Source organism: Nelumbo lutea, chromosome 7 (assembly GCF_056320005.1).
Source record: "Nelumbo lutea isolate HS-2025 chromosome 7, American lotus-T2T, whole genome shotgun sequence".
NCBI classification, from domain to species: domain Eukaryota; kingdom Viridiplantae; phylum Streptophyta; class Magnoliopsida; order Proteales; family Nelumbonaceae; genus Nelumbo; species Nelumbo lutea.
Genome location: NC_142690.1, coordinates 1,695,968 through 1,840,146, shown reverse-complemented (window position 1 = coordinate 1,840,146; position 144,179 = coordinate 1,695,968). Strand labels below are relative to the sequence as shown.

The following is a 144,179-nucleotide window of genomic DNA, read 5'->3' as shown; positions in this document are numbered from 1 at the left end:
CTTAAGCACGGAATGCTTTTCTTGGTGTGAATATGATGGACTCTATTGCTTTGTGGGCGGGGAAAGAGTATGTGGATGAGAGGAAAATTGTCCCCAGATCAGTTGCCAAGATCTCTGAAATTGAAGCAGGTCGAAAGAATGCATGCAAAATGTTCTAGCTGCTGATCCAAGAGAAGGAAACAAAGGCCTCGTAATGTAGAGACTATGGAGTCTATAGAGATGTAAATTTTGGGTGCTTTTTTCTTTATTATTATAAAAAGATTTTTTTTTTTGAGGATGGCCTTATTTTTGAAGTCCTGGTTTGTTTTTGTACAGCTTCTCATTGTACAAAGGACTTTTTGATTAGTAAAATTAAACTTTGCCTTTGCTCAAAAAAAGAAATTGTTTTTTTTATATTTGAAATGTTTGCTGAGAGGACGGAGTTTTGTCTTTTCTTTATTTTTTTTGAAGCGGGTAAGGTATTGTAATTCATTGAAGTGTTGCATGCCAATAGGAGTATTTACCCTTTCATACCCTTGTCTGTTGTCTATTTCTCAATATGTATTTTTACATGGCTTGAGGATGGGGGTGGTCATGGGTTGGTTCTGGGCCTGGCCTAGACCCTGGGCAGGGCTGGCCAATGGGCCCGAGGCATTAAATAACAGAATTTTAAATTATATGATATATAATACATGAAAAAATATTGCATAGACCAAAGCTGAGCTGGGCTTGGCTAGCTTTGGGCCTATAACACAAAATATAGTGTATGTGTTTTCAATACATGCTTGTCTCTCCAATGTACAAGGAGAAACCCTAGAGAATCAAGTAATTTTCTCCCATGTGAGTTGATTCATGTGTCAACTCATGAATATTTATATATATATATATTATTATGTTAAAATTTTTTATATAAAATGTTTGTATATATAATATAATATTATATAAACCCTAGAGAATAAGTAATTTTCTCCCATGTGAGTTGATTCATGTGTCAACTCATGAATATATATATATTATGTTAAAAATTTTTATATAAAATGTTTGTATATATAATATAATATAATATTATATAAACCCTAGAGAATAAGTAATTTTCTCCCATGTGAGTTGATTCATGTGTCAACTCATGAATATTTATATATATATATATTATGTTAAAATTTTTTATATAAATGTTTGTATATATAATATAATATTATATATATGTAAAATTTATTATATATTACATAATATAATATTTTATTACATATATTGTGTATATACTAAATATAGTATAATAAATTTTTTATATAGTATTATTGTGGGACAGGCCAAGCCTAAAGTGTTGGGTCCAGGTCCAACGGCCCCGTCCCTGAAACTTGTGGAAAAATAAAACTTAGGCAGAAGCTCAGAACTTCCAGGCACTGAAAATGATCACCTCTACTTGAAGGGAGTGGGGAATAAGACATGCTTTGCATCATTATGGATAGGTTTTTTTTTCTTAATAAAATGCATTGGGAACAGGATCCACATGTTAATTTCTCTTCTATGCATCTCATTGTTACTGTTCTATTATATGTTCTGTTAAAGTTATCTTTTTCTTTCATTCATAAAAAAAGTTATCATTTTCTTTTTTGTTCATGCTGCTCTTTTTTTTGACTAATCACTAATCCTGTTTTGTAGAATGTTAAAGCTGGAGATATATATGATAGTTCACGAGTAGTTAGAGTTGATAGGGGTCTTGGCCTCTTGCTTGAAATTCCTTCTATTCCAGTATCAACTCCTGCATATGTCAGTGTATGTTTATTCTATGAACTCTTCTTGTCCTTGAAATTCCTTTTATTTTACCTTTTAGATCAATAGCTATAATGGTTTTGATTATTGAAATTTCCGTTTTAGATATCTGATGTGGCTGATGGAGAGGTTCGAAAGTTGGAGAAAAAGTTCAGGGAAGGGAGTCAAGTTCGTGTTCGGGTTCTTGGCTTCAGACATTTAGAGGGATTGGCAATGGGGATCCTAAAGGTTGTATTAAATAACACTTTGATGTCTTTCTTCGTAGGATTCAGCTCTCATATATTTAAGCTGCAGTTATATATTTTGTGTATTGTGTATATGAATATTGTTGTTTCTTTGTGCTGATGTTGGTTAGGCTTAGAAAGTGCTTATTTTGATTGTACCCATTGGGTAAATATTTAGAAAACTTCAATCCAAGGTGCACAACTTCTGGGTGAGTGTTATTTTTATTATTATTGGGTGGGGGGTGTTCAAATATGTCTTTGACCTGGGGAAAGTAAGGTGCTATATGCTAGACCTAGTTAGTGTCTGAGTTAGTGACAGGGTGCTCAGTGATTTAAAAGGCGTGCCTAGGCGCACAAGCGAGGCGCATTTCAGGGTATGCGCCGTGAGGGGCGTGGCACAAAGGTGGCTCATAGAATCAGGAATGTAATATGTTTTACATTACATTAGCTACTTGAAGTAATGTAATTGAGTGAAAAAAGAGATTAGAGGTTTTACATGCTTGAAAATGTTTCATATGTTTGATTTTATTTTTAGATTCTCATTTGAGTATGCTTTACGTCTTATGTTTATATATTTTAATTTTAGATAATAGGTTTTTTAAAACATTATTATTAAATTTAAGTTTATATTTTTTTAATATTATGTTTAATATTTTTTTTGATTTTTTGGCATTTTTTGAAAATTCTGACACTTTTTTGATTTTTTAGCATATTTTTTGTATTTTTGCGCCTTGTGCCTCAGGCGCAAATTGACCCCTGTGCCTTTTTTGCGCCTTGAGCTTTTCAAACACTGAGGGTGCTTATGGTGCTTGCCACCCACTGGGACACACAGAATCTGCCTTATATCTGTAGGTTCGAATCCACACTTGTAATGAGGTATGGCGTGTGGCAAACCCTACTACAGTGTCAGTGGAGCTGTGGAAGTTCTGAGTGGAGGGGTTGGGTTTTCAATGGGTTTGATTTGGATGGGATGCACCCATATCTGATTCTTATCAGGTTAAATATATTGGATACCCACATATATTCAAATCCTAAAAATTGGGTTTTGTATTGAGCTTGGGTCAGAGTCTCATATCACATGTTCTTAATAAAATGTCATACTGAAATGCAATCTGTCCAACCGGATTGGGTACCTAATTGGTTCTGGACAATGATCTGATATATTCACAGCTTATTTGAATTGGCTGGGTTCTGTTGTGGAAAATTTGAATGCCAATTTTGTTTGGACTGCACTGTAGGCAGTTTTGCATGTTGGGTCAATAAATAACTAACTCCTTGCTTGCTTTGTTACTCTTTAATACATGGACAGTGAACTTTGCACACTTAAACTTCAGGTGAGAGTTAAGACACACGTGTTAGTTATTGTTAGAGTATTCGGCAGAGGGTGTTAACCATCTCCCGTTGATGTTATTTAGATGGTACTCACCTAATATTATAGGAATATTAGAGGTTTCCAACTGTGGAATTCACTGTTCAATGGGTTTGGCAGTGGAGTGTGAAATTTGTTTTAACAATCAAATTTCAAGCACCTTATGAGTTTCTTATCTTCCCTTTTTCTCTACCTGGTATATTATTTTTTAACTGTCACTTGATAGCTGCTTAGAAGTTAGATCCCCCAGTTACTTTGGCATCTAGTATTTGGTCTTTTTTTTATTTTTAACTTTTAATGCTTGCTGCTCCCTCCTCCTGGGGTTTCTTTCTTCTCTCAGGCTAGTGCTTTTGAAGGATCGGTATTCACCCACTCCGATGTCAAACCTGGTATGGTGGTGAAGGCAAAGGTCATCGCTGTTGAGAGCTTTGGTGCTATTGTGCAGTTCTCTAGTGGTGTGAAGGCTCTTTGTCCTCTTCCACATATGTCAGAATTTGATATTGCAAAGCCTGGGAAGAAATTCAAGGTCATTTCTTAGCCCCCTATTCTTGTGGTTTATTTCTTTTAATATGTATTCATTTGATCTTTTCTGTTGTATAATATAGAATCTACTGTCCTTATTTATTATTTATTGGGTAATATTGCTAGCACTCATGGATGCAGAAGCTAAACACTTTTTATGCTGACATCCATGTACAGGTTGGAGCTGAGCTAGTGTTTCGTGTGCTAGGCTGCAAGTCCAAGAGAATCACCGTTACACACAAGAAAACACTTGTATGTTGTCTGATTCTTCTGTATTATCATATAATTTTCTGTCAGTTTAAGAGCTCAGTGGTTGTTTACTTACCAAAGTTGTTAAGGTCATGTGGTGTCTAGAAACAGTTTTGGAATAAAAACATGATTCTGATTTTTGACATACTTTGAAATTTGTCATTAAAACTTGAAATTTACAGAAAGCACATTTGGAAATTATGAAAATTTACACCCTTAAATATGTTTTGCCATGAATGCTCATATCATGCAATCAGTTGTAGCATACTCTAAAAATGCCTCTGCACAAATTTTCATATTTGGAAGAATCCAGTGCATCTATTGAATGGCTTGAAAGCTCCTTTAAGGCACCTTAGACCCTTTAGAGGGCAATTATGAACCAGTGTTTTAAAACATGGAGGCGTGACGCGAGGCGTTCCACTACCTAGAGGCATGAGGCGTAATTCAGAACGCAAGAGGCGTAGGTTATGAGGAGGATGAAAAGGAAGGGGGGATCTCATTTTCTTCTCTTTCCCTTCCTTTCCTTTTCTTTCCCTTTCTTTTCTTTTCCTTTCTTTTCCTTTCCTTTTTTTTTTTCTTTCTTTTTCTGTATTTTCATATCAGATGTGCATGAGGTGCGCCTCTTGCACTTTTCTCATGAGGTGTGCTAGAGGCGTAGCCCTCTTGCGCTTTTCTCATGAGGCGTGCTAGAGGCATACACCTCTTGCGCCTCATGCACATTTGATATGAAGATACAAAAAAAAAAAAAAGAAAAAAGAAAAAAAGGAAAGGAAAGGAAAAGAAAAGAAAGGGAAAGAAAAGGATTGGGAGTGCCTTGCCTCCAGGCGTACGCCTCCTACGCCTTTTAAAACACTACTGGTATGGACATTGATCATTGTCCAGGGTTGCTTTTATTAGTGAGGTCCCTTTGTGCCCCCAAAAGAAAACAAACGAAAATAAAAAGTAAAAAGCAATAAGTAGGCTCTTACCTCATTAATGTGAGGTGAGAAATTGTGGGTACAATAAAGATGAAACAGAAACACATGAAAATCTTGGAGCATAACAACAATCACATTCAAGTTAAACTATCAACACTAAAAAGTACAGATACAGTGCACAATGATCAAAGCATATTATTATTTGAATTACAATATTGAAGGTAGGCTACCCTTGTAGTAGTTTAGTTTTATTTGGGATTGATGAATGGTAGACCATGAAGAAAATTCATTGTTGACTAAACCCCAGCAGCAAAATATGCCTTTGGGATTCATTGTAGACTATACAATTGCATTTTCTTTCTTTCATTTGTACTCATGGGTTAGCTTCTATTTGGAATTGATGTTTTTAATGGTTGCACTATGGCACCATGGAATTGATGTTTCTAAGTCAATTTAGTATAGATTGTATTGGATGGGAGGTTGGGTTCAAATATCAAGTATCCTGGTGTAAAGATATAAATAATCTACCTATTGAAGTCTGTAAATTGTTCATGAAGTTGTATTTTCGTGGTTGCACTATGGCACTTATGTATGTGCACATTATAGATGTACAACGTTTTTCAACACCTTAAAGACTCTTCCTCTATATTTGAACAATTGTTGCTCTCCTGGTTATCTCCAGCTCCGAATTTTCTGATATTTTTCTGTCCTTCCTACAATTGAACCTTTCTTCTTTTTACTTAGTGTGTTCTAGGATGGAGTGATGATCTTTACTGTCTGACATACCTGAAAGTGTCAGTTTATTTGTAATAAACTGTTTTTCTTCTTGATTTTTCCTTCATGGATTCTGATCAACAAAAGGTGTATTTTGCTGCTGATTGTTTCAACTTGTGGGTACTTGAAATGCTGATTGTTTAGTCTACAGTGAATTTCAACTCGTGGGTACATGAAATTGTTTTTTTGTCTACTTCTGAATTTTTTTGTGGTGTTTTTTGTTTTCCTTTATTTTTAGGCATGCTTGTTATGAAACATGTTCTTTATGTTAGTGTAGTCAATTTTAACGGAGATCTTTTGCAGGTGAAATCAAAGTTGGGAATTCTTAGTTCATATGCTGATGCTACTGATGGATTAATTACACATGGGTGGATCACCAAAATTGAGAAATATGGATGCTTTGTCAGATTTTACAATGGAGTGCAGGGATTTGCCCCCAGGCTTGTTCTCTATCTATATTCTTATAGATTCCTTTTTTCTTTTTCTAAATCCCCTTTCTATTGGGTCCTGTGATGCATTTGTATTTTTATTTTCTAATTATTGATTCAAATAATTTTGGTAATCTGCAATCTGCCAAGACTCTTCCCTCAATTACCTTTCTTCTGTGTATTTTATACACATTCGCCTTATCACTGGTGCAAGGTTCACTGTTACCAATTATGCATAGTTGAGCCTTCGCTTCTCTTCTTCTTTTAGGCTTGTACAATACCATAGCATATCTTCCTCTTTCTTCTATCAAGCAGTACATCCAGTTAAATAAAACTACACCTTATTTTAAAGCTGCACCCTGCAAACCTTATCTTGTAGGTGACTTGTCAAAAAACTTTATCTTGTGGGTGGCTCCACACACCCCTTGTGTCATCAATGGAAATTTAAATATTGTGGGTCCATATAACTTTTGTATGTCCACCTGCTTCTATCAAAACAAAAACCGATATCCATAAAAGGCAAATAAATTCCTATGGGCATGGACTTTTAATTTTGTTTTTTTCCCTACTAACAAGTCCTGTGGGCTGAAAGCATGGGTTTTACACTGCCAACACATGTGGGAAAGGTGGGCCCAAACAAAGAAAAACTAATCCACCCATCTACTAATCAAAATATATAAGAAAAAAGCTTATTAATATGCATTATGTGTTATACTAAAATGTAACTTTTAATAAGTATGTCCATGAGTGTAACTTCTAATAAGACTAATTCTTCCAACAAAAGATATTTTGCTTTCCACCTATCCAGCCTCTTCTCTATTCTTTCAATGATTGGTTTCCAAATGATGGTTGAAGAGGATTTAGCCCCAACCAGCATACCCAAATAGGAAAGAAGGCAACTCCCTTAATCTGGACTCATATGCTGCAGCACAATCTGAATGGATTTCACTTCTCACCTCACCAACTCCACTGAGAATACTTTTCAATAAGTTCACTTTCAGACTTGTCAATGGATCAAAATTTGCTAATAAAGCTCTTAAATTTAGGACCTGCTGCACTGAAGCATCAAAGGAAGATTAGGGTATCATCAGCATATTGCAGATGGGAGATATAAGGGCAACCTGTCCCCACTTTAAAACCCTCAATGAAACTCCCCTGAACTCCTTTAGAGTTTAGAAAAGAATAAATTTAACATCTGCATAACTAACACGAATAGAAGGGGAGAGATTGGATCTCCTTGCCTCAAACCCCTATGAGCTTTAAAAAATTGTGAGGAAACCCCATTTAAGAGCACTGAAAAAGAAATAGTTGAGACACATGCAAACATCCAACTTTTCCATTTCTCTCCAAAACCCATTAACCTCCTATTCCCCCAAACAACCCCATTCCACATGATCATATGCCTTCTTGATGCCAATCTTAGACACCAAACCTGCTCTCCCACTTTTAATTCTTGAGCCAATGCATTCACTTGCATTGGCAACACCTTTGCCAAGAGTTTGTATGGGCTGCAAATCGGACTTATAGGTCTGAAGTCTTTAATGTCCACATCACCTTCCTTTTTTTGGGATAAGAGTGATAAAAGTATCATTAGCCATTCTCTCCAATGATTTATTCTCAAAAGATTCTTTAAACATCAACAAGAACTCCTCCTCTAACAGATTCCAACAAGCTATGATGAGGTTAAAATTAAATCCATCCAGGCCTGGTGCCTTATCCCCATTTAGGTCCTTCAAAGCTGCCTTGATTTCATCTACTCCAAATTCCCTCTCCAGCCAATTTGAAAACGAAAAAAACAACTCGCTCAACTTTTTAGGTTTAACTCCTCAACCCCCAAGAGAAGGGAATGTGGGTGGGTTAATTGAGACTCACAAATCAATCTGAAGAATGTATTTGCTCTAGTGATCAAAGTTCTAGCCTCTCTGAAATACTTTTGGAAAACTCAGGACTCCTTATGGCCATTTCTAAACTAACAGATAACATGTCAACATAGTTGTCAAGGAGACTAGGCGACCATAGGGCGCCCAGGCTCCTAGGTGCCTAGGCGGTGGAATCCATAAATATAAAATTTATAGGTTTCTACACTTCCTAAAGGACTTAAACTATTTTATAAGTTATATTTGCTTACTAGCTACACATTACACTAAGCATAATTAATAAAATCTTTCATATAAGTGTAATTTTCATGTGAAAACATAAAAAATGAACATTTGAATTAAAAGAAATAAGCAATCAAACAAGTGGATGATAAAAATAAATAAACAATCAAGCAAGTGAAGTGAGAGTAACAAGTCTAACATGGCAACACTAAAAAAGTAAAAAAAAACTTGTAATTTAAAAATTTAGTTTCATAAAACCATACCTTTTGGATGATTGAGTGTTGACCTTGAGTATCCCTTTTTCTGCAACTTTGCCTTCAATAAGAAAACAAATTAAAAGAATTAGTCAATCAATGAGAAATCAACTTTGCCATCAACAAAAATGAAGAAGTACTACAACAAAAATAAAAAAAAATTCATAAGAATGCAATATCAATCCTTTAAGGATTAAAATACATACCATGGTTGATGCTTGCTAGTTTATGTAAGATCTAGGAAGTAGCCAATTAAGAAATAATAAGATGAAAGCCATGAAACCATTAAAAAATGAAAAAAAACATAATAACTTATAATGAAGAAGTATAAATCATCATTTGTCTCCACAAGTCCAAAAAAAATAAATATGAAGTTTAAAACTTGAAAGGTATCGTCTCCACAGAAAATTCTCTATTCTCCAATTAATTGGAGTATCTAAGAAGTAATAACCACCAACACCTCCACTGAATGCACTAATATCATTAGCACCATAATCAACATCTTCATCCTCGTTATCATCATTGTCATTGTCATTGTCATTGTCATTGTCATTGTCATCATCATGATCATCTTCAACATCAATATCTTCTTCTTCATCTTCATTATCTTCCATATCTTTGTCCCACATCGAGTCTTCTTCTTTTTAAATAACATTTTTACCATTATCTTGTCTTCCAGACTCGCCTCTCTCACAACCACCTCCACCTTTACCTCTACTTCTACTTGCACCTGCACTTGCATTTCCATGTCCATGTCCACTTCTCCTTGGTCTATTTGACCCTTCAAGGATTTCAGATGCCCCTAATGCTTCATTAACTCGAGTCCATGTAAGATCACACCCTTCATAGACCAAGTCATTTGAGGGGTCTTTCCTAGTCAACCATTCACCAGTTTCATCTACATCATCAAACCAAATAGGGTCAAACTGCTTTTGATTTGCATGCCTTGTTGTAAATCTTTCTCGGAGGCTTCGATTGTATTGAACAAATACAAGATCATTGAGCCTCTTTTGATTAAGCCTATTCCTCTTTTTTGTATGAATCTATATTCACAACAAAATAAGAAAAATTATAAAAATGAGCATTTTAACTTTCATAAATAATTTTATCAGAAAACCAACCATTAGGTCCATTACTTAGAACTTACATGCTCAAAAGTGCTCTAGTCGTGCTCACAAGCAGAAGAAGTGCATGTAAGACCTAATATGCGTAATGCAATATGCCTAAGGTCTGGGGTGCAATGTCCATGGCTATGCCACTAATCAGCTACAAATCAGAAAAAAATGAATTAAGACAATATAGATTTAAAATAATCGGAATAAAATATAAATATAAGTTTCAAGAAAAGAGAACTTATATTACTTGGTTGCTTCGTTTCATGTTGCCCAATTGCCAATTTTTTAGAGAAAGCACCGCTGGCATGCTTATACTCTTCCAATTGATGAGAGATCTTGTCTTGAATTTCAATATCACTGACCATTCTCTCAATGCAATCTAGAAAGCCCATTTTAAACTTTCCAACCAATGCTTCATCTTGTGCTTTAGCCTTATAATAAAGGGTTGAATTGAGGAAAACACCAGCAAGGTGCAATGGATGTTGCATCATATTAGTTCAACACCTATAAAAAATGTCTAAAATGGGTTATACTCCCTCTCTTTTCCACTAAAGTTTTCTTTTATTTTCTCTTGCTTGCTCCATTGCATAGTAAAAATAACCCATTGTGGGTTTCTCATCACCGTCAGCCAATTGTAAAACCTCCACAATTTGTTGGGCAACAAAAAGACCAACTCTTACATTTTTCCAAAACCTAACAGAAAGCATAGTGCTTGATGCTCTTAGTCCATCTTATTTGTTTACCCATTTACTCTTGTTCCACACATCACCAACAAATAAAACACGCAAGGGCTCCTTGAAAGTATACAAACTCTGTAAAGTTAGAAAAGTGGTGGCAAGCCTTGTAACTGCACATCATACAAGATCTCTTCCATTTATTTTTTTCCCTCATGCGTGCAAGAAGAGTGTTTGCCTATAAATAAAAACAGTTACTTGTCTTGCCCTGGCAATACAACTTTTTGTAGTCCTCAATTCTTCAATGTCTTCCAACATAAGGTCTAGATAGGGGTGAGCATTATTCAGTTGAAATTGAATAACCAAACCGAAAATTTTGGTTTCGGTTTTTGGTTAAATCGATTTGGTTATTTTGGTTTTTGGTTATTTCGGTTTTCGGTTTCGGTTTTTGGAATTAGAATTTCGGTTAACCGAATTAATCGAACTTTTTATTATTATATGTAATATATAATATATAATATGTAATATGTAACATATAAAATATTATATATTATATATTTATATATTAATATATAATATACTGAAATTCGATTTCATAATATATATTTTATGGTATATGATATATAATATATATTCTTATATATGATAAAGTATATATTATTAAAAATCGGTTTTAACGGAAATAACTGAAAACCGAACTGAAAATTTTGGTTTCGGTTATTTCGGTTTTTCTAAATTTTGGTTTCGGTTCACTTTTTATTTTTTTTAGTTTGGTTTTTAAAATTGTGGTTTGTTCAGTTCGGTTTTTAACCGAATAAACCGAATGCTCACCCCTAGGTCTAGACAATGAGAAGCACAAGGAGTCCAAAATAAATTCTTCCTCTTCAATCTTAAAAGATCACCAACAAAAACATAAGAGGAGTGATTATTAGTAACCACTTGCACCACATGTTGTTTCCCTATTTCCTCGACAACTTTATCAATCAACTTAAACAGGAAAGTTGCATTATGGACTTCATTTGATGCATCAACTGAATTTAGAAAAAAGCCCCTTTAGGAGAATTCACCAAAAAATTGATCAAAGATCTTTGCCTTTTATTAGTCCTTCCATCAGATATGATGGTACAACCATATGTCTTCCAAGAAGCCTCATACTCCTTGTACATTTGCTTTGTTTTCTCAACCTCCCCTTTCAAGAATGGCTCTCGTAACTCATGGTAACTTGGAGTTGGGGTGCTCTTACATATGTCACCGTATTGAAAGGAATCCCGGCTTGATAAAACCACTTTGCTACATATTCATTTACTTTTTTCCTTTCTTCATTTTTTAAACGACTTTCAATGCTTGTTTGAATCAATTGTCCTTTATTCCTCACTTTAACAACTTTTCTTGATTTGGTCTCACAAAACTATCCATTTGGTCCTCTAACATTTTCCTTCTTTTTGGTGGAAAGGGGGTATTTGAAGTTGGGGTGCTCTTACCACTTGAAATGGAGACACCTACTTCCATGGTTTAATTACTTTGATTGTTGGAACCCCTTTCGGATACAATTTGCTCCCATGCCCCACGGTTATCTTCAATTGTAAAATCATCCAATGGTTTCTTCCTCTTATTCTTCTACATATATTCTTGCATCTCCTTGGCAATACTTGCAGTAGTTTTGGGACATTTGGTGACATCCCCATATCCCCCAACCAAATAATGTTTTATCCTTTTTATTCCTCCTTTAACAACTTTACGACATAATGAGCATGAAATTGCATTTTTGTTGTCCAAATCATGCCAAAATGCATATTGCCATGCAGGATCCTTTGGTTGAGCCTTACACGTAACACTGACACTTCCCTCAACAGTTGGCATTCTCTATTTCTATTGAAAAAAACCCAATCAGCAAATAAAACACATTAGAATACAAACAAAAATGTTAAACTAGAAAATAGTTAATCTATTTTGTTCCTAAATTAAATAATGAGAAATATGAGTAAGAGTCTAAGAGAAAAAGACCAAGAACAAGGGCAAATCAACATTGACAATAATTAATAAATTAATAATAACAAATAATAATTTCTTGATAAGTACACAAAAGCGAATAAATAAACGTTAAATGGAAGCAAGTAGTAATGCAAATCAGCAAATGCAATATTACAATATACCAATTGAAATTAAATAAAAAAATTCAGCCATATAATCAAATCTCAGATTTTCATTTGCCATACAATCAAGTTTCAGACTTTTAGTTCATCCATATAAAAAAATTTCAGGCATATATATATTAATGATATATAGAAAATATTTGAAAAAAACTGATAAAAAATAAAAGATTTCAAAACACACTAATTTTATTCAATGAGAAGAAGAAAAGAAGAAGAGTTGAAGAAGAATAGAAGAGTGGGGTTCAGCTGTTAAAAACTTAGAACAATGAGTGGAGGAAGGGAGGAGAGGAGTATAGGGTCGGAGCCCCTGTTTTTTTTTTTCGAAAAAAACACAAAAAATAGGACTGAGTTGACTGACTATTGACTGAGAACAGTCATGGGGCGGAAGAAAATGAGTGGAGAAAGGGAGGAGTATAGGGGCAGAGCCCCTGTTTTTTCGAAAAAAAATGCAAACTCTAGAGAGGTGAGGAGGAGAACTTACATCTTGATGCTGAAATCGTGCGATGGAGTTGGGTTGGAGCTTGAAGGCTACAGTTCTCTTCCCTCTCTAATCGAACAAAAACCCTCAAGACAAAAGAAAACTTGTTAGTATGTATTGTCTTAATAATAAAATGATAGCATGTAACCGGTTCTATTTTGAAAGAATAAAACTGCCAATAAAAATATAAAAACAATAAATTAAAAAAAATGTTTATTAGATGTATAAGGCACCTGCCTAAGTCTCTGGGCGGGTGCCTAGTATACAAAACCAATGTCGTTTGGGCAAGGTGACCATGGAAAACCGCTCGGTCGCTTGGGCGCCTAGGTGTTGCCTTGACAACTATGCATGTCATCTTCCTCAATTTTCATGTACTCTAAACTTATGATAGTCATTTATTCTAAGCCCTTGGAGAAGAAGTTTTGTCTTGGGTTGAGGTTTATCCTGTTAGCCTATGGGGCAAGTGTACGCTCATAACATCCCTCTCGCAGCATCTTTATAAGCAACTTCTATCCCTTAAATGTCCTGGTTTCCTTGAGTAACAGCCATCAAACTAGGAATGTTAGTCCATCCTTGGATCATGTCATCCATAAGGTCTTTGTTATCATATCTGGTTTGCTACCAGTGGGCCACTCTTATAGTGATTTGTACTGTTTAGAACATCACAAATTCATTTTCTGTTGGATAAAAATCTAGCTTTTCGTTCCTTCCGTATAGACCAAAATACTGTTTTCACACATCTCCACACAATCTTTTACGTTTTCCTTATCAGGGGTAAAAGATTATTCTGTAAAGAGTGTATGAATATCAACTGGTGGTTGCCACTGTGCATTGAAGGCAAATAATAGCTCCAAATATGTACAATGTAAGCACAAGTGACAAGGAAATAATAAGTTCTCCCATTACTGGCTTAAATACAAGTTGCAGTTCTCAAATGTTAATTTTGGGCTGTGAGAGTGATTTTTTGTCAGCTTAGAGAGCATGGATATTCTGTAATATTCTTTTTTCTGGTCTGGGGTTTGGCCATGATAAAGTGTCTTTTAGGTCCTTATTAATTTTTTTTGAGCAGCAAAGAAATGTTTTCATTAAATTAAAATTCTGAATTCTGATTTAGTACATGCATTCCATCATGGAGATAATCAAAATGCATCAGGTTACAAAACTGCCCAGAAGAGACTGGGTCTCTCAGCTCTCTGTTTGGCTAGAATATCTGTCAACTCATTTGCTTCCCTCTTTACCCTAGCAAAACTTGAAGTGAACCTCTTTGCAAGTAGGTCAATTTCTCTGAAATACATCTGAATTTCCAAAGTGCCGAATTGATTTGCTTTGCGCAAGAAATAATCAAGAGACAATTTTTTACCTCACAACCTAGTATTTCAGCCAATGTCTGAATGTCAACCTCTTCCAGGTTAATTCCCACCACACAACTCTTTCCACAATTGGTTTTTAGCTTTGAGATGCATTGGAAACTATCAACTAGAGATTTCAAATTCCTCAAACTGGAATCACCACAATCTTAACAATAGATGATAATGTCCTTAACAAATTACAGGTGGGTCACTACAACCTCAGATCTACCAATCCTCCAGCCTGTGACCAGGCTTTCTTGGTTAGGCCTAATGGTTTGTCTACTGAACCCCATAGCCACTAATGTGAACAAGAAAGTGGGGGGAGGATCTCCTTGTCTTAACCTCTTTCAGCCGGAAAGAAATCCTTAGCCACTCCATTTATTAATATTGCGAAGTGTGCTGAGCTAACACAACCTTTGATCCATTTGTCCATCTTAATCCAAGTCCAACATTGTGTAGGAGACACAACATGAAAGACCAGTCCACTATATCCTTATTAATGCCTGTTTTAAGTCTCTTGTTCTAGATTTTAGTTTAAGGATGAAAGTATTTAGGCAGTAGAGCAGTAGTTATATCTTTCCGTTCAGTCAGGGCAGTTGATCTCATATTATTTATTTTCATATATTTTCACATAGCTTCATAATTTTAGATGAATGGATGTTCATTTTGGTTATTGCTGTTGCAAGCGTACAATTGTGTTTTGCAATTTTCTTGTTGTGTTTATTGACTCTTAAGTGTGGTGCCTAGAGCCTTGGGATAATCCTATGTTTATTCTTTATTGTATCTAATTCAGAAATTTTTGCAAGTTATCTGTTTATTGCTTGCTATTTGCTCCTGTTGGTAATAAAATTAGATTTGCATACTTCAGGCTGGAAAATCACTACAAATATTTATTCCTTATTCCTTGGAGTCTTGTATTTTGATGTCAAATTTCCATATAGTGACCTTTAGTGTTCATTGCATCACCTAATTTTCATAATACACTGCCCTAGAAAGCCTTCTATTGGGGAAAAGCTTCCTCTAACTAGTTCACAATATTTTTGTCTAACTTGGTTAGTTCACCTTATTTTCTTGGTTCTTCCAATATATTCTCTCTCCCTCTACAGTTTTGATATTAGCAGTATTTTTTGATATGCTTACGTTATTATTTTTAGTATTCTAATATTTATAGATTCTATTCAAGCTAGTTTAAATCTTCAAAATCCATCTTTAAAACCACCTTATGTTTGTTCTATGAATTTCTTACCTTTTGCTACACTACAGTACCTATTTGATAAAATTTCCCAGACGTCCTGCATCAGGATCTTGTTTTGAGTGGTGCTCCCTTGAATCTTAGAACCAGATCCACGATCAGTCAATAATTCATTGTTTTAAGACAATATATGTTCTCATAGTTTTTAATAGTTTTAAAGAATGCTAAGTTGTTGATTAACCTACTTTTTCATCTGTGGAGCAACCAAACCTCTAATACATACAGCCATCATGTCCTAGTACTGCTATTTTTTTTAATGAGTAATGCTCCTAGTACATCTGTTACATTGATTATACTTTTGTTTTTGCTGTCTGTCCAATCAAATGACAAGATGGAAACTGTCAACTTTCTACAAGTTGAGGCCTGATGGATTTATTTGTATTCTTGAAAGAAGTGATGTTTTTATCTTCTTTTCATATGGTATCTGGATTTCAAACATGGAACTATAGTGTGAAGTACAATTGTATTTCTTGGATTCATGATAATTATAATTTTTGTTTGATTCTCTCGTCTTGTCCTACGCCTTTTAACCCTTTCTAATTCAATTAATGGTCAATTGATTGATCAATTTCCTTTGCTAACCAGGTCTGAACTTGGATTAGAGTTGGGTTGTGAAGCGGCTGCGATATATCATGTTGGACAAGTTGTGAAATGTAGGGTCATAAGTGCTATTCCTGCTTCACGAAGAATCAACCTTAGTTTCATATTATCTCCAAGGTTTGCTTTCTTTAATATCCTTAACAAGGTTGTTATGTGGGTGCATCATGTATGATTTTGTGTGCTGTTTTTGCATTTACTTGGGGTTGCCATCTGTATAAGCACCTATTCTCTATCCTGACATGCACAGGCAGTTTAAATTTGTTAGTAATATGCAAGAAACACTGGTTTGGAATGTAGACTTTTTTCTGGCTCAAGCAATATACTTTTATCCATGATTTCTGCATTTTTTAGAAATTCCAGTTTCAAGCTTTAGTTATACCTATATAGATTTCTTGTGTTTTTAACGCATGGTAATAGAGATTGTGCGGTCTGTTAGCTTTGTGAGTGATCTTTTTGTTGATGATATGAATGAATCCAGTACTTTCATCTTTCTCTAAATAAAAAACTTATCATTGTATTTGTTCAAGGATCTGATCACCCAAAAGAAACAGAGCACTCCAAGCTCTGAAAATTAAGTGCCTATATTTTGGATGCTGTGATGATAGTGTCTGAGTGTGTTGATGCAAGATTAGGGAGCAGTAGAGATGGTCTCATTTGCAAGATTAACATTGAGATTTGATCATGAGTGGGGATTCTTGGAGGGAGTCCTGGAAAGAATGGGTTTTGGGAAAAGATAGAGGAGTTGGGTGTTTGCATGTGTTTCTATAGTCTCCTTCTCAGTGCTGGTTAATGGTGTTTTGACAGAGTTCTTTCAGGCATTGAGGGCCTTAAGGCAAGGTGATCCCCTCTCTCCACTACTCTTTTTGCTTGTTGTAGATGTTCTAAGTAGGTTTGCAAATAAGGGAGCAGATATGGGTTTGATGGGAGGCTTTAAAGTTGGCACTGACAGGGAAGGAATCAAGGAATCTCCCTCAGTCACCCCCATTTTGCAAGTGACATTCTAATTTTTTTGGAAGCATCGGTTGATAAGGTATTGAGATTGAGGGCCATACTCAAATGTTTCAAAGTGTTGGCTGGTTTGAAAATCAACCTAAATAAAAGTGTGATTATTGGAGTAGGAAATGTATCCCAATTACTATTGGAGGAGTGTGCAGCATCCTTGAGTTGTCTTGTTGGTGAGTTTCCTCTGACATATTTGAGGCTTCTGATAGGTGCAAAACTTCAGCATCATCTATGTGGCAGCCGATTCTTGGAAAGGCATACATCCTTCTCTTGGGGACAGAATCACATTAACAAAAAAGTGTCTTGTCTAATTTGTTAGTTTATTAGCTATCCATAATGAATGTTCCATCATCCATTGCAAACTCAGTTGAGAAGATGCAAGCAGATTTTCCATGGTGTGTGTAAAGGTTTTCAAATGGGATTGAGTATGTTGGGATAAAAAAGATGGTGGTTTGGGGATGAGAGTGAAAATTGTTCTACAAGGCACCAGTGATTTAAAAGGCGTGCCTAGGTGCATAGGTGAGGTGCATTTCATTCTCTCATCCTAATAAAATGTCTTCTTAAAAAGCAATTAAAACCATAAAATCATTATTTTTTGTGTGAAAACTAAGAAATGAAGACCTAATGTGGACTTGTTTGGGCTTGCCTCGAGGGGCGTGGCATAAAGGCGGCTCGTAGAATCAGGAATGTAATATGTTTTACATTACATTAGCTATGTAAAGTACTGCAATTGAGTGAAAAAAAGAGATTAGAGGTTTTACATGCTTGAAAATGTTTTACATGTTTGATTTTATTTTTAAATTCTCATTTGAATATGCTTTACATCTTATGTTTATGTATTTTAATTTTAGATAATAGGTTTTTTAAAACATTATTTTAAAATTTAACTTTATATTTTTTAGTAATATCATGTTCTATAATTTTTTATTTGGCATTTTTTTGCATTTCTTTTGTATTTTTTTCGCCTTGCTTCAAAAAGGTGCACACCTCACCTTGCGCCTCGGGCACAAATTGACCCCTGCGCCTTTTTTGCGCCTTGTGCTTTTAAAACACTGCAATGCACTATAGGGAAAGTGGTTGTGGAGGTATGGGGTGGAAAGGAGTGCTTTATGGAGAAAGGTGGTATGATGTGGATAGAAAAATACCCCCGGTCCCAAACTGTCAACAAAGCTACTCAAAAACAACAATTTGGGATCCTACTACAAAACAAAAAAACATGCAAAGCGGAATACATTCACATTTTTTTTTTCTTATTTATTTTGCCTCATCATGGTAGCTTGCAAGTATGTGGTGGGATTTAAGGAGGTGAAAACTTCATATGAGGTGTGCGTGTGGAAAGGAATAATGAGCTTCCACTCAGCCTTTTTAGACTATGTTTTCTTCAAAGTTGGGTATGATACAACCATTAAGTTTTGGGAGAATGATTGGGTAGGCATTGGCAGACTATGTGAGTTGTTCCCAAGGTTATACTTAAGCAGGAAAAGCATCTATCATAAAGAATTTTGAAATTAACCAAGAAGGGTGGTGTGGTTCCTGAAGTTCAGAAGGCCTCCCATTGATTGGGAAGTGGAGGAATGTATTTGTTATCAAAATTGTAGTCGGTGGAGATGCAAGTAGAAATAAAAGAGGCAAGGTGGTGGAAGGAAAGTAGGAGTGGTGTCTTCTCTATAAACTCATTTTATAGAGCTTTGGCAAGAAATCAAGTGGAGAGGTTGGAAATGAAAGGAGTGTGGGGGATCCCATTCCAGCTAGAGTGGAGGCTTTTGTGTGGCTTCTAGCTCTGGATAGTATATTGACTCAAGACTACATCAAAAGCAAAGGAATTCAGATGGTAGGGAGGTGCTACTTATGTTACGTGACTGAAGGGGCTGTGACACATTTGTGTTTGGTTGTTCCTATTTGAAGACATTTTTTAAGTCTTTTCCATATGGACCTTTGAAGCCAAGATGTTTGAGAGATTAATTTTTTAGTTGGCCTACCTTGGAGTTGTATTCCTTGTGCTCTTTGCTGGGAGATTTTGAAGGAGTGAAATAGAAAGATTTTTGATGAATACCCAAATTGGAAGGATTGAAGAAAGAAAACAGGAAATCCTAGGTAGAATAGAGGATTTGGATGGGGTGGAAGTTGAGAGAAGTTTGAATTCGGAAGATAGGAAAGAGAGATGGGGATTGAAAAAGGATCTGGAAGACATTCTAAGAAAAGAGGAGGTTTCTTGGAGACAAAAATCTAGATGTTAATGGCTAAAGGAAGGGGATGGTACTACCAGTTTTTTCCACATGTTGGTAAATGAGGAGTAAAAACTCATTGCTGAAATTGGAATGGAATGGGCAAGTATTGACAAGAGTTGATGAGGACATGGCTAATGCCTTTGTGAACCATTTCTAAACACTCTATGAGGGTCCAAGGAGTTCAAGAGAAGGTTTAGAGGGATTGGAATGGAAGGATGGAAATAGAGAGCTATCGGAGTCCTTGAAAAAGAAATTTGGGATTCAGGAAGTGAAAAATGTAGTTTTCTCAATGGAGAGATCTAAAGCTCCGAGACCTGATGGTTTTATGCTGGCATTCTATCAAGATCGTTGGGAGATAATTGGGGATGACCCGATGGAGGTTTTTGATGAATTCTATGAGAGGGGCAAATTTAACTTAGGTGTAAATGCAACTTTCATTGCATTGATACCGAAGAAAGTGGATGCAATCTAGCCGAAGGACTTCAGACCCATAAGTCTAATAGGAAGCTTGTACAAATTCATTTCCAAGGTTTTGGCACTAAGAATAAAAATTGTACTTCCCTCGATGATTTCTCCAAATCAAGGGGCTTTTGTTTTTGGGAGACAAATAATGGATCAAATTCTCATTTCCAATGAATGCGTAGAGTTTAGAAAAAGGAAGAAGCAAAAAGGACTGGTTTGTAAGTTGGATTTAGAAAAGGCTTATGACATGGTGGATTGTGAGTTTTTGATGGACATTCTTAACTGTAGGGGATTCAAAGCAAGGTGGTGTAGATGGGTGAAGTGTTGCATTTCTTCATGTCATTTCTCAATTTTCGTAAATGGAGTAGCAAGAGATTTTTTCTTGCCAAAAGGGGCCTTAGACTAGGAGATCCTCTATCCCCCTTCCTATTTACTCTAGTAGTCGATGTGTTGAGTGAATTGATCACAAGGGCAGATGCAAACAATATGACTAGAGGTTGGAGAGTTGGAAGGGAGAAGTGGTGGTTACACATCTGCAGTTTGCAGATGATATTATTTTGTTTTGTGAAGGAAGAATAGAAGAACTTATGAACCTAAAAAGGATAGTATCAGTGATTTAAAAGGCGCGCTTGAGGCGCTCAGACGAGGTGCATTTTAGGGTAGGCGCCTCGCCGAAGTCCTAGGTGCAGCCCATTCAAAAGGCGCCTGCCTGGTGCACCTAGGGGCCTTGTGTCTTTTGAAAATTTGCTGCTTTTTCGCTTTTTTTTTTGAGTCTGGCCGCTGAGCCAAGGGCTTTGCCCCCGGACCCCGTGCCATGCCCCTCGAGGGCAGCCCAAACAAGTCCGTGTTAGGGTCTTAAGATGAATGAATGGGCAACATTACCAAATAGGGGGTTCTTTCTGCCTCGAGGGGCGTGGCACAAAGGCGGCTCGTCGAGTTAGGAATGTAATATATCACATTAGCTACTTGCCTCGAGGGGGTTCTTGCATTTTTTTTTTCGATTTTTTTTGCATTTTTTTTAAATTGTTCGCCTTGCCTCAAAAAGGCGCGCGACTCGCCTTGCGCCTCAGGCGGAAAATGGCCTTTGCACCTTTTTTGTGCCTTGTGCTTTTAAAACACTTGATAGTACATAATTTTGAGAGGATCTCCAACCTTAAAATTAATTGGGGCAAGAGTTGCGTGGCAAGAGTAAATTTGAGGAGTGAAGAGGTGAATCTGCTAGCTGGACTATTGGGGTGTGAAGTGGGGGATTGGCCATTACAATACTTGGGAGTACCTTTGGGGGGAAATCCAAATACAAATAGCTTTTAGTATCCAATGGTTGAGAGGTTTACAAAAAGACTTGCGAATTGGAAGCTAAACTACATTTCCTTGGGAGGTAGGATAACCCTAATAAAGTCAACATTGGTTAAGTTACCCTTGTATTGCCTATCTACCTTTAGGTTACCGGTGAAAGCAACAAACCAGCTAGAGAAGATTATGAGGGACTTCCTTTGGGAACCAGGAGACACCAAAAAAGACCATTTGGTGAAGTGGGAGGTGGTTTCTAGTAGTAGGGATGAAGGTGATCAAGGAATAGGAAATATAAGAGTAAGAAACACAACTTTATTGGGAAAATGGCTATGGAGATTGCCGTTGGAACAAGATAAGCTTTAGTATAGGGTGATTGTTAGCATTCATGGGTTGGCAGACAATGGTTGGGATGCAGGAGTTGATCCTAGGGCTTCTTGATGCTCTCCTTGGAAATCTATTCATGGTATATTGCCTTCCTTATGTTAAATTTGATGCTTGTGTTGGAAACAAAATGTTGTTTTGGGAAGATGTTTGGGTTGATCCTAGGGCTTCTTTATTGATAATTCTTGGGACTTGGCTCTGAGGAGAGGTCTAAGGGAGTTGGAAATGATAATTGTGGATGAATTAGTTAACCTTTTAGGGTCAACCCATTTGGATCATAGTTGTCAAGGCAACGCCTAGGCGACAAAGCGCCCTTTAAGGCTCGCCTTGCCTAATCGCCAAGCAGTTTTGTACTATGTTTTGTAAATTCCTTTTTTATTCTTTATTTTTTAACATTATAATTATAAAATAGGGACTATTAAACTAAAATATTCATTTTTTTGTGTTTATATACTAATTTCTTTTTATTATTTTCTTATTTGTTAGGATTTAATCAATACAAACATTGCTAAATGCTGTATTGAACCCGCAAAGACTTTAAAACCTGAACCCTCAAAGACTCTAATCAACACGTTGCAAACTTCTACTACTACTACTACTACTACTACTACTACTATGTTGCAAAGAAAAAGGCCAATTTGTGCCTGCTACCTCATGTTCTCTACTATGACGGGGTAAGCCTTTTTGACCCAAGCCTTTTTAGGCAACCGAAGAGTTGTGGAAGAATAATGTGGAGGGCGGCGGGCCACAAGAGCAACTATCCTATGGTCAGTCTGGGAAGAAAGAAACAATAGGAGGAATTTAAATTCAATGGTTGAAAACTTGGATTTATTTAAAGACTTGTCAGCTGAAGGCATTTACAAGAATTGGAGAGCGGTGGCAACTGCAACCTCCATAAAACCTATTGTGCAGGAGTTATGGTCCCCACCAACACAACAAAGAATGAAATTGAACTTTGATGAGAGCTTTAGATGTAACCCGGGCCCTTCAGGTATAGGGGGAGTATCCAGAGATGAAAATGGCAGAATTGTGGCTATGTTTTCAGGGCCAATAGGAATGGAGGGCTCATTGAGAGCAGAGGTGCTGACCGTGCTTCAAGGTCTAAGATATGCTGAACAATTGGGGTTACTCCAAGTTGATATGGAGGGAGACTCTAAACTGTTAATTGATTGGTTGCAATTAGGTAGGTTGGGAGCTTGGATTTATAGACAACCCATAAGGGAAATTCTCAATATAACAAGGGAGATTGGTGCTTGCTTCAAATGGACAAGAAGATCAGCAAATGGCTTAGCTGATACGTTGGCTAAAGAAGGGACTTGAGGGAGGGTATGTTTTGGGCATTTTTGTAATAAAGATTACTGGGGACTCAATACCTGTTAAGGGGTTGACAGTTGTACTTAATAAAAAGGAATCAAATTATAATCCTTTGTGGAAGAAGAATTATGGAGTGGATTCTAATCTTACCGGAGCTTGAAGGGGTCTCAAAGGAATCTCTAGGTAATGTTTGGTCATTATTAGAATTAGAATCCTGATCTCCATATATAAATGATTTTACTGAGCAACAGTACTACCTTTTAATAGGTGGTCTTTGGGATGCAAAACCTTGTTTGATACTTCCATTGTCATTTGATGATAATGATAATGATCATTCATCATCATATTCCATTAAACCAAAGTGGAATTAGCCATGCGAATCTTGTTTATCCATCTGCTATATTGAGGGGTTATGTTATTTTAATGCAGAAGATAAGAGGAATGTTACCTATAGAATTAGAGCTAGGTTGATTCGGTGGATGAAGTGGCGATCTACCTTATGACTGCTGCATAGTTGTTCCTCATCATTAAAGTTGAAGTTTTAGAGGGTAGCTTAAGGAGCTGAATATTGGGCATTCCAAACTTTTGAAGTGTTTAGTATGGTTTAATATGTTCAGATCAATGTTTTAAAACGCGGGAGGCGTTCCACTACCTAGAGGTGTGAGGCGTAGTTCAGAACATAAGAGGTGTAAGCCTCCCGAACGCAAGGAGGCTTACGCCTCCTTAAGAGGAGGGGGGATGAATCATAAGAAGAGGAAGAAAAATCCCATTTTTCTTTATTTTTAATAAAAATCTTTTATATTAATAAAAATGAAGATGCATAGCACTAGTTGAAAGGGGGGTCTTGTTGAACCGGAGGCATATGTCTCAGAGGTGTCAAGGGGTCTCAGGGCTTTAGCCCCCGGGGTCTTGGCTTGGGGCTAAGACCCCGGACCCCTTTCTTTTTTCCTTTTTTCTTTCTTTTTTCTTTTTTTTTTCTTTTTTCTTTCTGCCTTTTTAGATGAGGTGTGCATGAGGTGTACACCTCTAGCACATCTCATGAAAAAAATGTACGAGGCCTATGCCACTTGCACCTGAGGCGTACGCCTCAGAGGTGTCAGTGCCTCTGGCATACATCTCACTGCCTCAGGGCGTTTTGGGGGTGCCTTGCCTGGAGGTGCACCTCCAGGAGTATGCCTCCCACGCCTTTTAAAACATTGGTTCAGATGGATAGGTGGTAAAGCCAACGCAGATGCTATTCAGAATAACTGGTTTACTGGGAAACAGCCCATGCAACTTATGCATGAAAGAAAGAACAGATTTACTGGTATCAGACATGGGTAGAAAATGTCATTGCAAACAAGCTCAAAGAAAAAAATCAGATTATATATGGAGTTTTGGGTTTACTTGCTTGAACCTTTTAGTAGGTTTGAAATCAAATACATATCTTAATGTTTATTTTATTACCAAGGTGGGGGAGGGGTTCTTTTTTTGAAAACTGTTTTTTGTGAATGATGACTACCTGACTATGTATATTCATATTAGATGTTTTATAACAAGTATAATTTGTCCTTCTCTCCCTCCCTCTTACTTTTCCCACTCAACTGCAGGCCTTCTATGGGTGACTCAGTGGAGTTGGGTAGCTTGGTTTCTGGTGTTGTGGAGAGGTTGACTCCTACTGCAGTTATTGTGCATGTAAGTGGAAAAGGTTACTTGAAGGGAACTGTACTCACTGAACATTTGGCAGATCATCAAGGTACGTTTTATTTTCCTTTTTATGAAAGATGGATCTTTCTTGTGATTTGGCTTGGCTTTTCTATACTAGAAATTGGGATACAATGCAGGGCAAGCTACTTTAATGAAGTCAATTCTCAAGCCTGGCTACGAATTTGATGAATTGTTGGTTCTAGGTATAGTAAGATTCCTGTTTTGTTAACATGGTCAAAACTTATTGCTTTTGTACTTATTTTATTTATTTTACTAATCTTGTTAAGTCACTAATGTCTGCTGATCACATATTTTTGGATGCTTATCAGATTCTATTATGGATTCCTATGGGTTTATCATTCCTCTAGGTTCTTTTTTTTTTTGACATTATTTTGGCATCCATAATGATAGATCCAATCCCATATTGAGTCTGTGAAAAGAGTCGGTGTGATTGGAATTTGAAGGTTAAAGAATGTTTTAATCATTATGGCTGTAGGAACTTACTCTTGTTACTCGTTCACTCACTCACTCACTCACTCACTTGCTCACTCTCTCTCTCTCCACCTTCCCTTTTACTACCAAATGGTCTAGCCCTCTACATTTCATCCTTCATTTTTAATTTTCCATCTCTATTTCTTACTAAATCTTCAATTACCAGATTCCTCTGCATAGAAATTAGTTTTGCCATTAATTATACTTCTAAGATATCTTGCACAAATTACCAGATTCCACCGCATAGAAATTACCAAATCTTCATTTTTTTTCTTTTGTAGAATTTTTTATATCATCCATAAAAATGGTTATCTAGTAACAGTAGGCAATGTATTGGGAGATCTCACATGGTTGAGTAGAAATATTGCTAACTTGGTGTTAGAGTTAGCCGAATAAGGGTAGATTAATCATCTCACCTTGGTTAAGTTATGAGCTTATGCGGCATTCTTATTAGAGGTTCTCTGTCCCATACTTAAGTAGGGGCAGTTTAGTCCTTGTACATTTAATTAGAAGCCTAATCACTATTAAGAGGTCGACTGATAGGGTTTAGCTACCAAGTTCGACAGTTCTTTCATCTTCTTCTTCTTCTCCTCTTTCTTCTTCTCCTTACTGGTTCGGGGCTACAGTAGCTACAGTAGCTACAGTAAAAACAATCCATAAAAATGGTTATCTAGTAACAGTAGGCAATGTATTGGGAGATCTCACATGGTTGAGTAGAAATATTGCTAACTATGGTGCTAACTAATAGTGATGCTTATTAATTTTAACATTGTTCTTGCATTGTTTGCAGATATTGATGGTAGCAATCTGGTATTATCGGCAAAATATTCTCTTATAAACTCTGCTAAGCAGCTCCCAGTGGATCTCATGCAGGTTCATCCTCATTTAATAGTCCATGTAAGAGCATTTTATTACCACTTCTACATCAATATCCCAAACATTTCTTGTCCTGAGTTATGTTTTCGTTTCATAGGTATAATCTGCCATTGTTGGTTATTATTTTTCTTTAATTATACTTCACCATATGTAAGAGCATATATGGATTTATGTACCAGGGTTATATCTGTAATATAATTGAAGCTGGTTGCTTTGTTCGCTTTCTTGGGCGCCTCACTGGTTTCTGTCCTAAAAATAAAGTATGCCTCTAACATCCAATATTTCCGAAATTGCTATCTCTTGTGTTTTGTTTGAATAAGTTACTGCTTTTTTGTTGACAAATTAAATTAAATGAATTTGTTTTGATTTGAAGGCAACTGATGATGGAAGAGCTAACCTTTTGGAAACCTTTTATGTTGGGCAATCTGTTCGCAGTAATATACTCAATGTCAGTGCACAAGCTAGGATGGACATTTCTTTAGATGTTTTGGAGCATTAGCTACTTAGTTTTCAATTCTTGTTTATTATTATTTCCAGGTTGACATTGAATTAGGCAGAATTACACTGTCACTGAAGCAGTCATCTTGCTTTTCAATGGATGCATCGTTTATGCAAGAATATTTTACTCTTGAAGAGAAGGTACGCAAAACATGCTTATGGCAGTTCTTTTTCTTCTCTCTACCCATTTTATAATTCTTATTTTGACTTAATGTTGTTTGTTTTCCTAACCTCTAGCTTGCATAATTTGTTTTTCTTTGTTCTGCTGTTACAGAAGCAGTTCTATTTCAGTTCATTTCTTTTTGATTCTCCTGATTGTTTGTTCTTCTCTTGGACATTTTCTCAGCTACTCTTTTCTGCTTACTAAAATATTATTGTTTTTGCTCATTTCTGATTTGCCTTACAAGTACTTGGGATTGGTGTTTGCTTTCTTATGGAGTTATGCTTCTTTGGTTGCAGATTGCCAAGCTGCAAATGCCAGAATCAGAAAATTTTGATTCCAATTGGGTGAAAAGTTTCAATATCGGGACTATTGTGGAAGGAGAGATTCATGAAACAAACGAATTTGGTGTTGTTCTTAGTTTTAAGGAGCATAATGATGTTTTTGGTTTCATTGCACATTATCAATGTAAGTCGTTTTCATGGAGTTTGATCACTTGGGTTATCAATTATAAGTCTTGAAAGACTATTGTGCCATCTTCGCAGTATGTGGGACACATCTGGAAATAGGCTCTACTGTTCGAGCTGTGGTCCTCGACATTTCTGTGGCTGAACACCTGGTTGACTTATCACTTAAGCCAGAATTTATTTGTGGGATTGAAGAAGGCTCTAAGAGCAGGACTTCTAAGAAGGTTATCTTAACTCATTTGTTGGAAAAATGATATCACTTTTCTATTCCGACTTAAGCAAGGATGAATACCCAGAGAAGGGAAACGGGAGGGGAATAGTAGAACAGAGAACACTGCTCACCTCCAAAGTGAATCTTTATTTTTCTAAGACTTCATTTTTGTTATATATAATTACTGTGGGTGTTTCATGGTTGAGTAAAAACCAATTTCATCCCTGCCTGTCTCAAATCATCTTGAGTCCTAGGTTTGGTTTGGCATGAGCCAGAAGAACACTAGCCCAATCTGTGATTATTCTCTGCATGGTTGGAGGTCTTAGTTAGCCCTTCTCAACCTGAGCTTTATGGTGCTCATCACAACCATAATGACTTTATGGTACTTTGTTTCAGTAGTTACAATGTCAAATTGCCTTTACATGTTTTTGCCTTTCTTAAGACATAGTAGAACCTGCCTGTCCAAGAAAGGGAAAGTCTTGTGGGAAGTAATTCTGTAGGTATAATATTAAGAGGCTCATGGGGCAGAATCTACTCATGGGCTGCAGTTCACAGACAGCTAAAAACCTTTCGATTCCTTTTTTTTTTTTTAATTTTAGGAATCTTTTTGTATCTTGATCTGCAGTGTAATTAGCTTCTCAGTGTTTTCCGCTGTACAAATTCTTTTTGAACAGTGTATTTTATTTTTTTGATCTGTTTCTTTTAATACATTACTTTTTTTTCTGAGAAAAGAAACCTAAGCTCACTCAAACCAAACTGCGCATGAGTTGACGTATTAGAACTGTGGTCTTAAACAGGGTTAGTTTGTATGAACTTATGTTATCTATCCTCCTTTCTGATTTGTTCTTGTCCAGAAGCGCAAAAGAGTTGCATCTGCTGATCTGGAGGTCCATCAGACTGTGAATGCAAATATAGAGATTGTTAAAGAGAATTATTTGGCAAGTATTTGACCATTTTCGCTGCAAATTGTAATTTTCCTTTCATCTATTGTTTCTAGAGGTAAATCAGTGTAGCCATTCAGCAATCTTACTTTTAAGTGGAATTGTATTCATGCAGGTCCTCTCAATCCCGGAGTATAGTTATGCTATTGGCTATGCATCAACTATTGATTATAATACACAAAAGTTTCCCCAGAGAAGCTTTGTGAATGGACAAAGGTCTGGAAATTGCTTGTTTAATACATTTACCATCCATTCTGGGTTTCCTTGTATCCTCTTAAGGCAACTTATGATGGATACATATCAGATTCTTTCATATGTTTATTTTCTTATGATACTATGACTGCAATCTATTGCCTCAATGCCTTGGAGTATATCAGTGGTGCTTCTTTTTGGAGCCTGGGATTTTTTGGGTTTGCTATATCGTGATAAATTGGTAGGGGCCATTACTGGTTTAGTGGTAAAATCTTGGGATGGTAAGTGTGAGATTGTGGGTTCAAGTCTGAGTGTGACTACTTTGTGCAAAAAATGCCAAACGTTAGGACCATATCCAGTCTATCCATCCCAAGAAGATAAAAAATTGGTGGAACCTACATTGTGCAAAGGCCTTTTTATCTAATAAGAAATTGTTATGGGAGGTATTAGAGGGACTTTATCTTAACTATTTTGTTGCCATCTCATTATTTATTAAATCAGTGATGGTTTCTCAGTGGGCTATTATATTGGAGGTGGAAGTGTGGCAATGGCTTGAGAATGGTTTTGGTGCATGCCTTAAAACTGGTTGTGGTGTTGAACCATTTTGTAGGATGTTTTGGTTCAAACTGGTTTGACTTTAGTCTGTTTTGGTCTAGTTGTTGACATCATCACCATGTGTTTATGTATGCTTTTATCACACTGTATTATGTCCATAATTTCTCTTCCTATAAACCTTTTACTCTATACTTTTAGTCTCCTTTTCCCTCACATTTCTGCATCTATCAAACCCACCATGGTCAGTTAAGCTAGTTGTATACCTTTATGTTAAATTGTAATCTTTTCAACATTAAGGATCCTGTCCATAGACCATCAATTATCAATCACCACCATGTTAAATGGAAGAAATCTGTATGGACTCTAATGCCGACTTAATGGGGCCTTGTCCCAATTATGTGGGGCCTGCCATATGAATCCCGTTCCACCTTTCTTATGATTAGTATGCACCCTATTACATGTGTCTGTTTTTGATTTGGAGATGTTAATGAAATAATGGATCATGTGGGGTCCAGCTATTATGAGGGATGCTACATGAATCCTTTTCCACCATTCTGTTCTTTTCAGATTTTTTATATGCTCTATTGTTCGAGTATTTGTAGAAAAATATTGTTGAAGAAATAAGGGGTCATGTGAAATAGGGCTGCAAACAATATCTGTTTGTTTGAATTTTGAGTTTAAATTTGATCTGATTAAGTTGATCTGTTTATAATAGTTCAGTGAAATACGGATCCACCCCAATCTGATCTGATAAGATTCATCTGATATTGTCATGTTTGCTTATGAAGTGTATACGTTTTAGTGAAGTTAGTTTGAATATTCTATATTTACTAGAGTTATAGATTTCAAGTTTCTATTACTCTATTTGAATGTTGAAGGGGACTCAAAACTGGTTGTTGTTGGTTGCAAAGGGAGTTTAGTGGTCTTTGGAAGTTTGCTAATGAGAAAAGGGAGTTTGAATGGGTAACTCGGGGAATAGAGATTCAGCTTCAATGGGTGAAGAGAACTGCTAACTCCTTTGCAGAAGCTCTGGCTAAACAAGGGATGGAACGTGAACAATGGCTTTGGGCTGTGTTGTAATTGTTTTTCTGTTTTTCGGGAGGTTTAAGAGATTTTATCTCTCCCCATTGCTTCACTTGTATTCTCTATTTTGTCTATCTAGTAAAAGGTTTCTGTTAATGATAAAAAAATAGAGTTCAAGTCTTGTACAAGTTTTGTTTATTTGATTTTGTTCATGATTCACAATTTCAAAGTCATTTCTAATTCATTTTATTAATACATTATCTTTTGAAATTCCTCTTTCCTTTTTTCTTAAATTGTTGTAGACTAATCCTGACTTTTTGATACCAGCAGAAACCCCCTTTCAGAATGTTTTGTATATTCAAAACCTTCTGTCAAGTCACTGTTAGTGACCATTTCAGAAGTGATCCATGTGGGCCATTATTTTTTTCATGACAAAAGTAACTATTACTTACCTATAAACCCTTTTAACTGGTTTTCAAAAGATAAAAATGCTCCTGAATTGTGTAGTTGGTGTCACTAAAAAGTCACTCAAAACATCAGTGTTTCCCCTGAATACACGTTGACCTCATGGGATGCAAGTACAAGGGATTGGTTATATAACCTAAACCAAGGATCAAAATACCAATATGATATGCCTATATTGTATCTTATGTGTATCAGTGACCATGATGACACATGCATAGACCGATACTCACAGGGTTTTGAAGTTTAAAAGTTTGGGATGGTAGGTTACATCTCTCTAATGCCTGATTAAATCATACAAATGAAAAAACGTATTGTTTGTATCGATACACAAGTACCCGCTTGTTGGTATTGGGCATATCAATATTTTGTTTCTTGACCCAAACTCTTTCAGTTTTGCATATGGTGATTGAATTTCAAAGGTAGCTGATATAGGTCTTGCTTATGTATTTTATTTTATTTTTATTTTTTAGTGTAGACAGAAGGGAAGGCATTAAACAAGTCCATAGTCAATGCAGTATGAGAAATTTTCAGATGAAATGTGCTAATTTGATTTGAATTACCCTTATTTCTCATCTAATAAGCTGATTGAACATCCAAAATTTTTTTTGGGAGAATTTTCCACATATCATGATCTGAAAGATTGCTATCTAGGGAATATTGCTTAAGATATCACGTCAATATCCATTCTTTATTTGGTCCAATTGTCTAAATGATCATGACCATTAGATAAGCGGGGTTGATGGCTAATTATGTCTAATCAAGGGACCATTAATTCTTGTCTGAATGTTTGACTTTTATCTTCTTTCCTTATTAGACGTAATTAGACACCAGCTGCACTCATTTAACAGTAATGATTGTAGTGTTCTTGCTGATCAGACAAAAAAGATTGTAATGTTCTCTGCGTCATCCACATTATTTAGAAACTCCATCTGTCCCAAATCAATCTCCGGCATATCATGAAACAAGCCTTGTGGTGTTATCAAAACCACCGAAGTTGTCTTCCTAGGCATCTTTCCAGTGGTCTTCTGCCACCAATTTGTAGTCTCATCCATGAATATCACCAGAGTCCTCTCTGAGAGTTTCTCTTGAACCTGAGTCCATGGGGAAGGGAAAGGTTGCTGTTGATTATTTAGAGATTGTCCTGAAACCTCTATGGTTGCTTTCATTTATTTGTCATGTGTTTGGTTTGGTAGGCTCTCACTAAAACCTTCTAATTCAAGATGAGATTTGGGTTTGCCATTCTCATACAACATAAGTTTTGGGTTGAGCAAATACACCCATTTTTGGTGTCTTGGTCTAAAGGTAGAGATGCACAGGACCCTCATGGTAGTCTTTCAAAAACCATTCTTCTAATGACAAATGTTTGATTGGGTGGGGGGTTTTGGAGGTATTGAAAAGTAATGGTAATTTTAAGAAAATTTAAGAAAAGTGAAAGGATAATTTCAGGTAACAACCTTATCTTTTTTTTTTTTTTTTGTTTCATTTGTTCTCGATATCATCATCATTATATAAGCCTTGTGCCAACTATATGGGGTCTGCTATATGAATCATATTTTGCGATTCCATTTTGTTCAGTGCATTGTATTAAAACTGTATTGGATCCACAATTATATGGTATCATCATCGTCATCATCATCTTCTTGTTACTTCCTCCTAGGTCCTTTTTAGTATTACCCTAGCTCTTCTAGCCCCTTCAACTTGTAACTGTTCACTTTGTCATTTGTTCTTGGTGTACTTAATTCAAATCCAATTTGAGTTTTGATCTGAATCTGTACATGATTTGATTTGAATATGAATGTTAACAGATCAAATTTGAATCTCGGTATGTTGGATTTGAATACAATGCATTTGCTGCCCTAGTTAAATGTATTTATTTGGGTGATAATGGCATATGAGTCAAACTCTGTGGGGTAATAACCATGTCTAATGGCTCCTAACACTTCATTTGTTTTGATGTTGTGGATCCAATACAATTTTAATGTACTATCTTACCTTTTCTTAGAAAAAGTATATTGAGAATACTATCTTTGACTAACTAGTTTCCATGTTCCTGAATCTATAACTGAAATGTCCCTTTAAGTGGTGCATGGATTGTGTATGAGCTTGACATTTTCATTTATTTGTAAAAGTTGGTGTGCATAACTGCATATGTATGGTACTGTGGTATTCTATTCCTTGCATTTTTTTCCCAAACCAATGATTGTTATTTTCTGCAGTGTTGTTGCAACTGTTGCGGCTCTGGCGAGTCCCTTGACATCTGGAAGACTGCTTCTACTTCTCAAGTCTCTAAGTGAAGCTTCAGAGACCTCTAGTTCGAAAAGATCCAAAAAGAAATCTAGCTATAAAGTGGGATCTCTTGTTGAGGCTGAGGTAGATATCTTTTCTTTGCATCAGTCTTGGAAAATTAAAAGACATTATATTGGACCTGAATAACTGTTTACACTTGTGTTCCATGATCTCTCTAGATTACTGACATAAAACCTCTTGAACTGCGTTTGAAATTTGGCATTGGTTTTCGTGGGAGGGTGCATATAACTGAGGTGAGTATTTTTGTGGGTTGTTTGTTTCACCATAATATCTAAATACTGCATGTGCTTTTTTTGTTGAGTTTCTTTTATTGTTTATTATTTACATGTTTTAGCTTCTTATGTTGCAGGTAAATGATCACCATTTTGTTGAGGATCCCTTCAGTAAATTTAAAGTTGGGCAACAGCTGACAGCAAGGATTGTTGCAAAATTTAATCAATCAGAAAAGAACAGAAAAGCTTGCCAGTGGGAACTCTCTCTCCGCCCTACATTACTTTCAGGTCAGAAATAATACTTACGTTTTGAGATTCTACTTTTCTGATATTTCTTTGTTCATTGACAGGCCGGTAAACTCTGTTGTATGTTCTATACGTATATTTTACCAAGGGATTCTAATATTCACAATATCATGAGCTCCATTAGAAATTTGTTATGCTTTCATTAGATTTTGGACAGTATGTTTGAGTGTAAATGACACCCTAATGAACAAATGACATAAATCAAGAATATGTTCTAAACTTAAGATATTGACATAATGTTAAATAAGTCCATGGAGGCTACAACTATTTAATAAAAGAATGATATCGAACATTTAGTTTACAATACTTGTTTAGTCGATACAAGTCCCATTGAGGTCTTACTTATATGCTGAACCTGTCAAAGGCGATAGAGACAGAAGGTGAAGAAAGAAGCTTTGTTCGTGCAAACAGGTGGAGAGAGAAGATCAGAATACAGGCAAAGACATTCGTGCTGGAGGAAACTCTAACCAGAAGAGAAGTTGTGTTGTAGCTTATTGAGCTCTCTAAAGGCAACAATCCTGTTGCGGGGCAAAGTATCTTGTGGTTCAAAGGTTTTTTGGAGGGAGCTATCACTCACAGAGGAGGGTGAGCTGTCGAGTCTCTTACAAAGAAGGTGATACACTTACTGGGTGGAAGTATTAGAAAACAAAAATGGAGCCTATGCATCACTGGCTGAATTCTTCAGCTATGGGAAGAAAAGGCTGGTTTGCATCCCAGAAAGCAAGCTAAGTAGGGTATGGAAACTAGTGACAGAAGCTCTACAACATCTTTTAGTTTTAACAGAGGACCCTATCAAAATGAATGCAAGTTTAGGGGGAAGAGAGTAAGTCTCAGGGAAGCGTTCAGAAGAAAAGTCATAAGAGGAACAAGTCTCAGGCTCCAAGACAGGGGCACAAGCTACTGGTAATGACCTTATAGAGTCGTTTTGGCTCTTATCTGCAGAACCTAAGGTGTCCCTTGAAGGTGTTAAAGGTGATTGGGAATAGAGGTATGCAATCACAGTAAACAAAAAGATACCAAACTGGAATAAAATTTTGGAGGACGTTTCTGTGATGCTAAAATTATCGGTACCAGCTATGTTGGATGTGAAGTAAGGTTATGGAGACCTTAATAGTCGATACTAGTGAGGGTGTAGCCGTGATAAATTGGTGGTGCCCCCTTGTCACGGGTGACTCCTTCATCGCGCCATCAAGCACCTACAGTGAGCCATCCGAGTGCCAGCCACGTGCTTTCATGGTGCCAACATGTGTGTCATGGGCGGGCTTTGCTTGTATTTTGTAAGGGGGACCGCCAATGGCGTAATTGTAATTACTTAGTATGCTTTTCCATTATTTTGATGTTTCATATTGTCACTCCCCCAAAAGCTTAACGTACTCTTTGAGGGGAGGTAGGTAGTCGAGTGAGCTCATAAGCGTGTAAAGGTTAAGCACGAGATCCCCTCGACACTGTACTGTGTGCTTGTGCTTACCACTGATTAATGCAATACAAGTAGCCTTTTGCTAATTCGTGTGCCTTCTTGTTGCCTTTCTGTGTGTGTTTGCTTTGTTTCGTAGGCTTACTCGCCCATTTTGAGTGCCGCACGGGGCCCCAAAGATTACCCCCGTGACACCCTGTCAAATGAGTTGGTTTTTCTGATGGAGCCCTTGCTATTAAACAGTGTGGCTTGCTGTTCCATCTCTGGACGGAAGCTACCTTTCAAAGGGTTGTAGCGATGATGGGAGGCTTATTAGAGACTTCCAAGTTCCAACCCTAAAGATTTGTCGGCAGTAGAAACTAGGACAAGGTTTGGGTTGATGCATCTACTCTCAGAGGGGTGTTGGTACAAGGTTTGGGTTGTTTTGGGAGACGAAGCGGTGCTCTGGGAAGGAAGAAGCAAGGAGGAAGACAAAGCTGGCGTGGAAGGGCGGGTGACGTGTGGCGTTAAAAAGATTTTTGTTAGGTGCCAACTGGAGAAAGCTGTCCAAAATCGGAAGACTTTAAGATTTCAAAAAAGGAAACCCAAGTCAAAGGGAAAGGCAACCAGCAAGTTTCTTTCTCTCGGCCGCAGGGGATTAACTCTGCTTTAGATCCAACAGCTAGGAAGTTTTCGTATGCAGAGGCCCTGTTAAAGAAAGTTGCCTTGTCTTGTAAGAGAACTGGATAGGCGGCTTGTTTAAATCCTTTGATGGTTGAAAGAAAGGAAAATGAGTGGGTTAGGCTGACCCGACCAGGTATTTCAAGAGGTGTGGACCCAAATTCTTTTAGTAAGGCCCGTGACTCTTTTAAGTAGTCACTTTTGGGTTGTTAGGTGATGACAAGAAGGGTGTATCATTGTCCCCCTCAATGGGAAACTAGGACTCCCATCGATCTTCAACAGCGGCAATGAAGGCTTTTGACAAACATGCTTCCTCTTCCATCAACCTACTGCAAAGTAAATTATGCCAACAAGAAGCTGTCCAAAGTCTGCCTCCTAAGGCCCGTTCAACCCCTGCTTGAAACGGGGTTGGCTTGCGAAATGAAGGCTTTTGACAAACATGCTTCCTCTTCCATCAACCTACTTCAAAGTAAATTATTTCAACAAGATGCTGTCCAAAGTCTGCCTCCTAAGGCTTCCGTTCAACCCCTGCTTGAAATGGGTGTGGCTTGCGAAATTAGTGTACAAGGAGTTCCCTACCCCCCGAGTTTTCTCTTTTTGTTACTCATCCTATGACTTCGCCTAAAACCATCACTAATCTTTTCGATTGTGTGCCTTCTTTGGTATGTGTGCCGAACGAACCCTATGTCATAAGCCTACAGATGTAGAAAATGCTTTTTGCCACAAAGCCTGGATTTTCCTTGGGAGTAGGGAAGATGGGGGATAAAGGTACGGAAGAGAGGATCCATGGTCTGGAGCCATCTAAGTCGACAATTCTGGTGTTTGATTTTGAAAGGGAGTTGGATGATTCAAGCAGTCAAATCAGAACTGGTCTCTCATTAGCAATTGGGGGGGTGGAAGAGATTTAGAAGAAACCTTTACTGGAAAAGCCTTTATGGCTGAAGACATGTACAAGAATGGATAAGGGCAAAGGGAAAAGGATAATTGTGCTTCAGGCTTGTGTATGTTTAGTGTTTATGGCTCAGTCCTAGGGGGAGGTAACACCTCGTGCCTCCTCCTAGGCTGAATGTACTGCTTTTTTTTAATTAATAAAACCACTCTCATTTATCAAAATAAAAGTACGAGGAGTGAGGTGGAAAAGCTGATTAGTAAATTAGATTATGTTAAGGCAAGCAGGAGGAGGGGTAGAACAATGGACAATGTTTAGATAAAGGTAGGAGATGGTAGGGCCTGAAGTGTCAGTGTTGGAATGAAGATTTTAAGTTGGAACATAAGAGGTCTAGGGAGTGTGGAGAAAAGAAGATTGATAAGAGAAACTCTCAGAAAAGAGAAGCCAGATGTGGTGTTGCTACAAGAAACAAAACTTTAAGAGGTGGACAAGAGATGGATCATAATTTAGAAGTATTTGGGGCACAAGGGACCTGAGCTAGGCTTGCACACTGTCTTTGGGAGCCTCAGGAGGGATTCTTACTATGTGGAAGAATGAAGTGCTACAGGGTCTAGAAGAGTTAATAACACAGTTTTCAGTGTCGGTCAAAGTGAGAAGTTTGATAGATGGAAAGGAGTGGGTGTTGACAAATGTATATGGCCCAAATTCATATAAAGAAACACCTCTTTTTTGGAAGAATGAAGTGCTATAGGGTCTAGAGGAGTTAACAACGTAGTTTTCAGTGTCGGTCAAAGTGAGAAGTCTGATAGATGGAAAGGAGTGGGTGTTGACAAATGTATATGGCTCAAATTCATATAAAGAAACACCCCTTTTTTGGAAGGAGGTGAGTGTAGTAAGGGGTTTGTGGGAGGGACCTTACTGCTTGGTTGGTGAGTTTAATGTAATACGGTTTTCGGCAGAGACAAGCAATCCAAATCACAAAGAATTATCGTAAGTATGAGGGAGTTTAATGAGATTGTGGACGCTTTTGAAGGAAATTCCTTTGCTACAAGCGGACTATACTTGGTCAAACTTCCAAGCTATCCCAATATGCTCCAAGCTGGATAGGTTTCTATTCTCAGTAGATTGGGAAGTTATGTGGGAAAGCTTGACCACACGAGCCATGCCTAGAGTAACTTCGTATCGCTGCCCTGTTAGCTTATCTCAAGAAACTTTGTTCGGTGGGCCCTCTCCGTTCAGGTTCAAAAACATGTGGCTAGAAGATCCTGCGTTTGTGATGAAAATCAAGTCTTGGGGGCCGGAGTTGGGTTCTAGAGGCTTAAAGAAAGGGGTTGGATTGTTGTGAATGCTAAAGAGTCTAAAAGAGGAAATAAAAGTTTGGAATAAGGAGCTTTTTGGTAAAGTGGAGGAAGTTAAAGAAAGAATTATCTTAAGGATTGAGGAGCTGGACAAGAAAGAAGGTTAGAGAAGCCTCAATGAGGGAGATAGAGAGGAGAGGTGGAGGTTAAAGTGTGAGTTGGAAGAGGTTTTAGTAAAGGAGGAGATATCCCAAAGACAAAAATCAAGGTGTAAATGGCTTTTGGAAGGGAACGGTAATACAACTTTCTTTCACTCTTTAGCTAGTGGTAGAAGGAAAAACCTGATTTCTAGACTAGAGGTGGATGGTCACAAGATAACTAGGGAGCAAGAAATTGTGAAGATCTTTGTGGATCATTTCAAAGGCATTTTTTCGAGCTTAGGAGAGAGGAGCTCTGTCTTCCTAGACCTTTTGTGGGATAGAGTGCCGGATCCTTTGTCTACAACCTTGGAGAATATCTTCACTCTAGAAGAAATTAGAGAGGCTGTTTTTTCGATGGATAGTGCGAAAGCCCCATGTCCATATGGGTTTTCTATGGCTTTCCATTAGGATTGTTGTTACCTTATCAAAGAAGATCTATTGGAAGTTGTGCCACCCCCATCTAGCTATGCATTCAACAGTAATCCACCTTGTTTTGGAAGAGCATTGTTTGTCTTCTACCTTTCGACACGGCAAACAGCATTGTTTCTCTCACTCTCTTCTTTCCCATTAGTTTTCTCATTCCCTTCCTCCCCTATCTCTTCCATTTTTTCCTTTCCTAGTCATCATCGGCCCATTGTCCATCGTCGCCTTGGGTGAAAAACAAAGGAGTTGCAACGGTGAACTCTTCTGTTATTCTCACTCGAGTTGCAGCGGTGAAAAACAAAGGAGTTGTGCCACCCCCATCTAGCTATGCATTCAACAGTAATCCACCTTGTTTTGGAAGAGCATTGTTTGTCTTCTACCTTTCGACACGGCAAACAACATTGTTTCTCTCACTCTCTCTTCTTTGCCATTAGTTTTCTCATTCCCTTCCTCCCCTATCTCTTCCATTTTTTCCTTTCCTAGTCATCATCGGCCCATTGTCCATCGTCACCTTGGGTGAAAAAACAAAGGAGTTGCTACATTTTCAGCATAAAACATACCAAACGTTGACCCTTTTTTAGTCTCCTATCGTTTTGACCTCCCCCAACCATTCACTAAACCCTCTACCCTTGTTACTGTCGTAAGTTGATTGAAATCAGTAAGAGATCAAGGAAATCAAACAAAAGAAATCATTAAAATAAATTAAATAGACATCATATATATTTCCACACAAGGACAGAAGAATTGATATCTATTATGAAAATAAATAAATGACAACTGTAGCTCTCTTCTTGTTATTTGCATTTACATTATGAGAAATGATGAGAGAGGTCCTATTGCAACGTTTTGGTAAAGGCCTAAGCCAACCTCGGCCACTGACCCAACCATCCAACTCTTCCTGATATAGGCCCTTGCTCTGTAGCACTTGTATTGCCCATAATACGGTATTGTCCACACACCAAACAATAACATTTGTTAGAACTGTAATATTTAAATCTTCTTGATCAATCCAATCAAAATCTGGGTTGATACGACCAGATTGTGGGATCAGAGGATATATATACCTTTGCTTGGTTGGGTCGCCCCAGTCATCCCATCCGTAAGGCAGTATCACACTTGACATGTACGTTAGAGCAAACACCACCCTAGAGTAAGCACCCCATGGCCTACCTAAGACGAAAGTTTCAATCCCAGTGATCTTGCCACCCAGGAAATTGAAACCAATGTTTTCGGCTGGTGTTCTCTGTGTTGTTCTATGATAATTAAGCAATATATATATATATATATGTATATATATAAATATATATAATGGAATTGATAAGTTTTACAGAAGTACAATCAAATCAAAGGGTCACAAGTGCAATATATTGCAGCAGATTGAGAAGATACTTCAAAGTGTGAGGCAGCGTTTCCACATATGAAGCAGTTTGGCTGTTGATATAACAGTTGCTGTGATAATGTCTCCCTGTGTCATCGAGAAGGTCACCACTGAGGATTCATTGTTATTGTTGGAAGACGATGACCAATGGCCATAAAATGGAAGAAAATTAAGATGGAAAGGAACAGGGTATTCTGGGTATAATTTAATATTAAATCAAACGCGTCAAGTCACGTGTAAAAGGTTTGTGATGGAGGCTTAATGGGAAGGGAGCTGTGTGACAATTGTCAGAAACAGTAGTGGTACTTTAAGACAATATTGAAACGGTAGGGTTATAGTTAGTGAATTTCCTAAACATTAGGGGTAGTTTAAGAAAATTTCCCTTCTGATTAATGGAGTGGCTAGACTTTTTTCCTGCTAAAAAAGGCTTGAGACAAGGGGGGACCCTTTATCTCCATTCCTGTTCACTATTGTTTCTGAATTCCTGAGTAGGATTGATTGTAGAGGCTGATCAGGTAAATCTATTTAGAGGTAGGAGGGTAAGAAGGCTTGAGGTGACAGTCATTCACTTGCAATTTGCTGAGGACATCATTACATGATAGAAAAAGCGTGGAGAGATTAACAGTAGTTCTCCCAGTTGACTGCTCACTTGTTTGCATGTCGTAGGATACAAATGATAGGGTTCTTCTACCCTTAACGAAATTTGGACATAATTTAAACTACTTTTATTACATAACAATGAGTGAGGAGACCAAGCCACCCCTGGTCTCATTCTTGGACATGGATATGGATGTGTGGCTTGGGTATGTGCTTGCTTTTGGTTATGGGCTATGACATTGTAATGGGACTAAATATGGAATTGAGCTTGGATCAGATCTTTGGCTTTGTCTGTATTGTGTACCATTCTAGAAACTCAAATAAGTTAGTGGCTCTTCTATGGACTATTTTGTGAGTTTAGTTAAGCTGTCAAGAAGTTTTGTTTTTCCCTCCAAATACATCAATGTGAACTATGGTTTTCTGCATATTCAAGTGTTTATGTTCTTTTTTCGTTTTTCGTTTTCCTTGGTGTTAGAAAGATCTCTCTGTTGTTTCTGAGTTCATGCTTTATGAGGCATGCTTTTATTTCTTTTGGTCATGTGAACTGTATTCATTTTCCAGGTGCCAGCGAGCTTGAGGATGGGGTAATCACTGATGATTTTAACTTTTCAATTGGAAAGCTTGCTACTGGTTATGTGGTTAAAGTGGATAAGGAGTGGGTGTGGTTGACAGTATCTAGACATGTGAAGGCTCATCTATTTCTTCTTGATAGTTCGTGTGAACCAAGTGAACTTAAAGACTTTCAGAAACGATTTCATGTTGGGAAAGCTGTTTCTGGTCATGTGTTAAACATTAATAAAGAGAAAAAACTCTTGCGTTTGATACCACACCCACTATCAATTGTTTCTAATGCAACACTTGACAACAAAATTACCAAGAAGGATGATCCAGAAAGTATTATTTCAAATGAGTTTGTTACCGAACATATTCATGAAGGTGATGTACTTGGCGGCAGAATTAACAGAATTCTTCCTGGTGTTGGTGGATTACTTGTGCAAATTGGACCTCATCTTCATGGGAAGGTTCATTTTACTGAGCTTGCGGATGAATGGTTATCTAATCCTCTGCTTGAATATCAAGAAGGACAGTTTGTGAAATGCAAAGTTTTGGAAATCATTCGTTCAACCAAGGGTTTGTTGCATGTAGATTTGTCATTACGTGCTACTTCCTTGGAAGGTATCCAATCTCCAAAGTCTGTGGGACTCAATAATGATTTGTAAGTCATTCATTCATTCCCAATTTGGTTTTTGTTAACCTTTCATGAGAGTTCTATAGAATGAATTTTAAGATATGAAGTAACTCTGCAGGTAATTATTATCTTTGAAATCTTAGTAAGTCTTTATTTGTTATTCTCATGCTGTTGATCTAAAGTGTTATTTTTTCATGTATTTCTTTTTCTTTTTTCAGTTACATCATGCAAATGCTTTTTTTTAATAAGTAACAGCATTTTATACTTGAAATTTATTATTTTTAGCTGCATTGAAACCGATAAAAAATTTAGCTCCATTAAATCTCTCTGACCTTGTCTTTGGAAAGGCATTTTTAACCGGCTGGGGGGGGGGAGTTTACCAAAAAAAGAAATCAGCTAGGGGAGGTGGCCATTTACTTTTGTTTCTTCCCTAGTTCTTTAATTGTTTATTGTGTTCACCACAGAACTGTAGTCTATTAATACTAAAAAAATTGTAGTCTATTCTTTATTGAAAACTAAGAAAGCAATAAATGATGCACTCACATCCAGTAATATAACACAGAGAAGCTGTTAAAATCTGAACTTTGGAGGATGGCTTCTCCATTTTGTATCTATGCAAACTTGATTCTATGCTGTGTGAAATTCTTGGTGCTTACATGATATCTGGCTTTGTCCATTATTTTTTGACCTTATATGGTGTTAACTTTTCTTACTTCTTCCTTGTGAGTTACAACATTGTTCAACACTAGTTTTAAATTTTTGAGTGTTGGTATGCATTTAATTTGCATATGTTTAATGGAAGGAGGCTTAGAGATTGCGTAATTTCACTCAAGTGGTTGGTTATCCATGAGGTTGATGAACCCAGGAATTTTGAAATTCCAAAAATAAACAAATCTTTTGACAATCATTCTACCACTGTTTTTCTGGTCAGCCTATCTCAGATTATTGCATTCAAAAGTTGTTACATGACTAATATAAGTTGTGGAATTGTTTCTTTATTGGAACTTGGATGTGAGATCTGATACTACATGGTGGAATTTTATGACCATTATTTAGAAGAAATAACTTCTTTTGTCTAAACCAGGAACATCGTTTCTAATGAAGCATTAAGCATTTGGAAAGTAGGTGTCAACTGTTTTTTTTCTTTTATTTTTTTAAATGATTGGTAACTTTACGAATTTCATTACTTGTGGAGAAAGGGTTGAAATGTACAAGTGAGAGATGTGCCAAACACCCCATTAATTTTAGGCTACAACTCCTAGCTAACCCACAAACTTCTCTATCATACATTCATGTCCCTTGAGTAGTATCCCCCAATACTGTTGATTTCTGGTCAACCCTTTTTCTCATTAGTACATCCATCTTGTTGTTAGCCTATCTATGAATCCATGTAAATTAAACCTTTTGTTCCCTTGCCAGATTCTTCACCTCTCAAAATGTTTTTTGCTGCCATAGTTGGGCTGTTGTTTGGAAGCCATCATATTATTTCCTGTGTCCCCCTCTACCACTATATTCTGGTAAATTAGGTTCTTCCCCAACCTTAGCCTTTGAAATACTGTGGTCAGTTCAGCCCTGGTTGAGTCACCATGACCTCTAGGACCAGAAAAATAGCATGATAATGCCTTGGTGGTTCCTGAAAACAACACCAATACTTGAACTACGTGGAGTGGCCATGCTACAGCTATCAAAATTTACTTTTATGTTGCGGGGAAAGACCAGCTAGATGGTTGTACTGAACTTATGTATATGCGTCAATGGTTGCATCCGTGTTCCATTGGTATGGATAATATGCTGGATTTTCCTGACTTTGAATGATGCTTAACTTTAAATATAGTACTGGTACTTTTATTTTACTTAAAATAATTTGATTGAAGATGCATTTTTAACTCCTTTTCTTGATTGTTTTTAGGAATTCTCTTAGAAGCCGAGTGAAAAGGATTGAGGATATTCATCCTAACATGGCCGTGAAGGTATGAATCAACTTGCTATTTATCCTGATTTCCCTTCATGTTCTTCTTCTATTTCTCTTCATCACCTGAATATATGTGATAACTGAGGGACTTCATCATTATTTGCATTTAATTGTTATTAGTTTTTTTTTCTTTTTTTTTTCTTTTTGGCTCTAAGGTATCATATATGCAATTATAAAATGACAAATCAAGTGACTGTCTGCATCTTTTTTTCTGTCTTTTTTGCGTTTATTTTATTTACAGCATACTTTAATACAAATCTTTACTTTACCTTTTCTCAAAAAAAAAAAAATAGCATGCAAATAATCTTGAGTTAGTTAATGTAGTGCATTCACTAAGTTTTTTAGTTTTTTCCATCTTATGACCCTATGTTTTTTTCCATCTCTTATCCAAACTATTTCTCTTTCATGGTTTCTATAACATTGGTGGGACAAAGGGGAGGAGAGGAAGAAGGCATGGTCTCTCTCTCTCTCTCTTTCTCTCTCTCACTCCCACCTTTTTGGTTTGAGTTTCAATGTATTTCTTTTGACCTTTGAATCTTGTGGGTGCGCTTTGGCATATCACTAATGTTTTCCCCCTTGTCTAGGGGTTTCATCCTTTATTTCTGTTTTGGTAAATTTCCCCATATCAATACAAAAAATGTTTTTGTGATTATCCTTTTATATTTTTGTTTGTGTGCCACTATGTGCCTTGTAAGTTCATTGCCAATGTTCCTATGTTTGTGCTGGTAGCTATTTGGATTAACTTCTGAGTGTTGCTGAACCATCGTCTGCTCTTTGCACTGATTCGGATTCCCAATTCATTTAGGGTTATGTTAAGAATGTTACTTCAAAAGGTTGTTTCATCATGCTTTCGCGCAAGATTGATGCAAAAATTCTCCTATCAAATTTATCTGATGGATTTATTGAAAATCCCGAGGAGGAGTTCCCTGTTGGAAAACTTGTATCTGGAAAGTAAGACTAATTTCTTTTTCTATTTAAATAGCTTTCTGTTATCTACCTTGAGTTAATTAAGATTGCCTACAGGGTGTTGTCTGTTGAACCTTTGTCTAAGAGAGTTGAAGTCACTCTAAGAACGGAGAATACAAGCAGTGCATCGAAGATTGACATGTGTGATCTAAGCAGTCTACATGTTGGAGATGTTATTTCTGGCAGGATCAAGCGGGTTGAGACATATGGTTTATTTATTATAATTGATCCCACAAACTTGGTGAGTATGCATGACGAATTGTTCCTAGAATCTTTGGATAATGGTTACCTTATTACAAATAAAAGGAAAATGACATTTATTCTGATGGTTAGATCAGCAATTGGTGTCCTATGCCAAATAACCTTCTAGATGACTGTGGAATCCGATATTTTCTGATGGTTAGACCAGCCACTGATGGTCATTTTGATTTTTTATCTGGTTGATCTGTATAGTTACCATTTTTTGCTGTAATGGTAAAATCTTGGGATGGCAAGTGTGAGAATGCAGGTTAAAGTCTGAGCGTGGTCACTTCGTTCAAAAAATGCCAAGGGTTAGGACCGAATCCAGTCTACCCCACCCAAGACCCCAGATAACTGGGACAGACATTGGGTAATGGCCTTATGTAGTTGGTCTCTATGTTGATTATCTGGTCCCAATCATTCTTCTGTGCACAAGATTTTCCTGATATTTGGCCTTTGTATTTTATCAAGGATCTAAGTATCAGTATGGAGTATCTTATTGGTAAGCTTACATGGATTTGGATATGGATACACTTCAGAAGTGCATAGATATGGTGGAAAGATATAGATATGCTTGGATACATTAGGGAAATTGTTTTAGATCCCACAAATACATTGAAGACATTAAATTTAAGGTTGAAACAACCATAAATAAAGTATAAGTAGATAAGAAATGCATATTTTAATGGTACATATGAAGGAATACACAGCAATTAATGTAGAAGAATTAATAAATACCATATAATGTTATTGTTAATGCATCGATTAGAAGTCCAAGACACAAATTATATGAACTATTATATTTTAGTATATCAATTATTTATCATTTTATTATTTTACTTTTAGTATTAGCAAAAAAATCAACTTAGTATTAAACTCTAAAATCTTTTGTAAACAACAATTTTGGGTTAGTAAATTATAAATGTTATTATTTAATATAAATTTAAGTATTAATTAAGAATTTATAAAAATATAATATCTTAACATAAAATATATCATACCTACTAAAGTTATTAAGATACATATCATATGGATATTTATAAATTTTATTTACTAAAATAATTATTCTAATGTTAATATTATTGTTATAAATTCTTTTAAGTTAAAACTCATTTTTTGATATATATGTGGATTAGTAGAATTGATAGACTCAACTTAATATTAAATTCTCAAATATTTTGTAAACAATATTTGTGTTTTTTTGTATATAAATTATAAATGTGTTTTTATTTAGTATAAATTAAAATATTAATTTTTTTTATAAAAATATATAATCATAGCTTAAAAGTATATCAGAGCTATTAGAATTTCTAAGATACATATCTTATGCAGATTCATAAATTTTAATTATTAAAATAATAATTTTATTGTTAGCATTTTTATTTTCGTTAAGTTTCTTTAGATCAAAAATCCTTTTTTGACATAAATGTTACTTTGATAGATTATTGATTTTATTAAATTTTATAAAACACTAATTTTAAAGAATATTCTTTTTAATTTTTAGTGTAACATAAATGTTTATTATTATTTATTTGGTTTTGCATGTTGATGGTAAACTGTATAAAATTTATTTTTGTTTCATCTCTTATCGTGTGCCTAGCACATGGCTTACTGCACCATTTTGTATTGGTATTGGCTGATATGTTACGATTCACTGTGATACACCCCAATATCGTATTGGCATGCTGCGAAAGAATGTGCCCATTCCTAGCTTGTTGCGTACCCATCTCACCTGATACTGATATGATATGCCCCATATTGGAGGTATTCTATCGATATTTGGATTCTTGATTCTAATCATGTAACAATCTCCTAGGTTGGGTTGTGCCATGTTTCAGAACTTTCTGATGATCACATTGACAACATTGGGAGTAAATATAGAGCAGGGGAGAGAGTTACGGCAAAGATTCTGAAGGTAATAATCTTTCTTGTTAAAAATTGGCCTCTGCTATCTAAACATTCTCTTTCTCTCTCTTCCTCTTTCACACACACACAGACACATATTTTCCCTGGTAAAGTTTGTGGGGTTATTTATTCATGCTTATTTATCCTATCATCAGGTAGACAAGGAAAGACAGAGAATTTCTCTTGGAATGAAGAATTCTTACTTGAGAGATGATACCAGTGTTGACCTTTTGAATAGAAATATTGATGAAAACAAACATGAAAATGGCTTGGTTGACGATCCTTTGGTTAGCATGCCCCAAGAGAGAAGTGCGTGTGGGATCCAAGATTCTGATCCTGATTATGGGAGTAGAGAATGCGAAGTCCTTGCACAAGCAGAATCAAGGGCTTCTATTCTTCCTCTTGATGTTAATCTTGATCATGTAGATGGCTCTGATTTGGATAATGCAGTAAATAGAGCTGAAGAACATGACAATGAGACTTCTACCATTTCTGAGAAGAACAAGAGGCGGGCAAAGAGGAAAGCAAAGGAAGAAAGGTCATTTCATTACTGGACACTATTGCAAAACTAGTTCTTCCTCTGCAATTCTTTTTTTGTTTTTCTTTTATCTGAAAATTTTCTGTACAGGGAGCTTGAAATTAGAGCTGCCGAGGAAAGACTTCTTGAAAAGGACATTCCAAGGACATCTGATGAATTTGAGAAATTGGTTAGAAGCTCCCCTAATAGCAGCTTTGTTTGGATTAAGTACATGGCCTTTGCTCTGTCTGTGTCTGATGTCGAGAAAGCTCGTTCAATTGCTGAAAGGTATATTGCTTGGACTGAAAGAAATTAAATTTGTTAAATGTGTTGGAAACAAATTCTGATGTTTTTATTTCTATATGTTTTTTTAATTTTTGGTAAGATTGTTTTTTTTTTCAATTTCGAGTTTTCTTTTTCTTTTCCTGCCAAGTGGATGCCCTCCTTAGGCTCCCAACATTTTTTCTTCTTAGGCTTCCTTTTTGTGACCCATTCTTGACACTACTGAAAAATCCTTATCCAACTCTATGAGGTTTGGCTACATAAATCCTGTTTTGCCATTTCACTCTATTAAGGGTTTCTGGTATATGGGATCCTTTACAAAAATATGAACATAGAAGTAAACTAAAATGGGTTACAAGGAAGAAAATTAAAGCCCAAGATTTCTTTTTGATATTTAATTGGGAAAGAGAAGGGGAAGGAAGTTTTATGCTGCGCTATGTTTTACCAAATGAATTCTATATTCAGTCATTCCTGATATTGCTTTTTTCATTTATTAGTGAGCAGTTGCTTTTTGCTCAACGTTCCTTTGTTATGATCTAGTAGAATGAAGGGCCAACCTTAAGAATTGGGCATAAGGCCTGGATCTGATCTTTGACATGCATGCGTGCATGTGCCCAGCTGGTGTAAATTTGTGGGCTGGTTCAGTCTGGGCTTGGATTGGGCCTGCCTAAGTTGCATCCCTCACCTCCCCCTTTCTTTGGGGAGTGGTCTCCATGATAGAAACATGTAACATGTCAAGTACATCAACCGGGTATTAACATATCTTGAAGGAAAAATATATACAAGAGGTTGTTTATCTTTGAGTTTCAGTTATGCTTTGATTATTTCTTTCTTTATCACCTACTGCTGCTCTTTTATGTTTTGAAGGGCTTTAAGTACCATAAACATCCGCGAGGAGAACGAAAAATTGAATATTTGGGTGGCTTACTTTAATTTGGAAAATGAATATGGAGAACCTCCACAGGTAGGGATATCTTGTTTGACATCAGGTGTTATGTTTTCCTCTTTTTTTTTTTCCCTTTCTATCTTCATTATTTTTTTTTAAAGTTGCCAAATTCTTTCAGGAGGCTGTCATGAAAACATTCCACAGGGCATTACAGTATTGTGATCCAAAAAAGGTGCACCTAGCATTGTTAAACATGTATGAAAGGACTGAACAATATAATCTAGCTGATGAGCTTCTGAACAAAATGGTCAAGAAATTCAAGCATTCTTGCAAGGTATTTCCCTCTACTTTATACTGAAGGGTGTAATTATCCCAGTATGAAATGCTTAACGTTGATGAAATTGCAGGTCTGGTTAAGGCGAGTACAGAGTCTCTTGAAGCAAGGGAAAGATGGAGTTCAATCAGTTGTCAGTCGTGCTCTTCTATGCCTTCCTAAGAATAAGCATATAAAATTCGTCTCTCATACAGCCATTCTTGAGTTCAAGTTTGGTGTACCTGATAGAGGGCGATCCCTTTTTGAGGAAATATTGCGGGAATACCCGAAGAGGACAGACTTGTGGAGTATCTATCTTGATCAAGTAAATCTCACTTCCCGTAATAACACCCTTTAAGCTTGCTCATGCTTTACCTTGAGGGATTTCCATGCCCTAATCCTTTTTCTTTTGATACTCCTCATTGATGAAACTAATAGGAGGTTAGACTTGGAGATGCGGACATTATTCGTGCATTATTTGAGAGAGCAGTAAGTTTGCGTCTTCCACCGAAAAAAATGAAGGTATGCCTATGCCACATGCACCAATTAATATTGGTTTGGCCTCTTTGGCATTTACTGATGTCAATTCCATTCATATGTAGTTTATATTCAAGAAGTATCTCGAGTATGAGAAATCTTGTGGCCATGAAGAACGAGTTGAATATGTTAAGAGGATAGCAATTGAGTACGTGGAGAATTCACTTGCTTGATGACTGGTCAAACCATCTCGAGATGAGAATGATTTGCTGACTCAATTCTATTGAAGAAAAGTCAGATGTGCCTTTGTGTACCATCTTTAGACAAGAGAACCCTGCCCTTCTCAAATTAGGGATGTCAATGCCCACCAGGTCAAGAGCAACAACTCCGGGCAATCTTGTACAGACTACAGAGAGGTTCAATGTAATTATTACGGCGATGACTGTAAAATGTGATTTTTCATTCCTATGCAGTGAGAGGGTAATTCGAGGTGGAAAGAGATGTCTGAAATCTAAGGTCAGATTTCATGATTTCATCTCTGCGGCATGCTGTCATTCAGCAATTTTTCTTGTGTAAAAACACATTATGGACTACGGAGCTTCATAAGAAATTTTTGTAATTTACGGGATAAACGAAAGGGGTTGGCAGACCATAGTGTATTTAAGCTCGAGTATCCGTTAAATTAAGGCCCAAGAGGCCAAGATTGTTAATTGTGTTCTTGCTCAGTGAATGTCTAATGGCTCTTGTATGGTTGTACTTTGGATTCTATGTTGGATCTCTGTACATTCTCTCTCTCCTCGTAAACCAAAGCAAAAAAAGGTTAAATACTATATCAGATGGTAATGCAATTAATCCGCTACGTTCGGTTTCACGAATCCTGCTCCGCGATTCTGCCATGTTCAGTGGTTTATCATTGTTAAATAATTTCCTACTGCAAATTAATCTGTTCCTTGTAACAAATCACGTTGTTATTGGTGCTTTCCTCTAGTCTGTAGATGGTATTTATCTTAACTAATCTTCAAGAGTGCTTGCATTGTGGAAACGTGATGTGTCTTGTACTTGGCCAGAGGAGAGAGGATCTTCTACTTAGCCCAATATCATGCTAAACGCAGTGTGGTTTGGCATTTGGTGGTGATCTCGGAAAGATCGGAGACGGCTGGCGAGCTTCTAGAAGAGGTCTATGTGGTACCTTGACAGGCTGGGACACTGCAAGCTGTTTGGACCTCGGTCTTAGCTGAGGTCCCTGAGCTGACCTGGCCTACGGAAATGTTGAACTGTCATTTAAGCATCAGGTTGCTCCATGTGTCTGTGTACCAACGGGCCAAATTACCCCTCATCTCAGAAAGTTGAAGAAAATTTCTAAAGGAATTTTCACAAAATTCCTTCAATTTTTGGTTTCAAACCAAACATAGCCTAAGTCAAGGCATAAATGAAGGGACAGGAAAATCTAAAATAAATTCACTTTAAAACCAATGTCCCATTCATTTTTTGGGGAGTTGTTTACCCAGTTAAATATTTCTGAGGAAACACTTGTTGGGTAAATGCATTTACTCATGTTCTTTTATTTCCTAGGTAAAAAAGGCAATGATCATTTTAGTTGTAAAAAGTCATTATTGAAATGGGCAATTTTGTCTTATCCAAGTGTTAGCAACTTTCCTCAAGTGTGAAAGTGGGAGATGGGTATCACTTCTGAAAAAAGAACATGAGTTTCTTGGTCAATGAGAACTAAAATCCCATTAACAAACTTTCCCCCTCTCAAAATCCAAGAAAGTGTATCAGTCATAAAAGTGAGGAAATCAAGACAAAATAGGGAGGTAAATTCTTCTAAAGAAAATCTTTCTTTTATATATTTCTTATTTTTCTTCTATAATTTCAGTTCTTTTTATTCCTTGTTTTCTTAGCAACCAAACAAGATGGGGTTATTCACTTGAAAGGGATTCTTTTATTGTAATTTACATATTACCTTTAAACCCACCTTGTATTGTCATGTCTCCATCTCAGACGAAGTCACCAACTAAAAGTTCCCCACCCCCTCTACCCGAGAATGTGAAGGGTCCTAATTTGAGTAACAGCCCAAAAGTGAGAAAGAGAGAAAGAGAGACCCTCATTGCCTTTAGTCAGCGCTTTAATGCTTGGGCCAGCTTGGTGAGATCCGATTGGTATGATTGGGTTTAAATGCTTTGGTCGGTGTAGTGCGGTTCATCCGGTCTGACCCAGGTGTACACCAACCAATTTGCATCCAAGGAGGGAACCTTGAACTTCTGGTAAGGATGAAAGCCGGTAGTAATTAGTAAAGAGTTCGGATTTATTATGATGGTGAGATATGTGGTGTCAGATCACATTGGTAGGGTGTTGGAACCTGATTTAGTGAACTGTTTAAACCAAAGTGTCTATATATCTGATTCATGTTTGAAAGTTTGTTGGAGCAAGGGAAGTGTGGTGGTGAAAAAAACAAAGGAAGAACCAAAAGAATTTGAAGAAGAGAAGATGAAAAGAAAGATCACGTAGAATTCTGGGTTTACTTGTTCTTACCTTCTTGAGCTGTCTAACAAAATGTTTTAGATGACAAGAAATATAAAGTAGTTTCAGTTTTACACTCAAGACTTTTCAGCTACCAACTCCCAAGACAACCCACTTAATACAAAAGACAAAACATAAAGGAAAATTATAGAATTACCACTCTTACTTTTCAACACCCCCTCTTAATTTGTAATTTTCATTAGAGATCTAAAATTTAGAAACTTTTCAGAAGCTAGGGGCGTGAAGATATCAACAACTTGATCTTTAGTCTTGATGAACTTCAATTCGATCTCTCCTTTCTCAGTTAACTCTCTGGTGAAGTGGTGTCTCAGCTCAATGTGTTTTTTTCTTTCATGAAAAATTGGATTTTGTCATTGCAATAGCTGGAGTGTTGTCACAGTAGATTGTATTTGGGTCATCTTGCACAAATTGAAAGTATTTCAAAAGTCTTCCAAGCCAAATTGCATCACAAGATGCACTAGTGGCTGAAATGTGTTCTGCTTCAATTGAAGATAGTGCCACAGTATTTTGCTTCTTTGATGACCATGAGATCATTTTATTTCCCAAGGAGAAAACATATCCAAATATGTTTTTTTCGGTCATTTATGAAACCAGCCCAATCACTATCTGAAAATCTAACCAGCTTGCAGTCATTTTCACTTTTATATTTCAACCCAAAGTTCTTGGTTCCTTTCACATATCTGAGTATTCTCTTTGTTGCTCCAAAATGAACCTTATTTGGCTTGTTCATGTATCTTGAAACAATGCTCACAACAAGAACAATATTTGGCCTTGTATTGGTGAGATAAATCAAGGAACCAATAAGGCTTATGTAGATTGATGCATCTACTAATTCTGCTCCATCCTCCTTTGACAACTTTTCATTGACAACCATAGGAGTAGCTAGGGGTTTACAGGTTGACATATGAAATCTTTTTAACAAATCATCAACATAGTTCTCTTGGGACATAAAAATTTCACCATTTCTTTGCTTCACTTGAATCTCCAAAAGTATCTCATTAACTCCAAATCAATCATTTCATATTCCTTAGTTATTGTTGATTTGAACTCATTCAACAATTTTGGGTTATTACTTGTATAAATCAAATCATCAACATAAAGGCAAACAATGATGAAATCATGCATACATTCTTTCTTGACATAGAGTGATGGCTCATTTGGACTTTTTTCAAATCCATTTTTACGGAAATATTTATCAATCTTGCTATTCCATGCCCGAGGTTCTTATTTTAGGCCATATAAAGCTTTTTGAATCTTGCAAACCTTCTCCTCCAAATCAGTCATTTCATATTCCTTAGTTATTGCTGATTTGAACTCATTCAACAATTTTGGGCTATTACTTGTATAAATCAAATCATCAACATAAAGGCAAACAATGATGAAATCATGCATACATTCTTTCTTGACATAGAGTGATGGTTCATTTGGACTTTTTTCAAATCCATTCTTATGGAAATATTTATCAATCTTGCTATTCCATGCCCGAGGTTCTTGTTTTAGGCCATATAAAGCTTTTTGAATCTTGCAAACCTTCTCCTCCTTTCCTTTTATCACATATCCTTGTAGTTGTTCAAGATAAACTTCCTCTTCTAAATCTCCATTTAGGAAGGCTGATTTTACATCAAATTGAAACACTTGCAGTTTTAGTTGAGCAGCAAGTGCAAGCACAATTTTGATTATTTCCATTCTTGCAATTGATGCAAAAGTCTCATGGAAAACTACCCCCGGCTGTTGGGCATAGCCTTTCACCACTAATCTTGCTTTGTACTTTTGGATTGATCCATCTTGTTCTTCTCTATCATTTCAATTTTTTCATCCATAGCTTTCACCCAAACTTCTTCTTTTGAGGCTTCTTCAAATTTCTGTATTTTTAATGCAAGAAATGCAACATCATATGGATCAAAGATTTTTGGAAGTGGACGTACTTTTCTTGGTGGAGTATCCGAATCTACATCACTTAGGCTTACTTGCCGTGGATCTTGGCTTCTTGAACTTGATGGATCCATTCTTGGATTGAAACTTGTTGAGCTTGATCTTCTTAAGTTTGATGGCCTTGAATTTGATGTAGTTGTTTCATACTCATGGTCATTGGGCATCATTTATTCTTCCTCTTCTACAACATATTTTTTTTGTTTGTGGAGAATTTTCTTCAAAGTTCCATGCCCCTCCATGCCCCCTCTTCATCAAATATTACATCTCTTGAAATTACCAACTCATTTGTAGTTGGATTCAACAATCTATAACCTTTGGATTCACCACTGTAAGAAATGAAGATACATTTCTCACCTTTGTCATCAAACTTTTCTTTCTTCTTTGAGGAAATGTGAGCATAAGCAATGCATCCAAACACTTTAAATGAGCTAACAACAAGTTTTTTCTTTTGTGCCATGCTTCAAATTGCACGTCTTTAGTGGGAGAGAAATTTAAGATATGGACAGCAGTATGAACCACTTCAGCTCAAAAAATTTTGGGAAGATTTTTACCTTGCATCATGCTTCTTGCCATTTCTACAATAGTTCTATTTCTTCTTTCAACTACCCCATTTTGTTGTGGGGTATGTCTTACTGTCAATTCTCTTTTGATGTCTTGTTCTTTACAAAACTTCCCAAATTCTCTCCATGTAAACTCTTTTTCTCTATTCGTCCTCAAAGCTTTTAATTTGTGATCACTTTGCTTTTCAACTAAAGCTTTGAATTGAATAAAAGTAGGCAATGCTTGTGATTTTGCATCTAAGAAATATACACACATCAATCTAGTAAAATCATCAACAAAGAGAAGAAAGTACCTCTTGTTGTTAAAGGAAGGTGTCATCATGGGAACACAAATGTCAGCATGGACCAATTCCAATGGTGCCTTTGAATGCCATGATCTCTTTGAAAATGGTAGTCTATGATGCTTCCCATAGACGCAACCTTCACATACTTTGTGTTCTCTATCAATTTGAAGAAGTCCAATCATCATATTCTTATGATTTAACAAAGAAAGACTTCTGAAATTTAAGTGTCCATATCTCAAGTGCCATAACATGGACTCGTCCAACTTCTCACTCTTCATCCCATAGTTCACATCATAGGACATGGTTAATGGAAACACTTTATTAGCAACCATTTTTACTCTAACAATGATTTGCCTTTTCTTCTTATCGGTTACTACACATTCATCATTGTCAAAATGCACCCCATAACCTTTTTGTATAAGTTGTCCAGCACTAAGAATGAGTCAAACGGGAAACATAAAGAACATCTGAGATGAGTTTAAAATCACCTTTCTTAGTTTGGACTGCAACAACTCCATTTCCTTCAACACTTTGGAGTTTGCCATCTCCAAGTTTCACTTGAGAGTTTACATGTTCATTCAGCTCCAGAAAATATTCTTTGTTTCCCGTTTTGTGATTACTACAGCCACTATCCAAATACCAAACTTCTTTTGTCTCTTGTTGGGTGTTCATACAAGAGTAAAATAGATGATTTTCTGAATCATCATTTTCAATATAGTGGGGTTGTTCTTTCTCCTTAAATCTGCAATCCTTTGGAGCATGAACATGATTTTTGCATCTTTTACATCTAAAGAAACGGTTTTGGGGCAAATGGTTGTCTTTCTTGCAAATAAAACAACCATTGTTTTGCTTTTCACCTCTTCCACTTCCATACGTTCTACCTCTTCCTTGTCCTCTTCCTTTGCCTTGATGTGACCATTCTCTTGGAGTTTCTTTTTCACCATTTTTCTTTTTCTTCTTTGCAATGGTGAATTTGGACTGAAAAGCTTACTCCGGTAAAGAAGATGAAAACTTTTTCATTCTATCCTCATGAGTTTCAAGTGAACTCATTACCTCATGAATGGATAGTTTAGTCAAATCTTTGGCTTCTTTAATGACAGCCACCACATGGTCAAATTTAACTGATAAACTCCTCAAAACTTTTTTCACAATTTTTTCATCTGAGATAACATCTCCATAAGTCCTTATTTGATTTACAATACCAGCAATTCTAGAAAAGAACTCTTGAACAGATTCACTTTCTTTCATCATAATATTATCAAAATCTTTCCAAAGAGTTTAAAGTTTTATAAACTTTACATTTTCGGTGCCCTGAAACTCTTTCTTGAGAATATCCCATGCTTCTTTTGAGCTTTTGGCAGCCATGATTTTTGGAAAGATTGTTTTATTTACTGCTTGTTGAATATGGTACAGGGCTCTAGCATCACCTTTCCTATTTTCTTTGTACTTCTTCTTGTCTTTAGTGCATGTTGCAAGTTGCTAACGATTTTCTGGTTTTCGTATCCTTTTTCTACCAGCTCTCAAATCTCCTTGGAGATGAAAAATGTCTTCATTTGTATGCTCCAATAATCATAGTTTTATCCATAAAAAATAGGAAGTGAAAATTTTTGAAAAGGATGTACTGGAGAGCTGTTGGAACTTGATGCCATGAAAGGTTTTAGTTTTAGTTTTGAACGGCTGAATGGATCAAAGGGAGAACCAAAAGAATCTAAAGAAGAGAAGATGAAAAGAAAGCTCACGTAGAATTCTGGGTTTACTTGTTCTTAGCTTCTTGAGCTCTCTTACAAAATGTTTCGGATGACAAGAAATATAAAGTATTTCACTTTTACCAACTCCCAACTCTCAAGACAACCCACATAAAACAACATAAAGGAAAATTACAGGATTACACTCGTACTTTTCAACAGAAAGATTCCTAAATAGTTTACCAAAACCCACGTGAGGATAATATGAATGATTGATCCAGTATTTCCAGTAAAAAGTACTGTGGACGATTTATTAGACTGGTTGCACTTGCACAGGCCTTGTTCACTTGCAGATATTTGGCCGAAGCAACTGAACTCAGACTTCCTTCACATCACAGTTCTCAGACCACCGTTACGTATAACAGGTATCTTCAATGCTGTATATCCACCACTGCCAATTCGGTATATTGATAGCCCGTTTGGGGTGTGTTATGTAGTGGTTGAATATCGAGGTTTCAGAGAAGTTACTCAAAATAACTAACTTCATATTTGAATAGTGATCTGGGCGTTTGGATTTTGGAAAGCCCATATTAATTTTTCCGAATTTTTATTAAACACAGCTTCAAAACAATTAAATTCCAATCCCAATACAAACACAGACAAGCTAGTGCTTTCTTGATATACACACTGCATACAAACAAGAAGTAGAGTTGTCTTAAAACAGTAGAAAGTCCACATAGATGGGCTAGAAACTAGCTAATTAATTAGTAGAGCTATATATATATATATATATATATATATATTCTGTCTAATTACTAATTATATATAGTAGAGGAGCACAACATATATATAAGTCCACCATGCATATAGCTAGCTAGCGGCCTTTCTCATGGATTTGGCCATGAGAACTCGGTGGTTCCCTTCTCTGGATGTGTATACTTATAATTAATTGGTCACATCGATCGATCCTTGCATGGTCTGACGAGCAGAGGAAGGATTAGTTTTTCCGCTTTGTTTTATCCTTGAGTTCCTTGTTGTTCACTTTGTCATTTTCTTTGGTTGATAACTCCTTGGGTCTAACAGTGGGATTGTTTCTGTTGGTTTGACTACCACTGCCAATATCCACTGGCGGTGGGCTTGCTTCTACTTTGAGAAGAACGTCAGCAGCCTGAAGATAGGAAATGATGGATTCGGGCTGCTCTGGAACAGTCATGTTGCTCCGACAATTGGTGGAGCTTGCAGGACTTATCATCGACCATTTCTTAAATGCAGCTGCCTTGAGAACAACATTGATCTGAGAAGGAGGGCTTCTGTTTCTGGGTTTCCAGGTGCCAATTCCTCTTCCTCTGTAATTATTGAAAGCAATTTTGTGAGATTAAAACTATGCGACACACACTACTTAGAAAAGATAACTTCTACTTGATGAATTGAAATGAATAAAAAGAAGAGAGAACAGCATTAAAAAAGCAAAATGAACTAGTTACGCGGCTGTTTTGATCTGTTGATTGTTGGGCTTCATCAGGTGGAGCATTTGAGAGGAGTTGTTGGTGATCACCAATTGAGCCATTATTGATGAAAAGGAAATAATAGATCAGGAGTACTGAGATGTATGCACAATATTTCTGTGCTAAGTCTTGCTGTGTTTCTCAGTTGGGACTTGGGGAGCGCATAGACACATGCATGCTTATAAATAATAAGATGGATTCCTTCACAATTGAGTGGTGAATGAAAGCCTGAAAGGCACTCCCTGATCAATCATGGAGTTCATTTTACACTAACCAATGAAAAGAAGGCATGTAATGATCAATTACATTCAACTTTAAAGCGTGAAAGTGGATTGGGTACTATCACACTAATCCCTTTAAACTTTTTTTTATCAATTTTCATTGTTTAGTACGTCTATGTGATATATATGGTATGGGTAACCACAGAAACGCTCCCAACAAGTTATTGCAGCCGTACATTGGGAGCATATCCCTTTGTCATTCATGAGGAGAGGAGATGTTCCCAATGTGAGTTGCAGTGGCGGGTTGGGACAAGTTGGGAGTGTCTGATGATAGGTGCCAGCTGATCAGAATTCGATCTGATCATGGTCAGAGCTGGCGGCTGGGCAGGACTCCAAAATCATTTTGTTAACCGGCCGGACTTTAATTTGCTTGGCCCAAAAATAATGTTTCATGGCAATGCTAATGTTTTTCACGGAAATGTTGGGATGTGTTTGGCACCTTTGATATTTATACCTCCAACGTTTTGGGTTGATTAATATAAATTGACTTATATATAATATTATTTGAGGCTGTTTATAATTGGGGTAAATTGCAAATTAAGTGGCATGTAAAATGCCCTTACGTGTCATTTAATTTTCATTATCAACCAACCATATTGAATTCATTTTATCCTAATTCTTTTTTTTTTCTCTCCCATACAAAGCCTCTCTTGCTGTTGTTTTCTCTCATCTCTTTACAATCTCATATTCAAAGAAGACCGTCTCTCGAGGTAGTTATCAGAGAACAACATGTTATTCTTTTTCTTTCTTTCTTTTTTTCTATTGTTAATGGCCCTCTTGATTAATGAATAAATTCTGTTTTTTTTTTTTTTGTTTTTTAATAAGTTTATTTATTGAAAATGACAAGAGATGAAAACATAATAAAATCCCTGAAGAAATATTTTTCTAATAATGGATGTAAGCAACGATGAATTAGGACTCTGTTCATCGCTACTTGATCTGGTTTAGTCTCAAGGAAGAAGAGCCAATGAATAGCATCTTCTTCTTCTAAAGGGTAAATTTGGAATTTTAAAATGTTACAAATTACGTGTAATATCATGTGTGTCAAATAACTACCAGAACGCTAAAGACGAGTACTAAATTAATAGTTTTTTTTTTTTTTCAAATTCAGGTAATAAAATGGAACCACCCCCGAAGTACAAAGTATTAGTCTGCAATTTACCCTTGTCTTTAAAATGCATGCATGGGAGACTGTTTGTTGAAATGTTAAATCAATTCTATCAATAAAAAATGCCAGCTTCTCAGTTCATGAGGACTGACATCACAAGCGGACAAATTATAAAATACATGTCCCGAGGTGTGGCTCATAGAGGTTGGATTTTAAGATAATTTTAAAACTCATATCAGCTTTACTCTAGGGAGAGTGAAGTGTAATCATTCTAGCTAAAGTAACTCTTTATATCAGTTTATATGAATTGGTCCAGAACACTTGAAGAAAAAATTAGAAAGATAATCCCAACAGACCAGCCTTCAGAGTCAGATTAATCGGATAGAATGTAGAATGTCTAGATCATTTTGTGCAAATTAAAATGCCGCTTGCCTACTTCGTACCTGGATTGGCTGCAAGCAGTTTTTATTTAGCCAATTTTGAATTGGATTTCAATATGATTAATGGTCATCCAATTCCATCTATTGATAATTGGATATCAAATATGAATCCATCCTGTGTGATATATATGATAACAATTCAATTCGATTCACTATATTTATGTATTATGTATGTATCATATATCTATATTGTATTTATTTGTAAAATTGTTTTGAATGTAACATTTTTACTAGTGTCATAGGTTCAATTTTCATACAAGTTTTTTTTTTTTTTGGGTTAGATAAAAGTAAGATTTCATTAAAATTACAAATGCTCAGTTTGGAAGGAGTACAGAGATAACTGAGCCCAGAACAGGTTTTCCCTTCATATATACAAGTTATTTTCGATTCATTTTGTTCATAGAATATAATACCAAGGTCATTATTAATTCATTTTTTATCACAATTTCATATTTTTTTTATTATATATTAATTCCCCTCAAAATCCCATTACAATTCAAAATTCATGTATGATGTAAACCTGATATAGATAAGATCCAATCTGAAATAGAATAAAAAGGAGTCCAAATTCGCTTTTTTGATTATTGATTTATTATTTGATCCATTTGCAGCCCCACCTCTTTATTGGCCATGAGTTTTTAAACATGGGAAAATCAATGATGCAGGAAAGAGTTTTGACCAATCAAAACTTATCCATAAATTTTGATAAATGACACCTGATTCATTACCACTTTTATGATTTCAGTTTATTTGTAATTTGTTTTTGGGATATCATATCTTTTCTATACCATAATTGAACCCTTCAAACATTATTGAACCTTTAATGGTTATTATGAAAAACATCTTATCTCAAAAGAAACAATCTCCTTATCTGCAAGTTCACACAATGGCTAGTGGATTGGGGTCCGGATCACCTGTCAATAAAATACGTTCCAACAACCTATCAACATTTTCATAGTAAAATGTATGAAATCACGGCTTTTGAGGAATTATTGTGGCCCCACTTTAACATCACTACGTCCAGTTCAGGGCTAAAAACATTGAATGATGACTGAATTTTGTTGAGTGAAATAGAAAGGCACTACTTCATCCAAGTCAATACAACAAAAAACATTTTATTATTGACCCACATATCTTTAGGGCCTGTTTTATGTTTGTTATAAACAAATGCAACAAGAACAGTTCTACCAGATAGACACAATCCTAGCTCTATTGTTTCACCAGACCCGTTTATAAATACGGTGCCTTCCAACATTTTTAATATCTTTTGTATCTAGACCTGTTTATGGATTGGGTTTTAGGCTCAACTCTATACTGTTTTGGGTTTAGGTTTTAAACCAGTTTCATTAGAATTTTGACAAAAGTCAAACCCAAACCTAACTCATAAACAAGTCTATAGGTACATGCATCATAACCATATCTGCAAGTTTATACCTATTTAAAAACGTGTGTCTAGCATCTTAGGATAAAAATAATTGAATATTGTAAACTCCATGTGCCTAGCCTAATGTTTGATTATATATGTGCCTTTTGTTTTCAAAACTGAAATTAACATTGATCTTGAGTTATGTTTCTGATTAGAACAGTTTTCATAATATTGTGTTTCATATATCATATGATATTTATAAATCATATTCGTAATTCTTCCTAAAATAAATATGATATCAATATTACAAACCTTTTTTTTTTCGTTTTTGAAAACCATCATTTTGATGGTTTCAAAAACATAAACATAAATTGTTTATTTTACATAAAACCACATTGATTTTGCTTTGGGAAACAAAAATACGGTTCAAGAATGTGTTTTTGTTTTCTCTCCCGGTGTGGCAATTAAAAAAAAAAAAAAACAGATGAAAACAAAAGCATTAAATCGTATCATGGTACACTCCCTTAAATGCCGAGTTAAAATTCATATTATTAAGCCTTATTGGGTAGTTAATAGCTGCTACCCAAGCAAAAACTACTGGGCAAGCTACCTCTCTCAATTGTATTCGGACGGATCTCACCCTCAATTGAATTCTTGAATACTCTTTCTTTCTTTCTTTCTTTCTTTTTTTTTTTTTTTTTTTGGATAAAAAACAGCATAGTTGCTCAACACAACGATGACATTCTTTAATTATATGACTATAACTCCACAATAGAGGAGAAAAACCAAGCATCACATATTCATAAGCGATGACTTCCCAACTCGTCAAGACTAGGACTTTTGCATGATTTTGAAGATAGCATGGTTAAGAATTAGAAAGCAGGGGTGTCTACGATTCAGTTAACCGAATCATAGTTATTTTTCTTTTTTTTTTTCAAACAGAATCAGTTTTATCAGTTTTTTAATTTTTCCAAATCGAAAATTGAACCGGTACCACCGGTTAACTGATTGATTGGTTTCAGTTATAAATAGATAATTATAAATATAATATATGTATATTATTTAAATAAGTAATGCATATATATTTATATATAATATACAAATAATATGCGATATATATTAAAAATATATAATATACATATAAATATATACTGGTCGGTTCTGTTAACCACATTTTTCAGTTCAGTTTATTTGTTTTTTCTTTTTTTTTTGGTTTTTTATGGACACCCCTAGAAAGCACCCAACGGGTTGATTTCTCAAAACCTTGATTCCTAGCTAATACTTAAAAATCTTATATGGGGTTGAGTTATAACTCAAATAATAAAAGAAATAAACAAATGATCCCTAGAAAAACATCCCAAACTCTTCTATAAATGACTTGTTGGAGAAGTCATTTAAAATATTTACTCATAAACTTCTATAATGTTTACCTTCACAAATAGCTCTTTAGGCTCAGTTCGGAAGGAGTACAAACACAAATATATCTAGAGTGTAAAACCTTGTCTTTGCATTATTTTGTATGCATTTGTATTGTATTTGTATTTATATTTGTATTCTTTCCAAATTAATCTTAGGCTCGTTTTGGAAGGAATATAAATACAAATATGTACAATGCAAATACAAAAGTTTAGAAATATCATGTACAAGGCTTTTCACTATACATGCATATTTGTATTTTTTGTTCTTCCCAAACTAAGCCTTATTAAGAACAAAAATAATTTCGATCCCCTCCCCAAGATATCCATCAAGGGTGCACAGAATTGCTGAAAGTAACTGAATTCAGAGTTTCTTAATTTCTTCTTCACTCACCAGTCACCACCACAAGGAATATCGTTATATATATATATATATATAATGTAAGCTCTTGAAACCATGGTAGAATGTATCTCCTACTGTGACAACCACAACTGCGCCAACTCGGTGTATTAATTGAGTTTATTTAAATTGCCAAACGAGCGGTACGTAGCTCCAAGCAAGGCTTGATTCATAATCGGGAAGTTGAAGTGAAAACACAGCAGCTCGCAAATGAATCTTCTTGGGGATGACGAGCTACCTTCATCATCAATGGTAGGAGGTCCCCCGCCGCTGGTTCAATAAATTTCAGAACGTAGTAACCTACGTCTACCATTGTAATGAACTTGGTTGTATACCATAAATGCCTCGTCAAACGACCACAAGGATCCAAAAGAAAGAATCAAATAATTAAACCGTTGTTTGTGATTCTAGATTCCAGTAAATTTCCTATATTATATATAGTTAGTTAAATACAAATTGAAGTCTGTTCTGTTTAAGTCAACTTTTCTTCATGATCATGATGATGTTCGATCGCAGTTGATTCTTAATTGTGACAAATCTATAGGAACGTAATGGAGTAGTAGACATCGATGTCAAATTAAAGCTTCACAATACAACTTCATTCCAACCCAGAGTTTTTTACATAGAAAAGAGAACATTTATTATCTGATAGAAGATCCTAGAGCTTTTGCAGAGGCAAACTAGAAGTAGATAGAGTTCTCTTAAAATAGTGGAAAGTTTGGAAAGGGATAGAGCACCAAGTCCACACAGATGGCTAGAAACTAGCTAATTAGTAGAGCTATATATATCTAACTGTCTAATTATATATAGAGGAGCACACAACATATATATAAGTCCACCATGCATTATGTATGCATATAGCAGGTAGCTTTATAGGGGCCTTTCTCTTGGGTTCGGCCATGAGAAGTCTCTGGTCTGAGAAAGAGAAAGGGTCCCTTCTCTCTGCAGGATGTATATTAATATTGATGGGTTCGGCCCAGTTGATCGCCACGCTTTTGGATGTGTGGTTGGGACTTGTGAGCATCCTTGCTGCTGGTCTGAGGATCAGAGACAGGATTAGTGTTCTTGTTTATCTCCTTGTCAATTTGTTCATGGTTGATTTGAGGAACTTTGCCTGGATTTCGTTTCGGTTTCTGTGTCTTCTGGAGAAGAATGTCAGCGTGAAGATAGGAAATGGATTTGGGCTGTGGAACAATCATTTTGCTCCCAGAAGTAGAGCTTGCAGGTCTTGTCGGCGATTTCTTAAGTGCAGCTGCCTTGAGAACAACATTATTGATCTGAGAAGGAGGGATTCTGCGGCTTCTGCTTCTGGGTTTCCAGATGCTATTTCCGCTGTGAAATAAAATTAATGAAACCAATTTTGTGAGATTAAGATAGATATGTGACGACACACATTAATTAGAAGGATATATTACTTGATGAATGGAATGAATATATAAAAAGAAGATCTAGAGAACAGCATTAATAGAAAAGCAAAATGAACTACTCACGTAGCAGTTTTGATCTGTTGATTGTTGGGATTCATCGGGTGGAGCATTTGAGAGGAGTTGGTGGTGATAACCAATGGAGCCATTATTATATTGATGAAACTAAATAAAACGAGAGAGATCACAGGAGTGATGTGTGCACAATTGCTGTGCTAAGTAGTAGTAGTCTTGCTGTATATTTCTCAGCTGGGACTTGGGAATTGAAGAGCATATACGTTTGCATGGTTATAAATAAAATGGATTATTCCTACTGGTGAATGAAAGGCACTCCATCATCAATCATCATGGAGTTCATTTTACAATAACCAATGGTAAGAAGCCATGTATGTATATATATATATATATATATATATATTTGATGGAAAAGGTGTGGATATGGACTTGTCCTGACGGAAGCTGATCTCATCACGAGTTCAGCTATGCTGTAAACTTTGATGAGCTTTGATTGTTTAGAGAGTGAGTATGGAATTCACATATGCGCCCCACATGTACATCTTAGGACATTTCCAATACACAGTTGGAATGTTTTATCGTGTGTGTGGGAAATCCGGTCACGGTCAAAACTGGCGTGCGGGACTCCAATTTCATAATGTTAACTGGTCGGATCGATAATGTTTCATGAATGCTATCTAGCTATAAGTGGCTTATCTTTTTTTCAGGAAACCATCTCAATGCAGAAACTGGATGCATGTATTTGGTATCAATACAGGTATTTGAGGGTGTTTATTATAATTGAAACATGTATACATGCTTAAGCTTGGCTGTTTTCAAGCTTATTCACATAACCCTAGTTAGTTCTCTATTTTTGATATATTGTAATGACCCCCACCTTGAATTATATGAAGTGACATATTGGTTGGGTGCAGCAAAACTTACCCCAAAAATGTTGTTTTGAAGCTTCATGGCAGGTGGCAGCAACCCTAGTGTATCTTATGTAATTTACAAATAATTCACAACTGATGTATGGTTCATAGAGATTGTATTTAGGATGGGGTGAAGTTTAATCATTTTTGTCAATGAGATTCCTCATATATGGTGATATGAGAAAATACACATACATACATATATACATACATACATAATTGTTCATCATGCCTGAAAGTCACACTAAAATGAATGTGGAATAATGTCCAGACCACTACTTTCTACAAATTAATTAAAATTCCACCTGGATTGGCTGCAAGCAGTATTCATTTCTCCAAATTCGAATGGGAATTCGATCTGATCGACTAAGGGTGATCTTAATATGAATCTTGTACTAGTTATTTTCAATTCATTTTATACAATCAAAGTTATTAGTAATATTTAATATTTTGATTATTTTTGGTTTAATTTATTAACACCACTCAACATCCAATTGTAATTCAATTTTGATGCAAAGCTGATAAATACGTCGCCGTAGGATCTAATTTGAATTAGAAGATAAAAGAATCAAATTTTGATTTACATTGATTCGATTTGATCCATTTAATTTGCAACCTTAGCTCTTAATGTGGCCATGGGTCTTCAATCATTCTGATTAACACTGTTAATGGCTTTTGTGAAAAAGAAGGGATCGATCTCCCTAGCTAGCTGCATGCATGTTCATACAGCCAGCCTGCCGGAGAAATCTTGTTCTACCCCTTCGGATTGAGACAAGTGTCTCAATGATCATGGTTTTAAACCACATGATCACTCAGCCCATTCTAAGCCAAACATTCTCGTGCTGATTTAGACAAAGGCTGAAATGGATCCAACTTAGACCCAATAACCACCCTGTGAACAAGTCAAAAACAGTTTATAGAAAACAAATTTAATTTTACTAGAAAATAAATAATAATATATAACAAAAATTATAATTGGTGTGTGTTGTAGTGTGTTCACAGGGATGATATCATTAAGCTACTCCATCAACGTGTGGCTTTTCACATGGCCAGTGGATTCTTCTACACGTTGAGTATTCCAAATCGAGGGCCTATGACCACCCGTTCCAACAATCTGCGCAATAATACATCATCGAGGATCATGATTCATGGTTTATAATTTATTAGCAGATCTTTTCTACATACAGTGACAAAAAAAAAAGAGAAAAATTAATTAAGCTTTGGCAACCAAACGCAAAAGACAAGTGAGTGAGTGGCGTTTGGTAAATGAAACGGAGAAAACAACAAAAACTTTATTGACCCACATGCATAAAATTGCACCGTGATTCCTGAGTCAAGTCTTTTTATGCTAGCAATAATTGCAACAAGAACAGTTGTAGCGCACTAATACACCCGGTGAACCATGCATTCTTAATGGAGAGAACTGGATAAGCGTGCTGATAAAATAAATTAAAAAAGAATATTTTAGGTATTTAAAAATAATTTTAATTAGAAAAGGATAAATCTGATAAAATAAATGAGAATCTTTTTTGAAGTCAATTGATGCAACGCTAATGGAGGGCGCTGCTGATTCGGTCGCCTAATGGAGGGGGCTTTTGTCTAATGGCCGAAGTGCAAAAAAAAAAAAAAGTGCAGGGGGTCTTTATTAAATTTGTTAACGCCTTAACGGGGTTGATGCTGAAAATAAAACTATGAAGTTTCTCATTTGAGATCATATGGGTTCACAACAACAAATATCAAATTTGTTAAAATAACCATTCTAAGGCACAATTCAATTTCAAGGTGTTCTCAAGTTGAACTCTGTTGAAATAAAATTGAGACAAATTACATATGTGTATGAATTAGGATTTTAGAAAAACTAAATTAAAAAAAAAAAAAAAGGAAAAATGATCTCCTTAACTAGCATAAGGGTAATTTGAGGTGTTAGAAAGGTTTAATAAAATATTCCATGAAATTAATTAGCAAAATGCTAACAACAGGGGCAAAGTGCTGGAATATAGAAATTTAGGAGGTCTGTTTTGCAAAACAAAATTCGTGTGGTAAGTGTTACTAATTACTATTCCCTAAGGAAATATTGTTATTGTTAAGAATAGTGTGAGCTTGGGCCAGCTCCCAGTTGGGCTGGGTGCATCTTTTGCCGTAGGAGAGGGGCCCATGCATAGTAAAAGAGATGGCGCTTAATTTCTTTATATAACAGTAATTAATTAAGCCTGCATGCATGCAGTAACAACTAACAAATACAGACACACAAACACAGTATCTAGCTAGCTACAGCCCAGAAGCAGAGTTGTCTTAATACAGATAGTGGAAATTAAGTTGAAGAGGTAAAGCACCAAATAAGTAGACGGAAATTAAGCTAGATAATATAATTAAGCAAGAGATACGTAGTAGATGAGAATGAGATCTCTCATATGCATCTCTTCTCTCTAACTGCATTTGTAATGGGAAATCGGTGGTCTGATCAGACAAATTCCCTTCGCCCTAGATGCATGGATGCATGTTAACTAAGTTGGAAGCATCGACTTTATCGCTAGCTAGCTGGTGTGAGGATATTATCAGAGGAAGGGCTTATCTCTGCGTTGGTGTATCCTTGGGAACCATGTCGATCTGCTGATGAGACTCTTTACTGCCAATTTCTCTAGTTGGCGAATTCTTGGGTTTGGTAGTACTTTTGGGATTAGCGTCGGTCTGAGGAGTGGAGCCTCTATTTTTCGACGGTTTCTGTGCCTCGTTGAGAAGAAGATCAGCCTGAAGATAGTAAATTATGGATTTGGGCTGCTCTGGAACACTCATATTGCTCCGAGAAGGCGAGCTTGCAAGAGTTGTCGACGATTTCTGAAGCGCAGCTGCCTTGAAATAAATAACATTGATCTCAGAAGGAGGGCTTCCGCTTCCGCTTCTGCTTCTGGGTTTCCAGATGTCAATTCCTCTGTGAAATCAACGAAAACAATTTAGTGAGATTGAAATATATGGCACACATTAACTAGAAAAATCACTTAAAATAAATAAAAGAAGAGAACGGTTTTAGGAAACCCAAATGAATTACTTACGTAGCTGTCCGCTTCGTCAAGTGGAGTAGCATTTGAGAGGAGTTCTTGGTGATCACCAATTGTGCCATTATTGATGAAAGTAGAGAGAGAGAGGAGTGATGAGTGCACAATATATAACTGTGCTAGGGCTTGCTGTATATTTCTCAGTTATTGGGACTTGAGAAGGGCATATACATGCATGTTTATAAATAAAATGGATTCCTTCACAAATCACAAATCAACTGGTGAATGAATTTTAATTTCGTTGTTTAGTGGGAGATCCGGTCACGGTCAGAGTTGGTGCGCGGTCACCATTTGGGCCAGTGATGAAAGGGAGAGAGCAGAGGTCATGTGTGCACAACTACAACTGCTGTATTATGTAGTATATCTTGCGGTGTTTGTTTGTGGAGCACACCATGCATGCTGCATATATTTATATATTGGTGCAGCACGATTCGATTATATAATATTGATGTAGCACAATCCAGTCACTTCTATCTTGTATTCGCGTGGTTCTTGAGAGGTACCTGAGACGAGAGGAAAGAGGAAGAACTCCCGGGGGGTTTCCTGGCGGGAACGCTCCGATGCTTAAGTTAGTATTGAGTACAAGAAGTGAAAGGAGAACGACGGCTAAGAGTGCATGTTACACAGGTGATTCGAAGATACCTTATTCCTTGAGAATAAGCCCCATATAACTGAATTCCGTTGCTTTAGGCCCTCTGACCTCTGACAGGGCAGGTATAACCGCCACTGTCAGTCTGCCGCATCCGTTACAGGCAGGGCTGAGGTGGCATGCGCGGGGCCGTCGTGCAGGGTACGTGCCTGTCAGGTGTGGGACGCCTTTCTAAAGGTGGCAGGGGTGGCGAGGGGGACATGCCTGTTGTCCACAGGTTTGTCGGGTACGGCGGTCGGGCAGGAAGCCCTCCTATGGTATACCGAACTGTTCTCCTGCGAATTACCGTGAACTGGGTTGTCCTTTGAGTGACGGGCTGCCTATAGTCGGTTATGCCGAGCTAGCCGACCCGAGGTCTTTGTGCCTCAGGGCGTCCGGAGAAGAATCAGTGCATTCTTGCTTGGGAGTGGCCCTAGCTCCATTGGGAGGAGCTCGGGCCTCAAAAGGGGTTAGGGTGCCCCAAACTCGGGACCCCCTGAAGTGCCTTAACCCCGAGGAGGAGGTGCGGGCAAGGCGGCTTTCGACAAGTAGTTTGCCTACCGAGTTGCTATGCTGAATTCGGCAGGATTTTCCCTCCGAGTTGTGCTCACGTTCGTTGCACTGTCATACTGAGTCATTGTTTGAGTAAGGTCACGCCCACGTGTACCTGAACTACAAGGTCGGGCCAAATCACCCTCCATCAAATATATATCAAAATATTGTATTTTTATTAAATTTAAGGATTAAAATATCGATACGAATATGGATATATTTATACATTAACACACCTCTAAACATGTGGATATACACCAAAAAAAAAAAACGAGAGTTTTAGAAGAATCATCATAAAATAGAAAAAGTAAAAGAAAAAAAAGAAGTATCGGTCATATGGATACGCATCATCAATGTTTTAATCTTTCACTAAATTATTATAATCGTAGATTCAAATTTGATAAAAAAAAAATCAACTCGTTTTATTCATGAAATACGATATCAAAGTCATCATTTTATTTGTCACATATAATATTTTAATAATATTTTGTTTGGCCGGCCATAGACATTGTTTCACACTAATGGATCGTCACAATGGGAGTTCATCAACAATATCAGGCCTGAAAGTCAGATCAGAAAGAAAGTAGAATGTTCATACCATTTGTGAAATAAAAATCTCAGTATTTATGTAATTATACTTGAATTCAAGTATAATTATTGGAATAAGTATAATCATTAATGGGAACCAAAATTTCATTGACCAATTTTTCCCCTCTCAAAATCTAAAAAAAAAAACGCCCCCTTAAAAGATTCTGCTGACAACTCCCTACAAGACAATACAGTCATACAGTAGCAACATGTCCCCACTTGTCATTATTCATGGAGACATCAATGTTTATCATTGTAATGTCATGCCGGTAGAGTGTGTGGCTGTGTGGATAGCAGAGATTTGGAGTCTTGATAATTGGATCAAATATGAATCCACTGTAATTTAATTAGATTGAATAAAGATGATTTGAATGTTGAGTTTTTTTACTAATTAAAGTGTGATAGATTCAAATTTCATATAATACAAAGTCATTATTAATTCAGTTTATTAGTAATAGTGAATATGCTTTGGATTCTCCACATGGGCCTTCAATCATTCGATTAAGACTGATAAATGGGTATTTTGGAATCACCTTCAATCGCCACAAAAGAAGAATCTCCCTTGCTGCATGCCTACTGTTTGGTAAGTAATAGTGAATATGCCTACTGCTTCATTAACCACACCTATCCTCCCTCCGAGATCGGCTTTATTCAGTGCAACGTTCGTTCGAACAGCCTTTTCGCCCTTACGCTGGGAATATCTCCGCACCTATGCATCTTATTTCGTCGGGAGATATTCCAATGCAAGGCCCTAAAGGCTGTTCGAACGGGCCTTGCACTGACTGAAGCCGAGTTCCCTCCTGAATTGCCTTTCTGGCACATGGGTTACTGGTTTAATCAATGAAAGCAATGTTAAGCTTGTAAGCAAAGTCCTATTACTATTATTATTACTATTATCATTATCGATAATCCAGAATTGAAATCGTTTTGGTCATCGGTTTTCAAGTTAGCAATTCGATCATTTGGTCTAAACAGATGGATCGTCACAATTTAAAAAAGAAATGAAAAAACAATTGAAACAAAAGAAAATTGGAATCGGACATTTTTAATGAATCACTGACCAAGTCAATATTTTTTGTCATAAGACTGGATTTAAGGTAAAATGGTATCGGACACCTGAATGATTTTCGAACCAAATAAACCAAAATTTTAAAAATCAAACTAAAAAAATAAAAACATATAATATATATTACAAATAATAATAGAAAGTTCATTTGTTTATGTCAACTGAATTTCTAATTCTAAAATCAAAAACCTAAAAAACTGAAACTGAAATTTTTAATTTGATTTTTCGATTTTAAACAAATAGTAGTCAGCCCTACCGAACTGTCCGACCGTCCTAATCATCAACGGTTTGAAATAAGTTTTCACACTAGAAGAAAGAAACGTCAGGCGCTCACTTGGGTCATAAAGTAGAAGACATGCTAATACAAAGGGTGAAGGGTGGGAGTGTTGTGTGGCTTGCAGCTCATTTCATATCACATACCTAAACCAAAATATATGCGAGTTCTAAAAAGATGTATAACTAGCATTTTTAATTTCGGGTTAATAATAATATTTATCGCCAGTAAAAAAGCGTGTTAACCCTTACAGCACATCTGACCGTGCACTTGGAATATCACCCACAAATGACAAGATGCAGACACGTGAGATTTGGACGGTTGGATGCTGTGCTGTCAGCATATTGACACGCTTTTTTATTGGCAGTGAATCCCGACTCACAATAGTACTTGCTACTTTTTGTAGTATATTGTCATTTTCCGTCACAACACTACTTTTTGCATTGTATTCATTAAGCTGAGCATTGAGCAATGTTCAAAATATCACAATGTATTACTTTTGAACCACATCAGAAGTCATTGATTTTGGGGTTGTGTTTTGTGGTGTTGTTATATAAACTAAAGAACCCCTCCTCGCATTAAAAAATTATTAAGAAAAAAGAGTATTATCATGTAAAGAAAAGACTATCATTCTTTATCTTTTTCTTCATTTTTTTATGGTAAAGGATCTACATATTTTATCAAATTCTTTAATCATACGACTGTAATTAAAGAGTATGGCTCAGCTGTATGTAGCTTCATGCTCAAACCCTTCTTAAATTATGTTCCCAAATTTGGTTCGAGTGATAATTTGGTCCCCGAATTTTAAAATGCAACAATTAATCTAGTATTCAAACTTTTGAAATGTGACATTCTAGTATCTATTGTTAATCAGCCGTTAAGTGGCATGTGAAAAGATATAAATGCTCTTCAAGTGTCATCTATTTTTCTTTATCAACCATTCGTTAAAATCAGAACCAACCATCAAATTTTTCATTCCTGTGATAATACTTATGTCTTTCTTCTCCTCTGAATATTCTGTCATCTTTGGAACAAAACCAAAGCAATTTCTGGGAGAAAAGTTTTCATTTAACTATTATAATTATCTTATCCGAAAAACCGAAAAAGAGAAAAGTCTCCAACCACCACCACTGATTTCTCTCTCTCTCTCTCTCTCTCTCAAGTATCAAGACAAAGCTTCCAATTCTTCTCTCTTTTACCTATAGGAATAAAATATTATTGTGTTAAGTTAAAAAAAAAATAAAAATAAATTGCATAAAACCTGGAATTTTCTATTATTTGAAGACTTGCAACAACTTTGTGAGAAAGGCAAAGTCGTTGCAAGTGTTTGTGACAGAGAGCTTGGGCCCTGTTGCAAGGGTTTTGGTGTTTGTGATGGAGAGTTTGGGCTCAGTTTCATCTTCTTAAAGAAGAAAATAATGAACAGTGTATTTTATTTTTAAGGGTAAATTTGACATTTTCAAAAGTCTTAAATCGCACATGAAGTCACTTCATATACATAACTAACGGTCTATTAATGGCAAGTACTAAATTGTCGCATTTTAAAGTTTGGAAACCAAATTATTACTCAAGCCAAAATACAAGATACTCATCGAAAATTTTCCCTTTCTTTTATGCATCTGGACTGTTTTTATTATTGCTGGGCTGGGCCTCAGGTTGCAACTATCAGCCTATAATAAGATGGGCCCAGGTTTAGTAAGGCCCTAATCCCATGTTTTTAGAACATGACTGTTTTTAATAAGCTTTGTTTTTAGAACGAGCATTTGGTAGCTATTAAGCTTTTAAAGGCATCAATTGGCAATATAAGAACGAACATTTGGGATATCGTCACTGTCATTTCTTTGTTTTTTAGTCCAATAAGAATGTGCAAAAATGTATATGAGCCACCGTATCATTCGTATTCATTAGAATTTAGGACCTTTATCCACTGAGTGTGTTCCCTATTTGGCTTGAATTCAACTATAAGACCAATTAGATTCAACATGTAATTATCATCAGTTCTAACAATATATCTGATAATTAAATTTTCAAAACGTATAATGTTCTGACTATTTGAAGAATTTTACAGTGCAGCTGTTGCTACATTATAACAAATATTTAAATTTATTAATGTAGAATGTAAACAGCCATATATTATTACATAAACATAAACACTACAAACACAGATGAATCAAAATATATAGCTGAAGATACTTCTTAATATATAGCCAACTGAACATACATAGCTTAGATTTTGATTAGAAGACCCAACAAAGAAGAAGAAACTAGAAGGCATATATACTTAGTTTATAGAACACCATACAGATATCTATATATCTAGAGTTGTAGACACCAATCTGAATCACCCTTCTCAATAAAAGTATATAAGCTGCATGCATTAATTTCTACAGTACTGGTTAATTAATTAATTAATTAATTAATTAATAAATCAATAATGGATGAGTTTCCCTTATCACGCCACTAGTTATCAATTTGAAGCACTTTCTTTAACACACCTAACAGCAAAGGAAAAGCTGTTAGATGAGGGAAATGACCTTGTGTTTCCAAAATCTCAACCTTGGTGTAACCTCCAACAATCATCGTTTCCAGGAAAAATGCAACAGATTTTGGAACCACAAAGTCTCTTTCAGCTTGGATGATGATGCAAGGCACCCTAACTTGTTTCAGCACCTCCCTGTAGTCACTGAGGAATACAGTTTTGGCAACGTCAAGAGCAATATCTGGTTTCATTCTTCTCAAACTGCGTTCGAACTCTTTTATAGCAGCCACGTCATTCACCCCAATAGCCTTTGGAGCAAAATTTGAAACCCAGCCTGAGAAATTCTGTCTTATGGCTTGGAAAACTGTCTCAACATCCGATCTTTCAAAGCCCCCATAGTATCCTTCTGCGTTGAGGTACCTGCACAGAAAAACACGTTACAGTCGATCCATATATTCAAGCTATCAATTAATGCAAAATCTAGAGAGAGCGAGAGAGAGAGCGAGACCTTGGAGAGGCACCAAGCAAGATTAGCTGTTTGAAGAGGTCTGGTCTCTGGGTTGCGGCTATGCATCCAATCATGGCAGACATGGAGTGACCCAAGTAGATAGACTTGGTCACCTTGAGCTCATCAAGAAGGGACTGAAGATCTTGTGCATACGAGACGTAGCTTGAATACTTTGAGGGATTGTAGAGAGCAGGATTGACGTTTCCTGCGAAAACCAGATCAAAGACGACTACTTTGAAGTAGAAAGCGAGGCAAGGGAGGATATAGTGCCATACAGTCTGGTCTGAACCAAACCCATGAGAGAGAACTAGGGTTTCAGTACCATTGCCATACACTCTGGCGTTCAGAGCTTGCACAAGCCTTCCATGTCCATTTACTAGATCCATATATATTTCACCGATATATAATATATAGCAAATGGGATTGTATTAATTAAAGACTACTAGTGTATAAATGCATGTCCTACTGCAGTGCAAGGAGTAGTGCTGCAAGTCACGCCCTTTATATAGAGTATAGCCTAGCCTCTTCACATCAAGTGGACCTCTCTCTCTCTCTGGTTGGAAGAATAAAGCCATATCTAGGGATAATCTAATCATGCTGTTATACCTTCAAAAAAATAATAGTAATCAGGCTAGCTATAATTTCCTTTTAAAACTTAATTTGCACTGTTGGATCAATATATCTTATAAGGAAATGGTGAGTTATATATTAAACAATAAAATAATTGAAAATCTATTTCTACAGCTCTACTGCCTAAACATATCTTCATAATAACCTTTGGGTTGGTGCACCACCTCATTCTAAAATGTTGAAACCATGCATCAAAATTCAAAAACATGGACTTAGAGAAAATGGGTTGGCAGGTTGTTTTGTTTGGTTAACAAAATAGATGATGTATGGCCAAAGCACAATATGGAAAAGCCCAAGTATAATTCAGTTTTAAAAAAAAAATAAAATAAAATTTTGGTCAAACGTATATGGAATTGTAAAAGCATTAATAACAAATGAATCTGTTCAACAACCTATCTTTTAAAACATATGGAATTAATGAAAAATTTAGCACAATTTTCATGTATTAAGTTCTATTGAATGTAATATATGCACAAGTGTTAAAATAATGCATTCATTCCCATATTTATTCATTTGTATTATGCGTTTTTTTATGAAAAGTTATTATCATTATATTTTTCCATATATATATATATGAATTACTCAACATCTAATTAATACATTTTTAATAAAATATAGGCATATATAGCAACTATGGTTGCTGGCCAGAATTAATTCATATATTTTTTATAGATTTTTCCATTCATCCTTTATTTATTTTTTGGGTTGCAGGTTTGCTCCTCAAACCACCTCCACCTTGCTATACCAGATTGTTAACAGCTGGTCCGGCTATTCCATCAATATAGTTGTTCTGATAATCCAGGTTTTGGGCACATTAACTTCCTTACTTTTGGGCATCAAAAGCCACACTAATGCAGCCCAACCAATTTGCCGTCCCAGAGTTTAATGTGGTAAGCTTTATGAATTTAATGGTTATCAATTCTGAAAGTTCAAATGCATGTAACATTTTGTCCTCTTTGCATATTAATTTAAACCTTCAGCTACAAAAAAATAAAAAGTTCAGCCACTATAATAAACTTATAGCAGCTAGAAGACAAGAAGATGAACATTTGGTGATCCCTTGGGTGCTTCTATTATTAAGAAAAGTTGATTGTATGTAACATAAAAAGAATGAAATTTAATGAAAAAGAAGAAACAAGTACATCTTTTAAACGGCAAAACAGGAAAATTTGGGCAAAAAAATACTGGAGTTGAAAGCAGTTCAAGCACCGACTCTCGGCTTTTCACCCAACTACTCTCCGATTTGATGTTTCAAAGTTTTTAAGTTCCAACTACTCGGATGCCAAGCATTTACGAATTTAATATTCGTCGATTATGAGGTAGGCTTTTTGTGGCTTTCAATGCATGTAACAGTCTTGAAAGAGAAAAAAGTGAACTAGCTTTTTCGTTCTATTTATTGCATGTTTTAAGTTCTAACTGCTCCATACCTAACCTTTTGGTAATGTATCATCTTCCATCATCTGTTGTTTCTTTCTTCTTATTGTCTTTCTACTCTGAAAGAAATTAAGGTTAAATATTTAGGCGGTATTTGGTATAGCTTCCGTTTATCAAATAGATAGTGTTATGTCATCACCAAATCAGTGTTTGTACATCATATTTAAGTTTTATTTACTGTTTCGCTGAGATGGCGCCTAATGACACGTAGTGGCGTCTAGTTGTCAATAAATTATGGCAAAACATTATCAGATCTTGTATCTTGGTTTTGAAGACAAATCAAGTACAATGTTTATTTAATAAACGAAAACCATGCCAAACATAAACTTGGGTGGTGTTTGGAACCATGGGCGTTTTTGAGTATATGTTTGGCATTGATGTTGCAAATACAATACGGCTGCTGATGTGTGGGTTGGAAGCACCATTTTCTAAGAAAACGATGTCTTTTTTTCTGTTTGGAAACATTACTGCCAAGTAGGATGTTTTCTGGAGCAACAATAACACTTTCTATTTGGTATTAGTGCCCCATATGTCTTCAACATTGGTACTCATTATAGAAAGTCCATTTCACTGTCACATCATGTCCTCATTAACAGCAACGAGCTGCAATATGAGAAAACGTCAAATTCGACGTGGCTCGAAGCATCGTTTTTATGAAAAAATGGTTCCAAACATATTGGCGTTTCCCGAAGCACTGTTTTTTCTAATGTAGCGTTGATGTGTCATCATTTTCTGGAGCAATGGTATCGATGCCAAACAAACGCTGAATAAGCGTTGCCACATAAGTACTACTTTAGCATTTCCCTCATTATGCGGATATGTACCCATAGAGAATTGCAAAAGTAAGCATTGATTTATGTGCACACCTATCGTTGGGGAAAGTACTAATTTATTCACTATTTTGCTGATGTAGTACCTAATGGCACCTAAATATCAATAAACAAATTCATTATTACTTTTTTCGATTTTACAAACAAATCAAATATAAACATTTAGTGAATAAATGCCCACGATTGCAAATATATACTTAATCAATCTCTTGAGCGTCTCAGAAGATTTGGTGAACGAGAGGATGAAAGTTCGGTTATACTGTAGTGAGAACAAAATTGTGATACAGTATTTTTTATCAAACCAGTAACATATAAAGGTTTAATTTGCTTTATGGGAAGTTGGAATCAACTTTATATATGATTGTATATACATACTTGTAATATTACAAATATATTAGGATGATGTGTACCATCGTCCATGCATGAAATGTAAAGAATTGGTGGAAAGAGGCAGTTCCGCAGAAAAAAAACAAAGGTCTCGGTGTCCTCCAATAAATTGTCATGCATGGATAAGTACCGGAAAAAAAAAATCTAGGAAGGAAATTTTTAGAGATGTATCAAGAATACAAGAGAATAATTAAGTTGTACAAATCAGAACCCACATAAATTTTATAAATATATCATAACAACAAATTTACAGCTCAATTGGCCATGGTACTTATAAGGTATAGACCATCAAGAAAAACAAATATAATAGAACATTAATTTTGTGAAGTAATACATTGCAATCAATATATCAGACCCAAATCAACTTGGATTTTTTTTTCTTATGGTGAAAGACTTCAATAATTAAAAATTGCATTTTTATGCAAAATGCATATCAAGCCACTATTATGCATAATGTATTCAAAATAAAATATAATATACATTAAACATTAAACGTTGCAAATTAGTATGTATAAATATTAAATAATACATCATAGCCAAGGAAGCAAAAAACTAATACCCACATATAAAGTTAAATTGATATCTGACATGCTTACTTATAGACATAAGTAAGTAAGTAAGTAATAATAATAATAATAATAATTAGAAAAAGAAGAAGAAGACTTTTCCAATGTATATTAACTGATATCAGTTTAAAAAATAAGTTTAGAGTGTAATGTTAATATATTGATATATTAGCGGCCTATAAAAGTCTAAACTAACCCAAAGATAAACAGACTTCAAAATATAGCTAGGGGATCTTTAAAGTGTGAAACGTCACTAGAAGAAAAAGCCGGTGGCCAAATGTCTACAAGCTTAATTGGTTTAGCCACCTCTATGTTAACCATGCCAGCGATCATGTCAGAACTCAGAAGTGTTGCTAAAGATGTTTGGGAGAATGATGGTGCAGCCCAGGGTCAGAATTTTTAAGCCGGAATTGATGCTAATTCATGGATAGGAATTGGTGTATAAAATAGAGATATTTGATATTTTGAATGTTTATAGGTCTGCAATGGAATTCAGAAATCTGCATTGGGACTCTGTAATTTTTCGAAGATGTTTTCTATATATTCGACTATAGCGGCAGTCATACGGTAACCACCGGCTTTAATACAAACTATACCGGCGGCCGCAGGGTAACCGCCAGCTTTTAGTACAAAGTAAGACCACCGGCTTTATTTGCAATTTATGGCGGTCTTGTAAGAAGGGCCCTCAAAAAACATGTTAGTACGAATTTATATGGACTTAATTTCCATGCTATAAATACTGGACCAGAAATCAATTTTTAGACATCTGATTAGCACAAGAAACCGGTCTGGTCGCATCCCATTTTTAAAGCAGAGCACATCATTTCAAAGATGCTAGCTATACATCACTAAATATGTCGTGTAGCTTATATCTATGAGAACACAATTTTCTGACAATTGATTACGTGGCGTGCGTAGTCGATGTGCATCATAATGGGGTCTGTCCAAATCAAACGCAAACAAAATTGAGCCAGCCAAGAAGAAATTAACTAAAAAGCCAAAACTTGGAACAAGTGCACTCCAGCCGTCCGTTTTTCCCTCGACGGTTAAAGCTTAATTTCATAATTTGAATACTTTATGGCTGTTGCTTATAGTTCAGCAGTCAGAAACTTTCCAAGACGTGTAATTCAGCGCAAAGCGCAAGCTGAGATTCGCATTGATTTTCCATCATACCGTAGGTACAAAATTTCACCTAATACAATATATAATTTAGATATTTGGTTACATACAAAGTGATGGTAATTTGCCATCATCAGTGAAACACTTTCCCTGTGCAGCAGCTGCATGAAAATTGCAATGCTTTTGGCCTAGTAAGCAGGAAACCTGATTCCAACATGACCCCGTTCAAGTGGTTTGGGTCCTAATATTTTTGGAAGCTCTAATTTGTTTATAACACCTGTATACATACATTGAGCCTGGCGGGTGGACTTCCTTGCTCATGCAAAATAGATCCTGAAGCTGGAAGTTTACACCATACTGATGGCTTTGACTTAAGCAAGCATGACCGGATTCAGAAAAGGGCTTAGTTGAGGGCATAATGGACTTGTTCAAGCAATCGGACAACCTGATTAACAGGGATAGGTGAGCGAGGAGGCTTTGACCTTGATGTTCCTGCATTTGTAAAGCCAAGTGGTAATGCTAATACAGCCTCTTGTTGCATACTTGTAAGCTCCAAGAACTGAGCTAGCATGTCCCCATCAAGTATCTTAGGTGTGCCAGCCTGCCAAGCTATAATTGGTTAGCCTCTTCTTAATACGGAAAATAAATCAATACTAGCAGAAATAAATTAACTAACTGCAACACAAAAAGGTCAGAACCACTAATTTAACTCACAAAATTGCACATCAATTTTACATGTTTCAAACAATGGAAAATATAAGTTACAATATGAAACTAGGAACGGGATACCCATAATTGCCGTGGGAAAATACAAGTCAACAAAAGATAATCAACCATAGTGAATTTGCCACTGCTGCCACTATGTGTAAAAAAGCCCATAATGCAGGTTCCTTTTCCAGCACCATTGGTGCAGAAGACCCACTTCAAAAACTAATTCTGAGGAACTAAAATGACCTATTGCAAGAGAACAATTAAGAGATATTTCACATTCACAAATAAAACGGTTCAGCATTGTCCAAAGAGTGACATTATGAACCCCAATTCCTGGAGCCTGTACTGGCATTGCATAGACACCGGAACACCATACTTCTAGAGAACAAAATAATACTTGAGTAATGAAGTTCAGAGTAGGAGGTAAGCCCTAGAGAAATATTTGTTTGCAGTCAGCTCCAATTGCTGATGTGTAGCTGAAAGTATCTGCAATGTCAGTTGAGTACTGACATGTAGGGAAGCTCATGAACAGAGCTTACACCAGGTATTCAGTAAATGAAACCCTAATCAGAAACACTTATAGAGGTATGACCAGATTTCACTTCAATGTCAAATTGTTCCCATACCGATGATTCACGCCCGCGAAACTCATTATGGTCATTGCCAAGGATAGGAGCAGTTAGTGGGTGAACCACAAGTCTAGCTTGCACAGCTTCCAGGAGATCATGTTCTTCCCTACAAATTCATAAAACTCATCAAACATCTGCTACAACCCAAACTAAAGTAGCATAAGTCACACATAAAGATAACATGCTTGCCTGAATTGCAATAATAAAGCATCAACAGATGTTTTACACACATCAAATGAGGCAAACCAATGTGAAACGGAACTCCTTTTGTTCTGCTATTTAACCAAACAAATTGTGACAACACATTTCAAAACAGTACATCAACATAAACAGTGTTCCATTATTAAACAAATGATTCAAGAGCCTCAGACAATAAGCTCTTGGATGTATAATTTGATCATTTAAGAGGTAAAGAAGGAAGCATTATTTTGTTTAAGCAGCATGTTCATGTGCCTAGACTCTTCCAAGAGCTGACTTCAAATAGACTTAACCTTTGCTTAATGATGACCATAGTTGTCAAGGTGACGCCTAGGCAGGCACCCAGGCAATGCATATGCACGGTGCTTTTGGGTAGTTTTATATTTGTAACTAAATTATTCAGTTTAAGTTAAAACACTAGTTTCTCTTTATTATCTTTCTCATTTGTTAGGGTTCAATCAACATGTATACTGCCTTGAACCCTCAAAGACTTCAAAACTTGAATAGATAAGCATGGAAGAACTCAAAATTTTACCCAATCAACACATATAAATTTTACCCAATCAACACATATAGATTATTATCGTCATCATCATCATCTTTCACCTTCTCTTCTTTACGTAAGACAAAAATAGAGGCTCAGCCCCTCTATTTTCTGAAATTTCTTTTCTTTCTTCCATTTTCTTCATGAATGTGTTGGTTTTCTATGTTTCAAATGAAGCTTATACATTTTTTGTGAAGAGTATAGACAATTAATAGCAAAAGATGGTTTTTTCTTGCTATGGAGCCTAAGGAATTACCCCAGGAATCAGGGTTTTATAAAAAGAAAAAGGCCACATCACCTACACGACTGGGCAACAATTAATAATAAAAGATGAGTTTTATTCAAAAGGAGAAGAAAAAAACACCACTTAGCCTCACTACAACACCTTGAAAACCATGCCTTTAGGGTCCACTACCTTACTTTGACAATCAAAAAATACAAAGATAGCTTAACATGTGGAGCAATGAATTCACATGGTCACAAAACTTTCTTTTGACCCTCCAATAAAACACAACATACCATCAACAAATGAAAAACCAAATTGCCCGGTGAGTGTTTGCCTAAGTGATTTGGTTTTGATGTGTTCACATGGTCACAACACTTATTTGCAATCCTCTAAAAACACAACATGCTACAAGTCAAACGAAAAGCCAAATTATCCAATGAGTACATCCTGTTGTGGTCTAACATATGGAGAGATGAGTTCACATAGTCATAACAGTTTCTTGTGGCCTATAAAAAAACTCAAACATGCTATAAGTCAAAGGATAGGCCAAATCACTCAGTGAGTACATGCCTGGGATTTGGTTTTTCATTTGATTGATAGTGGAATGTTTGTATAAGCTTTAACATTAGCTTCTTCTTCCTTCATCCTTTCTTTTCTTTTCTTCTTTTCCTAAGTCCAAAATAGAGGCTCCTTTATTTTCTGAAATTTCTTTTTCTTCCACTTTTCATGAATATGTTGATTTTCTATTTTTTAAATGAAGTTTATACATTTCTTTGTAAAGAATATAGACCATTAGTAGTGAAAGATGGTTGCTGCTTGCTATGGAACATAGGGAATTACCCTAGGATCCATGGTTTCTATTAAAAATAAAAAAAAAAAAACACCGCCTAGGTGACTAGGCAACAAGGAACCCCCTATCACCTAGCCTCGTCCCAGCACCTTGAAAGCTATGATGATGACAATGATTTAGTAACTTTAGTGATCAGGTCAAGAAAAATTCAGGATACATTATAATTCTTATGTAGTACAAAATCTCAATATTTGATGAACACTTTAGTCATCCTGTCGTTTTCCCTTGGTACACATCAACTAGTATAAAATAAAATGAACTAAAAATGGCATTGATATTGTATACTATGAAAAAAATGAATTGAAAACTTGTATAAAACTTGAACCTATGGTATTTAGTAAAAAACAACATTCAAATCATTTTTACTAATAGTACAGCACAAGTTTTAAGAGCATATGAGCATATTCATTTAAATAGGACCATATCAAATTAGATAGGGATGTATCTGTATTTGATCCAATTATAAGTGAATAGGATTCAGATCATCCTTAATTAGATTGATTTCAAATTCAAATCAGACATAAGGATACCATTTGCATCCCTCTTTATCCCTTCCCAAGAGAAAGAAGAAAATGAGAAATAGATAATCCTCATAAAAATTGCATATACAAGAAATAATTTGCTTGCCAAATGCTATAGATATGAAAATGTTCTAAAAAATGTTTAATTTCCATACCTTGAGATAGGAATGAAGATCATTACACTTCCTAAGAGTGTACTAGCCACAATAGTGTTGTGTGGCAAGTTAAGTATTGACCCAGCACCATCACAACCCTTCATTACATCGTCTGCTGGAACTTTATAAGAAAAAGACCCCTACAAAAACATTAAAAAGATAAAATAAAGAAAAGCAACACAAACTTATTTGAGGCATTACAGAAAGATGTGCAATAAGCAAGAAAGAAAAAGGCGTCCAAAAAATTTGTACAATTGCAAGAAATGCAAATCTACAAAACTTGTCACTACAAATTTGATTTGCACAATAAAGTTTGTTTGAATGGAAGAACATGGATAAGCAACGTATAGAATATCACATACTAGTGTAACCATTGTCAACAAACATGAAAACACAAATTAGGAATGGAATAATTCTAACAATAATTCAATTTTTCCTTTAAACCAACAATTGAATTAATAATGTATCTGCAAATGGGAGGGAGGACTCCATGTACAAGGCAGTAGCTATACAAAAGGACCACATATTCATCTCTCAAGGCAGTATGTGATAAAAGACACCCGTTATCAGCCAAGCTTATTCCTTTTTCTTTCCATGCAAATCCCTGAAATCTGTCAATCCAAATTTGATTTGCAATAATGAAATTTGTTTGAATGGAAGAACATGGATAAGAAGCATTATATAAAATATAATTTAGTAGAATAACCATTTTTAACAAGAATGGAAACATATTAGGCATGCAATAAACTTAACAATAGCTCAACTTTTTCTTTACACCAACCATTGAATTAATAATGTGTAAAATGGGAGGACGCCATGCAAAAGACAATAGATATACAAGAGGGACACATACTCTTCTCTCAAGGAAGTATGTGATAAAAGACACCAACTACCAGCTTAGCCTATTCCTTTTTCATTTTGAATATCTTAACCGAAAGTATAAGTTAATTTAACAACATGAGGGTATGTTAGGTGGATGTGTGACAATTGTGCAGACATAAACAGCCTAACACATGCCCAGAAAAACCGAATAGGCATGCATAAAATCCTTCCAAAAACCGGTCTTACTAACCTATTTGTAGTTGAGCTCAACTCTTGAGGGATCAATCTAATTTCTACTCTGTATTACAAAAATTTCTAATTTCATCGAGTTAATGTGCATGTTTCTGCATTCCCCTTCCAAACTTGTTGATCCATGTAATTGCATTAAATGTTGCAAACTAAACCAATCTTTGTGTAAATGAATTAAAATCCAAGCCATATGGACAAGTTGGGAAGATTACATGGGAATTCTTTTAGGACCCTGGGGACTCAAACAGAAACCATCTGGTTAATTGGTAGGGGCCGGCTGGGCAGGGTTTTAGCCCAACCCTAAGAATTGAGCTTAAGGCCCGAGCCCAAGGTCAAGCCCAAACTATCCAACCCGAGCCCATCCCACACTAATATTTGATGCACTCGCCACTCGGGTTGGGCTTGAGACTGACCTTGGCTCAGGTTAGTCAATCAGCCCACAAAAAATTGATATACATGTATGCATAAATGAAAATATGTATGGCTTATTAAAAAAATCATGCACAAATGCATGTATGCATGCAAATATGTGTCTATATATACATATATACATGTATATAATAGGTCCAGGCATGGGTTGGAATAAGGCGAGTCGGGCTCAACCTAGGTTCGCACTGCCCAAAGGCTAGGACCAACACATGTATAATTGGAAGAAGTATATATGATTCAGCCTTTAGGTTTTCATGAGAAGTGAGAGGAAGGTGTATTGTCTTAGAAAGTCTTCATATGGGCTGAAGTAGTCACCAAGGGCTTGGTTTGGTTGATTCAACAAAGCTGTTCAGAAGATGGGGTTTAAACAGTGCCAATCAAACCATACAATGTTTGCAAAGAGGGAAGACAAGAAACTTGTTCTCTTATTGTGTATGTGGATGATATATTGATATTGTTATCAAAGGTAAATGGGAGACAAAGATACAAAAGTTGAAACAATTCCTTGCTTCATAACCTGATGTTAAACATTTAGGTCCCCTTAAATATTTCTTAGGGAATGTAGTAGCTAGGTCCAACAAGGGCACCTTCATTTCCCAGTGGAAGTATATCCTAGATCTCTTACAAGATGCAGGTAAACTTCGGTGCAAACCCACCAACGCTCCTACTGAACCTAATCACAGGCTAGGAGATGGTGCAGGAAATACAATGGTGGATGTGAGACGGTTCCAAAGACTTGTTGGGTAGTTGTTGTACCTCTCTATGACTCCACCAAATATTTGCATATGCTTTGAGTGTTCTCAGTTAACATATGCATGCCCTGAAATCCTCTCTTTTTTGGATAGATAACAGGAATCATTTCATTAATATAAACAAGAATATACAGTGAATTACAACCGAGGTATGAGTACCCCTAAAAATTAGTTAAAATAATTGAGCCCAAGGCAATCACTCTCTAACCACCCCTTGCCCACAGGAATAGGTGAAACACTTGCTCCTTAAGATAGTTGAGCCCAAAATATTGCTCCCTTACAACCCCTTGCCTTGCTAGAGAATGTGTCAGCCCGTTAGCAGCCCTTGGAACCCACTGATACACCTCTTTAGATTCCACTTGATCTTCTTTACCAAATCTCGGTAAATCCAGGCAGCCTTCTTTTCATTTTTTAACCATCCCGTTAATAGCCATTGCCAACTTATGAGGATTCAAAATGACACTATCATTATGCACTACATCGTCCATTTTATACACTTTTCATGGAAGCTGAAATTTCATAAAACTTCATCTATAGATTTCCATTCTAGGCTATCACAAGCCTTTTCCATATCAATTTTGTAAGCCATGACTCCTCACCCGCTTTCTTTTTCCTCATAGAATTAAACATTTCATAGCTATTAATACATGATCTATAATTTGTCTGTTCAGGAGAAATAAGGGTGTGCCCCTTCATAAAAAATAAGGTGTACCAGTGCCTCAATCACAAGAATTTTTCATGAGGGGACACTTCTTATATAAAATAGAATCCAAAAAATGCCACAAATTTAACAAATGCCTTTCAGAACTAAAAACAATAGTAAAAAGGACTCACTTTTCTGATGCTCATGGCTATCTCTCCTATGTAATATGAACCACTTAAGTTTAAATTGCATTCTGGGCTTGCATTATCTGAGACAAAATAAAAGGAAATAAAAGAGAACATAAATATTCAAGCAAACCTATAACACATAATCAACTAAAATATTCAAGATAATGAGGATCTGAAAGGCATGGGAAGGAAAATTTATTAATTTGACATCAGAAACACCAACCATCCAATTCAATGTAACTCAAACCCAGAGTCAAGATACTGATTAAAATAGAGAAAACTCAAAATCAGAAAATAAATAAATGCATGAAAAGAGTGAAAAACCTGTATTACAAAAACAACGGTTACATGTTGTAGCAAAGGAAGGACAGAATATGAAAGGAAAAGTGCACAATGGATTGCCAGTTGACCTAAGTAGGGAATGCTATGTACTTTACTAGGCCAAATAAATTATGAAGCTCAATTTACCTGTTCAACCTGTTTCAGATTCTTTTTTTTTTCAAAAACAAAAGTAATTATAAACCACCAAAAAGCATAATGGAATTTTTCCCATCCTTAACAAATAATTCTATCAATGTAGAACAAGTTCGAATGAATTTGATGTGGCATAGGATGAAATGAGAAATCAACTGTTATCCCAGGTAAATCACCAAAGGTGTTTGGAAATTTTTTTTCAAATAAGTCTAATGATGTATCATAGCATATTAATTAAAAGTATGATAGATCAAAGGAGAGGTGGAAGGAGAAAAGCAGTTGATATGCTGGTAGAGGCGTATCGGTAGTTTTTTTTTAGTTTTTTTTTTCAAATCCGGTTCAGAGGGGCTGGTTTAAGGTCGGTCCATCCACCCCCTGAACCGATCAAAACCCTGATACACCCTCTGTAGGGGCATACCGAGAAGTCCCAAGATATTTTGAACCTTGCTTGCAGGAGGTTCAGGTGTTGTCTCAAAGATACTTCTTGTCATTCAAAGTTTGCTAATTTTTGTGGCTGGATGTGGACCTTGGAGATTATTTTGTATTGCAAGGACAGAGATACTACTCTTATAGTTTTCATTGCTTTCTTTTGGCTCTTTTGTAGTTTCCCTGTATATTGCAAGGACAGGGCTAGCCCTTGAGGATTTGGGTTTGGGGAGAGGAATGAAACAAGAGATACAATTTTAGACTTTGCAATGGTTTATGATAAGCAATAGTAAGGAAATATTTTGAAAACAACCTCAACGTATTCAAATTCAAGTGGAAACACAGTCAGAAATCCAATAGTAATTTCACAATCTCTGCTCTAATGGAACCACTAAACCTAATTAGACCCAACTATCCAGTTTCTGGGTCCAGAAGTGTGAAAAAGAGACATTTATCCAAAACCAATGCATCTAAATTATGTAAAAGGGCCACTGAACAATGCTGTCCCAGGTCTTGGTAGGTGTCAACTAGATATGGACCTAACCTTTAGGATTTCTGCACAAAGTGGCCACTCTCAGACTCAAACCTTGTCCTCTCCAAAACCATTGCATTTTGTTACATATGACCAGACACAGAATGCACTGGTTTGGTGGACACTGAAGTTCTTTCGCTTTTCCGACACCACTTTCTTTTCTTAAGAATACAAGTTTTGTGGAATCATTCCAGTCTCCAGATAAAGCAGGAGAAAAAAAGGAAGAATGGAATAGAAAGAAAGGAAAAGGAAAAAGGAGGACAAACTTACCTTCTAAATGATTTGTTGATGATAAGACAGCAATGCTCCCTTTGCGATCTGAGACAACAGCAGTATCCATATCCACAAGAGTGCAGTCAGCCACCAGTCTCTGTACTGGATCACAGTAAAGCTGCTCTAATTTCCTAAGATCCTGATACATGAGAAAGCACAATAGGCAAACCCCCACAAAGATGAAAAACAAAATTAAAATAGTTCTTCACTTCTAAATTAAAAGATAACTCACAGAGATAGAATATGCTCTACATATAACAGTTTATTGAAAAGGACAGCATACCTCTTGATAGGTATAGAAAAGGATGCCATCACGACAATCACCAACTGCAATCCTGTTAAATTGTGTAGTCAAGCATGTTATGGCAAAGCGCGTCCTCCCCAGAGCAAGCCTTCTCACCCGCTGAGGATTCTCATTCAGGAAACCATATACATACAACTAAAGAAAGAAAAGCCTCATCAGTTAATACCAAAGGAAACAAGTTAAATAAATCATATTCACCATGGCAAGCAATTGCCATATGTAGCAAATGGCAACTTAATTAACTTACAGTATTTCCAGCAGCAGCCAAGAAGTAACGCTCCAGATATGGACAAACAGAAAGTACCATCCCAGCTAATGGGGTCTGATATGCTAAGCGTAACTGCCATGCTTCAGTTTCTTCAAGTTTAACACCATCACAACTATTATCATCTGGGCTGCTGCAAAGACTACTACTTGATAGCTGCTCAGTGGCATACCCAACAATTTCACGAAAAGGTGAAGCTAGTTGAGAAGATGAGCCTGGCTTGGAACAAAATACTAATGAACTGCTATCTGAATTCTGAAAGTGCTCGAGACAGAGAACAAGTAGACGCCCTTTGGTACTGTTGCAAAAACACAAGACCAGGGATAGAAATGCTATTAATCATACATAAAATACCAAATAGCTGACAATTTGCATGAGGAAACCAACATAAATGAATAATCATTTATCATCATGGAGCATTATGCTAGATTCTTTTGGCTGTGAGTGGTTTTCCAGAGTTGAGCAGGCGAAAGAAGATGGTATGTGGCAGAGAACAAGTAGACACCCTTTAGTCCCTAAGGCATTTTTTTCTGCTGCTTATGGTGTATGGGGAGGCTGCGTTGAGGCAGCCATAGCCTTCTTGGGTTTTAGTTTCTCTATTTATTTAACCTTCTTTCGTACTGATTCATTTCAACCAAGCAGAGCTTTAATTATCAAGTTGCAACTAGACTGGATTTGTAGAAATAGTAAGGCAATGGAATAAGCTTTTGGAAGATGGTTAACCTTTCAGCTTCGCCACTGGGCATTATAGCTGGACCAGTAGACTGACTTGTTCCAACGACCAAGACCTGTTCATTTCCGACCTTCACCAACTGCATGGATTTTCCTATTTCTCCAGGTTCAAGCTTAAATGTTGAAAGCAATGAACCACTTAGAGGATCTACATAGCAAATATCAGATGAACTCAACTCAGAACTTAGATCAGTCCTCATCAAAAGCAATAATCTGCTTTCACTGTGATATAGAATTTTCCGTGGGGTGCCTCCAATGTAAAACTTCTGCACATTAAGCCTCTTACTGTGCACCATCTCCACCTACAGCACCAGTATGTTCAAGAAAGTATGAGCAATGCAAAAACTACTGGTACAATCAATTTAAAGGCAGAAATGACCATGATACAACCATTAAAAGGCAGTGCCAGTAATATAAACATAGTTCCTAATAAAACAGAGGAGGTTGGTAACAGATCAGAAATTTTTTTTTTTTTGATAATTGAAATAATTTTATTAATCAGCAATAGACAATAGTACAAAGTCCCCAAGGAAAGGCACGAGTTGCAACCTCTCCGGGCTAGTTAAATACGGATTTCCAAATTAATAACAACTTACATAGAAGCAAAAAAATGATCTTCCCTATAAACCCCCTGTTTGGCTAAAGCATCAGCCAAAGAATTAGCAGAACCACTAACCCATTTTACCTCAACTCTCATATTGTTGGTTAACCACTTTACTTTTTTGATAAGTTCTTTGTAGCCCCAAATGGTGGTATCCAAATTTCGGAGCCACCTTGTTACCACCTGAGAGTCCCCTTCAACTAGGAGATGCTCCACCCCAAGCTGGTTGGCGATCTGAATTCCTTGTACTGCAGCAAGGATTTCTGCCCGTGTGAAATCCCCCACTCCCACCAGTCCTGAGAATAGGGAAATTATGTTGATGTCCTTATTTCTCAGGATACCCCCTATACCTGAAGGCCCTGGGTTGCCTTGGCTGCTTCCATCAAAGTTCAGCTTGATGACACCTTCCAAAGGCAGAATCCATTCTGACAGAATTTTATCCTTCTTTGTTGAAGTGTTAGCTATTACTAGCCAATTCCTCCACAAGTCATCAAAGGAGAAGTCAGCAAAGATGTCCACAGTTTTCAAACAATGGATTGCTCTTGTTAGGATACAATCCTTCATTTCATCTAACCCTCTTTCCTTCTCTAAGAAAATTCTTGCATTCCTTTCCTCCCAAAGAGTCCACAAAGTGGCTGCCCTGACACATTTCCACATGACCTTACTTCTTCTAGTGTGCCAAACAAAGACAGATGGGTTGAATAACAAGCTTAAAACAGAAGGCATAGACCACCTACCTCCAAATAAACAAAGGCTCCACCTCCAAATAGCTGTAGCAAAGGAACAGGAGATCAGCAAATGGACACAGTCCTCATTCTCGGCCTTACACAAGGAACACCAATTTGGGGAAAGACAAAGTGAGGGCCTCTTTTTCTGTAAGTTTTCCAAAGTATTGATTTTCCCATAGAAGACTTCCCAGCAGAATACAGCAATTTTGGGGGGAACAGGTCGTGCCTAGACTTCTTTGACAGGGAATCCTTGGAAAAAGGGGTTAGAACTGAGGGATTTTAGAAAAGAAGAGCAAGTAAAAGTACCTTTTGGAAGAGGAGTCCAAACCCTTTGATAAGAAGAAGTGGGGTCCAAGCAAACAGATTCTAGTAAATGAATTAGCTCAATAACACAATTCGACTCACCATCCCTTAACCCTCTACGAGACCCAAAGTCCCAGTTTAAAGATAAGGGTTTTAACGAGCTCGGGAGAAAAGTTGCAATTGGCTCAAGTTTGTGAAGGGAAATGGAATAGAGTGGGGGGAAACAATCTTTGAGGGTTGAGCACCCACCCAAATATCCTCCCAAAACAAAATAGCATTACCAGAACAAGCATCATACCTGATGAATCTGAGGAAGCAAGGGAGAGTACCATGTATAGCCTTCCAAGGTATAGTAAGGGTAGCTCGACGAAATATCCCGGAATCCCAACCATTTCCTGCACAACCATGAATGCTTGTCACCACCTCATGCCATAATCTCTCTCTCTCTCTCTCGGGGCCATCTCCATAGCCACTTCCTTTGGTTTGTTAACTATCTCCCATCTGATCAAGTGATCCTTTTTCACCTCTCCTGGTTCCCATGGAAAGTCCCTCATTCTCTTCTCTAGTATCTTAGTCTCCCTTGGAGGAATCCTAAACACTGAAAGGAAGTAGGTTGGAAGGTTGGCAAGTGTAGCCTTAATTAAAGTCAGCCTACTCCCTATTGAAATGTAATTCTTTTTCCAAGCCGCCAAGCACTTGTCAAATTTCTCCACAATAAGGGCCCAGAAACTACTTTCTTTAGGGTTGGCTCCTAAGGGTAGCCTTAAGTAGTCAAAGGCCAAGAAGAAATATTGCAACCTAAGCATTCTGCAATGGATTCAATCTCCCTATTCTCCAAGTTTACTCTAGCCACACAACTTTTATCAAAATTTACCTTCAAGTTGGAGACCCTCTCAAAATAACTTATTAAAATCTTAAGGTTCTCCACTTTGCTCAACTCATTCCCTTCACAGAAAACAACAATATCATCAGCAAGCTGAAGGTGAGTTACTGGAATGCCTCTGTTCCCTATTCTCCATCCCTTTATTTGGCCCTCCTCATCTGCTTTGGAGATCATCCTACTAAAGACATCAGCAACAAGTGTAAAGAGGAAAGGGGAGAGTGGATCCCTTGTCTTAAGCCTCTATTGGCTGGAAAAAAGTCCTTAACCATCCCATTCACCAACATTGAATAACGACAGAAGTTTAAGCATCATCTTATCCAATTACACCATTTATCCCCAAATCCACGTCTTCTTGACATCTCCAGCAGGAAATTCCAATCCACTAAGTCATAGGCTTTCTCCAAGTCCAGCTTGCAAACAAATCCTTTCCTGCTCGATCTCCTTATCTCTTCCACACTCTCGTTAGCAATAAGAATATGATCTGTAATTTGTCTATCATGTATAAAGGCTCCTTGTGCTTGGCTAACGAGAGAGGGGCGAACTACTTTGATCCTCCTAGAGAGCACTTTTGCCAGAATCTTATAGACGCTTGTCACCAGTCTAATTGGTCGAAAATCTTTGGGGTGTCTGGTATCATTCTTTTTGGGAATTAAGGCTATAAAGGTGGCATTGATTCCAAGACTCACAAAATTTTTATCCTCAAATTCTCTAAACACTCCAATTAAGTCTTCTTTGACTATGTCCCAACAATCCTGAGAAAATGCCATTGTAAATCCATCAGGACCCGGTGCCTTAGCCCTATCCATAGAAAAAACAGCTTGTTTAATTTCCTCTTCCTCAATCATTCTTTCCAGCCATCCCTTATCTATTTGGTTCAAAGTTGGCCAATTCTCCTCCCCTACTATTAACCGATTCTCTAAGGGTCTTTGAAAGATGGATTTGAAGTGATCCACAATCCTACTGGCAATCTCCTCTTAAGAGGTTATCTCCACACCATCAACCTCAAGCTTTAGTATCAAAATTTTCCTCCTTCTCCCATTAGCCAAAGCATGAAAAAAAATTTCCTCCTCATTCCTCTGTCTTGCTCATCCATCATCCCTTGGGATTCTTTTGCATCTAGCTCCTCGATCTGAACCAATAATCTAGATTTTACCTCCTCCACTCTTCCAAATTGAACCTTATTCCATTCTTTTATTTTACCTCTCAACCTTTTTAATTTTTTGTGGAATCTAACCCCATCCCATTTCACTTCTCTCATCTCTTCACTCCACCATTCCTTAACCTTAGGCAAGAAGTCTGGGTGTATCAGCCACATATTTTCAAACCTGAATGGTCTAGGTCCATCACCAAGAGGTTCTTGTCCTACTTCTATAGGGTAGTGATCAGAGGTTATCCTAGATAGGGCCTTAGCCACCAAACCTCTCCAGTGGCTCTCCCAACCCTCATTAAATAGGAATATGTCAAGTTTTGAGCAGGTTGGGTGTTCTTGAAAGTTGGACCAAGTGTAGGTAGCATGTACTAAAGGAAGCTCCTGTAACTCACAAGAATTTATGAAATCATTGAACTTCCTCATACTAGTTGTAATGGCCTGCCTAGGATTATTTGACTCATTTGTGAATCTTATTGCATTAAAATCACCCCCCAAACACCAAGGGCCTTCCCACAAACCTTGAATTCCATGAAGCTCCTCCCATAACTCATTCCTCTCTCTGTGATTATTTGGATCATACACATTTTTTAGCACCCAAGTAAATCCATCTTCCACCATTCTGAATTTTAGGGATATAGTGAAGTTTCCTATTAGCTCCTCTACTAGTTCTCCAAAGTCCTCCCTCCATAAAGTTACTATTCCCCCCGAGGCTCCCCACGACGGAGCTGAGCACCAACTTACCCCTCTTATTTTCCAGATCTCCCTAACTCACCTTCTATCCAGTTCAACTAATTTTGTCTCTTGCAACATCACAACATCAGGTCTTTCTCTCCTAAGTAGCTCCTTAATTGATCTCCTTTTCCTGGCACTACCCAAACCCCTTACATTCCAGCTTATTATCTTCATTACCTCTCAAGAATTTAGCCCTCCAATATAGTGTTCCTTCATTTAGAACCCTGCTTTCTTTCCCCTCTACCACTGAACTCGATATCCCCTTCAATGTCCATTATTTGTCTCTCCACTTCAGACTTTTTGTTCTTTTTCCTACCCTTGTTTCCCACTGACTTCTTATTCTGCCCTTTATTTCCTAATTCCTGCCCCAATCTATTGGTTCTTGCCTCTGATTCAGGGTTTTTTGGAGCCACCTCTATCATTTCCTCCTTCTGTTTATATTCCTCCAGCAGGGCACAGATCTGCTCACAAATCCATTCTAACTCCTCTTGTTTCCTTTCTAACAGCCCAACTTCCTTCTCTGATCGGACTCCATCATTATCAATCACCACTTCCCTACTACCAGTTGGTTGGTCTGGTCGGGATTCCAGGACATCTGTTACAGGCAAAGAACTCAAGTTAGTATCTAAAACCAAATGGACAGGCTTACCTGTAATTAGCAAAGATGGTTGCAAGGGGACTGATTACTGGGTATCAATTCTTGGAGTCAGGGCTAGGCCTTTCCCCTTTTCCGGACTCAGTAGTGGAAGCAGACTAGGTACAACCAATACTTCCTCACCCTCTACAGTCAAAGAAACTTCACTTCTCTTTCCCTCTGCGTGACTCCTTAGGTAAGGCTCCAAGTTTGAATCTTGTCTCTCTGGCCTGATGTCTTGACTAGGCTGCACAACTGGAATGGGCTCTTTCAGTGTTCCCAACTCCACCTGTCTTTTGTATAGCATACCCAGTTTGGGAAAGATCTGTTCTCCGCTGCTAAGGCTCACTCTTCTTTGCATTTTGATATTACCAGAATCTTGCGAATCTGTTTCCTCCTCTAGGAATAATAATTCAGTGTTTAGGCTACCCTCTTCCAGTATATCTCTTGGCTTTTGGAGGTCGATACTTCCCAAGCTAACGGTTTCTTCCAAATCTGAATCGGAATCAGAAAGTTCTTCATCGTCTGTCAATCTTCCCGAATCATAGTCGAAAACCTCACTGCTTTTCGCACTCCTGGGGTTACAGCGATCATGTTCCTTATGCGGCATCTTCTTCGAGGGTCTCCACTGTAACGAGCTGGAGACCTTCACTGAACTATTCGAACGAGAGAAAGGGCTTGAGGAGGACGATGGTAGAGGGAATTTACCGTCTACCTTAGGAACCAACCTTGTCACGTGCTCCTTTAAGTTGTCACGCGCCCCCCTCATTCTTGAGTCTTTTAAGCATAGCCCACTTAACTTTTCAGGCCTACTAGGCCCAAAATTACAAAGAGATGCGCCTGCTGGTTGGACTCCCGTGCATATTCCTGAGGCTACTAATACCTCTGCCCTTCCTTCATTTGAGTCATTCAAAATATTTTGTTTGGCGCCACATGCAGCTACCTGAGCAAAGGTTCCCTTGGTTGTCAGCACTCTACCTTGTTTCACACGTCTCCTAATAGTCCCCTAACCCAAATCTTTTGGACTGCCTAAAGGTAGAGTTTCCATTTCAGTGAAACTTCCCTGTCTCTTTTTTCCAACCAACTTCAAGCTGCCACGTAACTCCAATTCCTCCACCTTTTCGTCTTCCTCCTTCCTTGCCTCCCTCCAAAGGTTACCTTCAATGGAGGACACTAACCAAACTGGTAAGAACAGTTCATCCACAATTACAGTCACCTTCCTTGGTATATCTTCTGGTTTTACTCCACCCAGTAGAATGGCTGCACTTCGCAGATCTCCCCAGAAGACACCATCAAGGCGAGCTCCACACAGCAAAGCAATTGAGCTTGCAGTTTCTTGATTCCAGAGATGGAATGGCAACCCAGCCACTAGGACAGTAACATAATCTTCCATTAAGAACACTTTCGAGTTTGAACAAAAAGACCATTTATAGACTGAAAAGGTCCCCAGAACATCTTGGATACAACATGCTCTAACATTTACCTGGTTTTCGAGAGGGTCCAGTACTGCCTTAGCAGAATCAAACGGAGTTAAGATGAAGGTGCTTCTTAGCTCCAGTTTGAGCTTCAGTAGTTCTGCAACTTTCCACCAATCCTCCAGCTTCAACCACTAGTGTTCTTTCCCATTTTCCTGCTGTTCCATCTGCTATCCAAGAAGGATCCCTCCTACTGTTTGCCATGGTTAAAAATTTCTTTTCCGGCACCTCTTCCTTATACATGATCTGTCTTCTAGTTTCTGGTCTTAGTTCCCTTTCATCAATTTCCGATAGTTCTTTTTTTTTCAATTCCCTTCTATTTAGGAATTTTGTTAGTATTCCAGCTATCTTTATCCATCCTTTTCCATTCTTCCCTTGAGGGAAGCAAACCATCTGCTTCCTTCCTTTAGAAAAATATTCAGTGAGAGATAAGAATGCACCCTTTGCATTCCCCTTGTTCTCCATCACATACCTCCTACCTGACTCTGAGAACTTTTCTTTCCATTTTGTCTGTTTCCCTTTAGTTGCTGCATCAAAGACATATTCCTTCATCCAGACAATCATGTCTGAGCTTTCCATAAGAACCGTAGCCCTCTTCCGTTCTCTTATTTTCAGTCCATTCTTCCTTTGATCCGTATTTCTTCAAAGAGAAACTCTTTGGCCTCTACCCTCAAAGCTGACCTCCATTTTGCTTTCTCCACAAAGCCTCCTTCCACTAAGCCTCTATCCATCCTCCTTTGGCTTCCCTAATCTTCAGACTTCACAACTGTACGCTGGAGGAGAGCCTGGAGACCCAGATCAGAAAATTTTATTAAACACGCAAAAAGGAGAAAGTAAAAGAAATGATTTCCAAATTGGGATAAAACAACTCCCCCTCCTAAAGAAAATATAACTAAATGACTAGCTCACCTCAATACAAAATAAAACTCCCCTCCCAAAAGAAAATGGTGTATCTCAGAATAGCAGGCCCTCTAGCAGCCTGATTTCCTCCAGCTAGAGAATCTGACAAGAAATTTGCAGGGAGATGCCAAACAGAGGCTAAATATCTGCCTTACCTAATGCAATTGGGAAGTGCAAAAATGTAGAAACTTTTCATTAATGTTTTCAGGAAGGAGAAGCCAGACTTAGTGTTGATTCAAGAGACCAAATTATCAGCAATAGATAGAAAATGGGTGAGGAGCATTTGGGGAATTAGGAGTCTCAGTTGGTCCTATGCTCCCTCCTGGGGAGCCTCAGCAGGAATTCTCACTATTTGGAAAAATGAGGAACTGGAGTGTGTAGAGGAGTTGATCGGACAGTTCACAGTCTCTTTGAAATTTTGAAGAACCTCAGATGGAAAAGAGTGAGCCCTGACAAGTGTGCATGGTCCCAACTCTTATAGAGACAGGCCTCTATTCTGGGAAGAGTTATTTGCTATCAGGGGTCTATGGGAAGGCCCCAGGTGCATAGGGGGAGATTTCAACGTTATCAGATTCTTGGGGGCAATGTTTTAAAATGGGGAGGTGTGATGCGAGGCGTTCCACTACCTAGAGGCATGAAGCGTAGTTCATAACATAAGAGGCGTAAGCCTTCCTTAAGAGGAGGGGGGATAAGGAGGAAGAAGAGGAAAAAAAATCTCTTTTTTTCTTTATTTTTAATAAAAATCTTCCCTTCCCTTTCCTTTTCTTTTCTTTCTTTTTCACTTTTTTTTTCTTGTCTTTCATTTTCTTCCCCATCCCTTTCTTTTCCTTTCCTTTCCTTTCCTTTTTTTTTCTATTTTTGTTTCTTTTTTTCTTTTTTTCTGTCTTTTTACATGAGGTGCATGAGGCATACGCCTCTAGCACGCCTCATGAAAAAAGTGTACAAGGCATATGCCTCAAAGGTGTCAGCGTCTTTGGCATACGCCTCAGGGCGCTTTGGGGGTACCTCCAGCTCCAGGCATACGCCTCCCACACCTTTTAAAACACTGCTCGGGGGAAACAAATAACCCTAACCAAGGGATCACTACTAGTATGAGAAAATTTAATGCTTTACTGGACACCCTTGAGCTAAAAGAGCTTCCCCAAGCAGACTTTACATGGTCAAATTTCCAGTCCCCTCCCCCTACTTGTACCAAGTTGGATAGCTCCTCTTCTCTATTGACTGGGAGAAAATGTGGGGTACCCTTGGTCTCCAAAGCCATGCCTAGAGTGACTTCGGATCATCGTTCCATTAACCTTGAGAAGGAACGTTTTCAAGGAGGCCCATCACCTTTCAGATTTGAAAATATGTGGTTTGAAGATCCCTCTTTTAAGGAAAGATTTAAGTTTTGGGGGGAAGAACTTGGATTGTTAGGAAGTGAGAAATTAGTTCGGTAAAAAGCTTAAGAGGCTAAAGGAGAGAATTAAAGCTTGGAACAAAAAATCCTTTGGAAGATTAGAGGAAACCAAGGAGAACATAACTTTGAGGATTGAAGAGTTGGACAAAAACGAGTTTCAAAGAATTCTATAAGGAAGGACGGAAAGATGGAAACTAAAGCAATCACTAGAAGAGTTATTAAGGAAAAGGAAATAAGAGATTTGTTGGAGGCAAAATTCTAGGTGCAATGGTTGTTAGAAGGGGATGGGAATAGAAAGTTTTTTTTTCCCACTCTATGGCAAATGGGAGAAGAAAGAAACATGCCATTCATAGTGTGGAGGTGGAGGGTCAGGAGATAACAAGGAATGTGAATCATTTTAAAGCCCTTTTTGCAGGCCCAGCTAGGGGAAGTAAGAGGCTACGAGATTTGGATCGGAATAGAGTGACAATGGCCCAAGCATAATTTTTGGAAAGGAGATTTTCATTGGAATAGATTAAGGAAGCAATTTTCTCGATGGAGAGATCAGAAGTCCCAGGATCAAATGGTTTTTCAATGGCCTTCTACCAAGAATGTGGGATTTTTTTAAAACAGACCTCGTGGAAGTCTTTAATGATTTTTTTCCACAAAGGGGAGGTCCCCCCTAGGGTAAATGCCACTTTTATTGCCTTGATCCCAAAAAATAATTGGGCAAAAACACCAAAAGACTATAGACCAATAAGACTAAGTGGGAGTCTTTATAAAATCTCAAAGGTCATGTCTGTGAGGTTGAAGATGATCCTTCCCTCGGTGATCTCTCCTTTCCAAGGGGCTTTTGTGGAAGGAAGACAGATTGTGGATCAAATTCTGGTGGCTAATGAATGTGTGGTAGAAAAAGAGGAAAAGTAGAGAGAAAAGTCTAGTTTGCAAGGTGGATTTAGAGAAATCCCATGACCTAGTAGTTTGGCAAGTGTTGTTGGAAGCCTTAGAGAAATCCGGGTTTGGGCCAAAGTGGAGGAAGTGGATCAAGGGATGTGTTAGCTCAATTCATTACTCAATTCTTATTAATGGAGTGGCAAAAGACTTCTTCCCAACCAAACGTGGTTTAAGACAAGGAGATCCACTGTCCCCATTTCTTTTCACTATACTGGCAGAGGTTGTAAGTAGACTGGTGATAAAAGCATATCTACAGGGTTTGATTAGGGGGTGGAGAATTGGAAACGGTGAAAAAGCTGAAATTGTTGATTGATGAATTTGTGGGACTAATATGCATGAAAATAAACTAGGCAAAAGTGGGATTTCATGAACCAACATGGAAGATAGGGAAATGCAGAATTTTGCTGAGATTCTAGGTTGCGAGATTAGAGATTGGCCAAAAGTGTACCCAAGCTTGTTGTTGGGAGGAAATCCTAGAAGCGATGAGTTTTGGAAACCAGTGGCGGAAAGGTTCGCAAGGAAATTAGCCTTGTGAAAGAGGAATTACATTTCGTTGGGGGAAGTATTACTCTAAGAAGAGCTACACTAGCAAACCTTCCTATTTATTTCCTTTCCACCTTCTGATGTCCCAACTAGGATTGCAGGGCAGTTAGAGAAGTATACGAAGGACTTTCTTTGGAAGCCAGAAGAGGAAAAAAAAAGATCACTTGGTAAAGTGGGAACAAGTTAGGAAACCTAAGGAAGAAGGGGGTTTAAGTTTAGGGAATATCATCCTAAAAAACACAACTTTTCTAGGTAAATGGTTGTGGACATTCCCATTTGAACGAGAGAGGTTGTGGCACAAGGTTATAGTATGCATTCATGGGCTGGATGGTAATGGCTAGGATGCTAAACTTCCTCCCCACTCCTCCTCTTTGTCTCCGTGGAAATCAATTCATGAAGTCTACCCAATCTTTCTTAAATATATCAGATATGACGTGGAAGGGGTGACAAAATTCGCTTCTGGGAGGACCTTTGGTTGGGGCCTTAAAGACCAATTCCCTTAACTCTTTTCCCTTTCTCAACTCAAAGGAGAGACCCCCTCCAGGTTGGGAACACCCTCTCCAACTGGTCTAAACTGGAATTTGGGGATCATAAGGGGTTTAAGGGAAAATGAATGTCCGTCCTTGATCCTCCTACTTGAAACCTTAAAGCAGGCATCTTTGGCTGCAGGTGGGTCCCACCTCAAGATGTGGAAGGTCTCTTCAACCCCAACTTTGTGAAGCAACCAAAGAAAAGGGGGAATATGCTTTGGAAAGCTACTAAGCCAGCAATCTACCAGGTAGTATGTGAAGAGAGAAATAGCAGAATCTTCTTGGAAAAGTGCCGAAGTTTGGAAGAGGTGATAGACAGTATAAAATCAAAGGTAGTGTTCTGGGTGAAGACTTTGGACATGTTCAAGACCGCAATAACAGATTTTTTTCGAGCCTAGACAGAAATAGCAGTCATCAACTTTAGCCAACTTGCCTTTATACTTCTTGTCGGTCTTTAAAATTCCTAAAAGGGAGGCAAAGAGGTTGGAGAACTGCTGAGGGATTTCTTATGGGAACCTGGAGAAGAGAAAAAAGATCACTTGGTTAGGTGGGAGGTGGTGAGTCGGAGCAAAGAAGAAGGAGGCCTAGGCTTAGGGAATGTGGTGAGTAAGAATGAGGCTCTTTTAGGTAAGTGGCTTTGGAGGTGGCCCATGGAGAGGGAGAGGTTGTGGCATGAAGTAGTGAAAAATATCCATGGTTGTTCTGAATCAGGTTGGGATGCGGGGGTATCCCGAAGGGCTTTGCTCACAACACCTTGGAAGGATATCTCTGGCATTCTCCCTAAATTCCTCAGTTTTGTAAAGTACGATGCTTGTTCTGGAAACTCCATTCTTTTTTGGGAAGATACTTGGGGGAGCACTCAACCCCTAAAAAATGGTTTCCCTTCTCTCTATTCCATCTCCCACTTTAAAGAGAAACCCATTTCATGGTTCCTTTCCCCCTCGGTTTGCCCTTTGGCTTTAAACTAGGATTTTGGGTTTCGAAGAGGATTAAGGGATGAAGAATTTCTTTGTGTTTCAGAGCTGTTGTTGCTTCTAGATTTGGTGTGTTTGGACCCCCCCCCCAACCCAGATAAAAGAGTTTGGTCCCTAACCCCGGTTGGCTCCTTCACTTGTGCATCTTTCTTTAAAGCCCTTTGCTCCAACCCCTCCTCTCAGGTCTTCCCTGTTAAAGAGGTTTGGTCAAGACAAATACCCCCCAAAATAGCAGTGTTCTGTTAGGAGGCCTATTATGGTAAGATCAATATTGTGGAGAACTTGCAAAAGAAGAAACCGTTTATGTGTTTGTCCCTAAATTGGTGTTTTCTGTGTAAAGTGAAGGGTGAGGACTGTAACCATATGCTGATATCGTGCTCCTTTGCTCCCAATATTTGGAACTGGGTTTTTTCCTTATATGGGTGCAGGTGGAACTTGCCCTCTGAAGTAAAGCTACTGTTCACTCTGGCTGCTTTTGGGAGATTGACAAAAAGAGGGAAGCTAATGTGGAAATGTATCAGAGCTGCTACCTTGCAGACTTTATGGGAGGAAAGAAATGCTAGAATATTTCAAGAATAGGAAAGAAGTCTTGCTGAAATCAAGGAATGCATATTGACAAGGACTATCTCATGGTTAAAATCTTCACATTTGTTGGCAGATTACTCCTTTGATGACTTAAGGAGAAACTGGGCTGCAATGGCTTCTACAGTCTCTGCCAAGAACAATTCACAAATTGAATGGAAACCCCCCCCCCCGGTGGAGTGGTAAAATTGAACTTTGATGGCAGCTGCCAAGATAACCCAGGCCATCCGGAATTGGTGGGATTCTGAGAGACAAAGACAGGAATATGTTGTCTCTATTTTCAGGACCAGTGGGTGAAGGTGATTCTGTAAAGGCAGAGCTACTAGCAGTGGTACAAGGTATACAGATGGCTAGTCAAATTGGAGTGAACAATCTGTTAGTAGAAGGGGATTCCAACGTAGTAGTAGGCTGGCTGAATAGCCCAGAAACAGCTTGTTGGGGCTACAGAGATCTGTTAAAGAAAGCTATATGGATGACAAGAAATATGACTGTCAGGTTTCAGTGGGTCAGAAGATCAGCAAATGCAATGGCTGGTTCTCTGGCCAAGCAAGGGGTGTCAAGGGGAGATCTGTTTTGGGCTTCTTTGTAATTGTGTTACAGGCTTGGGCATGTTTAGTGTATATCGTTCAGTCCTAGGGAGAGGTAACATCTCGTGCCTCCTCCTAGGCTGATTGTATTTTCGTTAATTGAATTAATAAAACCACTCATTTATCAAAAAAAATAGCAGTCATCAAGAACAAAGGACAGAATAAGGTGGACAGGAAACCCCCCAGAAGGCAACAAAGTAACATTAAATTGTGATGGAAGCTCTCTTGGAAACCTGGCCGGAATTGGGGGGTATCAGAAATTTAGTTGTCCAATTGGGGTGATCTTTATATTGATTTGGGGTAACTTCTTCCAACAACCAAAGAAGAGGGAGGGATAGGGTGAGGTGGAGAGCAACAAAAGCAGCTATCCTATAGTCGGTTTGGGAGGAGAGAAATAATAGGATTTTCCAAGGGCAAGAAAAATCCAAGGAACCACTTGTTGAGGGCATTGAGATTATAGATTGGCTGAAAGATTTGCAACTTTTCAAGGACTTTCCTTTTGTTGACTTAATTAGAGGGTGGAGTGCTATAGCTGTTTCCTCTTCCTCATCTCCTATAGCTCAGGTAGGTAACCTAGGTCCTTCAGGAATTGGGGGTGTCTTCAGAGATGAGGAAGGAAGAAGTAAATGCCTTAGTCCAAGTTCTCAAACTGGCAAAATAATGGGGAATGCAACGATTAGAAGTGAAAGGAGATTCCAAGCAGGTAACAGGTTGGATGTGATGAGGGCAGATTTGGCCCTCCAATGGAATTATGACACCTGGCACCTCATGACAGCCAAGGAGCTCGGCAGCTCACCAAGGAGCTCGCCACCAAGGAGCTAAGCAACTCTCCGAGGAGCTCGCCACCAAGGAGCTCGGCAGCTCTCCATGGAGCTAGGCAGCTCTCCAAGGAGCTCGCCAAGGAGCTCGACAGCTCTCCAAGGAGCTCGCCAAGGAGCTCGACAGCTCTCCAAGGAGCTCGCCAAGGAGCTAGGCAGGTCTCCAAGGAGCTCGCCACCAGGTAGCCTGGAGCTCATCACCAAGGAGCTCGCCACCAGGCAGCCCGGAGCTCATCACCAAGGAGCTCGCCACCAGGCAGCTCGGAGCTCATCACCAAGGAGCTCGTCTAGGGCCTCACGAGAAGCATTATGTCTGACAGTCGTACCAGAAGACTGTACTCATGCCTCTCACCTGACGGCACCGTACCTGTCAGCTCTGGTGGTTGCTTACTGCCTGACGGTACACTGCAACGGTTACCTGTGCCCACCAGCTCAGCCCTGGCAAATAACGGCTGCGGCAGAGAATCAGAGGCGGTTACATGTCAGATCACCAGTATATAAAGACCTCAACCCCCTCCCAGGGAAAGGGGGGATGAAAATGGAGGTAACCCCTGCTCTCTAGCTCTCTCATTTCTCTTCAAGCTCTCTATTATCAAAGTGCTAACTTAGCCATCGGAGTGGCCTCGCCGGGTAAACACCCCCGGGTCCTCTGATTAAGTCTCGCAGGTCCCTCAGTTCCTGCCGTCCACAAAGATGAGCAAATCATCTCTCGCAGGGAGGATGGGACCTTCAGCTCCCGTCGTCCGCAAAGAGGAGCAGATCATCTCATGTAGAGAAGGCAGTCAGGTTGCACTACACCAAGGAGCTCGTCACCAAGTAGCTCACCACCAAGGAGCTCGTCACCAAGTAGCCCACCACCAGGGAGCTCGTCACCAAGTAGCCCACCACCAGGGAGCTCGTCACCAAGTAGCTCACCACTAGGGAGCTCGTCACCAAGTAGCTCACCACCAGGGAGCTCGCCACCAAGTAGCTCACCACCAGGCAGTTCGTCACCAGGGAGCTCCATCATCCTCTGAGTCACAAGCCACCTGGGAGCAGGTCAAATGACAAAGTACTTAGCCAAAAATTGATACATCACGAAAAAAAAATTGGTACGTGACCAGAAACGGTTACATCAGGATGCAAGCGAGAAGCTTGGGAACATGATCTTTCAGACAACTACTAAGAAAATTATGAGTTTAGATGGGCAAGAAGATCAACGAATTGAATGGTTGACGCTTTAGCTAAGGAAGGAGTCAATAGGGAGGCTTTGTTTTGGGCTTGTTTGTAAGACCGATAATGTTTATGGGCTCTCCATCCATCCTTTGGGTGGTGACAGTTGTACTCTTTATTTTATTTCATCAATGAAAGTTATTGTTTCCTATCAAAAAAAACTGACCCAGAAATTGTTTTGCTTTTTCCTCTAGATGGCATGTCAATGGCTCAACCATCTGGGTCAAACAGGTTAACTTGTGATGTCATAAATTATAAATAATAAAAATATTACAATATAGAAAAAAGATAAATGCAGCAAAAATTTGACGAGTGCAGAAAAAGTGGACATGTCTACAATGTAATATATTCAGCATATTAAATAAAAATAAAGTGTAAAGAAAAGAATAATTGTAATTACCATTAAAAATAGCTAAGAATAAAGAGAAAACGCAGAAAAAATAAAGGGCTTACATTGGATATTAAGCTTTTAGGATGTAGATAAAAGCTCCCCAAAGACAAATGGTATTTTATGGTTTAAAAAAAAGGTAGTTTAATGTCAACAACTCAGTTACCCCCTGACAAGGCCAAACAGTTCAACAGATTGACTGGACAGGTTACTGGGTTGTTTACTAGGTCAATGATTTTTAGCAAGTAGGTTAGAGGCTAAACGGACCTGGATTAACAGCCAAATGACGGGTTGACTAGTCCAAGTCCAACTGGTCAAGTCAATGACAGGTTGAAGTTGAAAACCTTGGTTGCAGGCTTACAGTTATATTGTTATAGCCAGTATGATTCACTTTCTAATTATATCGTGATCAGTAACAATCCATTTATTAATCTTTTAATAAAGAATGGAAATTACATATAGCGTGCCAAGCACCCCTTATGGGACTGGGAGATGCTACCTTCCTTATTGCACTGGAATTCCTTTCTAGTTACAACTTTCTCCTTGGTAAATCACCACCCAATTATATTGGTTACTGTTTACTCCTTGTCCCGCCAATGCATCAGCCATGCTGTTGGCAGATTGCTTGTCCATACAAAAGGTTAACCCTAGTTCCCCTATCACTCTTTTTTACCTCTCTTATTGTTATGAAACCAAGGACCTGTACTATTTTGCTTGAGCCATTGTCTAATTATTCTTGTGATGTAATTGTTCTATGTGGTTCAAAAAGTAAGTATTGTTTACAACAAAAACTGGTATTGCAGAAGAAAGGAGCATGAGAACCAGAAATATTAAAATTGTAAGTAGAATGCTTACCAGATGCAGGCTGTTCTCTGCAACAAATAAAATTCCTTTAGGACATTCAACAGAACATACAGGTGTAACGTGAGTTGCAGGTTGAAATGAGATTGATGTATATGAAAGGCTGTGCCTTGCAGTTTGCAATAACCAAGGCCTATCACTAAGTGTAATTATATCTGCATCAAGAGAATCACTCAAAGGAACCAGGAAAACAGGAGTTACACCAATGCGACGAATAGCAATTAACTCCAGATGAACAGGAACATTCTCCTCCACTTTTTCAGACATACCACCAGCACAACATTGAGGCCCAACAGAAATTGAAGGTTGCATATTTGATATAGAAGCAGTCACGTTCTCAAAGCAGGAACTAACAAAAGGGTTTTGGCTAGGCAAGTCTGAAGGAAATACTGTGGAGATTGAAGGCCACTCGAACCGGAGCAGCATTCCATTCCTTAATCCTGAAACAATGTACAGTCGATCAACTAAAACAAGCCTAACATCTTGAGGGATACAACCACTGATAGCAGTTCCCAGAGTATTCATCAATGAAATTACCCCTGTAGCAAGAATTATTAGGCCTTTATCATGGACAAATGAGAGAACTTCCACTGATGGTTTATGGGTACCTATTACAAATGTGTAACCAATCTCGACCCCAACTGGTAGGCCAGTTCCATAAATGTTACCTACTGAAGTATTGCGTAAAGCTGATGATTCATAAGCAAAATTTTTTTGTGGGATGGATATGCAAGATAACTCATTCTGCAGCCTTACATGTTGCATCTCATATATCTCATAATGATACGAAGAAAATGATCTAACCCCAAGAACAAATAAAAAGCAAGGACTAGAGGTAGCCACAACTATCAGCTGATGCCCAACTGCCCCCAAACTTATACTCACATTCTCAGGGGACCAAGATGTACAAATTGGTGCAGATAAAGGAATGCCATCTGGATGAGCAGCTGTTGTGGGCAAACAAAGTCTCACTGCATTTCTATGGATCTGGATCAGCAAACCATCACCCACCAGGCCACATGCCAATGTACAGGCATCAGGCTGGAAACCAACTGCATCAGTCACATCAGTAAAGCTCAAACCAACAGACAGTACCCTGGTTTCTTCAACAAATGATAACACAAGAAAATAATGGTAAGAATCATTTACTTTCATTCTCATTGTCCATATACCAGTTATGCCCTGATAAATAGGAGCAGTGCTCAGAAGCTTTTCTACACTAATACCACTTCGAATAACCCTTAATGATCCCTCTGGAGCCTTACCACAACAAGCAAAAATCTGATCCTGTTTCTCATCATGGTAATCCACAAAAGCCATGTCTAAGATTGGTGCAATGTTTTGAATGGGACTACTATAAAGTAGCTTTCCATTTTCCAATTTGAGGACCATTCCATCCCCCATCTCCACAAGTGCAGCAACAAATCCACCCTTAACCCATAAGAGTGCCTTGCAAGGTGGACCTTTGTAAAGACAATCTGATAAATTAACCCTAATACCATCAGATTCAGAAGAAATATCAACCATAAATAGTTCTCCTGTATTCAAACAAAAAATCATCCTTGAATTTATGTTTCCTGGTTCCCAACTCCATGAGTTCACCCATTTGGGGTTAGAATTTATTTTGTCGGTTTCATTATCTATACTCATAGGGTCATCTCCTTTAATCATTTCTATTCGTGAATCTCTCAGCTCTAGTAAAGCACAGGCAGCAACATTAAAAATACCTTCATCGTCAACATCAAGTCCTCTGCATGGTTCTTCAACAGAATTTCGCTCCTCCGTTGAAGTAGGTAGAAGACTTAAAGTTGTTCTATAAACACAGCATGGATTGACAGGATTCCTAAAATCCATTAAAAGAGCATCACCATCCCGGAATAGAAATGCAAAGCCATTAGCATGAGGAACTTCAACAATGTCAAATGCTGTCGGCCCAGCTTCAGTATACTGACAAATAACATGAATAGTGTGTTCCTTGGTATTCCATCCCAATAACAAGAGCTCATTTAGGATTGATCCCTTCCTGCAGTATGAGAATACACTTCTTTCAAGCAGAGGAATAACTCCATAAAGTAGGTACGCATATTTTTTTTTAATCAGTAGAATAGTAGGTAAGCAGTTGTATTAATCTATAAGAATAGACAGGAAGAAAAGGATAACATCTTTGCCTTCAACACTTTTGAACATTGAAAAAATGAATTAACATTCTGAAAACATAATGTTGCCAACCAGCTGGTTGGTAAGGTCTCCTTCTGGTCGTAGCGGAGACTCGGGATGCAATCCCACCTGCACCTGGGTTGGGGGGGTTATTGGTTGGGGGATGGGCTACCCCCCGTTGTGTAGCCCTTCAGAAGATATCAAAAAAAACATTCTGAAAACATAATATTACACATACAGAATCAATAAAGTCGTACCTATTCAGAACAATTGCTAGAATAGGACTGCATTCGTTCCAACTGACTTGACTAGCATCTTTTGAAATGAAACACATGCTCCATATAACACCGCAAATACTGGTTCTTTGAATACCTATTGCCTTGCTTGTGTCTCCATGTTCAGGTGGATAAAATATTTTCTGAAATTAAGAAATATCAAAGGATCTTCAAACATTTTACAAAAATTAGCATAATATCAGAACAGAACGAATATCATAATAAAGATTTAATCAACTAGCATTTAGAGCAATTCAGTCCCATAAGAAATGTTGAGCAAATAAAAATATAATTCAACCTTATTGACAATATTGCTGCTAGCCGATATAGAAACAGAAAACAACGCCAATCGATCTTCATATGCACTAGCAGCAATAAAACAGCCACTGCAGAGTTCAAAGCACAAAATGTAAGAAACAAAGAGGAGTCATAGAGACACACTTTTTCTTTCATGTTTGACATATTCAAGTCTGGAGACAAAATGGAAAGAGGATAGGAAGGAAAAAATTAAATTCACCTGCATAAAAAAATAAGTAATGAACCACAGGAATGAGAAAAGGCATATTTAATAAAACCAAATACAATTTGAAAGTTGTGCATATTTTCAAGTCAAACTGAAGACTGCTTCTTAAATTAGTTAAAGACTGGTGAGCAGGGAGAGAGAGAGTATGTTAATTTCTGAATATCATTATTTTGAATCTCAATTATTAGTTGAAGATAGAACTTCAATTGCCATGTTCATTGCATCTAAGGGGCCATCTTATTGCTTTGTTTTTTGGTGGAAAAACAATTAAATAATAAAATATTCAAGGGTATGGTAATCAACCAAACTTCAGCTTCAACCACTAATGAGTTCAAACCATTTTAATTAATTGTTCACTAAAAGACAAAGAAATAATGATGTATCCTAGTATCGTAGGTTATATTACCATATGTGTTTCTCTGTGTTATTCCATTATGATCTTTCTTGGAACCACAAAACAGAATATTCTAAAGTTGCCGATGGAGGAGAACAGGTCCGTGGATGCTGGCCAATGGAGGAGAACCATGAAAGTTGAAGCCAAGGAGCTCTTATTTGAAGAAATGAAAACTAGAGGTAAACTGTCTGAAGATTAGGGAAGCAAAGAAGGCAACTATGCTGCTAAAAGGCGGGTAGTAGATCCTATGTACAAGTGGTGAAAGGCGGCAAAATAGGCTTTCAAAAATGAGGGAAGGTGGAAAATTTAGACCGGTCTGAACCAAAGAAGAAGCATTCTGAACCAAGGTATGCTGCCTTAAGTGATCACGTGCCCAACAACAATTAATTGGGCCGGTAAATCATTCAAAGCCCAAGACTTCAACTGGACTGAGAGTTGAAGTTAAAAAGGCCCAGTTTTCTTTTGATGGAGCTGATAAAGGAGAGACACATGAGTCAATATTCATGTGCTTGAGGAAAGGAAAGGTAAGATAAAAACCATCCATCATTGTCTTCCTCGAGCTCTTCAGCTCATAGTCACAATTCAGGCGTGGGTTCCCCCTCCAATAGTTATCTTCGGTGGGTACCTGTTAAGAAATCAGATTTGGTATCGCCAGATAGGCAAAACCCCAGGAGTGTGAGGCGAAAAGAATGCCCAGATGAAGAGAGTAGTGAAGAGTCAGATGGGACTGATACAGTGAGCTTAAGCAGCATCGATTTGCAAACAAATCTCAATATGATGGACGAAGCTAGGGAGATGAATCAGATTTGTTTCTGCCATGTTCTCAGGCCTAATTGGAGTGGATGACTCTCTCAGAGCTGAGATCCACACAGTTATGGAAGGTGTTCAGAAAGCTAGGGAGATGAATATCAGAAAACTCATAATTGAAGGGGACTCAGAGGTGGTGGTTGGGCGGCTGAACAAAGAAGATAGTGGTTTATGGAATTATAGTAATTTGAAGAGGAAAAACAGGTGGCTGGTTTGAGAAATGGAAGTTAAAATCAGTTGGGTAAAAAGATCAGCTAATTCTTTTGCTGATGGGTTAGCTAAACAAGGGGTGGACAGGGATCTCATGTTCTGGGCACAGATGTAATTTAATTTTCTTCTTTTTCTGTTCTCTCTTTCTCTCTTGTTTCCTCTCTTGGAGCTCATTATGTAGTTGGAAGATAAGAAAGTTTGTCTTCCCCTCTGTAATTTATTGTGATAATTAATGAATTGTGTTATTGATCAAAAAAAATATGATGGACGAAGCTAGTTTTAATACAGAAATTATGTTTGTAGATGAAGAAAGATTAACACCATACAAGCTTCTGGAGTCAATGAGGGGCAACGGGTTAAAACAGATGCTTATTTTGCTATGCAAGCTACACTCCCCATTGTCAAGGGAGATAACCCAATGACTTCCTCCTTTGATTTACTTTTTCCAGAGAAGAGTCTTTGGTTGATAACCATAAAAATCAGAACTGCACATTGGGTGATGACCATGGAACTATTCAAAAACTTCTCCACGAATGAGATTCTAAGAAGCTGGACTGAAGTAGCACAAATAGATGCACCCAAAGAAGTTGTGAGAGCAGAGTGGAAGCCACCTGCACTGAACAAACTAAAACTTAACTTGATGGGAGTCCCTTTGGTAATTCGGGAAGGGCAGATCTAGGGGGTGTGATTAGAAATCATCTAGGTGAAGTTGTGGCACTCTTCTCAGGACCAATAGGTATTGGTGACTCAATACAGGCTGAATCTTTGGCTCTACTTCAGGGTTTAAAGATGGCTGAGCAGATTGGTACAACAGATTTAGAAATAGAAGGAGACTCACTGCTGGTCATTTCTTGGGCTAAAAACATCACATCAGCACCTTGGAAGCTCAAATTTATATACAGAAAAATTGACATAATTGCAAGGAGGTTCAGCTCTCAGTTTGGTTGGGTCAAAAGGACTGCAAATGGGTAGGCGGACACCCTAGCAAAACAGGGGGCAAATAGATCTACCTTGTACTGGGAAGAACTGTAAATGTTTTGTAGTGTTTGCAGATTGGGTTAATGCATTCTGCAACCTATAACTATTGTAATTCAATATTTCTCTGTTATTAATAAAAGTCTTTTTGCTTATCAAAAAAAAAGGGAGCTAACCCAATGAAGCAGTGTTGTCTGGGGGTAAGTACAGAGGGGCAGGCTTCCACTGAGGATTGTGAAGGTAGGTCAAAAAGGGAGTTACAGGGATTGGGTCCTCTCACAACGAGATTTGACAAGGACGTAATCTAACCCATACCACCCCACTGCAATGTCCGGTTAAGGGGAAGAACGTGGCCTCAGTTGAAATATCCAGCTCTAAGCTCCAAATAGTCCTCCCTCATCTTTTTAGGTACCCAAGTATGAATGTCCATTTGTTTTTTGGTGCTGACTTGCGTGCTGAGCCTATTGCAAATACTCCTGCATCTCACCTGGAAGGGGGTGGTGCTCAATCTAGGGGGCTAAAGGTGACAATGAGAAATTAAAAGAAAAGGTTGGGTCCAAAACTAGTCAACAACCGGGAGAGGAGGCTGAAAGAATATGGGAGTTGATTATGACGGACTTTGAAGAGCTCATGCAAAAGGAATGATAGTAGAAGAGAATAAGGGGAGGGAGGAATCAACTAGGAAGTAATTAGAGGTGGATGCTGGAAAAGAGGGTAAAGGAAAAGAGTTAACTTCGGCAATTGATAGGAATACTAAAAAAGTTGATATCGATGAGAAGGGAGGAATGAAGAGGTACCATAAGAAGAATGACAAAAAGAATGAGGAAAGAACGGTGTTTTCACTGTAGCTACTGTAGCTACTGTAGTCCGAACCAGTAAGGAGAAGAGGAAAGGAGAAGAGAAGAAGAAGAAAATGAAAGAACTGTCGAACTTGATAGCTAAACCCTATCAGTCGACCTCTTAATAGTGATTTAGGCTTCTAATTAAATGTACAAGGACTAAACTGCCACTACTTAAGTATGGGACAGAGAACCTCTAATAAGACTGCCACATAAGCTCATAACTTAACCAAGGTGAGATGACTAATCTACCCTTATTCGGCCAACTCTAACACTCCCCCTCAAGGTGGAGAATATATATCATATAATCCTAGCTTGTTACATATATAGTTCACTCTCCCTGAGCTTAAGGCTTTTGTAAACAAATCTGCCCACTGATCACCTGAGCTTACATGTTCTGTGCTTATCTCTCTAGTAAGAACCTTCTCCCTCACAAAGTGGCAATCAATCTCTATGTGCTTTGTTCTCTCATGAAAAACTGGATTGGATGAGATATGGAGCGTAGCTTGATTGTCACAGTACAACTTCATAGGTTTATCCATGTGGAACCCGATTTCTTGTAGGAGATTCCTCAACCACACTAATTCACATGTAGTGTGTGCCATGGCTCTGTACTTGGCTTCAGCACTGCTTCTATCCACAACCGTCTGCTTTTTACTCTTCCACGTCACAAGATTTCCTCCAAGAAATGTGCAATAACCTGTAGTAGATCTTCTATCAGACACAGAGCAGTTTAGAGTCTTGGTTAATTTACTAACAGACATAAGATTGAATGGAAACTTAGGAACATATAGAACAGATGATAAAGAAAGAGAAGCCATGTCAACATTGCCAACACCACAGATGGGAGAGGAGGAACCATTGGCAAGGGTAACAGTTTGAGATGTGGAAGTTTCAGAGAGAGAAGAGAACACACCTGGAGACCTGGTCATGTGATCAGAGGCTCCAGAGTCAATAATCCAAGGAGAGGTTTTAGATGACAGGCAAGCTATACCTAAGTGGGCAAGAGTAGCAGTAGTGTGTTGTGAAGTGGACTGAAGGAACCGCTCATACTCATCACGCGGTACACTCACCATCTCCCTTCCGGAAACAGATGTAGATGTGGAAGGAGTTAGGTCTGCCTGTTGATTATCACTGACATCAACCCCACCAGCAATAGCATGATTGGCCCATTTAGAGGGAGGACGACCATGAAGATCATAACAGAAATTTACGGAATGTCCTTCCTTGCCACAGTGGGTACACTTCCTTGTAGAGCTGCCTTTTTCTTTGCCACGGCCTCCCCCTGAGTCACGACCTCCTCGGGAGGCATGTCCTCCCCCTTTCGTACCATATCCACCTCCTCTAGCTGTTACAAAAGCTGATCTATCAGACTGTGTGGGATTCTCTATCTGTCCCAAAGAAATCCTGCAGAGCCGAGCAAACACTTCCTCAAGTGTAGGAAGGGTAGAGCCCCCCAATATTTGGGCTCTAACTGGTTCATACTCTGATTTCAACCCCACTAGAAACCTTGTGACATCTAGTTGTTCCCTCTGTTGTTGCTGAACTTTAACATTTGGAGTGAGAGGATGATAGACATTGAGTTCATTTCTGAGGTTCTTCATACTGGCATAGTACTCTTCTAGGGTTTTATTTCCTTGTTGCAGACCAAAGTACTCCTGATAGAGCTGATATACAATTGTAGTATTATCTTGCCCAGAATACAGCTTCTTAGCATGTTCCCATATGTCCTTAGCTGTATCTAAGAACATGAAGTTGGCACTTATTTTGGGTTCCATATTGTTCCATAGCCATGTCATGATTTGAGCATCCTCTTGTTCCCAATCATCAAACCCTGGAGAGTCAGCCGGTGGTTTATCTTCTTTCACATGCTTCACTTTTCTCTTTGCCTTGAGAAAAACTTCCACCGACTTGGCCCATGGAACATAGTTCTCACCATTCAGTTTAATTGAGGTCATCTGTACACCTAGATAGTCAGAGAAAACCACCACACTAGGTTTCTGATCACTACAGCCATCTCCCATTGCTGCCATGATACTCTTTCAATGCTGCCTCTAATCTGAATTCCCAATCACCAACTAAGTGCTACTGTCAAGAGTTTGATGTTCCAGAACCTACAGCAGTCCCTAAACACAATGATAGATACACACGCCTTTGTTCTTATCTACACCACTACTGATTTCACAAAAAGAAAACACAGACTACACCGACATTAACTCAGCACTTACTAACCACATGTAAGCTCATTTACAACTACTCAACTAGCTGTCACACCACTACTGCTGTCAAGAGTTTGTGCATTACAAGCACCACCACAACTACTCAACAAAAACTCAACTTGTTGTCACACCACTACTGCTGTCAAGAGTTCGTGCATTACAAGCACCACCACACATCCATAGCTGTCACACACAATACAGACCTGTTTTAACGCTTTTAAGAGGGCACCACAAGACCAACAAAAAAAAAACTCAACTAGTACCATTGCATTACACCTTGCACCATTCGGCCACCTACAGTAGCAGCCCTTACACCATTTGGTCACTGTAAACACAGCCTGTTCTTGGATTTTTTCCAAGAACCAGGGCAACAACCAACTTAGTTTTCTAGGTTCTGATCAGTCCTCTCAAGTTCTTTAAGATTTTCAACCCAGAAATACCAACAGCACACAGAGGAAAGATAACCAACCTTCGTTTGAGAGCTTCAGCCAACCATTCACTACTGAAGTTGTTTCCTTAGGAAAGAAGGTTCTGTGCACCAGAAAAAAACTGTGATGTTTCAGGCCTGGGACGAATCACTTTTCTCCATTGACAGCCCAGAGAAGAAAAGGAGAGAACTGAAGTTGTCACGAACTGAAGTTGTCACGCTCTGATACCATGTTTTCACTGTAGCACTGTAGCTACTGTAGCTACTGTAGTCCGAACCAGTAAGGAGAAGAGGAAAGAGAAGAGAAGAAGAAGAAGATGAAAGAACTGTCGAACTTGATAGCTAAACCCTATCAGTCGACCTCTTAATAGTGATTAGGCTTCTAATTAAATGTACAGGGACTAAACTGCCCCTACTTAAGTATGGGACAGAGAACCTCTAATAAGACTGCCACATAAGCTCATAACTTAACCAAGGTGAGATGGCTAATCTACCCTTATTCGGCCAACTCTAACAAACGGAAATAAAAAGAAAAAAAAAACAAGACTGATGTGGAGAGATTAAAGTCCGACATTGAGGGGACCTAGAGTTTAGTGGAAGGGGAGAGACAAGGAAGATCACTAGGTAAGGAAAGGAGACTAGCGAGTAAAGGGACTCTAGAAGAGAAGAAATGATGAAAATTATCAGTTGGAATGTGTGAGGCTTGGGGAGTGCAAGAAAGAGAAGAGTGATAAAGGACCTACTTAGGAGGGGAAAACCAGACATAGTAATAGTGCAAGAGACAAAATTATCTGAACTAGATGGAAGGTGGGTTAGAAGCTTTTGGAGATCAAGGGGGGTAAGTTGGTCTTCCACTCCATGATGAGGGGCCTCAGGGGTGATTGTAATAGTTTGGAAGGAAGAGGTAGTAGAACCTGTAGAGGAACTGATGGGAAGATTCTCGGTCTCAATCAAATTCAAGAATGTAAGGATGGCATTATTCAGGTGTTAACCAATGTGTATGGCCCCAATTCATATAGAGAGAGAGAAATGAAATGTGGGAGGAGTTGTTAGCAATTAAAGGATTATGGGATAGGGGACTTTAATGCAATTAGATTCTTAGATGAAACTAGTAACACCCAACTGTCAATTACAATGAGCACAAGAAACTTTAATGGTTTCATAAGGAAATCTTAGTCCTGCAAACTAGGTTCACCTGGTCAAATCTCTAGGAAAGCCCTCTGTGTTCAAAATTGGATAGGTTCATCTTCAACTTAGCATGGGAGAACTATTAGCGTAACCTGGTTTCTAGAGACCTGCCTAGGGTCACCTTAAGCCATTGCCCAATTAAAATAGGAGTGGAGGCCCTAGACCCTTCAGATTTGAAAACATGTGGTCAACACATCCGGAGTTGAAGACTAAAGTAAAGGAGTGATGGAATGAAGAGTTGAGAAGGGTAAAATGGAAGAAAGTTAGGTTCCATAAGAAGCTGTAGAGGTTGAGATTCAAATTGAAAGAGTGGAATAGAGATTATTTTGGTAGAGTGGAAGAACAAAGTTGAATCTAATCACTCAAATTGAAGAGCTGGATGATAAGGAATACCAAGGTTAATGAATGAACAAGATAGAGAAATAAGAAGACAACAGAAAGAGGAATTGGAAGATGTACTACTCAGAGAGGAGATTAGTTGGAGACAAAAATCAAGGGATCAATGAACTAAAGAAGGTGATGGAAATACGAAATTTTTTCATGGTTTGGCAAATGGTCGACAAAGAAAAAATTGTCGCCAAATTAGAAGTGGAAAAGGAGGTGATTACTAGTCAAGAGAAAATAGCCAAAACCTTTGTCAATCACTTCAAGTCTTTTTATGGAAGACCCTTGAATGAGGGATTACTTTTAGAAGAGTTGGAATGGCCAAGTTTGGAAGAGGAAAAAGTAAGCTGGTTGAAAAGAAGCTTTAAAGAAGAGGATATTAAAAGGGCAGTGTTTTGGTGGATAGATCTAAGGCATCAGGTCCATATGGATTTACAATGGCATTCTATCAAGACTGTTAGGATGTACTAAAAGATTATTTATGTGAGGTGTTTAAAGAATTTGAAGATAACAACATAGTGATCCCAGGAGTCAATGCCACTTTCTTGGCCTTAATCCCCAAGAAGATTAATGCCATCCACCCAAAGGACTTTAGGCCCATTAGCTTGGTGACCAGTATTTATAAGATCTTAGCTAATTTTCTATCCTTGAAAATTAAAGAAGTGATACCCTCCTTAATTTCCCAAGCCCAAGGAGCCTTTGTACAAGGGAGACAAATTACAAACCAGATCTTGATAGCAAACAAGTGCCTGGAGGAAATGAGAAGATCTAAAAAGAAAGGTTTTGTTTGTAGGTTGGACTTGGAAAAGGCTTATGACTGGGTGGGTTGGCAATTCCTTTCACAAGTTTTGAGAAACGGTGGGTTTGGAGACATGTGGTGTAAGTGGATCAATGGTTGTGTCAGTTCTTGTCATCTCTCTATCTTGATTAATGGAGTGGTCATAGACTCCTTTCCAGCCTAATAAGGGAGTAGGGCAAGGGAGTCCTCTTTCACCCTTCCTTTTCACCATAATAGCTCATGTCCTCAGTAGAATGATCTCAAAGGCTAAGAGGGAGGACACAGTAAATGGGTGGAGGATAGGCAGGGATTGAGTTTCAGTTACCCATCTTCAATTTGCAAATAATATACTAATTCTTTGTGAAGGGGTGATCTTGAGAAAGTAAAAAATCCGAAGTTGTTGGTGAAAAGATTTCAAAGGATTTCCAATCTGAGACTCAATCTTGAAAAAAGTAGTGTGGCAGGTGTAAATTTGGAAAGTGGAGAGGTGGAGGCTAGTGCAGAATGTTTAGAATATTCTATTTCTACATTCTACTTAGCCTATGACCTACCTGGGACTTCCATTAGGGGCAAACCCTGAGGAAAGCAGATTTTGGTGGCCAGTTATTGAGAAGTTCAAAAAGAAATTGGCCTCTTGGAAAAAAACTACATTTCAGTAGAGGGTAGAATCATTTTGATTAGAGCCACTCTTACTAGCCTACCAACCTACTTTTTGTCTATCTTTAGGAATCCAACTAGGGTAGCCAAGAAACTAGAGAAATTGATGAGGAATTTCATATGGGAACTGGGGGAGAGTAGGAAGGATTATCTGATAAAGTGGGAAGTGGCATGTAGGAGTAAAGAGAAGGGAGGCTTGGGAATAGGGAATGTACTACAAAAGAACACAACGTTGTTGGGGAAGTGGTTGTGGAGGTCACTACTAGAGAGAAATAGATTGTAGCACAAGGTAGTAGGAAGTATCCATGGTTATTCAGAGAACGGATGGAATGTAGGATTATCTCGATTGGCAACTTTGGCAACATCTTGGAAGGCAATCCACAATGTTCTCCCTCAATTTCATAACTTTGTCAGGTATGATGTATGTGATGGTAATTTAGTCCTTTTTAGGGAGGATACTTGGGTTGGAGAGGCTCCTTTGAAGGACCTCTTCCCATCCTTGTTCACTGCCTCTAGGTTTAAAAAAGAGCATGTGTCAAAATTCTTTTCCCCTTTGGAAAATCCTATGGCACGGTTAAGGATTTTGGGTTCCATAGAGGATTAAGAGATGAGGAGATTGAGAGTCTAACCCGAGTTTTTTTGACAAAGTTTGTTTGGACCCCCTTGTATCAAACAAAAGAATTTGGACTTCTCAACCCTCTAAAAATTTCTCTTGTTCTTCCTTTTTTTAAATCCCTTTGCCAAACTCCCTTTCAACAGATTTTCCCCTTTAAAGAGGTTTTGTATAGGTCTATTCCCCATAAGGTTTTGGCATTCCGCTAGGAAGTGTATTTTGGGAAAGTAAACACCTTGGGTAATCTACAAATGAGAAGACCATATCTTTGTATCTCACCTAACTAGTGTACTCTTTGTAGGTCTCATGGCAAGGACTGTTATCATGTACTAATCTCTTGTCCGGTCACTACAGAGTTGTGGGATTGGCTCTTCTTGATCTTTGGGTGCAGGTGGAATAGGCCAGCAGAAGTAAGCATGCTTTTTGATCCATCTACCTTTACTTGGCACACTAGAAGAGGAAGAATAATGTGGAGGTGTGCAAGAGCAGCTTTGATTTGGACAGTACAGGAAGAAAGGAATGCCAGGACCTTCCAAGAGAAAAAGAGAAGTCAACAAGAACTAAAGGAGTGCATCTTGCATAGGGCTATATTATGGCTGAAATCTGTGAATCTATTTCACCAGTTTTCATTTGATGATCTTTGGAGGAGTTGGGCAGAAAGAATGAAAGTGGAAATGTGATTCTCATATACTCGGGCCCTTTAGGTGTAGGAGACTCCACAAGGGTAGAATTACTAGCTGCCCTTCAAGGGGTGCAGTTTACAGTACAGCTAAGAGTGGAACAACTAATAATAGGAGACTCCAAGGTGGTTGTAGGGTGGATGCAAAAACCAGAATATGTGATTTGGTGCTTTAAGAACATAGTTTTCAAGGCGCCAAGGCGAGGCTAGGCGACAGGTGAACACCCAAGGGTAGTTCCCTAGGTTCCATAATCATATTTCATTAATAAATATCCATAATTTTCATAAGAAAAGTATAAACTTCATGTTAAAGTAAAGAAAATCAACATATTCATGAGAAGAAAAAGAAGAAAGAAAAAAAAAATTCAAAAAATATAGGGGCTGAACCCCAGTTTCTGTTACAGGAAAAGAAGAAAAGAAAAGGTGGAAGAAGAAGAAGAAATCAGTATATAAACGCACAAAATTAGTAAAGAAAAAGTAGAAAATGTGTTGATTGGACAACATTTTATGTTCCTCCTTACTTATTGGTTCAGGTTTTGAAGTCTTTGAGGGTTCAATACAGCATTTAGCAATGTTTGTGTTGATTAAACCCTAACATATAAGAAAATAATAAAAAGAAATTAGCATATAAACACACAAAATGAATAATTTAGTTTAAAAATGTCTATTTTATAATTATAACCTCAAAAAATTAAGAATATAAAAGTTTTTTATAACACACCCGTAGTTTTCAAGGTGCCAAGGCGAGGCTAGGCGACTAGGGGGTGCGTCTTGTCGCCTAGTCGCCTAGGCGAGCGCCTGAGCGTCACCTAGGCGATGGATTTTTTATGTTAAAAACATAGATCTTAGGGTAGTTCCCTAGGTACCATAACCATATTTCTCTCATAATTATTCATGGTTTTCATAAGAAAAGTATAAATTTCATATTAAAGTATAGAAAATCAACATATATCATGAGAAGAAAAAGAAGAAGGAAAATAAAATTCAAAAAATATAGGGGGTGAACCCTTATCTTTGTTATAGGAAAAGAAGAAAATAAAAAGTATTGGTAGTAGTAGTAGTAGTAGTAGTAGTAGTAGTAGTAGTAGTAGTAGTAGTAGAAGAAGAAGAAGAAAGAAGAAGAAGAAGAAGAAGAAGAAGAATATATGGAAGAGGAAAATGTGCTGATTAGATAAAATTTTAAGTTCTTCCTTACTTATTGGTTCAGGTTTTTAAGTCTTTGAGGGTTCAATACAGCATTTAGCAATGTTTGTGTTGATTAAACCCTAATAAATAAGAAAATAATAAAAAGAAATTAGTATATAAACACACAAAATGATTATTTTAGTTTAACAACGTCCATTTTATAATTATAATCTCAAAAAAGAATGAATAAAATAGTATTTTATAGTAGGAAGTAGAAAACTGCTAGGCGGTTAGGCGAGGCGAGCCTCAAAGGGCGCCTTGTTGCCTAGGTGCCCGCCTAGGCGTCGTCTTGACAACTATGAACATGCTATAGAAAACTACTTGGCGATTCGGCGAGGTGAGCCTCCAAGGGCGCCTTGTTGCCTAGGCGTCGCCTTGACAACTATGTTTAAGAATGAAATAAAGAAATTCAAATGGCTGACAAGAAGTCTGTATGTCAGAACACATTGGGTGGGGAGATCAGCAAATGCCATGGCAGAAAGTTTGGCCAAGCAGGGAACAAATAGGGAACACTTGTATTGGGCACAGCTGTAATCTGTTTTTGGTTTTGATTGTGTGGGGAGGTCGCAGCTCACACCTCTCCATGAGACACTTGGACCTGATTTTATCCACTTTCTAATAAAATTACTTCATTTTATCCAAAAGAAACAAGACAAAGCAATAAGCCATTCGTTTCAGTCCCTTCAGCGGTTCTCAAACAGCCCCTAAGTCTGGTGTTCAGTTTTCAGAATTAAATACAGCTTGCATACAAAAGTTTGGAGGATAGCCCCACTAATAGATTCAGCAATGCTTTTTCTTGGAGATCCAATTCCAATCATTGCAATCTTCTCAAAGTTCCCTTAGTATATTAAACTCAATGTGCTTTCCAGGGACTAGGATTCCGGTAACAATTAAGATAGAAGGATTGCTTTCTAAGCCAAAGACTTCCTAGACTCTGGTTTTTCATCAGCAAAAGAGATTCATTAATTAAAATCTGAAGTTAAAGTTTAGTACAGCTGTTGGATCACTCTAACCAATCCCCCCAATATAAAATAAAAGTTAACATTTTTGCCCAAAACAAATGACGTCTATCAACTCCTTGTTTTCCTAGTACATCTACCAACCCATTTGAGGTTCTTCTAATCCAACTGAAGGTGATATTGAGTTCCCTTGCTAGGTAACCTATCTCCCATAAGGTGTGTGTCTGTAACCCCAAGGTGCTGAATTAATTTGCCTTATCCAAGATATGACCAACTTTGTATCTCCTTTGACTTCTAGTTCTCGAAAATGAAGCTGTCGTGTTAATCTCAATCCTTTTTTTAACTGTAGTTGTGCTAATCTCAATTCTTGTAACAGGGCCATTAATTTCAGCTCTCACCCAGTCACCAAAACCAGTTGGTCTTGAATCATAGCCTCCACCATGCCTAAGTGGTTCCCAAACACACCCCTTATGCCCGCCCTCTCCGAATTTCCCATGGAGCTACCATCAAAGTTCAGCATCAACTTGTTTTCAGCTGGGAGTTTCCAATCCACTCTCACACTGTCTTTCCTTCTATCTGTTTGTGCCACTTTTGACCAAGTTCTTACTATCTTTTTTTTTTTTTTTATCAATAACACTTTCATTAAATCGTCAATAGAAGATTTACAAGAGGAAGACAAACACACTTATCTTCCAAGAGCAACAAAGGACCTCAAGAAAAGGAAAAAACACTAAAGTTACAGCTTAGCCCAAAACAGTGAATCCCTTTCTGCCCCTTGTTTAGCCCAAAACCAAGTTCTTACTATCTCATTAACTGAGAATACTCTAAGGAGGTCCAATGTTTTTACCCAATGTGCAGTTCTTACTTTCATGGCTTCTATGAGCTCCTCCTTAGACCTGTTGTTATCAATAAAGATTCTTTGGTGTCTTTCTTCACAAATAGACCACATCATTGTTGCCATTTCCGCCCTCCACATAATTCTCATTCTCCTCCTTGGCTACCTAAGAAAGTTGGGGTTAAATAGGCTTACCACATCTTGAGGGGGACTGACCTACAACCAATGAGAAAATAAAAATACTCCCAAATACAAGACACAAGAAGACAGGAAATTAGTAAATGAGGACCACAAGCTTTGCAAAGTATACACATATGAAGAAAAGGGCACAAGTTAGGCCTCCTTTTCTGCAGCATGTCATAGGTATTAATCTTTCCAAGGAACAAAGCTTGAATTTTTGAGGGGATAGGCTTACACAAAATCTCTTTCACCAGGAAATTCAACTCCAAGGAATCAGAGTGGACAAGTAGGTTGAAAAAATAAGCACAAGAAAAGAATCCATCAAGGGAGGGAGACCGAATTCTACCATCATTCAAATTGTGATCCAAGAAGACCGAATCCAGCTTGACCAATAAGAGAACAAGGGACTCACATTTGCTACCCCTCAAGCTCCTCCTGAAACCACAATCCCAATTTATTTCAAAGGAGGAGGTTAGACCAAATTTTGAAATATGTTCAAATTTGTAACTAGAAAAAGAGTAGAGCAAAGGGAATTGTAATTTTGCCTTAAGGCATCTATTGGAATTTTGCCTTCCATAGGGATCTTAAGAATCATGAGGCTACCAACGACCCTTTTTATTGGATATTCCAAATCAGCATAGCTATTTCTGAGAAAGCAAGAGAAGAAAAAAGAACCCACACTCACTGAAACAAGCATCACTTCTTGCTTTTACACATGGTGTTCTAATTGATAATATGGTCTTCATTTGGCATCCTTAAATATCCATGAGGAAACCTCTAATCCTTCCCCCTTCAATTCCTGTAACACTCTCAAGTATAAAGTGACAGATGAAAGAATATTGAAGTAAGCACTATCTACCACCTAGGGAGGTATAATTCTTTATTAAGCATCCAGCTTCTTGCTGAATTTCTCTACAACCAGGTTCAAGAACTGCAAAGATCTAGGATTAGTAGCAAAAGAAAGAAAAAGGTACTTAAGAGGCCAGCCAAATCTCAGACAACCACCAAACTGTTCTTCTTTTTGCAATTCTTGTAATGACTTCAACAAGCACACAAAAGACAAAAAGGAAAAAAAAAAAGAACCATGTTATTAAGGGTTGTATCATATATTAGTCATGTTTGATAAAGTGGGTGAGTGGTGGATGATTCACCCCAAGTTTGAGAATGTTAATAGAGTTTCTTGTAGGTCTAATTTTTGAATCACACTAGACATCGTAGTGGATGACCAGATAATGATTATGTAGTTCAATTGTATTGATGTAACTTTTGGTAGTTCACTATTTAATTTTCTTTTTATGGATGGCGTTGAGTTATAGGGGTACAACTGGGTTTTTGTTATTTTATTTTTTGATCAGAAACACAAAAAATTGATTCATTAGATTAAAAAGAAGCTATACAACAAGGAGTTGTGGCCAAAAACAAATAACCCAAAAAGAACTATTCACTATTTACAGAACAGCCCAGAACATAGATTCTCTCTGAATTAACTGGGTTTTTATGTATTAAAGACAGATCTAACTTTATTTGACTTATAGAAAGACATTTTTTGTCATTATAACTTAAATTCATTATTGAGGGGTCAAGTGAATCAATCAACCATTCCTTATTCTCCTTTTTTTTTTCTTTTCTCTCTCTTCTTCTTCACTTCTCTCTTACTTCAGTAGGAATCACAACCGATACATAGCTTAAGTCTTAAATTCCTACTTGGTATCAAAGCAAAACACTTGATCCAGAAGACATTGTGGCATCATCAAACCATACAAATGATGTTTACCCATAGCAGGAGATCATGCTGGATCTCACAAAAATTATACCAGCTGATAGCCCATAGTTTATGGAGGTTTTTGGTACAGATCCCACACTCATTGGATAAAGATTGGTAATCTTTAGTCATTTTTTACGGTGAAAATGACAACGGCAGAAATTCATTTCATGCTTATTCATCCCTAGATTTCATCTGGGGTAGTTGTTTTGCATGAGACTGGAAATGATTGAACTGTGGCATGTTTTTCTATTATCAAAAAAGTAAACTCATAATTTTTGAGTAGTTGCAATTTGTTGAAGTTATATATCAGTTCTAATGTTTGACTGTTTTGTTAGTTCTAAAGTTGAGCCAGCCGACAGTTGGGGGGTAATTACAGCAGATAAAGACATGAGAGTGGTCTTGTTTTGTGGATTTTTTTGTTACCCAGGATTCAACGGTTCAACCTCTTTTGAGGAATCCAATTCAGATACCACTTATAGCTATTTGGTATACTGGGAGTGCTACTTCTTAAAATTGCTTGGTTATTGGTTTGTTGGTGCCTGTTTGGTGTATTTCTTACATCTTATTTTTAAGTGGTCTATATGTTCCTCGCAATTGACATTTAAACTTTTTGTAACAGAGCATGCACTTGAATCATTTCCTAGGAAATCCCTCACCACAATAGCAGCTTACTTGGAATCAACAGCTAACTTTCTTCCAAGTTGGTGTCTTGCATTTCCAGGATGGGAAAGTTGAACATGTGTAACTGCAAAGAACCTATACCAAAAATAAATATAGACAATCTATGTTATCTTAATTTTTACAAAATCTGAAAATATACAAGAAAAACCAAAAAATAGCTTCCTTTTTGTTCTGCGTTCAGGATGAAAAAGGAGATATTTAGTACCTGTGCATCTCATTGCAAAATGCAAGGAAAGAAAGCTTTCCAGAATCAGAAAGAACAACCAAAAGATCTTTTCCCAGCAACTACAAAACGAAAACAAAAATAAAACTGGGCAATCAAAATAATAAAGTACAAACTTCTGCAGTATGGCACATTTATAGCCTTCTCCATGTATACCAGCTTTTCCATTTCCATCCAAAACATAACTACAAAGAAATTTCCAAGATACTCGTGCTATAAACCCATCTATACCAACAACCTTCGAGGACTACATTGTACCACAAATGGGGAGTGAAAACAGACCTGTGGATTTGGTGTATGGAACTTTTCATTCCAGCGTACAACAGCAAGATCTTTTATTGTGCCAAATACAGTCTGTTCAGAAACTGACTGTACAACTCCATCTTCACCAATTATTACTAGCTCTAGTGATGTTTCCTGGAAAGAATGTCATCAATGCATTACATGCCATATATTAGTTTATTCCATTGATTTATTCATTCATGGCAGCAATAAAATTCTATTCCAGCTTACTAATATAGTCACTAATTCAATACAATAAGGACTCAGATCGAAAAATCAGAAAACTATATTTCTACATGCAGCTGCCTTTCACTCACACATATGGATTGTTGAGTTCAAGCCAGGTCCGTGGGTTAAATATAGATCAGTAGCCACACTCTAGCAGGCATTCCGCACTTTTAATATTTTTAGTGAATTTCTAATATTTCATGACACATAACAAGCTTGGGAAGTAAAGTTGGCAAGCATTGAAAACCTTCATGTTTATAGTTTAACAGTAATTGATGTCCTTATCCAACCAAAACATTGTTAGCAACTTAGCATAGGTACCAATTTGACAAAACCCATACAAAGATTTTTTGCTTTTTTATAAGTAATAAATTTTATTAAAGAATGAGAGAAAAAATTACAACTGTTTAGGGAGAGGTTTTTTGCTTTTTGTACTAAAGTATAAAACAAAAATCTTCTTGATGAAAAAGAAAATATTACAAGAAGAAATTGATTAGAAGACAACAACAAAATAAGAGTTGAAGGGATAGGAAATCCATCACATGGACGCTCAAAGATTGCAGAATAAAGGGGGGCGAATTTCAAAAATTTTTCTCTCCCTTCAACTGGGAATCGAATTCCCCATTTAGAAAATCATATTTTCAATGATCATTCTTGAACCATAAACTAAACCAGATCTGAACCAAAAGGAGTAAGGAGAGATAATACCTGATACAGAGAAGTAGTATCTCCCAATGGAGGTGTTCACGCCCAAGGAAGGATCCAAAATCTGCTCCCACTGAAGATGGCGCAGTGCAGGGTGGAGCAGAATCAGCAGTGTTCTTCCAAAAGAACTTGACCCTTCTCAAGAATCACCTGGACGGTTTGTGAATACAACTCCCACCAATCTTTTCTCCAAAAGATTGAAATCAAGATCCAATCTTGATTTCTCCCAAGAACTGGAGATCGAACCGTTGTAGGTGGCGGCTGCAGGAAGAAGGCGGCAAAAGAGCATTTGCAGGGTGCAGATTCTCTCTTCTTGTGATCTCAACTCTGAAGACAAGAATCTCTGTATTGCTTGTGATGTCTAAAGGTTGTCGCCCCCTCTTCTTTTTATAGACTTAAAGGGATCAGCTCCTATCCCATTAGGAGTTGCTAACCAAAATCATATCTGGATTAGAAGTCCCTTTAAGATAAGGGATAACCCTTATCTTATCTGCAGATTAGATCAGCCATTTCCTAATCTAATTACGAAGTTTCCATATCTAAATCTTATTTAAATCTTTGACTCTCTAAGTGGATAGGGTGTGGGCCCAATCCTTTCAGCTGATCCATCTCAGAATTCGCCCCTTAAGTGACTAATCAAATTAGCCCAGTTCGAAATGGGCTTAAGGCCCATTTAAGGTTATGTATTCATTTAGCCTTCCAAACTACTGCCCAATTGGGCTTCCTTGTATGGCGTGGGACCCAAACATTGATCTACACATCAGCCACATGGGTTCAGCCCAGCCTTTGTTACAAGGCCTGGCCGAATACATTGTTGTGGACAGTGCACCCCCTGAAACCCCTCAGATGGGCTCTATGGGCCCAACACTTACCCTAAGTGGTCCCTGGGCCAAGCCACCTTGTAACACCTAGGGACTGTAGGCAAATGCAAGATTAGCCCATCAAGTATTATCCTCAATGGTCTTACACTTAACCTCTCAACCCATAATGATCATACACTGCCCGACAAGAGAGGACCTTTCCCTCGGCTGCAAGGAACAATGTTGCACTCTCTGCTTATATGGATCCCGGGAATTAAAACCTTTTGCAAATCATTTCGAAACCATAATATATATACTTTTATATCTCATATAAAATATATTTTGCAAAATCAAATCTCAACGATTGAAATTGGCTGTCTACAATCTTGGTTTCCATCAGTGAGAGTGCATCCCCGATCATTACCTTTGTCCGACAAAGGGGCTGATCCTGTCACTATGATCACCCACTCAGATGAATTCTTAGACTGTCCCAACATACCCAGGTTTTGACCCCCGCTAAGGATCTCGCTGATTGGTACATCAAAGACAGCCCAATCCGACACCTAGTGCAGTATCATAATCGAGTTTAGGGGTCAGGTGTAACTTTCCAGTTTTGCCCATCAATCTCCAAGGTCCAGGGCAATACTGGAAATCTAGTCCAGTTCAAAAATTCAATTAATCCTACACTGTATGTACCTGGGGTCTCACCCCGGTAGTTGAGACAAGCCACCCCAGCCAACTTGGTGGCACCACATTGTCAGCCTTGTCAGGATAGGTCTCTCTAGACCGACCCACTGGCTGTGAACATTCTAAACTAGCACGAGTCTCATTAAGTGTCCAGTTTAAGGGTATTACACAGAAACATACCAAGTGAACATGAATCAAATATGCACTTTTATTCATTTACAATAAACTCATAAAGTATATCATCTTGATTGAAGCTAAGGGCATACAAAACTGTCCAACAAGAGTCTCACTAAAGGAGCTAATACAATATAAACAGATCTAAACATCATCAACTACAAGGTATAAGATTGATAATAGATCAACACCAAAAGAAGCTCTACTCATGTAATCGAACTCAAGATAAACAACCAACCAGTCCACTAAAAGAGAACTAATATCAACAACCATTCTTTTTGAGGTGTCAACACCATTCTTATCTTTCTTTCCTTTCAAATATTCTCCTATTCCTTCCTTCCATAAACCCCAATGGATAGAATTAAAAAAAATCAACTTTTTTACCTCTGAAATTGAAGGCCAAAATAGAAATAAACTTCACAAGGATGAGAAGGACAACAAAATGATCCTCCAAATAAAACAGTAAAGAAATATCAAGTAAACTCTGCAGCTCTACAATGGATGAGCAAATACCTAATAGGCTCATCCTGTTTATTGCATAAACAGACGTCTATCTTGAGGGATGAAAGAGGTAATATTTGCTGGGTTTTCAGTGGCCCAATTGGATTTACAGATTCAACTGAGGCTGAAGTGCTAGCCGCCCTCACTGGAATCAGAATAGTAAAAAACTTGGGTGTTCAAAATCTCTCCAATAGTAGGAGACTCAGCAAATACCATAAATGGCTAAGGGATAAGGAAGGGGGTCCTTGGAGGTTGAGCCATTACTAGGCAAAAGCAAGGGATTCCTTGAACTGTCTAAATGCAAATATGTTTTGGATCCCAAGGGAGCTAAATCCTATTACAGATGGCTTAGCTAAACTAGGTGCTTGCTTAGAAAAGCTATATAGTGACAGACTTCCTCCCTTGTACTCTCTTTGGGGTTCTCCCCTGTTTTGTACATCCTCTCATATTTTCTTTCCTAGTTTAATGTAATTTGGTTAAACTTTTCTCAAAAAAAAATATATTTAGAGGATTAGATTGCCCAATGAACCTTTAACTTGCGAATGACCCATCTTATTTCTTAGGAATGAAGCCAATGAAGCTTAGAATGATTTCATCAAGAAGCAACTATCAGCACATTCTTTCCACCATCTTGCATATGACAACAAAGCAGAGATAATTGGAGTTCCCAATCTGCTGAACAAGTTTCTCTTTCAAACAAGGTCTTCTTAAGGTAGGACAAAATACCCCCTGCTCATTCCTAACTTCAAATCATTCACTAACTAGAATTTCCGTAGAGCTTTAGTGGTAAAATCTTGGACATAAGTCACATAATCAGATAATCTCCCAAGCAAACAACTTAACTCAACTAATCATTGCTCCAACTTCACAAGCACAGTACTCATCTTTTCAAAGTCTCAATTTATATCCTTCTCCCACCTTGAAGTTAGTACATTCAGTAAACAAATGATGAAATTATATCCATTGTCCTTTTCCAAATCCACATAGAAACCCCAAGTATAAAAGAGAAACCTAAATACCATATAAATACATTCTCCCATTATAAACCACCAGCCTACCCCCAAAGACTCCCTTTCCAACCTATACCTCCATAACCACATTCCCAAAAGTACTTCGTTCATGGGTCCAATCTTTATAAAATCCATAGTCCATCAGTTCATCCTTCTTTGGGGGGATTGGGTGAACAACAGATGCTGTCCCGCTTCACAAAAAGAGATACATAATAAATTTGCACGCTTGCTAATGTGCTCTTAATGACAGCAGTTCTGCCCAAAAATGAAAGACACTTGCACTTTCAACTGTCATCTTTCTTCAAGTTTGTCAATAACCAGTTGCTAAGTCAAGATAGCATAAGCTTTAACACCAATAGGAAGGCCCAGAGAAGGTTTGCAATGGTAAATTCTCAAGCTCACAAGCATGATAACAAGTTTCAAGTCTAAGAGCAGATACTTTATGCCAGGAAAAAAAAAATCCAAAGGTTAGGTTTGTATCCAGTCCATCCCTCCTAAACCCCAGATAGCTAGGACAAACATTGGGTAATGACCGTTCCCCAAATAAGTAAACAGAAAATTTCCAATCGGGCTAAGAGCCATCATCTAACAAATTCAGAGGTATGTACCCAAAACCAATATAACACATTCTTCTTTTTTTTACTAATATATATATATACAGAGAGAGAGAGAGAGAGAGAGAGAGAGAGACCATGTAAACAGATATAAAAACATGGGCACCTCAAGCAGACAAAATTTTAAAACTTTAATATTTCTATTGCTAGATTATCAAAATTTTTAAGAATCAATCGAAGATAAAAATTGTACTCTTATCACCAAATGGGGCTACTCCTGAGTCTTCTCAAATGTGCTCATTTCTGATTCCACCCTTTCTAGCATTGCTACTTGTAGAAAACATTGATGTGGGCCCCACAACTGTGGTCCCACTCTGTCCGTAGGGTAGAATGTATCTAGTCACAGCTGTGGTCAATTTGTTATTCTGTTATTCCTAGTTGTTATTTATTTTTCAGTTTTATATTGTTTGTTATGTGTTAGCAGTTATGATGTAAACACCAAGGGCAGATATGTCTTTCATGTAACTAGCATAACATATATATATTAAATTAAAGTGGCGGCGGCAGAATATTGACATTATGTTCTTCTCCTCAAAATCTGTGTTCTACTGCTCTCTCACCACTCTTTCTTCTACTTCTTCTTCACTTTCTCTTCTCATCAAATCTGAAACTTCTTAGTGATCAAGACTGATAGCAGTCTTGAACACCTACATGGTATCAGAGCCAAGTTAGGGTTTCTCATGTGAGCCTAATACCAGCCGACCACATGAGAATCTCCTAGGACTGGAAGCTGAAAAGGAGGAGTTCGCAGGCTGATTCTTGGAGATCACCAGAGGTGCTAGCAGCTATTGGAAACTTGCTAGGGTTGCAGAGTGGTGGTGGTCAGGAAGGATCAGAGAAGACTAGGGTTCGGGTAACCCTAGAAGGCAGTGAACATTTTTTCCTTGTAAGTTGTTTACTTTCTAAGAGAAGTTCTATCAGAGAAGATAGGTTGGACCTATCTGGAGGGGAAGGCCGAACCATTCTAGGCTTTTCTCTCTTCGATTCACTAGAGTTTTACAGCAAACCCTAGACCGAACTGTCTCAACTGTGTTTCTCTCTACTCTAGGGTTTGAAAGTGATCTTGCGGCAAGCCCTAGTGTTTGACTGAACCCTGTGATCTACCTAGAGTTACCCTTAAGTTTATTGGTAGGTCTGATCAGATTCTAGGGTTTCTTATTAACCCTACTGCAAGCCTATCTATACAGTTCTGTTTGGGTTGTGCAACTGAATTGCTTACTTAAGGACTGATTAAACCCTATTGCAAGCATATCACATTTTTTTAAGCTGTTCTCAGAGTCCTAATGGGTTAGTGCTCTACGGACAGCTACTGTTGTGTTGACTAGTTGGTTTCAGATCAGAATTATCTCAGTTTTGTGCACATACACTGAGAATACAGATCAGGCCTATACTGTTTTGATTGAGATTGGTAGTTCAAGTGCTGTTTTGAGACTTGACAGAAATGGAATTTAAAAATCAAGCAGAAGACAGCCTTGGAAACATCAGTTATGGTAGTGTTTCTGAGATGGGTGGTCAGATTACGACCGTAAAGTTTGATGGATCAAACTATTTGGAATGGGCCCAATCAGTCATGATGGCTATTGGTGGAAGAGGTAAATTAGGGTACCTCTTGGGAGATATGAAAGAACCTCCCAAGGGAGACCCAACATATACCAAGTGGATGCAAGAAAATTACTTGGTTATGACATGGCTGTGTAATTCTATGCAGCCTCATATTAGCCGGAATTATTTGTGGGCAAAGACAGCTAAGGAGATATAGGATGTTATGAAAGAAACTTATTCCCAACCCCTTAATGTTGCCAGAGCATATGAATTGAAATGTGAAGTGAAAAATCTTAGACAAGGAGAGAGAACGGTTTCAGTATATTTCTCTACCTTGCAATCCCTGTGGCGTGAGATTGATCACTTAGAGACGCTTGAGTGGGAGAGTCCCAGAAATGCACGGATATATAGAAAGCAGGTTGAGACAAACCGTGTATTTGAGTTTCTAGCAGGCTTAAATTCAGATTATGATATTGTCCGGCAACAGATTTTGACCAGAGACAGTGTGACTCTCTCTCAGACATACTCGTTTGTACACAGTGAAGAGACCAGAAGGAAGGTTATGATGCAACCCCAGCCATCCACACCAGCCTTTGTAGCAGTTACAGCCAAATCAGGGGGTGATTCAGAGAAGGACAGAAGGAAGGAAGACAAGAAGGATGTGGTATGTGAACATTGTAAGAAGCTCAAACATACAAAAGAAACATGTTGGAAACTGCATCCTCACTTGGTTCTTGTGAAATTGAGAAACAAGAAAGGCACTGCTCATGTAGCCGTGAACACTGATTCAGCATCCTCATCTGGCACAAAAGGAACATCTTTGGAGACCTTAGCTGCAGTTCGGGCTGCCCTAATACAACTAGAAAAGGAAGCTGGAAATTCAGCTCAGCCACCGCAGCCTCCATCAGCCCCTGCCACATCTGCCTTCGCCCATTCAGGTACTCGAGCTTCAGCCAATCATGCCTTAGCTCCAGGTACTACTGAACCTTGTTGGGTAATAGACTCGGGTGCATCTGATCACATGACTAGCTTGCCTTCATTGTTTACTACTTACCATTTGTCTTCTGGTAGGGATAAGGTATCTATTTCTGATGGCTCCCTAGTTCCTATTTCTGGGAAGGGTGACATCAAGCTTTCAGATACTATCTCCCTGCCATCTGTCTTGCATGTTCCTAAGCTTGATACTAACCTTCTTTCAGTCAGTAGTATTACCAAGCATATGAACTGCTCAGTAACCTTCTTCCCTAAACGATGTGTTTTTTAGGACTTGGAGACGCAAAAGGTGATTGGGACTGGCCGTGAGGCGAATGGGATCTATCTACTTGGGGAGCGGTTCTGTCAGGGAGAGTCAGTTGAGAAGATGTCTTTTGTTTCCAAAAACGATTAGGTCATTTGTCTTTTCGATCTTTACAAAGTCTGTTTCCTGCTTTATTTGAGTCTATTGAGTTGTCTCGGTTACAGTGTGAAAGTTGTGAGTTTGCTAAGCATTGTAGAAAGCCTTATTTATTGAGTAAAAAAAGGAGTGATAATTCTTTTGATATTGTGCATACTGACGTTTGGGGGCCTTATCATATCCCTTCCATGGGTGGGTTCAGATATTTTTTGTTATTTGTTGATGACCATACCCGTTTTTCTTGGGTTTATCTCATGCGTTCACGAGATAAGGTACCTTCCCTGACCCAAAATTTTCACCAAATGATCATAACCCAGTTTGATGCCAAGATCAAAGTTCTCAGATCTGATAACGCAAAGGAATACTTTACTAAATCATTGACATCTTATCTTCTTCATCATGGGGTTATCCACCAAAGCTCTTGCCCTCATACACCTCAACAGAATGGAGTTGTCGAAAGGAAGAATAGGCACATTTTGGAAGTGGCTAGAAGCCTCATGTTTACTTCCAATGTTCCTATTCGCTTCTGGGGTGATGCTATCCTCACGGCGGTATACCTTATTAATCAAGTTCCTTCCAGGGTCCTTGATATGTGATCTCCTTTTTCCCTCCTACACCCACGTGAGGACTTGTTTTCTATTCCTCTTAAGACATTCGGTTGTACTTGCTTTGTTCAGCTTCTCGGACCCCATCACTCCAAGTTCAAACCCAAAGCCTCCAAATGCATCTTCCTTGGTTATGCACAAACTCAAAAGGGTTATTGCTGCTATGATCCTGTCTCCGGGAGGAAGTTTGTCTCCATGGATGTCACTTTCTTTGAGGGAACACCCTATTATCCTCGGGTTTCCCCTCAGGGGGAGAGCAGTGAGAGTGGGGCAGTTCCTTTACCTATTCCATTGGGTGATGAGAGCTGCAATGGTGAGGGTAGTCAGAGGGATCAGGAGTTGAGGGAGAGCTGCAATGGTGAGGGTGGTCAGAGGGATCAAGAGTCGCGGGTTTATCACAGGCGGTGCAAGCAGGTTGATCATGATCATCAGTAGTCCGGGCCAGCTCCAATCTCATCCGCAGCTCCAGGTCCAGATACTACAGTCCCAGAGCCCACAGAGACTTCCCCTACAGATGATCTTGACCTTCTGACTGCAGTCCGTAAAGGGAAACGACATTGTACCACATCCACAGCCCACTGTATTTCCCATTTTTTATCCTATGATCGCCTATCTCCTACCTACAGGTCCTACCTTAGTTCAATTTCCAATGTCCCTATTCCAAGAACAGTGCAAGAAGCCCTATCCGTCCCTGAATGGAAAGATGCAATGCAAGTTGAGATGGATGCCCTGTTGAAAAACAACACCTGGGAGGTAGTTGATTTGCCCAAAGGAAAGAAACCAATTGGATGCAGATGGGTATTTACGGTGAAGCATAATGCAGATGGATCTATTGAGAGGTATAAAGCTCAGTTAGTTGCAAGAGGGTTTACACAGTCTTATGGCATAGATTACTTGGAGACCTTTGCACCGATAGCCAAGATGACTACTATTTGAGTCCTATTGTCCCTTGCAGCAAGTCACACTTGGCCTTTATACCAAATGGACGTGAAAAATGCCTGTCTGAATGGAGATCTGCAGGAAGAAGTTTACATGTGTTTGCCTCCTGGATTCTATGATGCAGAAATAGGTAAGAAGGTTTGTCGGCTCAACAAGGCTTTGTATGGTTTGAAACAGTCACCTAGGGCTTGGTTCGATAAATTCAGACTAGCTCTTGTGAAGTTTGGTTATGTACAGGCCCAGTCAGATCATACCCTATTCATCAAGAGGGTAGAGTCCTCTTTGACACTACTGGCAGTATATGTTGAAGATATTGTGGTCACAGGGAATGATAGCCATGAGATTGAGTCTCTTAAACAGCTTCTTCATCAAGAATTTGAGGTAAAGGACCTTGGTGTACTCCGGTATTTTTTGGGTATTGAGGTTGCTAGATCCAAACAGGGGATCTTTATTTCTCAGAGGAAATATGTCCTAGACCTGTTAGCAAAAACTGGAAAATTAGGTGTCAAGCCTGCAGATACACCAATTGAACAGAACCACAGGACCAGTGCCGAGAGTGGGGAGCTTCTTGAAGACAAAGTTATGTTCCAGCAATTGGTAGGAAAGCTCCTATATCTCTACCTCACTCGGCCAGATGTTACTTATGTTGTTAGTGTTGTCAGTCAGTACATGCATTCTCCTATAACCACACATCTTCTTGCGGCAGAAAGAATCTTAGCCTACTTGAAGAGATGCCCAAGTAGGGGTATACTATTCAAGAACAACAATCACATGAAGGTGGAGGTCTATACGAATGCTGATTGGGCTGGGAGTGTTGATGACAGAAGGTCTACCTCAGGATATTGTGCCCTCGTGGGAGGAAATCTTGTCTCCTGGAGAAGTAAGAAACAAAGTGTTGTTTCCCGGTCAAGTGCTGAAGCAGAATACAAGTCCATGACCAACGGAGTGGCTGAAATCCTATGGCTAAGATCTCTACTTGAGGAGTTGGGTATTGAGTATGAGAAGCCCCCGATGTTGTACTGTGATAATCAAGCCGCCATTAATATAGCACATAATCCAGTACAGCATGACAGAACCAAACACGTTGAAGTTGACCACCACTTTGTACGAAAGAGGGTCTCATCTCAAGAAGTATGCCTCCCTTACATCACACCCAGTATGCAACTAGTAGACATCCTCACTAAAGTCGTATCAAGAAAGAAGCTAGAAGCGGATCTATCCAAGTTGGGAATGATGAACATATACTCCCAACTTGAGGGGGAGTGTAGAGAACATTGATGTGGGCCCCACAGCTGTGTCCCACTCTGTCCGTAGGGTAGAATGTATCTAGTCACAGCTGTGGTCAATTTGTTATTCTGTTATTCCTAGTTGCTATTTATTTTTCAGTTTTATATTGTTTGTTATGTGTTAGCAGTTATGATGTAAACACCAAGGGCAGATATGTCCTTTCATGTAACTAGCATAACATATATATATATTAAATTAAAGTGGTGGCGGCAGAATATTGACATTCTGTTCTTCTCCTCAAAATCTGTGTTCTACTGCTCTCTCGCCACTCTTTCTTCTACTTCTTCTTCACTTTCTCTTCTCATCGAATCTGAAACTTCTTAGTGATCAAGACTGATAGCAGTCTTGAACACCTACACTACTCATCCATCTCAGCTACATTCATTTTCTGAACATGTTGTTTCTTGATTATCCAGCACTCTGTCCTATATAAAATGCTGGTTTTATACCTGTCTCATAAAATTTTCCTTTTAGTCTCATTGATACATGCTGGCCACATATCACACTAGATATACCTCTCTGCTTTGACCACCCTGCTGTAATTCTATGGGCAACATCCTCTTCAATTCTCACTCATTACAGATGATTGGTACAAAGTACCATAAGTGGTTAGTTTGGGGTACCTCCTATCTATCAATTTTAATTGCACCACCCGTGTTACTACTGTTTTCACCATGATTATTACTATTAATGTGGCCCATTGGATCTCAAAAAAAAATGAGTTATAGACTTCAAAATAAACTACAGTCATCAGAAGATGGCAATTCATGCATCTGGAGTTCATTGATTAGCAGAAGAGTGATTCCCTGCTCCATAGAGATATTAAACTCAATTCTGATAGGTGCTCGCTCACTAGGTAACCAAGGACATTCAAGAATTGGCAACTTAGGACTCATACTGAAAAAGCAACTATAATTTTCTCATTACAACTAGAGGTGGGGGACTTAATTGAAACAGAGAAAAAGTTACACAGTTTCAAGACTCAAAGTGATGTTTTAACTACGCTCTGAGCAACATGAGTTAAAGAAGACTCCTAAGAAATGATTGATTGGATTAGAGATGGCACCAATAACCCTAGAGATTGCAACATTCGATTAGAAATGCAAGAGCCTTGGTATATAGATTGAGCATAGTGTTCAGATAATCAGATGTACTCCACGATCAGCCAATGCCTTAGCAGACTGCCTAGGCAAGGTTAGAGCAACTAGGGGATGTTTTATACTAAGGTGATAATATCCCCAGAGAATGAGTAGAATATGCAAACCTATTTATTCGTTTTGGTTTTGGTGCTTAAAATGCTCTGCTCCTACATCTAGAAAGCAGTGGTGTTGCATTCGCTCCATATTTAGACCTCTTTTTGGTCATTTACCATAAAAAAAGAACATTAACAAAAAAAGTCGGAAGTTTTCCCTTGAACCAAGAAATGATGAGTATCAATCCTATAACTAAATTTATTAATCAAAGAAATGTGCCTATAAGTAGATTGTAGATTGGCCTTAAACATTTGAGAAGTAGAGAAGGATTCAAGCTGAAGTGGTTGCTCTTTGAAGCAACATAAAGACATCTTTGCATCCTCCTGATCATTGCATAGAAGTTGATTTCCATCATCACTAGGGGAGTTGGGGGAACAAAGGGGAAAAGAAGAGGAATGTGACATCCCTTCTAGTTCTAGTTAGTAACTTACTCCCTTACTTGTTCTAGAATAGTGAAAATTGGATCACATGCAATAGTAACTTACTCCCATAACCCTATATCCATAGTCTAGAAAAGTTAAAATCAGATCGCATGTAAAAGTCTATACCTTTTAAGTTCAGGTGATTTATAATCACCAGGCTGTAATGACCCTTCAAGTCAACTATAGTCATGTAACTTCCTACAAAGAATATTGAGCCCTTGAATATGCAATAGTGCACCCTTATCAAAAGAAAAAAAAAAAAAAAAGATACAAAATAATATATATATATATATATGGAATACCACATAAGGACTGCCAACAGACATCCATCTTTATGTTCCTAATGCATATTATTGTTGCCTTTCAGAATATAATTAATTATTACACTGATAATCCAGAAGTTTAATTTTTTTGGCCTGCTTCAGTGATAGGGCAGTGGAAGAAATTTTCAATTGCACTCAGCTGTAATCTATTTTGCTACTGCTACAGCCCCAAGTTTGAAATGCACCTTGTATGGGAAGGATTAAGGTCCATGGTCACACTACTAACTTAGCAGTATACTATTTTTACTAATTTGAATGTGGGTTCTTGTCGCTCTTTCCAAAAGTGCGAGAAATCTCCTAATAACACGAGGCCGTCTTATAAAGACCTGGTAATGAGTGCTGTAGTCATAAGGAAGCATTTCAGGCAGAACTTCAAGCATGTTTGGTGGGAGAATAAGTTATCAAAATAATCTTTTCTATATTGACCAAAAGAACTATTGTGTCTGTCTTCAACTCTTGCTATTTTCCAAGAAATTTGTTCATTCTTGACCCATAAAACAATGGATGCTTGGCCACCTTGTGAATGTGGAAAAATCATAAAACTCCTACCAAGCACCATCGCTTTCCATGCTGTTAAAAAGGGGAGAAACGCTGAAAGCCGTTTGCCAAACAATGTCAAAAACCAAAAAAAAAAAAAACAAAAATGAATGAAGAGATCCATCATCTCAACATAGCAAAACCAATCCTATAAATCCTGGCAAGATACATGGAGTACGATACAAGTGGAAATTGAAAAAAATAAAATGATTACGGAAATATGGAATATTTATTACCATAATGGCATAATTCCTATTTTGATATCGGAGCATAATGTCTAATACCATTGCTCCAATAGCAATTAAAGCATAATCCTGGAACTTCACCGGGTTCAACAAATAGAAAATTTTCCAGGAGGGGGGGGGGAAGAGAGAGAGAGAGAGAGAGAGAGAGAGAGAGAAACAACTTTGGATACTAACCTTTCCAAAAACGACGTCGAAGGAGGATGAAGAGCGAAAATGTCCATGAACGGCCTGGAGAACTGCACTGCCCCTGAGCACGCACTTTGCCAGATAATGGACGCCCTTCGGTTCGGGCCGGGACTGAGAGGACGGCAAGTCTTCATCTACAGTCTCCATTACCGTCTTTGGAGAAATCAAGGTTTTAATTCGCCGTGGAAGTCTAGGGTTTTAACTGCTGACTAAGGAAGAGTTTCATGGCTTCCATGCGCTTTGATCAATAGCGGCAAGAGGAGAGAGAGGGGGGGATGGTTGGAACTTGGAAGAGAAATGAATTTTAGTTTACTGTTAATAATTAACGAAAAATATACGTGTAAATCCCCATGATTAGTAGCTTGGTGTTTCGTTTGGAGTTTGGGTATGCTCCTCAACGCGCCTCACCTTACAGCGAGCCGGCTCCCTCGCTTAGGGCGCCTCACACGCACATCCTACCATGCATTAGGAACATCTCCCGTACTTATAAGTTTCAATTCACGGGAGATGATCTTAATGCACCATGAATTCCTCCTGTACTTTGGGGTTACAAATTTTTTATCTGGGCTGATTGGTCATTCTCCCTAGGAAATATTTCCAATGCAATGGAGTTAAGTCCGTGTGCCACAAGGGGGGCACCCCATAGTATCCCATAACACATCCCGCCATGTATTGAAAATATCTCCCGGTGATGACATCATCAAGATTGGTATTATCATCGGTTGCAAGGAGACCGGATCTACGCCTCACACAGGGCGCCTCACAGGCACATCCTACCATGCATTGGGAACATCTTCCATACTAATTAATTATTATTCACGGGAGATGTTCTCAATACACAGTGGATGTGCATGTGAGGCACCCATTCGTGAGGAACAGATCCCGTCTCAATTGCAAGGGGTTGTTCAATGTCAGCACCAACTTGCCCTGACAAAAGTCGAACTCTCTTATAGCACCTTTCATCCGTGCATTTATAAGTATGTTGATGTTTCAGATGCATGGCTGAAACATGCTGTCAGCACGCTCGGGAGCAAATCCAAACTCAAGTAAAGGGAAAGTAGGAAATCAAACACAACCTAGAAGAATGTTTATTCCAATCCTAGGGACTAAATTTGACAACTCTACCATTGTATCGTGATGGGGATGCCAATACAAGGCTGTTAATGGATCAGGTATATTCGAAAGAATCAAACCAAACGAACCAATTATAACGGTTCTGGACCGCTCTTGCTATTCCAAACCGCTGTCCAACATGGCTTAAAAATTGATGCGACCATTTCCTTCCCGTCCCGACTAGGGGTGAGCAAAAAAACAAAAAAAACAAATTGAAAAATTGATTAACTGAATCGATCAATTTGGTTTTGGTTCGATGTTTTCAAAAAATCGATAGTTTTGGTTAACCATTTAAAAAAAATGACGGTTAACTGAACCAACCGATATATACAGTTATATATATATATATATTATCTTTTTTTTTTTGAAAATATAACAAAAAGGTTTGGCAATCTGAGAGTGTCAAACTGTTGAACTGAGACTTTCAAGTTTTAGGCTTTCAACCTTTCTCTTCAAAAGGTTGGCAAACTGGCAACCAGGTTGGTGACTGGCGAACTTAGGCTTTCAGCCTTTCTCTTCAAAAGGTTGGTAGACTGGCAGTCTCTCTTTTCGTCCCTAATAAGCCTCCTACCTCCGCCACGCCTTTCCATTTTCTAATTTCCCCTTTCTTTTCTCTCTGAGACTAATATTTCTTTGTCACTCTCAATCTCAGTTCTCTTCTTCCCTAACGGACCAATGGCCTCCGATGACCAAGTCATCGTCACCGATGTCTGACCAGGTGACCAACTGTCTCACTCTTCTCTCTCTCAGACTCTTCTTCTTCTTCCCCAACGTCCTCCTCTTCTCTCTCAATCTCAGTCACTCATCTCTCTCAATCTCTCATCTCACCTTAGTCTTAGTTTTATTCACTCTCAATCTGCAAGAGGAAAAGTTTTTCTTTCCCTTTTCTTTTTAAAATTTCCAGTGGATAAAAAAACCAAAAAACTGAACTGCAATTAACCGATTAACAGATTAACCAATTGCATCAATTCAGTTAGATTTAAAAACCGAACATGTCGGTTCAATGTGAGCACCCCTAGTCCCGACCACTCGACCAGGCCAGCATTAGGCCTACAAATTTTTGAGATAGCCCGGCCAACCCATTTACATATTGGGTCGTTTATTAAGGCACCCCATCTACCCCTGCAACCGCTTTACTGGTTCTCTTGGACAACATATAAAATGACATTTTGGCCCTAACGTCTTTTAAGTTTTCAACAAAAATAATTCAAAGATAAATAAACAATCAAAATGTTTCAGAAATGGTACTAATATTTTATTAAATTTGCCAATTTTGTAAGAGAAAAAAGTGATTTCTATATCTATGCCATATAATAAAAATGAGGCCGTTGCAACCGCCTCTACCGACATAATAATAATACTTAAGCCATTTTAGAGTTTCAAATGGGCTTTGTGATCAATGAACAAAAGCATGTTAATTCCTTTTGGTCAAACGAGCAAATGAGCAAATGAATTGTCCTTGTTGTTATAAGAAAACAATCTAATATAAAACATAAACTAAAGGACTATAACCGGAAATGTCGAGATAGAAGAGATGAGACAGCTAAAAAGAAAAACTCCGAAAAAACATTTGCCTTTATATGCCAGATAGTGCGTTAAACCAAGGTTTTAAAAAATGATCTAAAAAACGGAACTGCTGTAACCATCGGTTTTCAAGTTAGCTGTTCGACTCCAGATTAAATGGTTCAAGCGGTTTGATGGATGTAACCCTTAGATTAGAATATTAAGGTAGAAATGGATCATGTATATCATTGTACTTTTATGAGAAAAGAGATAGGAAGGTGGCTGTCGGTCAAGAAAACAATAAAGAAAGGAATAAAGAAAGAAAAAGAATCGAGGAGGCAACATTCACCAACGATGATGACGATGACAACAAAGTTTCTCAACAACTCTCTCCCTCTCCATGACTTAGATCTCAATGATCTCATGTCAATAATCTTCCTTAAAAAATAAGTATAGGTCGGATAGTTTAGCGGTTCAACTGCCCAAGATTTCTAACCAATTCAACGCTTTTTTGAAGGCAGCGATATAACCCAAGGCTGGGCCTAAATACATGACTGATTCCCGGGTCAAATAATTCAACCATCTAATTTGGTCCGGTTTTCAAAACAGTGCGCTAAACTATTTAGGACCCTATTAAAAACATAACATTGTCCATATTAAAAACAAAAGACCCCATTTCATCCAAAAGAAAGAACCATACTTTACCACCACTGACCTTGGAGCATTGCTAGTTGAAGGGCACCTTAAATAGCAAGAAGATTCACCTCAACCACTCAAACCCTAATTAGATATTTTCCTCATACAACAAACAATAAACTGGACAATGAAAACTTTGTAATTAGGTATTGTGTAAATTAGCTTGGTGGTTGATATCCATGAGGGAAAGGCGATACAAGGGGATGAGATTTCCTAAATTGCTTTATTGTCCAACACCTCCATCCTTTAAGCGAATAGAAACAAACCTTCATGGATTCAACAAAATGCCTTTAATATGGCGAATTGAAAATGGTGAGAAAGTGATTGTATGGGAAAATCCATGGCTTCCCACTGCCCTAAACTTCAATATGTAGTCCCCCAAGCCCCCAGCTTGTGAAATAACGAAGGTTAAAGGGGTGTTTGTATTATGTTGTCTCGTTTCATTTAGTTCTATAGGCTAAACGAGGATGGGCTTCGAAATTGAATATATCAAAAAATTTAATCCATACTAAATTCTCAAGTTCCATAACTCATTGCACTTTGGAATACTCATAAAAACAATCATTTTAATTATTTTAATAAGAATATATATATTCCAAATCTAAAGCCTATGATATAGTAACCTTTTGGTATGGTGTGGCATGTTCCAAAATTTGCCATTTCAAACTAACCACAATGGGGCCCAAGGATGCTTATTTTTCTACATCTTATGCGGTTAACGTTTTTGTGAATTGTGATCCATCTCAATTTGAAAGTCCGCGTGAAGACGAACTAGCATGGCCCTTCAGGAGTATATCGTCAAATCTAACTACCACACTACGATTATTGAGCAAGAAAAACCAAAAAACCGCCAAATTTTATAAATCCTGATGCCAATGGTGTGTTTTCTCAAAAATAAAATATTTTATATAGTGTGTTTTCTCACAAACCCAATGCTGTAAATGCTCTCTCATATCGCACCACTCATATTAGTTTTTTGGTCGCATGTGTGAGTAGGTGGGTGGAGAGTTTAAGAGATATTTCATACCCAATTTTGATCTTAATTTGCTTATTTTGTATTTGATTGCAATGCATAATACAAATATGTACTCTTTCATAAATACATTTTTTTATTCATGAATGCAAAGCATAATCCTTTTTTTTTTTTTGTTTGGAATCAGTACAAAACATAGGCCCCATCATCAAATGTCTGGAAATTTTGGTCAAACACATCATCTATCAAAAGAACATAAGGTTGTATCCAACAAATGGGTACACTAATATGCTATTCTCACAACACAAAGATGTAAAAAATATATATATTTTTTTAATATTTTAATCATTACATTTTTGTATCGAAACCAAATATTTGCAAACACGAACTAAGCTACATAAATACTCCAATTCAGCGTTTGTATTGCAAATAAATGCAGCCTTAGGCTCAATTTGGAAATAATACAAATACAAATATGTGGGTGTGCAAAAGCTTGTATTTTGTATTATTTTGTATGTACAATCTTTAGTTATCGGGATTGTTTATGAAACCAATAAAAAAAGGATATGGTCATAATAGTGTTTAGCAAAATTTTAAACTCATGTAGATATTTGACATTTTTGTGTATGGGTATCTCTGGCCTATCTTGAGAGTAGTTGGTTTAAGGTCTTGCCACCAATAGTTTTGACAAGGCTTTAAAATATCTATAGTAAATTTCTAATAGAATGTTTAAATTATAAAACACCATTTGCATACATAACTATGCTATATTAATTTGGGTCGAGATAAATCTATGCAATTGATCAATCAAAGTGGGGGATTGTTGGATTTTAATCTCATTGAAGATTAAACTCGATGGGATTTGATTTATTAATTTCATGAAAACACACATGCACATACATCTTGTAAAAAAGTTTTTTCTTTTACTAAAACCAGTTTTCAACTTGTCCCACATTAGAAAATTATAAAACTTGTTTTGAGTTTTTAAATAGGAGTTTATTTATACTCCTTATAAATAGAGATGAGAGTATAGAGACTTGCTACTGTGCAACTTGTGCACATGTGTGCGATGCAATGAGACGCTTTAGAGGCGTATTTTGCTTGCACCCACATGGCTTGTGAATGACAACTTTGAATTTTGGTGCGAGGCTGACCATTCACAGTCTAATCGGGTGCAATCAATAGGCATTATTCAAAGCTAACAATCATTAACTATAAACTACCTTTTCAACAATCACAGTATTTGAAATTGTGACTGTTCAAAGAGCTTTTTCTAAACCAACACCATCATCCACTCCATGACTCTTCATAAATTATTTAAGGAGTGTGAAACTACTAATGTCTCTCAGTTCGATTTGCTATTGTCTCACATAAGATTTTTCCGAAGACTCTTCAACTTTGATGGTTGCAGATTCTCATCCAAGGCTCCATTATTCCATAGGAACATACTTGCTTGTAACCCAACAACAAACAAAGTAGAACTTAATGGGGGCAAATAACACGTTCTAAAGACAATGTTTTTAGACACCCCTCATAAACATATCCTCCAAGTTTCAATGACCCCAATTCCCAACGCCTATGATTTTTTGAAAGGAAAAGTTGTACATACACCTTGGATCACAAAATCTAGCCATATATTAAGAATATATCCTCACCAATTTAACATACAATTGGAGAATACATTCCCAATGTAACATTATATGGAGGTCTGGATATCTTCCTCACACTAACCTCACAGCATGTCCTGACCGCACATTAGGAACATCTCTCATACTTGTATTTATTATTCATGGGAAGATGCTCCCAATACATGATGGGGTGTGATCATGAGAAGCATAACCTAATTCATTGTATGCGTGTGTACACCATTTTTCTTGTAGGAGATCCTCTCTTGTCATTTGCTGGTTTCAAATACTCTAGTAATAAAATGCTTACGCTACCCACATTTAACAGAATCACCACTTGTCCTTAAATTCCTTGTCCTAATCACTTTCCCCTGTGTAACCCTTATGGCCTCCGTCAGAACATAGATACACAACCAAGCCCCAAAAATTTTCCTTGACTAGCTCCCTGGACCCTAACATCTTCTCAACATCATTTTGCTATTCGCATGCTCCTCCCGACACTGTATTCAAAGTCCATTTCACCGGCGGCATGTTCCTCTCCTTGCTACCCATAATCGCTGTGG

The 144,179-nt window shown here is 37.7% G+C and overlaps 3 protein-coding genes and 3 long non-coding RNA genes across 10 annotated transcripts in view; 1 reads left to right on the top strand and 5 right to left on the bottom strand.

Moving 5' to 3' along the window:
* The window catches only part of LOC148844570 (RIBOSOMAL RNA PROCESSING 5), a 71,796-nt gene extending 22,144 nt beyond the window's left edge, over positions 1-49,652 (top strand). The window contains exons 10-40 of one of the 2 annotated variants that reach the window (XM_088953069.1): positions 1,642-1,755; positions 1,858-1,980; positions 3,686-3,871; positions 4,045-4,119; positions 6,111-6,247; positions 16,195-16,326; positions 24,479-24,624; positions 24,713-24,778; positions 25,858-25,964; positions 26,123-26,203; positions 26,317-26,391; positions 26,481-26,582; positions 26,901-27,069; positions 27,147-27,292; positions 28,137-28,217; positions 28,336-28,436; positions 32,672-32,825; positions 32,921-32,995; positions 33,112-33,262; positions 40,701-41,355; positions 43,238-43,298; positions 44,106-44,251; positions 44,324-44,507; positions 46,323-46,421; positions 46,567-46,949; positions 47,040-47,216; positions 48,078-48,174; positions 48,275-48,430; positions 48,504-48,734; positions 48,848-48,931; positions 49,012-49,652. In XM_088953069.1, coding sequence (XP_088809195.1) covers positions 1,642-1,755; positions 1,858-1,980; positions 3,686-3,871; positions 4,045-4,119; positions 6,111-6,247; positions 16,195-16,326; positions 24,479-24,624; positions 24,713-24,778; positions 25,858-25,964; positions 26,123-26,203; positions 26,317-26,391; positions 26,481-26,582; positions 26,901-27,069; positions 27,147-27,292; positions 28,137-28,217; positions 28,336-28,436; positions 32,672-32,825; positions 32,921-32,995; positions 33,112-33,262; positions 40,701-41,355; positions 43,238-43,298; positions 44,106-44,251; positions 44,324-44,507; positions 46,323-46,421; positions 46,567-46,949; positions 47,040-47,216; positions 48,078-48,174; positions 48,275-48,430; positions 48,504-48,734; positions 48,848-48,931; positions 49,012-49,119 — 4,602 coding nt within the window. In that variant the 3' untranslated portion in view covers positions 49,120-49,652. Of the gene's footprint in view, positions 1-1,641; positions 1,756-1,857; positions 1,981-3,685; positions 3,872-4,044; positions 4,120-6,110; positions 6,248-16,194; positions 16,327-24,478; positions 24,625-24,712; positions 24,779-25,857; positions 25,965-26,122; positions 26,204-26,316; positions 26,392-26,480; positions 26,583-26,900; positions 27,070-27,146; positions 27,293-28,133; positions 28,218-28,335; positions 28,437-32,671; positions 32,826-32,920; positions 32,996-33,111; positions 33,263-40,700; positions 41,356-43,237; positions 43,299-44,105; positions 44,252-44,323; positions 44,508-46,322; positions 46,422-46,566; positions 46,950-47,039; positions 47,217-48,077; positions 48,175-48,274; positions 48,431-48,503; positions 48,735-48,847; positions 48,932-49,011 lie in introns of both variants that reach the window. The other variant, XM_088953068.1, reaches the window with a different exon arrangement.
* Positions 49,653-56,462: 6,810 nt separating this feature from the next.
* Positions 56,463-57,570, bottom strand: LOC148844569 (uncharacterized). The gene is made up of 2 exons (XR_016101853.1): positions 57,373-57,570; positions 56,463-57,234 (listed from the first exon to the last, which is right to left on the bottom strand). It is a non-coding gene; the product is annotated as an uncharacterized LOC148844569 (long non-coding RNA).
* A 5,385-nt stretch (positions 57,571-62,955) lies between these two features.
* LOC148844568 (uncharacterized) lies at positions 62,956-64,079 on the bottom strand. Its single transcript, XR_016101770.1, has 2 exons — positions 63,894-64,079; positions 62,956-63,735 (listed from the first exon to the last, which is right to left on the bottom strand). It is a non-coding gene; the product is annotated as an uncharacterized LOC148844568 (long non-coding RNA).
* Positions 64,080-66,934: 2,855 nt separating this feature from the next.
* Positions 66,935-68,189, bottom strand: LOC148844567 (uncharacterized). Its single transcript, XR_016101769.1, has 2 exons — positions 67,804-68,189; positions 66,935-67,682 (listed from the first exon to the last, which is right to left on the bottom strand). It is a non-coding gene; the product is annotated as an uncharacterized LOC148844567 (long non-coding RNA).
* Positions 68,190-72,994: 4,805 nt separating this feature from the next.
* LOC148844566 (strigolactone esterase D14-like) lies at positions 72,995-74,375 on the bottom strand. The gene is made up of 2 exons (XM_088955249.1): positions 73,902-74,375; positions 72,995-73,813 (listed from the first exon to the last, which is right to left on the bottom strand). The coding sequence occupies exons 1-2, from the start codon at positions 74,285-74,287 to the stop codon at positions 73,375-73,377; spliced, it is 825 nt and encodes a 274-aa protein (XP_088811375.1). The 5' UTR covers positions 74,288-74,375; the 3' UTR covers positions 72,995-73,374.
* A 4,499-nt stretch (positions 74,376-78,874) lies between these two features.
* LOC148844565 (Cleavage and polyadenylation specificity factor (CPSF) A subunit protein) lies at positions 78,875-138,023 on the bottom strand. 4 transcript variants are annotated; one of them, XM_088953063.1, is made up of 15 exons: positions 137,695-138,021; positions 124,256-124,390; positions 123,956-124,035; positions 123,742-123,825; positions 107,751-107,838; positions 107,435-107,595; positions 105,015-107,043; positions 88,782-89,092; positions 88,041-88,356; positions 87,773-87,928; positions 87,487-87,628; positions 85,788-85,864; positions 82,702-82,841; positions 80,205-80,313; positions 78,875-79,468 (listed from the first exon to the last, which is right to left on the bottom strand). In XM_088953063.1, exons 1-15 carry the CDS (start codon positions 137,851-137,853, stop codon positions 79,271-79,273), a joined length of 4,185 nt encoding a protein of 1,394 aa, XP_088809189.1. In that variant the 5' UTR covers positions 137,854-138,021; the 3' UTR covers positions 78,875-79,270. The 4 variants fall into 4 exon arrangements, with proteins under 4 accessions (XP_088809189.1, XP_088809190.1, XP_088809192.1 ...); XM_088953064.1 differs by lacking the exon at positions 137,695-138,021 and adding an exon at positions 125,192-128,895; XM_088953065.1 differs by lacking the exons at positions 78,875-79,468; positions 80,205-80,313; positions 82,702-82,841 and adding an exon at positions 82,923-83,312 and having other exon boundaries at positions 137,695-138,023.
* Positions 138,024-144,179: the final 6,156 nt, after the last annotated feature.

What these genes read in the sequence shown, in the direction of transcription:
- LOC148844566 (XM_088955249.1), bottom strand. Translation starts at nt 74,287, where the DNA reads ATGGATCTAGTAAATGGACATGGAAGGCTTGTGCAAGCTCTGAACGCC. An exon ending in TTGCTTGGTGCCTCTCCAAG is followed by an intron (nt 73,814 to 73,901) that starts GTCTCGCTCTCT and finishes TTTTCTGTGCAG; the next exon opens with GTACCTCAACGCAGAAGGAT.
- LOC148844565 (XM_088953063.1), bottom strand. Translation starts at nt 137,853, where the DNA reads ATGGAGACTGTAGATGAAGACTTGCCGTCCTCTCAGTCCCGGCCCGAA. An exon ending in TCGACGTCGTTTTTGGAAAG is followed by an intron (nt 124,391 to 137,694) that starts GTTAGTATCCAA and finishes CATTCTTTCCAG; the next exon opens with GAAACATCACTAGAGCTAGT. An exon ending in AAGTTAGCTGTTGATTCCAA is followed by an intron (nt 107,839 to 123,741) that starts GTAAGCTGCTAT and finishes TGAACTCTGCAG; the next exon opens with TGGCTGTTTTATTGCTGCTA.